The sequence below is a fragment of the Gymnodraco acuticeps genome, unplaced genomic scaffold (genome assembly GCF_902827175.1).
Source record: "Gymnodraco acuticeps unplaced genomic scaffold, fGymAcu1.1, whole genome shotgun sequence".
Taxonomy (NCBI): Eukaryota; Metazoa; Chordata; class Actinopteri; order Perciformes; family Bathydraconidae; genus Gymnodraco; species Gymnodraco acuticeps.
The window spans coordinates 368,523-512,701 of NW_022992177.1; the positions used below are offsets into that span (position 1 = coordinate 368,523).

The 144,179-nt window shown below is 42.0% G+C and overlaps 4 protein-coding genes across 15 annotated transcripts in view; 1 reads left to right on the forward strand and 3 right to left on the reverse strand.

Annotated features, from left to right (window-relative positions):
* Positions 1 to 7,176, reverse strand: part of LOC117538955 (zinc finger protein AEBP2-like) — a 23,354-nt gene extending 16,178 nt beyond the window's left edge. Inside the window, exons 1-5 of one of the 3 annotated variants that reach the window (XM_034204965.1) lie at positions 6,529 to 7,176; positions 5,041 to 5,242; positions 4,588 to 4,695; positions 3,626 to 3,801; positions 1,641 to 1,791 (exon numbers count right to left, since the gene is read on the reverse strand). In XM_034204965.1, coding sequence (XP_034060856.1) covers positions 1,641 to 1,791; positions 3,626 to 3,801; positions 4,588 to 4,695; positions 5,041 to 5,242; positions 6,529 to 7,106 — 1,215 coding nt within the window. In that variant the 5' untranslated portion in view covers positions 7,107 to 7,176. Of the gene's footprint in view, positions 1 to 1,640; positions 1,792 to 3,614; positions 3,802 to 4,587; positions 4,696 to 5,040; positions 5,252 to 6,528 lie in introns of all 3 variants that reach the window. The other 2 variants (XM_034204964.1, XM_034204966.1) reach the window with 2 other exon arrangements.
* A 1,074-nt stretch (positions 7,177 to 8,250) lies between these two features.
* plekha5 (pleckstrin homology domain containing, family A member 5) lies at positions 8,251 to 93,959 on the reverse strand. Of its 9 annotated transcripts, none has more exons than XM_034204823.1 (29): positions 93,837 to 93,959; positions 93,662 to 93,738; positions 92,384 to 92,441; positions 45,432 to 45,515; positions 37,740 to 37,860; positions 37,545 to 37,649; positions 35,881 to 35,953; positions 33,810 to 33,910; positions 32,497 to 32,612; positions 30,364 to 30,927; positions 28,675 to 29,158; positions 28,078 to 28,161; positions 27,275 to 27,394; positions 26,206 to 26,259; positions 25,242 to 25,322; positions 22,275 to 22,337; positions 22,106 to 22,186; positions 20,860 to 21,009; positions 20,653 to 20,754; positions 19,939 to 20,094; positions 19,200 to 19,346; positions 18,520 to 18,637; positions 17,114 to 17,229; positions 15,672 to 15,881; positions 15,408 to 15,569; positions 14,688 to 14,821; positions 10,990 to 11,132; positions 10,631 to 10,709; positions 8,251 to 9,301 (listed from the first exon to the last, which is right to left on the reverse strand). In XM_034204823.1, exons 1-29 carry the CDS (start codon positions 93,926 to 93,928, stop codon positions 9,244 to 9,246), a joined length of 3,933 nt encoding a protein of 1,310 aa, XP_034060714.1. In that variant the 5' UTR covers positions 93,929 to 93,959; the 3' UTR covers positions 8,251 to 9,243. The 9 variants fall into 9 exon arrangements, with proteins under 9 accessions (XP_034060714.1, XP_034060715.1, XP_034060717.1 ...); XM_034204824.1 differs by having other exon boundaries at positions 10,613 to 10,709; XM_034204826.1 differs by lacking the exon at positions 19,200 to 19,346.
* Positions 93,960 to 126,454: 32,495 nt separating this feature from the next.
* LOC117538959 (1-phosphatidylinositol 4,5-bisphosphate phosphodiesterase zeta-1-like) lies at positions 126,455 to 140,714 on the forward strand. Its single transcript, XM_034204970.1, is given in 11 exon segments — positions 126,455 to 126,644; positions 128,229 to 128,430; positions 130,049 to 130,193; positions 130,485 to 130,637; positions 132,122 to 132,304; positions 132,451 to 132,610; positions 133,874 to 133,990; positions 135,837 to 135,994; positions 137,666 to 137,792; positions 140,256 to 140,405; positions 140,632 to 140,714. Coding segments are annotated over 11 exon segments (1,668 nt in total).
* A 106-nt stretch (positions 140,715 to 140,820) lies between these two features.
* Positions 140,821 to 144,179, reverse strand: part of pik3c2g (phosphatidylinositol-4-phosphate 3-kinase catalytic subunit type 2 gamma) — a 16,067-nt gene continuing 12,708 nt past the window's right edge. The window contains exons 28-33 of one of the 2 annotated variants that reach the window (XM_034204969.1): positions 143,614 to 143,732; positions 143,413 to 143,509; positions 143,261 to 143,324; positions 143,070 to 143,152; positions 142,844 to 142,930; positions 140,821 to 142,341 (exon numbers count right to left, since the gene is read on the reverse strand). In XM_034204969.1, coding sequence (XP_034060860.1) covers positions 142,189 to 142,341; positions 142,844 to 142,930; positions 143,070 to 143,152; positions 143,261 to 143,324; positions 143,413 to 143,509; positions 143,614 to 143,732 — 603 coding nt within the window. In that variant the 3' untranslated portion in view covers positions 140,821 to 142,188. Of the gene's footprint in view, positions 142,342 to 142,804; positions 142,931 to 143,069; positions 143,153 to 143,260; positions 143,325 to 143,412; positions 143,510 to 143,613; positions 143,733 to 144,179 lie in introns of both variants that reach the window. The other variant, XM_034204968.1, reaches the window with a different exon arrangement.

Below are 144,179 nucleotides of genomic sequence, written 5' to 3' on the forward strand. Positions count from 1 at the left end.
ACACACACATCACACACACACACACACACACACACACACACACACACACACACACACACACACACACACACACACACACACACACACACACACACACACACACACACACACACACACCACACACACACACACACACACACACAACACACACACACACACACACACACACACACACACACACACACACACACACACACACACACACACACACACACACACACACACACACACACACACACACACACACACACACACACACACACACACACACACACACACACACACACACACACACACACACACACTGTATCTGTTTGAGTGAATATCATCATTATTACTATACTGCACTTCTTGGATCCTTGTTCTACACGTTTGATTTGTTAAACTATACTATGTGTTATTGAATAGATCAGTCATATTGTGATATTTTAATATATATATGTAATAATATGATAAATATATATAATACCTGTAAAAGACCTTGCTATATTGGCAAAGCACATCATTTATGAGTTCAGACATCTGGAAACAAAAATACTAAATTCCTAATTTCCTCTGCAGAAAGCAAGAAACAGATAATAAAGACCACATTATGTACTAGGATAGCCAGTGTACATACAATCACTGCAAATGACTAAAGAGTACGTTTCTATGAGAGTATACATACAGAAAATAATACAAATGTGCTGAGAAACCGAGGATGATGACCCTTTCATTGTTTAGCCTCGTGCTATGTGGGGTCTTGTACAGGACACACAGCGCTCTCTAGTGGAAGGGCACAAGAAAAGCAGTCTTTCAAAAAAAAAGGATTTTCCATACTGCTGTTACTTTAACCTTACTTTACATACATGTTATTACTCAAACAATTATTATCATTATCTACTTCTCAGTGATTGAATGCTTCACTTGAAATGATATTTAGATACAAACACATTTTTGTAGCTAATTAATAATGTGTCGCGCACTGGGCTCAGAATGGAGAGAGAACCTACACGAAAACAAAGCAATTGTGTTTCCTGTGAAGCGTGATTCACAGAAAAACAACATTAAGCCTTTGGGCGATTCACAAGGTTCATTTCAAGTGCACGGAAGAGATTTTCAGATTGTGAGTCTCTCCCGCCCCCTGCGGTCTAAAAAGAAAATGACATTAAATAAAATACTTTTTGAAAAAACACAAAGGGTGTACTTATGTGAAAACAACCATGCAAAGTAAATAACCAGGTAGAAAATGTAAAGTGTATGTACAATTACAAATCAACTGTTAAGATCTTTTCACTATATCTGTGAAGCGTCTTTGAGCACCTGTAAAAGCGCTAACAAAATTAATCTATTATTATTATTAAGACCTTGGTGATTTGAGGCATACAAATCTCAGTGGTTTAAATGCGTGTTATATTAAAGCTAAACAAGACTATCAGCATTCAATTTAATTTTCATTTCTTAGGACTGATTGAACTTCTGTTGTACAGTTGACCTTTTACCTACAAAGGAATGCATCTGATCTTTTCTCCAAAGGATAAGACAATGCCTCCTTTAACCCTTGTCTCTGAATATCCTACTCATTGCGTTTGAACATTAAAAATGCAGACAGAGACAAGCTCTACCAGAAAACACAAAGTGATGAAGCTGCACAGACTCACCGTGCTGTGGAAGACCACACTGTGGCCGTTACCCACACTCTCGATGTGGGTGGCGAGGTTCAGACAGATGGCCCTGTGGCGGATAGCGTCCATGGTTTGGGCATCGAAGAAGTCATGCGGCCTCGCTGGAGAAGGAGAGGTCAGATGAGAGCTGAGTCAGGCAACAAAAACACAAAGGGCGCCAACTGTGGTTCAATATATAAGAATTCCAAGGCTTTTCCAAGTCTTTCTATAACAACCCGTAACTACGTCAAAGTCATCTAATTGCTTTAAAATGCTATTCCATTGTGGTTTTTCATTGTTGCTTTGCACCAACTAAAGTCAAAATGAGGTCTATGCAAAGCACTTTGTAGAAATGTATTCCAAAAGTACAACATTAAAAACAGAAAACTCTTGCCAGTCTCATACATTGGCTTTATTTGGGTAAAACAACTAAACTAGCAGAAATAGGATCATCATTTAGTAAGGCCTTTTGCTACTATTTTTTTCTGAACAGTATATCCTTTTGTGATTCTGTAAAGTGACCCATCAAGAGGAGAGCCGAGCAAAAAGTTAAAAAATGACCCCATCACGATGGAAAACGTCATGAAGTCAGGGAAAGATGTGAAGGAGAATGTGTGAGGACGTAAAAAAGACAACTGTCGTGCAAAGAATATTTGATTGCACTTACAGAAGGCTTATGTAAAGCAACTCTATTTCTCAATGCTGTATGATTAAAGTAATGATTCCCATCTGTAAACAATTAAAGAGCAGATGTCATTTATTGCCGCACTGCTACATTAATGAATTGCAGGATGGCTTTTTCATATTTTCTTTGGTAAAGGATGGTCCAGCGAATCCTCTGCTAAAAGAGATATTATTCAGATAATTCAACCGGCTATTGTTAAGGCTGCCACTTAAACACTTCTGGGTCATTTCCCTCAGTTTGTACCTTCCTAAGCCAAACAAACTGATGACAGCCGGCCGGGTCTCTGCACAGGATCTCACTGACACTCGATTAGAACATGTACGACTAGTGTTTAGGCAAACCCTTGATATAAGGACTGCCTTTAGATGGATACATTTGTATTCCAAACATCAGACTCATTCCTGTTTACCAGCATGTTTCCAGCCAATTCACTGCAGTGTGAACCAACTTCACCAGGTGTATGTGAATGAAATGCTGTTTGGCGTTTCAACCATCAACTCTGAGATGTGAAGAGTGTCCTTGAATGCTACACTAAGGAGTCTAAAAGGGTCCCTGTTCCAGCTGGATTGAAAGACAAGGACATTTACTTGGATGGATGATAACCTCAAGCAGGTTTTGAGTCTCTGATTATGTTCTTAAATGTTCAAGGAGGGTTTCAATCTAAAAGTTATGCCCAGGGAAACAGTTTGCACCAACTATAAAGAAATGTGCTAATATTCTAAAATATGCGGTCTCTTAATTGTCAACATAAGGTTTAGGATTTATGGTAATAGATGTTTTTTGCTTTTCATGAACACAGCAAAATGCTATTCGTCTTAAATTCAAATGTGGATGATTTCATGTCACACGTATTTTAAAATAATCAAGCACTAAGATTACTAGTACAGTAAGTGTAGAAGTATAAACAATGCCTTGGTTTGCATACTGCAGAGAGAGGCCATCTGATGCAAAACATGTTACCAGGGAGTAAGTATAACTCTCTACCTGAGCACAGCGCTTACAAAGAGTGAAACGGTGCAATTATATTTAAAAGTTGTTCTGTGAAATGCGGAGAGTTGCCCTTGGGGGAATCTGTCCAGCTATAAGTGTATGTTCAAGTTTGCTTGCTTGGTGTTCAGCTCTTCTCCAACAAAGAGATGTGGGAGGTTAGAAGCCAATTATGTACAACAAACATGGCAGCGCCTCAAACATGCACTCAGCTTGAAATCCTTTCCCATAAAGAAAAGAGGGAAGTAAGAAACTTTTAAAAAACAGTAAGTGTGTGTGCGTGTTAGGTAGGTACGTACGTAGGGAGCACCTGCGTTTGTTCTTGAGTTTCTTCCTCTTGTTGAGCCCAGCCTTGGACGGGGACTCCTCCTTGAGTTTGGCCTGGCTGGACATCTTGGAGGAGCTCTGCTGGCTGAAGTGGCTCGGGACGTGACGAGCTAGCCCCCCCTGGGAGGCAAAGCTGGCGTTGCAGCCACCGACTACACACTGCAGCAGAGCACAGAGGCAGAGGATGTACATCGGTCACTACACAGGGCAACATGACAACTTTATAAACAAAGGAATAACACCATTTATTTGAGTCAATTGCGTTGCAGAACAAGTACTGGTACTACTGTAGGTACTTTGATGTATTATTGAAAGATGCCATCAATCTGGCACTCAAATTGCTTTTGTGGCGACGTCCTGACGTGAACTACAACCCCAAAGTAGTCCTCAAATGTTCAAATTGTGTGTTTTTCGTTACAGGGAATTTTTAAGGTCGATATTTCAAACCACATTTGAAAGCAGCTTAAATAGACAGCACCTAAATCGGGTATGAGTAAGGGACTGTGCATTGTGCTGGAGCTGTTACTCTCTCATGGCCCCACATGGACTGACAGGTCTGATCGCTGGTTAAATGATTGGCCACCACAATGTATTTGTGATACATCTAACTAAGATAAGAAGTACTTTATTGATCCCAATTTGGGAAATGTTTGTGTTGCAGCAGCTTAAAAATACATGGCATTGTACAATAACAAATAAACAAGAAAGTAAAAAATATACATGTTGAATTTAACAAGGTATATATATATATATATATATATATATACATATACACACACATAAATATATGACAGATAGAATATTAAATATTGAACAGATTATATAAATGTAAAATGTACAATGTAGTTTTATTCCAAGAGATAATAGCTTAGATAGATGTTGATATTAGACAATTTACTCATATAACAACATATTATCATAGCAAGGTTTACTGTTTTTCTTTACCTTGAAAGGCTTATCCCCACTGTGAGTCAACATGTGTCTATGGAGCCAACTCTGACTGGTGGATGGTGTGTTGTACACCTTACAACCCTTCCATAGACACACAAACACCTGGGGGACAACAAATACAAATCAACAGATACAGAGGTAAGATGACAAGACAGCATAAGGAGGTATCTTGCACAGAAAGAGATTGAAATATTTCTTTAATTATGTACATATGAACACTGGGAACAGTTCTTAAAAAAGGGATAATTATTCTACAGAAAGTAGTTCCCATGCCTACAGACATATGAACTCAATGGTTGCATGTAGTGCAATTTTATCAAATCATCAAAGCATTTCAACAGTTAATGTTAGGCTGAAAAAAAGGGACCTAATCTTAGTTTGGCTACTTGTCAGACACAATAAAGGACATCAACACGAAGCTTGTCCAAAAGTTGAAAGTATACTGACCCCTCCTTGCTGCCCGTCAACATGAATGCCCCCGATGTGTTCTGCCAGGTCAGGACTTGAGTTGAAGCACTGAGAACAGAGGTCCCAGCAGCAGGGGTACCCCACTGTCTTCACCCCCGAGGAGCTGGCACTGCTCTGTCCGTTCATCATGGCAGGTGTGGAGCGCCCACTGGACACCGTGCTCTCCATCTCCATCAGAGTGCTGCTGATACTGAAGGAGAGGAGAGAGTGGAGAGAGGAAGGAGAAGGAAGAATAGAGTCCAACTTGTGTTAAAGGTCACTATTATGCAAAATCCACTTTTTCATGTCTAAATGTGTGTCCCCTCTGTGTAAAGAGATTCTGAAAGTTTCAGGAAAAAAGATTTGCTCTCTTTTTGTCCTGATCCATTTATATAAAAACCTGTCTGAAGTGAGCTGATCATATGTTGGCCACTTTATGATGTCATAACGATTTTTTGGCTTGTGTAACCATTAGCCAATAACCAACCAAGGTGACGTGACCACCCCCCCCCCCCCACCTTATCACCTGAATCTCCTCCTAGAGCACCATTGTGTTCTTTGCAACCAAATATCTCTCAGAGGGGCGTGGGGAGTGGCTCCTTATTTTCATCTAAAGTAACAGACAGAGAATCAGCACTTTTTAAGCAGGGCTGAAACAGAGGGGATTATGGGATGCTACAATGATCTGTTTGGTATTTCGAGCCAAACACTTCGGAGACATGTTTTGTGTATATCTGAGACCTGTAATATATTGATGAAAAACAGTATAATTGGGGACATTCAAACATGGTGCTAAGGACATCAAGAACATCTTCATAGCTTAGATCAGGCTTTGCACAGCAGTGGAGAACAGGTGCAAGCCAAAATTAAATAGCCACAATGCGTGAAAGCCATCAGGCTGAATCAGATTTTCCATGCATGCCACCGCTTCATCACTTATGCCAAATCAATTACATCGCTGGATTTCATGCGTTTACCACGAAATTACTCATTTACTGGAGTTGCAACACCACAAAAGGGCTCATAATTTACTCATCACAAATCCAACCAGTAGGCCTTACTGATCCCAGTTTTACTAATGGAATCAGTGGAGTTACTTTTCAATACATCAGTCACTTTTCCTTGGGTGTTTCACCTTAACTATTTTTAAACCAATCCAATATGCAGTTCACACAAGTGCACCAGCATAAACTGAAAATGTAATATTTGAAACGAAAAAGATTATCTTATATGCATATATATATATATATATAGTTGATACCATGCTCAAATAATTATGAAAATGATTGATGGGTGTGATTAAATTGCCGTTTTCGCTCGTATCATTGAGTAGCCAACATTGTGTTCATAGTTTGACCTAACTACAAATTATGTAATTAGACATTTATTTCCTCATTTAAAAACATGGATAAAGGAAAACTATCCATGCTACTCTAACCCAATTACACCAAACACTGGTCAAGAAAACCCGAAGTGTCTCACACCAACCTGTCCTCCGAGTCTATGCGGCTCAGCGGTTCTCCATCCGAGGATGAGATCTCCACACTCGGCCGCCTCTTGTCGTCCAGCTCCCCGCCCCCGCCGCCGGGCTTCTCCCCGTCTTCACACGCTGCTTTGCTCTTTTCGCAGTTTACCTGTCCCGGTTGCTCCTTTGCGTCTTTTATTGCGTTATCGTTGGCAGCAGGTATGTTGTTACCATCCTCCGGGCTTTGCTTTTCCTCTGGCTTTTCCTCTGGTTTTTCCTCTGGCTTTAGCTCCGGTTCTTCTACGGCTGTCTCCCCCTGGTTCACCTCAACACTATAGGCTGTCACCGCCTCGGCCTCGGCCTCCTGTCTCTCTGCAGCGAGCTTCTCTTCGCCTGCCTCCAGTATCTCTGCAGCGGGCTTCTCTTCGCCGGCCTCCGCCTCCACCCCTTCCATTTTCGGTTCTACGCTACTGCGCGGTTCCTCTTTATCCGGCTCGGTAAGGCCATTTTCTGTCTCCTCGCCGTTGCCTTGTGTCTCCCCGGGCGGTGCATCGTTCTCAACACTCAGCTCGGGTGTTTCTTCTGGGGCCGTAGCAGACATTTCGGCGGCGTACGTGCCGTGTGACACTTTCGGTATTAAAATTCACCCGTGGCGCCCAGAAACGCTCCTCTGCAGAAGAAGGGCGGGGTCAAACACGCTGTCTGCTCTCTGATTGGTCAGAGGCGGCACGAGGAGGTGAAGCTGGCGATGGTATTTAAACTTTCCATGTGTTTCCAAAACCACACAGCGGGGTTTTAAATATGGAAGTCCATGTTTAATACAGCAAACGTTTACCAATTAAGGCCAGGAGAGCATTATTTAGAAATAATGCACGTTTTATTTTGTTTTGTATCAAAATCACACACCAAACATCACCTTAGACAAACACATGTTATATGAATAATACCGTTTGTCTCTGCAAACCAAATATTAAACTTTGCCTTTCATTGTTATGCTGCAATTACTGCTTATACGACTGATTTTTATGTCAACCACCCCAAGAGTACATCTACTGACAATAAAGACTAATTTATTTTCTCTAAGGACTCGGAGCATCTGCTGTGCTTATAGTAAAGCCTTCTCGGATGACTTGATTTGCTGGTAATAATTAAAGGCTACTAATGCTCTTCATTTCAGGAACAAAGGTTATGTTTACGTTTGTTTTTTCAAACAAACTTCACTCATCCAACTTGGGCACTGGGAAAGATAAGGTCTCCAAGAGTTACTGTAAAATACAGTATAGCCATAGACTATAGTACATCTAACTTTGACCATATCTAATTTCGACCACAAGAGGGAGCCACAGTTCTATATTTAAGATGGCTGTCATTCATACCGAGGACCTCAAGGTAGACTGAATCATGTTGCTTTCTCCTCTTAATGTACCCCACAAATGACCAACTAATTATTTGTGAGTAAACTGATTATTTCAGTTCTTAATATATTAGAGCATAACATTCTGGTAATAACAGAGACCTTGTAACTTGAATCTAGGATACATTTGTTATAATGTCTACATTAACGTAGTCCTGTTGTGAGCAAATCAAGAGTTATGTTAAAAGACAAAGCTGAAAAAGACTAACTTTACATGACTCTGTTCTCAGCATTTAAAAGAAATAATTGATTTATATGAGTCATTCTCATAGTAGCTTTATTCTCAGCTTGTCCACTACAGGTGTGGTAAATAACAAAATGCAACCGCTTGTTAAGAACAGCAACATTTATTTAACATGATATAAAACAGATGGAATATGAACATTTTCAAATCAAATCTAGTCCGTAACCATGTTGGATACATCTTTCCATCCTGCTATACCATGTACATTATATACATAGTGAACCTCTGATAATTACACTTTGTACACACACACAAAAAGAAATCCTCGATCCACAAACGTTTTCTCTTTATTGCTTTTCAGATGTGCTAATCTTTTTTTTTTGTTCCAAGACTTCAAACCAACATGTCATAAAATAGAACCAAACTCGTATTTCCTTCTCTCAGTTTAAATATATCTCTCAGCAATAAAAAAAGACAGTATAGAGTGACTTAAACATTCACATACTCGTCGGCAACAACGCGACAGGGACTGCAGAAGATCCCTTTTTAAATAATTACAACCCAGAAACAGGAAAACTACAATTAATCTTTGTCTGTAGCAATAAAGTGGCTCCTCCTTTCATTATAATGGAGGGATCTACATCTCTTATAAAGTCATCTTTAGTATCAACAAATGTTCTTTACAATAAACGGATAAATATGAATGGTTGGGTAATGACCGATGTTTGTAAAACACACTGCGTGACTTATAAAAGATGGAAATGAGCTAAAATGATGTGTTTTGAAACCTTGTAGGACAGGTGGTGAAACATGAATGAAAAATGTGGCCTAAACACTTTTTTCACAGGCCTTCAGTCAGCTAGCCTAATATATACACAGACGGCCCTTTCCAAACAAGAACCTAATAAAACCATATAAATAATAAAAACAACCGTAAAAGCATTGTAAAAACTGAAAATGGAACTGCAACAAGAACAGAATCACAGCTGTCATGTGTGGCGCCCAAAAAAGGCTAAATAACAGAGAAAATGTCACAGAGAAAATGTTGTTGGTGGCTTTGAGACGTCACAGTGAGCATACAGAAGTCCAGAGTGGGCAGTTTCTCTCTCTTGTGCTGATGGGGAAGTCTTCAGGGATCTGTTACACCTCCACTGCTGTTTCCTTCATGTGTATGTTCTCACTGAGGCCAGGGCCTGTGCTGCAGATAGAGAAGGGGACATTTTAAACAAGGGAAAAGGTCATATTATGCCCAAAATGTAACACTAGATACTACTTCTCATATACACTCAGTGCCCACTTTATTTGCAACCTGTGCAATTATCAACTATGCAGGACTTTGACACGTTGGATAAATATTGTATTACACTCTACATTAGGGCTGCTTGATTATGGTAATAATCACGATTATTTTTGGTCAATAATCGATATCACCATTATTAAAAACGATTATCCATTTACTTTGAAAACATCCATTTATTGAAAAAAAAGATTTAAACTATATGTTTTTAACAGTTGATTATCCTGAACTTTAAGTATAATTCAACTGAAAACACAAATAAATAATAATCGTTTTATTTCGATTACGTTGTTTTCGTAATCGTTGCAAGCCAAAATTGTAATCAAGATTAAAATACGAGTAATTGCACAGCCCTACTCTACATTTCAAGCAATAACCTGGTTTTCTTCACTAATATCTTTACTAATACTACACCACTGTATATATTGTGAAATACACCATTTACACATTTATTATAGTTATATATGAAAGTACAATGTGCACATTTCTACTTAACTTCTTACATTGATATAAATATTTGTATTCTAATCTTTTTTTGACACATTTTGACTTTAACTTCTTATTTTTGTTTAAATATTTTATTTTCAAAAAAGGAGCAAACCTTATTTTCCCATGGGATATAGAAAGTATTCTGACTCTGATTCTAATCTATTATGCCTATAAAGTTGAGTTTTTGTTGGCATTGTCGTAAGGTGTTAATTGAGTTATATATTTACGCACTGCGGTTATAATTAGTACCAGAATGCGTTAAAGAGATGTTTTTCTAATATCCTTGCCAACACTACACATAATTGAATCCAGACATTCCAATCTTCAACAGAAATTGCTCATTATAAAGTTAAAAGGTAGAATTTATAGCTGAGCTGTGCTTTAAAAATTGGATTGAGTTGTAAAGTGGCCACTGATTGTATACGATTGTCAGTTGAGTCTCATTACTGTATATAACAAGAAATGGTGTTAAATGTAAAAAACAAGGCCCCTACGGATACATTGAGTTGAGTGATGTACACAGGAACAATTAAGGACAAATGGATTTTTCTTCAACAACACAGAACACATATAAAACACATCACAATGGTTCCCCCTCTTTAGATGTTCCTACAATTCATCATCAATCCCATTATTCTCACATACTCCCCAAAGACAACAATGAAACACTGAGAACACTTTAGATTTGTGAGTAAGGACAAAACAGGTTGATGAAGGCCTTACTGGAGCCACTACACACACATGAAGTGAGAGCCATCAGTGAGTTGGGGTGTGTTAGGAGACTGTGGTAGGGATGGGGATGAGGGCGACAGGCTTTTCACTGCAAGGAAACAGAGCAACATGTGGAACAGGCAGGCACACACACAATGACAACATAACATCAGTAGCTCAATGGCCAAACACAACAAACAATGAAGAGCTATTTATAATACAGTGATAAATGACTGAACCCATGCACAATGGAAGCAGCTGCAGTTTAATAATCCCCAATGAAAAGTAGTGTACTCTGCGAGCAGGCTGACACTTGCTTTTGTTTCATCACATGCAATACTCTCATCAAACCCCCCCCCCCCCCCCCCACATTCTCTCTAGTGATGTACCTGCTACCAGCTTGCTGCGTTTGGAGGCCTCTGCTGCCAGCTCGTAGGAGATATTAATCATCTTCTCTTTCTCCTGCGCTGTCACCTCCACTTCAGTCGCCTCCTCGGGGCTCAGAGCCAAGCTAGGCAGCACATTCTGCATACTGGGAACACACACACACACACACACACAGATTGGTCTCTAAAATATAGAATTATAATTGGGAGGGATGAAACGCTCTAATGGTCACACATGCAGAGCACACAGTGAAATGTGTTCTCTGCATTTAACCCATCCTAGTACCAGGAGTCTAGTACTAGGAGCAGTGGGCAGCTATTATACAGCGCCCTGGGAGCAATGGGAGTGAGGGGGGAATGGGGATGTCCGGTGCCTTGCTCAAGGGCACCACGGCAGGGCAGGAGGTGAACTGGGACCCCTCCAAGTAGCAGTCCACACTCCATATTTGAGGTCTGGTCTGGGACTTGAACCGGCGACCCTACAGTCCAAGCCCCTACTGACCAGTGGCGTTTTCTCCCGGAGGCCAAGGGAAGCCAGGCTTCCCCTGTTTTTTCGGATTGTAGTTATAATTTAAATAAATAAATAAAAACACTTTGTTTCGTTTCGATCATTCTCCTTTGCTGTGTGTTGCTGCCGGCCCGTCTCTCCCACATTCTCATTGAGTATTTTACAAAGAGTGAAACAAACAGCGCCCCTCTAGATGTTATGGTGAAACAGTAGATTGCACTCTCTGTTTCGAGAGGAGGCCAGCCGAATCTGGCTTCCCTTGGTGAAAAAAAAATGGAGGGATTGACCAATCAGATGAGGCTCACGTGATGCCCCTGCCAACCTGTGATTGGTCAGGGCCATGCCAAGGGAAGCCAGAGGCGGCTGGCTTCCCTTGCCTCACAATCCAATCAAATCGCATCAACTTAGTGGTGCAGTGACGTGTTCTAAAATCCAAAGTAAGCTGCGCTCGGTTTCCCTCGACAAAAAAGCAACGGGATTTCTCCATAGGATTTAGGAAAATAGCTCGAAATAAGGTCAGTGGAAAACGAACCTGTTAGATAAATGCAAGTTGTGTTCAGTCGGATAATATCCACATGTCTACCCTACTTTTATCATTTTCGAATCATAAATCTAATCGATAGAAGATAGATAGCGTCACTGCATCACTCTCACCGCCGTTAGAAAGTAGCAAGCAACTGAAGCAAGTGCAATTATTGAGGGTGGAGATTTGGAGTATTTCATGAAAAATAATTGTACTAAACTTCCGCTACAGCAGCAACAACAAATACAATCTGATGACAGGCCGATGCCCAAACTGGAGCTGTGTACAGCGAGGAACAAAGGAGCGAATCGGACGTAAAACGTTAAAGGTCTCCTGATTTAGTTTGTGAATGAATGCTTATTAGAGTTTCGGCTGGAGAGTGCGTGCGGACATGTCTGTTAGATAACAGGCGTGTGTAAGTCCTGCATCTGTATGATACAAATGTGTGTAGAATGATACCGGGTGCTGTAATCACTCATCTGGTTACGTTATTACATTGACCACCACACCCCCCCCGACCCAAAAGAAAGGACGTATTATTGGCTTCCCCTAATTTTTTCCCCACGCCACGCTACTGCTACTGACTGAGCCACTGCCGGACACTGTATAAAGTTTACAGCTTTGACTAACATAGTTTCGGGAAATAACACCCTTACCCCAGGACCGAAGGGCACTCTCTTTTAAATCAATTCAAGAGGGCTGACATTTAGATGAAAATGTCACTGTGGCTCAGAGCTTTTTCCCAACATCTAAGCCACTGATCTGCATGGGAAGAGCATCATGGCCTCTTTTGAGCCCTCTATGGGGAGTTCTCGCTATGACCGCAAACTTACCCCTCACTTCTAAAAAGGGATTTCATGCCTGACCTCAGCTGGGAAATATCAGTGCCCATCTGCAAAGCTAGTCCTTTGTCCGAATATCCTTAACATGTTATATTATGGGGGTTATTCCCTATCTTTATTCAAGAGCGTGGTATTTAAATTTGAGAGCATACTTTATATATTTATTTCCCTCAAACCCTGTCCTCACACTCAAATAGTGCCTGCTTGCACTTAGATGTGCTCTGCTTGTGCTCAAACTGTACGCTTGCACTCAGATATATTGCTGCTTACAGATTTTTTCTGCTCTCAGATTTATTCTGTGCGCGCTCGAAACTTTTGTGCAACAATCCTGTCAAAATCCCTCAACCAATAGGAGGCCTGGTGTCCTTGCGGGTGCGTTCGCTTTACTTATTACAGCGTTCCGTAAGGGCGGTTACTCTTTGGTTTATAAAGGTTACTCTTTGGTTTATAAACTCCCGCCCTCCACGGCTTTATAACATAACATGTACTTCACTTCGCTGTACAACTTTTTTTTTGGGGGGGGTTAGGGTTAGGGGGGTTAGGGTTAGGGGGGTTAGGGTTAGCACAGTTAGTATATGTCTATAAAACGGACAAGTCAAATCAAGCAATCTGATGTGTCTTAGCTGTGATATAATGAGCGTATATCCCGGGTATAATTGTAGTTACTTTTCACAAGTCAGTATCCCTCCGCGTCTGAGAACCGTTACAACTTTTACATTACGTCCGTCACGAAACTAACTAACTAACAAAGCTTAAAATGGAAACATTTAAGGTTAACTTCGACCTCCGGGTGGCCTTACTATGGAGGAGTGGATTGAGAAGTGCCTATCTCCAGAAAAAAAAGCACCTAAACGACGACAATGCTGTCTGTCTAATATGTTCTCTAGCTGTTATTGTTGTTGCATAGCAACCACCTCGCACTATGTTTTGTGCAGAAGGCAACGGAGGGACTATTTTATTTTGAACATCATTATTTAATAATGAAAACTATTTAAATTGGAGTGTGTATTTTTCTTTCACATTGCCAGCCACACGTGGTAACCGTTTTATAAATGCAATAGCTCACTTCAGGCCGTGATATACGAATATCTATACAATATGGGGTTGTCGACACTCCGCTTCGCGTCGGGCCCATAGACTGTATACAATGTATAAATATATAAAATCGGGGTCGGGCCGAACCAAGCCGTAGCAACAGTGCTGGAGCAGAACAACAGTCTGGAGGAAGACGTGGGCCGGTCGGAAAATTCACTAGCAATCCCCCCTCCCCCCGTTGACAATTTACTGGCGATAACGAGGGCCGGTCGAGATTCCCGGGCTGATTTTTAGTCCCAGTCCGCCACTGAACGTAGCTATTATGTAAGGTGCTGGTATATATATACTAACTGTGCTTCCCCCCCCCCCCCCCAAAAAAGTTGTAAATCAAACAAGTGAAGTACATGCTATGTTATAAAGCCGTGGAGGGCGGGAGTTTATAAACCAAAGAGTAACCGCCCTTACGCACCCGCAAGGACACCTGGCCTCCTATTGGTTGAGGGATTTTAACAGGATTGTTGCACAAAAGTTTCGAGCGCGCACAGAATAAAAAGAGCAGAAAAAATCTGTAAGCAACAATATATCTGAGTGCAAGCGTACACTATATTTGAGTGCGAGGACAGGGTTTGAGGGAAATAAATATATAAAGTATGCTCTCAAATTTAAATACCACGCTCTTGAATAAAGATAGGGAATAACCCCCATATTATATTGTTAACATCAAAGCTCTGAGAGGCCCGGTCCTTGCTTGTAAAAAGTGATCAGCTCAGACAGATCATGATGATGGCTTTACCTGTTTTTGGCAATGAGGGCTTTGATGCGATCAACTTTCCTCTGCTTATCAGCCTCCTGCTCCGGGCTCAGAGGCTCCTCTGGGTCTGACTCCACATAGCGCTCAGGAATCAGCACTTTGTCCGGCACTGAAAGCTGGAGGAACACAACACAGAGAACAATTCATACAACACACCTCAGACAAATGAATGCCGATCAGAAAATGACATGACTATACAAATATCAGATGCTCGTCAGTATCAGGACAGAGGAGGCGGCTCCACATTTTGGATGTCGAATGACAAAATGGAGCATCACTGAAGGCTTTGTCCTAGAGCAAGTAATGCTTAATGCAAGACATTCTGCTGCATGCAGACATCAGATGGGAACAAGCTGTAAGGAGTTTATTTATGTAATCAGGAGAAAGGGCATGCACCAAAGGGCATGCACCAAAGGGCATGCACCAAAGGGCATGCACCAAAGGGCATGCACCAAAGGGCATGCACCAAAGGGCATGCACCAAAGGGAATGCACCAAAGGGCATGCACCAAAGGGCATGCACCAAAGGGCATGCACCAAAGGGAATGGAAAACATCGAGAAACACCTGAAAACCAAGTGTATTACATAGGCAGCATATGAAAGATATTAGAATAACCCTGAATATATATATATATAGTGTTATGCATATCCCTTTTGAGAGATATCCTGCCTCGAGTAAGACAGCCAACTGCTGTGCCTCACCTCCCGGTCCATATTTAAGTGGTCCGCCTGCGAGGCTTCTTTGAGACGGGCGATCTCCTCGGCCGGGGTCTCCTGCTCCAGCACCAGCTCCTGCTGCCTCATGGAGGCCTCCAGCGCCTCGATGTCAAAGCTCATCACATCCTCTCTACGCCTCTGTTGTGACTGGAAGAGACAGGACAGAAATGCAGAGGGATTGAGTCACCTGACAGGGTTTCAGCAGTTGATATACTCTGAACTTGTGCAGGTGCAGAAGTCTCCCTATACCTGCGTGCTGCGAGAATGGTTCTCTTTAGTGAAAGAGTGACTGCGAGTGGGCTCCTGGCTGCCCCCCCTGATGTGGTGGCCTTTCTTTTTCCCCCGGAGGGTGCCCTGCTGGTGGCGGCGGATCCTCTCCAGCTGCTCTTCCACGCTCATCCTGGGCCGGCCGCTCTCCCCAGCAGACAGCTGCTGCTCCAACGCGCTGTGAGGACGCTCCTGTTAGCCAGAGGGGACAACCATACACACATGCACACCACAGAGGGACACAACCAACACAATAAATAGAAGTTAATAACACTGGAGCACGCTTAGAGACAAATAGGGGATTTTTTACGCAAAGCCACAGTTTGGGTGTGTAGCTAAGTAGCGTCATACTGCGGTCGGGTCAGATCTCATAATGCTCCTGCAGTGCATACAAAGTATTGTTGAAAACACTTTGAATATGAGTAATTGCAATTTCTCAGTCAATAGAAGAGAACAAACATGTTGCTTCTTTAAACAAGAAGTCAGTATTGACCTAATGGCTCTTTAATGTTCACTCTGTTAGAACCTGGCTGGCTGCTGTGAACACACACACACACACACACACTCCTGCTGGCACACACGGGTGCACTGAGCGAGGCTGGGGGCTGTTAATGCCTAAGTAGAAGAGGCTGATGATGGTTAGTGAAGTGAAGAGAAGCTGTTCACTCTCAGGTTTGTGCCATGCTGGAGGCTCTGGCTGATCTGGATTCAGTCCAGAGCCCGGGGACGCAGCCTCCACTGCCCAGATTGTTCAAGAGGCTGCTATCCAAGTGAACTGTGAAGGCCTGTGACACACTCCCTTTCAACTGCAAGCTATATGGCCTGCAGTTATGACTTCAGTATTGTATGTGTGCGCAGCTGACATTCTACACAGTTCTTATAGGTTCATTTATACTATACGTCCATCCACAATACAACACATACAGACGCTCTAAAAAGAGGACACACCCTGCAGTGTGGTGCAGTAATGACATGGTAGGTATATTTAGGTTGATAGTGTTTGAGGCTGGAAACTGTATAAACCAAGCTTGGCATCCATTTCATGAGCGGCTGGTTTTAGGGGCATGAGTCACACCATGGTCACGTGATGAGCGGCCTATTCTGCCACATGCTAACTTTCAACCAAGAGTTTAATAACCAAAGCAACCAATTAGGAGGGGAGTAATTGCATTTTAAGTGGAGGCCAGTTTACAGCTTACAATGATAACATAACAAGACAAGAAAACAAGGGCAAACATCAATAATTACTGCTTCTCTTCTACTAGTTAAAGTCAAAGATGGTTTTTCATTGGGGAAATAAGTGCTAGACAGTTTAGCCCTTTTTAGATTTGAAAGTTAAGTTAAAACAACAGACTTCAATATGTGTCAGCGTACAAAGTTTAAAAACGTTCTTAAAAACAATGTACACTTTCTATCAGACTCACCGTCCTGGGGTCAGGCCTCTTGCTCTTCCTTAAGGTGACATATGAATGTATTGAAGAAGATTCAGTCACCGGAGATCTGGTCCTGGGTGGGACGATTCCCACTGGGTAGGACATCCCTAGCAGGTAAAGTCAGTGATCAGAATGGTTCAACGAGAGAGCATTTGCTCATCAAAACACAGTACTTTTTTGATGAGTATGGTATAGTTTAGGTAAAACAATGTTAATGTAAAAACTGAGTTTGAATAACGTGAAAAAAGCAGAATCAGGGTTCTCACATTTTCATAAACATCAAAATCAAGACTTCTCAAGGACCCAAAAATGCAAGGACCTTCCACGCTGAACCCTGTGAAGTCAAATCTGGTCTTCAGTACGGTCTCCTCACAATTACAGAATTTCCCGCGGCATTTGCAGCATCGGCAGGTTGCTAATATTGATTGTGTGTCGGTGTGGAACAAGAGAAGAGCTACAGTGTAATCATTCAACTTCAGAACTGCTGCGTCAGCTGTTTTAACCCCCTTTCACAGAAAATATAAAGTACTCTAAGGTTTTAACAGTCGACTTATATTGTAATAAGTCAATGATCCCAGCACTGATATTCAAACCTGAGCAGTATTTTGGATTTACACTGTGTACATCAGGGGTCCCCAAACTTTTTCCTGTGAGGGCCACATAACCTTTCCCTTCTCTGATGGGGGCCGGGTCAGTTTGTAACAGAAAAAGTGTGACGATCGCATGGGTGTCTAAACGTAAACATTTATTGTTTTCTAGAAAGCCACACATAACCTAATATTAATAACCCTTTCCGGGATCTTCACAGAAAAAAAGTCAGGAAATAAATAATAACACTATTAATGAAATAAATAACACTATTTATGAAATAAATAATAACCCTCTCTGGGTTCTTCACAGAAAAAAAGTCCATTGAAAATTACTGTAACTTTCTGTTGTGCTGTGCACAATCTTAACCGGTAAAAGTTTAGCTTAGTTGTCAGAGCAGAATCTCTCAAAATAAACGTGGATTTACGTAAAAAAATATATTTTTTCGGGGTTCGGGTGTTTTGTTTGATTTTAAACAAACAAAGTCTTGGCTTTCAGAATATGAAACTTTTATTTCCAATTTATTTATTTCTCACTCGTAATCTGCTTCTTCTAACCCCTGCACGCCAAGTTAGGGTTGCCATGAGATTTACTTTGTGATGTCCTGGCCAAGCTTAATGCTTTGGAGAAGGCTGACATTGTATTTATACTCTGTGTCAGAGATGCCTGAGTGAATACCATGGTAACCATCAGTGCTGAAAAACAAGTTTATGAGGTCACACAGTAATCATTTAATCGGCTAATTGAGATTTTGTTAGTGTAAATACAATTTATCAGTATTTTGCGTCATAGTACTTGGCAGAATGTACCTTTGTTTCCAGAATGTTCTCTATCAGCGTGCTCAGATCGGTCCTCTCCATTGCTCTCATCCACCTCCGCCACTGTGGTGAGTTCAGGTTCACTTTTATACAGCCTGTAGTCCGGGCCCTGCCATTGGAAAGAAAGACCAAGTTCAACACGCAGTGACTTCAAATTTGATTCCAAAGTGATCTATAAAACATTTTCTATTGCAGAATGATTTCAAGGGCTGCGGAAAAAACACATCCTTTTGAACAAAAGGATGTGTTTTTACAGACTGGGCCATCTAGACGAATAAAATGTTGACAGCTTGAACTTGAAGAAAACACACATCATTTTACAGCCAAAAGAAAAAGGGAGGCAGCAGTCAGACATGGCCCAGTTTGCAACAAAGGACAGAACACAGAAACAAATCACTACTTTTCCACTCAGACACACAGAAAAGGAAGACAAGAAGGCAACTCAATTGAAATAAATAAATAAAAGACACATGAGTAAGGCTTCATCCTGTTAACTGAAAAAAGGAAATGATGGAGGTATGGCGTCAAGAAAAAAAAGGTGGTATGATACAACCAAAAGAAACTCAAAAACCATGAGATGTCTGTCAAAATGAAAGAGGAACCATCACAGCGAGCAGCGACGTGTGATGACATGGAAGAGGGCGGGGTCAACCAAAGGTCACCAAGCTTACGCCGTGCGTGCCATTCCTGTGATTGGCCTTCCTGTCCTCCGGTCGGTGCAGGGTTGAAGGACGCACACCAGTATGAGAGGGCATGTTGGGGGGTTTGGGCTCATAGGACTGGGGTAGGGGTGGCCGTGGGGGCACCGAGTCCTCCTCCTGGGGGATTATACATGGCATGACAGGACAGGGAGATGTGACACATGGCGCCACCACGTACGGCTCAGGGCAACCAGCATCTGGTGCTGAGCGGTTCTGGCCCAGGGGGCGGGCAAAACAGATGATACGCCGGAGAGATGCTGCTGCCGCGTGACTGACACATCCAATCAGATACCAGCACTCAGACTGCCATGAGCCGGGCTGGCAGTTTGAGGACTCATCTTAAGTTGGTCATCAGCAACACAACTACAGCAGATCAGGCTAAAGCGAGCTGAAGGGCAGTAACTTCAGATTAGTTTTAGGATTGATTCTATTTTCCTCATTTAATAGATTTGGTGTCTGGTCAATAACATGTTGGAAAATAGCAAGAATTCCCTTATGTTGGCGTCTTGTGAGACAAACAGTTCAAAACCCCAAGTTATTCAGATTACAATCATACAAAACAGAGACAATGGTCACATTTGAGGGCCTGGAACCAGAGAATATTTGCCTTTTGAATGACATACATGATTATCAACATTATGAAATCCCTTATTGCTTCAGTGCTCAATGACTGTATGAACATGAATATCGTCTGTTAATGTTGGCTCACCTCATTTTTGTGCTTGCTGAAGTTGTTATTGGACCCGTACAAGTTCATACCCTCAGCATTTCTCTGAGCTCTATGTTTGCCGAGGGCCTCCATCACATCTTGTATCCTCCACAGCTCTTTCTGGATGCTCACATGCTGCTGGCTGGGAGGCTCCGTCTGGGTGCGCACAGGAAACACACACATGTTCACAAATCGCCTGATTAAACCAGATGATTACATTTGATTTTCTGGACAGTCACAGGGAAAGAGATGTGTGATTATGTTCTGCTTGCTGATGACAGGTTTGTCTGAGAGTGAAGGGCACTGAGGATGAGGATGTCTCTCTGACTTCTATACACTGAATGATTGTAGCATCGGCTTTGACTCAGGCTCAACCAGGAATAACTCTTGTTCTCTGTCTCTACACTTCTCCCATGATGAAGGACAAGATAACAGACAGAATTAGTTATCGCTCTATCATCGCTACAGTCATCAATCACTCACTGTGGAGCTTTGATCTCTCCGATACCTCCCACCAGACAGCAGCTAAGGACTTTTCCCCAAAGTCAAAGAAAGTGTCGACAAAAAGGATGACTGCGTGTTCAAGGGAATCTGCCACATTTTCAGATTTCTTTGAAGCTTTCGCTGAATATGTACTCCAACCAAAATGTGACTATGAAATCATGACAGTGTGAGACAGCACAAGCAGAGCTTCAGTCTCAAGAATGAACCTACCTGAGGGCTTCCCAGTGCTTCAAGCTGCTCCAGGAGGTTGTTGTTAGCCAGAGTGACATCTGCTTCCATCTTATCATTATCCCTCCACGACCGCTCCAACTCCTGGAGAGATACACTTTGTGAATGACAATATCCACAAAAAAAACCTCCAGTCTTTCAAGCACTCTTAAAGAAAGAGGCTGAGTGTGTGTGAACGTCATGACTCACTGCTGTGATTCTGGAGAGCTCTCTGCAGGTGCTGAGCAGGCCGCTCTGCAGTAGGTCTCTCTGCTGGATGACGCTCTGCAGGCCGGACGGGTTCTCAGTGCCCATCTCTATCTCCTGGCTGGCTGAGAGCAGTGCAGTCTCCAGGGTGTGCTACACACACACACACACACACACACACACACACACACACACACACACACACACACACACACACACACACACACACACACACACACACACACACACACACACACACACACACACACACACACACACACACACACACACACACACACACACACACACACACACACACACACACACACACACACACACACACACACACACACACACACACACACCACACACACACACACACACACACACACACACACACACACACACACACACACACACACACACACACACACACACACACACACACACACACACACACCACACACACACACACACACACACACACACACACACACACACACACACACACACACACACACACACACACACACACACACACACACACACACACCTTTAAGATCAGCTTTAGTCATAATGGATGATTTAAGACTCGTGTTTTTAGCTCTTATACATCTTGCAAAGGTAATACATAAAAAATAATGGCCACAAGTAATTTATTTTCTTTATTGTTAAAACTGTGGATTGTTCTTTTGAGATGTTTCCCTTTCTATTACCACTTTTTTTAACCTGACATTTGCAATCTTAATTAAATAATGAAAGTTACGTTTCGTGATCTGCACGGTTGGGATGCTGTCGTGGTAACAAAAGAGGTTCTTGCATACTGTAACTCCAAATAGACTATGTTTCATGCTAGATTTCACACTTTATTCATTAATTTTATCAGCAGTATGATCATTATCTTTGTATGCAGTTCAAAAAGTCTGCTGACAATATAACGTCCAATTTCCTCAATATAAAAAGTCCCTGAAATCCTTTGCAGGTCAAACGACTCTTTGAAGTGGATGCCAGTAGCTAGGCTGTAGTTATGCATTATAACAGATGCACAATCCTTTTGTTGTGTCTCTCTCTCTCTCTCTCTCTCTCAGTGTTGTGCATAACAATGTACCATAAGCTAGTCCTATCATTTAACAGAGCATAAACTGTGTATTCCTTTCAGTTTATTTGTTCTACTTGGCACCAGACTAAGTAAGCCTTTCAAACTGTTTTGTGAGAATGAAATGAAGACAGATGTGCAGTGTTGGGTCACCTTCTCTCTGTACAGCTGCTGAAGTTTGTCCTCCTGTGTCTGCACCAATTTATCCTGCTCACACAACCTGCTGAGTTTGGTCTATAGAGAGAAACAAACTGACACGTGAGCCATCTTGTGTGGTTGAGTGGAACATTACGTCATGAGAGAGCAGAAAAACAGAACTTACATCAATGTCCACCTCTTCTGGCATATGTGTATATGCACGCTCCCTGTAGTCTTCTGGACTTAACTGTGAAGACAGACAAGATATTAGACAGAGACACCAAATATGCACATACACATTAGAATCTGGAGATCTAATGCAGTGTCGTGATAGGCTCTCCCACTGAGCCGCGGTGGGGTTTGTCCTCGAGTAGAAACTCAGATTTCACAGAATCAGACCGTCTAAGTTAGAAAGCATCAGTGGGAGAGCGGCCAGTCTAAACACAGGCTCCTCTCTGATGAGTCTGGGGCCTCGAGTTTCATCACCCACAATTGTTTGTCTCCATCAGCACAAAGCAGTGGTTTCTTTATTGGAAATGCAAGGGGGAAAGCATGTAAAACAATCTCACTAACTAAACTCTAGAGCCAGCACATAAGCTGCATCCATCCACTGTGCTTTCTCCAGCACAAGCTCTGTCTGCAGCTAATTGGTCTAAGGAATCCGCCTGACTCAACTGAGTTGTGTTGTGTTCAGTATTCCTTTAAGATAAGCCCAAAACAACTGAAGTAATCACAGCTAATCTTAAGAGTTTTTTTAGTATAGTAGTAATGCTACTGACCATTTGTTATAGCCATTAAGGTACTTTAATTCAGGCTAAAATCCAGACAAGCAGTTCAATGTCTGCATTGAGATGCTACTACACTATACTTTACAACACCTATATTAAATATACTATAAAAGAATTATGTCAACATATATCAAGCTATAAAAACAAGTAATGAAAGTAAACCTCATCCTCTGCTACCCTGACTAAGAAAAGTCAGTGCTCAAACGGGAAATAAATTAAACTGCATTGGATCCCACGTTTCAGAAAATCACATAATTGTCCATTCACTCAAACACATATATATGAAGTCCATACATATTAGGACAGTGACATATTTTAGTGCTGTTTTGATATTGTACGAACTTTTGATATGAAAACGACATGACTATATGGTCAAAATACAACTTTCCTTTACATCAGCATTGACTCTCCCAATATGTATATAATGTTGATTTGAATCCTCTGTAGTCAATGACTGGCTGAGTTGCACACTTTATATCTTCCTCAGACCCTCTGCTAGGCCTAGACTCAAACCATCTTCTCTTATTGCTAATTTGTTGTCGTTATCTTTGCTTTAAGTTTTAAGCAAGTTCTTTACCCTGGACTAAACCCCATACAAGCTAAGAGTCTGCACTTTAACTTCATTGACAATATTTAATTTAAAATCCAATATGCTGGTCTGCACAAAACAGCCAAATATTACTCACTGTCCAAATATGTTTAGCCTCAACTGTATACAATGTTTCAGACTCACACCTGCACTCTCACACACACTTCTCTCAACACCTTGTTCCTTGGCTGAAGCACACAGTACAGTTAAAGCAGGGGGGGACCTGAGCACCACATGGCATTCCACACAGAGCATGCAGACTCTGCCACAGTGCGGGGGCTTCACTGTGGGGTTGTGTGGTGTGGATTACGAGTGGCATGTGGGGGAGGAGGAGACAGACAGACTTCTGACAGCTGAACAGGTGGGAATGCAGCTGTTGTCGGGCCGATATGCTCATGAATGGGGAGGGGGTGGGTGGGAACAGTCTTCAGCGACACTTTTACACCTCAGGAGGCGGTCACAAAAGTGGCAAAGTGATGTCATAGTCATCGTCACACACAAGCTGGTTCTCTTTATCCTCTCCACCAGCAGAGCAACACGGGGGGGAGGGAATGCAGACAGGTAGGAAGAAAGAGAGGTTACCTAGGACACATTAACACTCACTGACCGTTTGAGGTACTGTATGAAGTGTAATACATAACTCTTGCTGTGTATTCAGTTAGACCACTACATCCTCACATCAAATCTGCTTATGCTATATAACCTGTGCATTATTAACTACAGTGCTCATGTCACTTAGGATAGTTACTGTTTCAAACAATAATCTGATTTTAATCATACATATAGTTATAAACACCACAACACCACTGTATGAACTGTAAAATACACATTTATGCATACAAAGTTATTTGTAGTACAATGTGCGATTTTGTGTTAAAATTATTTGGTTTATTTAAATATTTGTATCCATACATTATTTTTATTTGTGATTGTTTTTCAACTTTGATTAAAATTGTATTTTATCTTTAAATGTTTTTCTAAAAGAAGCAATCGTCACAAAACTCAATATCCCCACCAGGATAACTGAAGTAGTCTGATTGTGAACTGTTTAAAGTATCACTGGTTGACTCAAAAAGAATTCTAAAGCGTTAAATCGTTTTACTGTGAACTATTATTGTGGGGAACATGCAATTACTTTATTGCACTTAATTATGACCTAAACCAAACCCTCCAATTTTCACAGCACGATGTAGCATTTGGTCATCCACTGGACTCAGTATAGACATGTCTGACAACACTGCATTAAGTCACCCTAATTAGAGTCACCCTGTTACATCTAGGTGTCCCTTCTAATGAGAGGGAGAGCATTCTGCAAAGGGTTATGAGAAATCACACACTAACCTTCACTGGTTAGAGCACGAGACAAGGCAACAAGAGTAAAGTCTAAAGGGTGCAACCACAGCTTTAGATTTAGGACAGTCCCAAAGCTAGCTGGTGTTTTCTTGTAGCAACTTTTAGAGTGAACTTTATCCGGCCCTTACACACACACTTCACAAAGAGAGTGAGGAAGGGATTTAACTGAACAGTGAAGCACGAACCATACAACTCTTTTACAAGTCATGTCACAATTGGCATGACTTCTCATAACAGGAGGAGAACATTTAAAAGCAATGGATGAAGAGGTGTTTGCGATACAAACGATACAGGGAGACCAGTCTCAAGATGCCATGATGAGGACTTGGACACCGGAGGAGGAGAATTGCAAACACCAAAATAACAACAGAGACCGGTGAGGAGGAGGAGGAGGCGGAGCAACGCCTTCGGCTGGCCTTACTTGCTGGTAAAGTTGAGGCCTTGGGGCAGAGTTCTCAATCAAAGTGTGAGTCATGGCGATTAAAGGGTCATTTTCCTTCATCTAGTCCAGTGTGGAGAGGAGCGATACAGCAAGTGTCAGTTTATAGCAGTGCTTCACTTCAAAGAAAACACTGACAAGCGACAATATGAAATAAAAACCTCGATAGCTCTCATGATCATGAATAAGACTCAAACAGGGATGAATAGAGTAACGAGAAGCAGTCAGAGACACTTTCAGGAAGACACTTCAGTGCAAAGACGCCATGGGAGGCTCCTGTTGAGCTTTGATGTACTATGATGATACAACAATAGAGAGGCACTGGTGTTGCAATGCATGTGGCTGTAGATGGTAAACGTTTTGTATTCTGGTTTCTTTTCATACATAATTCTGTGTGTTTGTTGCAGAAATGTGGTTAGCTCATGTTCTGTAGATATGAGATGCATATCTTGGCTGTTGTGTACTACTATATGTTGCATTTGTAATTACTCAAACGTTTGAAGAACTTCAGAGCTATAAAAACGATAGAAGATTACATTTATTTGCATATACTTAAAATGTCAATGATATGATACACATCTGCAAACAATACAGAATAGAGTAATATCACGGTATTCAGTAAATATATCTGACAGTGAGTTGAGGATACATATGAGACTTAATGATGAATGATTTTGCTTTGTAGTGATTGGCATTGCAAACAAGCTTAAGCTCTAACTGATGTGGTGTGTGACATTGGTCCATGCATTGTAGTGAAAAATGAACACTGATCCATTGGGATAAAAATACCAAATATACGTATCAAATCAAACTAATATACATCTGTTAGACATCAGAAAAGGACTTTTCAGCAGACAGTACTGATTTATATAATAAGAGCAGTTGAATGACAATGGGCAGTTCATGACAGAGGGAGACAGGGCCATGCGGTCATGCATTACCCCACCTGATTGTCCAAATACATGAGGTTCCTTTGGAGGTGATGCGAGAGAATGTCGTTCTAACGTCAGCAGCAAAAAAGAGGAAATACAAGGCAACAGGAAAGTGAGAGAGAAACACACACACACACACACACACACACACACACACACACACACACACACACACACACACACACACACACACACACACACACACACACACACACACACACACACACACACACACACACACACACACACACACACACACACACACACACACACACACACACACACACACACACACACACACACACACACACACACACACACACACACACACACACACACACACAGGACCAGTCAAGGTGGAGAAATAAGGTCAGGGAGCAGCTGTGCTATATAAAGTAACAGAGGGTACTATAGGAAATGAAAGACTAGAGCTTCATAAGAACCACATAGCAATGTGCACACTTGACCAAATGCAAAGAAAGCTATGAGCTGAAGTTAGAATGTGCATAATTGACCTAGTCATTATGCCACTAAACGACATAAGTTAAGGCAACACTAGGCTATACTGGTATCAGGAGACAGAAGTATGTTAACCTCAGGCCTGGTTGACCTACATCAGGAACAGAATCTGTACTCTGACGTCGAAGAAGAGACTTCAAATGAACATCTACTTCAGTGGACCTAAACTCCTTAGCCCTTCCCTCTTGACGTTTCATCATCTGTTAAACATCTGTCTGCACTATTTGGGGAAGTTAAATGATTCAATCAACTGCTCTTCCAATTTGAAATAGATCAAATATAATGATCGGGTAACGGTATAGAGCCAGATGCTATTTGTAACAAAACAAGTTGGATGCAAACAGCTGATCCCTCATTATGATGAAGAGAGAACTTCAATCCAGAGTTTGGTTCTTATGGAGAAAATGCTTACTGCAGCAACTTTTCTCATTAGGTCAGCCATGTGTGAAGACCAGACCAACAACAAATCCTCTTGACTGAGATGGATAATGGAGGTGGTTAAAGATGGCATTCACACCACACGCTGACACACAAAGCCTGCAGGAGCGTCTCTGGGGGCCTGACCTTTGGGTTGTCGCCATCCATATTTAGTTGCATAAGCTGTGCTACAGTGTGCTCCCGGATACTGTTTAGCTCTGCCTGCTGCCGCCGCAGCTTTATCAGCAGCAGAGTCAGTTCCTCAGGCTGCAAGGGAGGGAGGGAGGGAGGGAGGGAAATACAGCCACAATGAAACAGGAACACACCCCAAGGGGAGAGGGAAGGAGAGACCACACCAGGACAGGAGATTTAGAGGTGTCAGGCTCCCAATAGGTGAACAGTCCATAAATCTAAGTATTGAGTTTGTCATGCAGTTTAGTACCATGAGATTATCCAAGGTGCAATCGCAGTCAGCAGCATGCACATTCAACACGTCCACTCCAGACAGAAGAGCAGTTTAGCATGTATTACAGAATGCAGTTCACACTTTAGCAGCTCCATGAGGACATAGCACTGTGTAGCGCGTTGACATCAATTCCTGATCTGGCTTAGAGAGTTGTGAGTGACGGCGTTTTTAAATCTCCACTGATGTGAAGCAGAGGATACCCGAAATCCCACCACTTGGAACATACATGTGCCTAAATCTGTCTCTAAAGATTCTGTCACAATGTCTTCTTGGTAGGGAATGAAGGACAGAAAGAGAGAGAGGGAGAAAGGAAGGGCAGGGGAAGTTATACAAATAGCTGTGTCTCTGTTAGAAGTGCAATTAAACCGGAATGACTAAGTGCGTGTGGTCTACACACCTTTTCAAGCGTGAAATTACTAGGTGGTGTAATACAGAAATTCAGTTAGAAAAAAGGGATGGACACAGAACATGGGTGAGGACTTACTGTTTTGCCTTGGAGAGACTGGGCAGTGATAGGCTGGACTGGGATCCCTGCAGGCATAGACCTCCTATCAGGGGGGTAGGCATACTGCAAGACATAGTACAAAACAAAGTGTCGTTTTACACTATGAAATGCTTTTAATAGTCATTCACATCCACCACTGTACCATAAGCGGTATGTTAGGCCATTTAGATATTTGTCTTAGATTGATGTCATGATGAATCTAAATAGAGAAGAATGGAAGAGTACTGTATGTAAAAAAAATTAAAAAAAATCATGCTCAATCACTCGAAAAGTTGTGCGATACAAAGTACATGCTGTCAAGTATTTTTAAGAAAAGATTATACTTATAATGGAAACTACAGTAAGCTGGTTGTACAGCTGATTGTTGCAGGAGAAGTTGCTTTTGCTTTCTGTCCTACAATATTTATTTTTGATACGATCTCCTCAAACTAAATATGTGATTTTATCTCAGGGATAAGTCATATCAAGAGACGATCAAATCAAATCTATAAGCAGCAGCCTAGAAGTAAAAGTGATTGATCATATCTTCGTTATGTAGGTGAACCGCCTTTAGCATGTATGTGTGCTGTAATTGACCTTGTTGGGCTGTGGTCTCTGGCGTCGGTCGATGCTCATGTCTCCTCTGTAAACGGGAGAGGAAACCTCAGAGCGAGCACTGTTCATGTTGTAGGATCTCATGGGAGAGTAGCCGCCGTGCATGGACAGGGAGCCGTGGGAGGGCGAGGGGGGGATGGAGTGGCTCGGTGCGGCGTGCTCCGACAGGTTGATCATGGTTTTGGGACTGGCCATGTTGCTGTAGAGCGCCGCCGGCGGTCTGGTGTAGGCCTGCCTCTGCTGCCACTCGAACAACTGCCACATGGTGTCGTCCCGCATGGAGCCGCGCCTGTCCCCCGGCGAGGGACCCAGGGCCTGCTCGTACAGAGATGGAGACATGCTGCAGATGCTGTCCCGCTGCGCCATGCTATTCCTGGGCATACTGCAGTAGCCATCCCCATAATGAGGCATATAAGGAACCCGATGGCTTGGCATGTTTCTAGGCAGCGTCTGGTATGACGTAATGCTGGGGAGAAAAAAACAAAACAGAAGTTGTTATGAGTTGAAATATAGTACCTTTTGCTGACTATTTATTATTATTATGATGTAGTGAGATAACTGCTTAGATATCTATTTATTTGTATTATAACTTATCAACGCTCAAAGGAGATACAACAACTTAATCATAATTCAACTATTTTAGAATTAGATTTTGAGGTTGATAGTAGAGATAAAGTTGTTTATTGTAACTCAGATTTGTTTTCTTCACATTACATTCTACACAACTTTGTATCTGATCTAGTCTTCAATAGGGCCGCTTCACTCTAAAAGAAACCCCCCCCCCCAGGACCAATAAGACCTTTCCAGTGACAACAGAGCTCCTCTTCCACAGAGTCAGTGCAGCTGGCATCAAGAGACTACTGTAGCTCTGGGCTGTAAAACCCAGAAGCATTCAAACAGGCTTGTGACTTTATGGAAACTAAGGATCACTCGGGAGGACATGCATGTCATGTGACGACAAACGGAGACTGTTGAAACGGCGACAGGATGGAGTGAGAGTCAACATGCTTTTCAGAGGAACACTAACGGAGATCAGGACCAAGGACCTCGTTGTTGATTCATCCATGACAACTTTTAACATTCATGAATGGCTCAGAACAGGGATGTTTGTTTATTTCTAAAAGGAGTGAGTGGAGGCAAAGAGGATATATTAACACAAGCCAGGCGATGATAAACAGATGGAGAGACAGATATGCTGACAGACGGGCAGACACAGTGAGAGAGCAGGTTTAATCTCAACCTATTAAAAAGGGGGCTCTCACAGCAGGGTCACTGGCGGGCAGTAACTCCAGCTCACAGCTCTGTTCAGCTTTTGTTTATCCCCAGTTCCTCTGACTTTTACATTTAGCAGTGTGATATTAAATTGTATAAATCATTGTGAGGAGCGTATGAGTCTCTGACCCATTCGTTTTTAAAGCCGAGTTGTTTAAAGTCAAAGAAGCTTTGGTAAATTGGACTCTGCACATTTATAGTAATTTATAGAATGCACCAAGTTTAGCCAAGTTACAATCCTAGTTGTCAAAGTAGGACAAGATTGGACTCTTGTGCAGTAACCTAAATCATCTTGTGCTGGCATACGTTCTCCTCTTACAGCACACATATCTGGAGAGGAAATAATGAGTGTATGAATGTTTTATTTGACACTGCAAAAGGCCACATAATCAAACCAACCTCCTGGTGTCGTCATCCTGGCTGCGTCCTCTCTGTGTGCGGACCCACTGCTCGAGTTGCTGCATGGAGCTGGTTCTGTTCAGGGAGGAGCGGTCTGGCTCCTGGGGGGTATACTGCTGAGGGGGGGTATACTGCTGAGCGGGGGGATACTGCTGAGGGGGGGTGTACTGCTGAGGGGGGGTTCCAGTCTTATCAGCTGGAGAGTGCTCAGCAGATCCGTTGACCTGGGGGCTGCGCTGCAACCCGTCTACTTCTGTGGGAGTCTGCGGCGCGGCTAGGTTAGCTTTGACGGCCGCTGCCTGGGCCGGCTGCAGCTTGATGCTGTTGATCTTTGTGAGGGGACGCTCCCGCTCCGCCCCGTCCTTCTGGAAACCGTAGCGCTCTGCGTCGCGCAACTTCCTGTCTTCCTCTGCTGCGGCGGATTGGACCGTTGCAGCGTGCTCACGGTCAGCCTCGCGGTTCAGCTCATTGTTCTGGATCTCAGGCTGTGTGAGTGGCGGCTTGTGGTTGGCTACATTGTTGATTTCTTGGGGTCCACACTGCTCCACATTTAGCTTGTCCAACCTGATAAGAACCAAGAGGAGGCGTTAGAATTATAACGAGAAACATCTCAGTCCCTGCGTTAGCTAATCAAGTCATAAGATCACCAGCTTAGAGATGGCAAGATGGTGACTATATTATTGCTATATTATTTTATTGGATTAAATAAGAAGATGGGATAGCCATCTGTGTCATTGATCACCAGCAAAATGAGTTTAAGGAGTATTGTTAAAATATACAGTAACTGTATTTGTGAATGTGTGAACTCTGCGAATTGGGGCAGCTCTGAATCTGAAGTGAAATGAAAATAGCCGGAGGGGAACAATGCTTCTTCCAGGTGCCAGAGGAGGTCAGGCATGTAAAAGGGAAATCAGATATCTCCAATAAAACGCTGCCTCTCCTGCTGCACGGTACAAAGGTGCTGCTCAGACCGGTAATCCATTTGCTGCTCCCTTTTGCCTCCTCACTAGAAGACCTATATACGGCTCCTTAGGGAGGACTCCAGAAGTAATCGACACTCCTTGGCCTTAGACAGACTCAAGGTCACAGCTTCAAAGTTTGGCAAATTCCCCTTTAGCAGCACGCCTCACTGGGTTAGCAGTAAGAGGGTAGTAGGAAAGGCATTCCTTGAGAGTTTCCACTTGTATTCTTTGAAATAGCTGCACCAGTCACGTAATGTCTTCTCCAGCCATCTGTGGCTCCAGCAGCTCAGCAGAGCTCACATTCAGCTCTGTGAAGGGTCTGTGTGCATCTACTCCTCATGCTCCTGGAGAGACTGTCGAAGCATTAAAAGGGAAAGCTCCTTAACAAATAAGAAATTGGGATATCAGGTTCTTTTTTACAGCTCCCACCAGCTTAAAATATAAAGAGATGTAATAAAGTGTAATACTGTACATAGAATACAATACACACTAGATACTGACTGAACTAGGGTATCCTTCAGTCTATATAGATTTTACAATTCGGTTCAAATAGATAGCTTTATAACGACTTCACATTTGACAGTGATTTTTCGTGGGTTTTAGGCACTACTGCTCTGTGTAATTACAAAGCACTTTACCATAACGCCTCTGCTCACCCATGTTTAAGGAGCACATTAGAAATGGGGATTGCCAAATGACATTTAACAAAGGGTAAAAAAAGGGAAGAAGAAAAACCCTATCCTGATGAGTCAGTGATCTTCATCAGCCAGCACAGCTTTGCACAACATCCTCTGAACAACAACAGCATAGATTCAAGGAATGTGTGTGCGAATGCAAATGGCATTCATGTGTATGCTACTCTGTAATTAACCTCAACAGAATGTTTTGTTTAAATAGTCATTCAACAAACCCTGACTCTGGAAATGTCAAAAATGGTGAACTTTGCGTAAGAACTTAACAGGCTTGGAAAATGGAATTGAAAGCCCTCTCTTACAGTGAAAATGGTTTAACAACAGGAAAATCACCAAGAATATAACCAAGTAAATCATACATGTTTAAAGAGCTGTCATCGGATGCCTTTTTTAAATGTTTATTTGTCCTTTGAAAAGCGAAGCAGCACAGTGTAATCGACCCACATCAAATAAAAGACAGACGATATCCTTTTACAAACCTTTTGACCGGCTCTGAATGCACAAGTACAGCATCTGTCATGACTTTCATCCAAGACTCCATCTCTTTGGCTGTGTCGGAGCAGAAATAGTATGTCCGCATGTTGGGATGCGTCGCCTGTTTCGACAACGGAAAGTGACACACAAAGTTACCTGAAAGAGAGAAGAAGAAAACATAGTTAACAAGGATTTTAGACAGACCAATGAATTAAGATTGTTTTTATATGTTTCTAACTCAATTTAAAGCAATTGATACACGTGATGGAATTCTTTTTTTATTTTATTATGCATATCATTTTGGCAAATAGTGATACAAATTTGATGTGAAATACTACACCTGTGGGCATCCACACATAAATCCAAAATTGAGTCACCTGGGTTTCGTGCATACCATGAGATTAGAGCAGAAAATGTGCCGTCAAACTGAAGGACTCACCATGCAGTTCAGTGTGTGGCAGACATTGTTCCGTCGTTGCTTTGTTCCCTTGCAGCGAACAAACCAATGTATTGTTTCGGCCAGCCACAGAAAGGGAAAAACAGAATGTTTAGTGGACAACCTCAATATCCTGTTGACCAATGTCTGAAAAACAACCACCGTCATAGCCCCAATTACTTCTGAATATCCCTGAGAACTAAGGATGGTTTAATAACATTGCTATTTGGGCCACAAGAGACAGGAAAAGATTAAAAGATAAATATGCAGTCAAAAAGTCATCCATTCTCCTGAGCAAAGCAGTCTTAAACTGAGGAGGTCGTGCCCTGCTCTCGTGTTCCTCTCTCTCTCTCTTAGTCTCAGTTGGAAAGCAGTGTGCTGTGTGGTTGCAGAAACCTTGAGCAGACTCCTGGGCGTCTGTGTTTGTCTGCGCTTGGCAGGATAATTTTGTTAGGGTTTATGAAGGACGCACAGTCATATACTGTACACACCGCGGCTGCCCTGTAACTTGGGGTTTCCAGGTCAACTAAGTGCTCTAGTACTACGTTACTGGCAGTAGCAGACATGTCACTGTTGGCAGGAAGTGTGTGCTTTCTAAGCATGAGCAATGTGTAGCTCAAGTTTAAATTACTTCACTGTGAGTCAATTGCTAATGCTTCTAAAGCAAAGAGAAAAACTCTTCGAATCAGTACGCTTAAGAAAACACTTAGGAGAGCGCTAATAAACATCAACCAGATCAAAAGGACCTTTTGGGAGGTTTGTACATTTAGCTCTAATCATCTCATTTAAGTGGAGCTTTGAATAATACTAATGCTTTAATTATACCCAACCTAAGACTGTGCAACGTAACAACGTTTAACAGGAATGAAAACGTGCACTGACCTTGAAGGCATATTTTCTGTTTATGTGATCATCCACCGACAGCATGGAAACACGAAAGCTCGGTAGGAGGATGCTGCCTAATATCCCTTCCTCTTTTTCATCTGAAGAGAGAAAAACAAATCAACACAAGGCATGAAGTGCTATTTTTGTCAGTTAGCTTCATATTCTCAATAATATTCCACTGCACTCTTTTGTGGAACACTCATTTGCAAACATAAAACAGGGGAAAAGACAAACCAAGTGCATAGCAAGATAAAAACTAAAAGAGTCGTGTGTTGGACAGATGAGCAGAGTCCAATCAGTGGAAAAGATGAACATTGATTCAATGTCCTCTACAGCAAGGCCGCTCTAATCCTCATTAAGTTAGCAGACACGGCTCCACATTGACAACGCAGCTCTCTCCACGGGGGGGATTAGATTGGGTCCCGAGTTTAAGCAGGAAATTGCTTAAACTCCTAATTTGTTATAAGCAATATAGCTAAACGAAAACAATGCAGGAAAACAAAATAGATCAGGAAAGTGACTTCTGCTGTCCCAGAAGCATTAGCTTTGTCTGCATGGTATGTGCACCAAAGTGTTGACTAGGGCTGCTATGTAAAAGCCAGTCTCCTGAAACAAACACATGTCGGACAGGGCTCGTGGTGAATGGTGGGGAACATTTGGGAAATAAAAGCTACCTGAGCTCTGTTCGGCCTCTGGTAGTAAAGAGTAAGAGCTGTTTGCCCTGGAGCTATGCTAGAGGATTGATCTTTTCTTTAGCTGTACATGCAGCCCACTGGCCCCACATGTATTTATTCATCAGGTCTCTGCAGAACATAAGCTCACATTGTGGGGGATCCTGAGCGTACAATAGTCTGACATCTACAGCAGTTAGCAGTTGAGGGGCAGCACAGTTCATGACCTTCGCTGCCCACTCTCTGCTGATGGGTGGATTTCTCAACATGTCCGTCCGGATAAAGCCTTTGGGTCCGCTGCTGTCTGTGGCTTTTATCAGCTAGTGGGCGGAAAGAAGCGACAGGACTGGCAGACAACAGAAATAACACAGACGAGATGTCATCCCGATCAGCAGAAACGATGACTGTATCCGTATACAGTGAGCAGGGGGCCAGGCAAGACTTGCATTCTCTTTTTATCCGCATCCAGGCCTAGATTACATTTAACTTACTGATTTACAGAATTCATTTTATTTAATAGTAATGATGGATGAACTCTGGACACAGCTGTGTCAATATTTGATATCCACATTAGTACTGCATGATAGAAATCCCCAGTCAACAGCAGCTCAGTCAACAACGTCTAATAAAAAAGAACACAGGACACAAATGTTTTCCTACAGCAGCGAAGAGAAAGGGCAGCCAGATCTTAATAACTTGTTTTAATGGACTGGTGTTCCCACAACAGGCTTATGATGAAAAACACGACTAATATTATGACTACAATTAAGTTGCCTAGGGCTATTTAAATAACATAACAGATCATTCAGGTTTGCTCCAGTCTGAAAAGACATTTTCTTCACTTGGTTGTGAAAGTTCGGGCAGTCTTTACTAAATGACAGGACCAAGTAAGAACCACTGATATTCAAAAGGAGGATCAGAGTCATTATATAATAGTAGTCACTATAATGTGAAATTAAAAGGGAATCTTAAAAAGACACATTTTGTTCAAAGCATCTTAATCCAAGCAAGTATGTAACCCCTTTATAACAACAGCATCATCTCTGGAAACTTGTTTTGTGACTTTATATTAGAGCGAAATCCAATGTCCTGCTTTTGCTTTCACTCGACATTACGGCTGTATCAAAGCCTATTTAAAGCCCTGGCTTTGCTTGGGGAGAAATTATCTCTCAAATGGCAAATCAGATGACAGGAGAGCCATTTCAATTAATATGACTCCTTAGTTGGTCCTGACAGGCTGCTTACCACAGGGACTTGGATCCAGATATATAAACAACCGCCAAGAGCCCAGCTCTGAAGGTCAAAACAGCCCTTTGGACTGCTAATGGAAAAGCACCATTGTTGTAACCCGTGCAATACTAATGAAGCATGTTAGTGGCTGCGAGACCAGGACTCACCTCTGTAGTAGAACAGGCAGAGGTCAGACAGCACAAACCACCTCTTTTTCCACAGCTTCATCCCTGTGCTGTCCTGGAAGACACCAAATGAAATAGGAAACAGTTAGTCCAAAACTAGTGGGAAAGGTCTGACTGGGAAATGATCGAGAACAGTACTTGTTGTAGTCCACTCCTCTCCTCAAATGTAATGTTATCCAGTGATTGTTTGCTAGTTGTAGCTCAATATACTTGGTTATTATCCATTTCCAATGTAATACTTTTTCATTTGTATTTTGAAATTGTTATTCACTTCCTGTTTAGTTTTTCTGGACCAGTATTTCTGCACACTTGGTCTGAAAGGCCTCCTCCACTGAGTCCTGACAGTGTGCAACTCGTCCACTTTATGCTGCAATTTGTCTGCCACTCAAAAGTAACATATTATTGGCCTGAGATGAAGTATGGGGTACTTTATTTGGTTGAGGGAAAACATTTGATTTCTGGAATAGAAATAACATAATAAAGAGAGTGTTCCATTGCGTATAACATTTCAGACAAATAAACAGTTTTCACTTCTAAAAAGAAAGTATGTTATTCACTGGGCAACAAAATCAAACCTCCGTTGCTTTAGTTATTCTCTGGTATCACAATGCTGTGATCAAAGGGGTTTCAGGCTGCGTCTTGAAGGGATAAAGGGTGAGGAAAAGGGTATTAAACCCCCTCCCCCCCCTTTTTGCTTTATTGGAAAACTTGAGCAGAGCCCTTAATCGTGGATTTCACCCGGAGACAAAAGCAGGGGGAGGGACTTCAACAACTCAGTCATTATGGTCAAACGGCATGTGGGCTGCAGTTTACTTTAAATGGAAATTCACTTCCATGAACCAGCATGTTTAAGGCATTAGTATCAAACAGTCTCAATAGCAGATGCTGCTCAGGGGGTCGATAATGGAAGCACAGAATCAGAAATGTAACAGAAAGAGTCCAACCTCTTGCATCTATTAATTTATCACCTTCCCTCTGTTCAATTAAAGTCTTAACAACTCAGTTCATGAAAAAAACTTGTGAATACGGTTTCTTTCACCACCCCTTCATCCACTGTGGCATTTTCTTTCCCCAAAGGATCACCTGAAGGGCTCCAGCTTTCCCTCAGCCAAAGACTTCAATAGCTCCCAGGTTTCAATGAGGCAGGGAAATAAAAGTGCAAATCCAGCGTTTATTCAGGGAGGCAGATTTGTGAGACGTTTGCTTGATCTATGTCACCCTGATTGAGGTCCCCAAAGAAATAGCAGCTGGCAGCTGTACCAAAGGAAGCCATCGTGTGTTCACAAGCTGCGCCGGGAGGCTGCAATCAAAACTAAATTAGTCTCCCACTTAGGAAGCAAGAGAGCGTCCTGCCTGGCAAAGAGCTGCCTCAAGCACCCCCCCTTAAAGTAACCAAGGAGCTGTGATGAGGGATTGGTACTTAAACACTGAGCAGACACTGGACAAAGAAGTGCTCAGATACTGTAAGACATCAAAACACTTGATTTGTTTCCCAAGGCGAGAGACATTGCTCCATGCATTAAAAAGAGGGAAGTTGTAGAAACATAACTTTTGAGTTTACCCGATGCTCTTCATGCACTTTTCCCCAAACATTCAATCGTGTAACTTTATTCCAGGTTACTATTTGATTGGCTGATATTGCTCACCTGTTTATAAAGCCAGTTTCTCTTGATTACTGGGGCGCCGGGATTCCTCCTGATGGAGTTGGATCTCTTCCCAAAGTTGTGGATTTTTTTGGAAGGTCTTGAGGGCTAGAAATACAGTGGAATTGTGAGATCAATCCACACAAGGGAAAGCTAGACCAACATGCATGACTATCCTGTCCTGTGTGTGTTGCTCACTCTTCCTGCTGGACTGTTGGGGTTCGCAGCGTAGTCCGAGCCGCTGGTGTAGTTGGACGCCTCAGTCATGGTGCTCAGTGGCCGATCCATCTTCTCATTCGATGGCACTTTGGGAGCGGATCTAAAGAAAGAAGACACATAGAATGCCAAGAGCATATTAGCAAATCATCAGTCAGAAATATAGCAGGGTATATGCAGGAATCCTGAAGTCAGATGTAAGACCTTTTAAGACCCTTTCCATACATTTTAAGACCTCATCGCCACTTCGAGTTTTAACCGGTTACATTAGCGACACACACACACACCTCACATTATACAGTATTGATTGTCCTTCCTCCTTATCTTCCAACCATTTGGACGCAAACTTGCATTTCCCCATAACGATGTTGTTTAACAACCGGCGTAAACGGACCTGCGCGCGCTATCAAGCAGTGAGCGTGCGATGTCCTGTTCAGATGACGTCAAACCCAACGGGATGCCATAAATAAACTACACAGAATCACACTACACACCTACGCCATGATTACATTCAGGCAAACTGTAGAATACAACCTCTTTGGACAATTTATATACTTATTGAAAACAAGCTACAAAATGTAATACCTTGGAAAATGCCGTTTAATAGCCTTAATTTTCGCTAAATTGATTTGTCAACTTGTAATACTTTTTAAGACCCCGCGGACCCCCTGTATAGACTTCTGCTTTATATTTACTGACCTTGAATATAAAGCGGAGAATAGGAGGAGGCAGACTTTATTGTCCACCCCTCGGAAGTTCAAACTCTTTGTTATAATGAGATCTCAACATGGGCCTATGTATCTAGCCAATTACTCCCACCATGTCACAGCAGATACACTCCCAGTTGTCTAACAGCTTTTAATGGTCTGCAAAATTGGCCTGACATAGTGAAGAGCAGCAGTGAATCAGGTCAGGATGCCTTTAAAAGACAAAGGAAAAGTTAAGGAAAAGTTGACATCATCCTGAGTTCAGTGCATTTGCCATAGGATAGAACGCTGTGTGAAATAAGTTGTCTCAGGCCCGTGGAGATGTCCTACATTCTGTAGGAGGGGAACAACGCTGTGGTCTAGAGGGAACGAGACTGAAGAAACAGAGGAGCAGAAATACTGCAGCAAAGGAAAAAACTCTCAGATATACGGCTTTGGTTTCAGGTCACCGAGTAAGAGAATAAGGAGAAGCCGCCAACCCTGCACTGTAAACTCCCCCATCTACCCTGCCAATTTGATGAATGACCTAACAGTTGTAGACTTCAGATGATATGGTACCGTTCGGTATAAATGAGGCACTCATTACGAAGTCTATAATCGATCGATTTCCGCATCATCTACTTTTCATGCATCTCTACCAATCTATCCAACGACCAGAGAAGAAACTCAGAATCAATTTAGAAATGTTTTAACAATTCAGACTCCATGCTGTTATTCTCAAGGTGCACACACACACAGGGATCACAAAGGATAACATCAGATGGGCTCACAGCAGCAGGCAACACACAGGATGTTCGTTTCCGTGCAGCACAGTGACAGGTCTGCAGCTACCAAACACAGAACAAGGACACTCACTGACCCAGTGTTACCTGTATTAGGAAGAACAGTCACATGGTTTGTTATAAGGTAAGGCTTAACTCCAAGAAGAAGCCAGGTCTAACTATTATGTACTTGAGATCTTGTGATTGCTAGTTCAATAAAAGAGTTTCATACATGAAAGAGACTTTTTCTTATTAGTATAATTATAGTTCACTGGCTATCTTAAGTGACGGAAGAAATGAGGGGGTTCTGTACAGCGGTGGCAAATCTAAGAAGTAAATGGATGGACAAGTGGGTGACTAATGCTCTCTCTAGTTGAAGAGCACACAATGTTCTCACATCTTAAAAACAGCAGCTTCTCCATGTAATGGCCTATTTTGAGAAAAATGAACTGGGAGGATTTGCAGCACTTCGAGTGCCAGGCGATATCCTAAGTGAACCAAAATCAATGGTGTAAATAAAAAAGTAAATTGTGTGATAATCACTCAACTGTATATGCGCTGAAATGAAAAAGCACTGAGTAGCCCTTTAGTGTAAGAGATAGACAGACATACAAAACGAATGATGCTGCATTACAGTCCTGATGCACACATTTGAATACCCTTAAACTACATTATTTAAAAGCATGCTGAAAATTGTTCATGAACTATGTTTTATATTATGATCAAAATAAGGTATAAACATTAAAAGCAAAATCACAAAACTAACAAATATACAAAATAATGGCAATCTTTATCTACGATTAAGTACAAAATGTTAGAAAAATAATGGAAATCCAAATAAAAACAGTTTAATATATACTTAACATTAACAAGTACAAGCAGCATATCCTTTTCATTGAAAAAGCTGCAACAATCAATGTGTGGCATTTGTATAAAACTAGGAAAACAACTAAAAAAATGTATCACTTAAAAAAAGATATGCTTATATATCTGACCTATTGCTTCAGCAGCAGATTTCACATAACAATGTACAGTAGTAACCCACAGTGGACAGGACTATGAACAAATGACTATATACCTGTGAAGCCGGAACGGGGAGTTTAGTTAAAAATGTGGCCTTTTAAGTTCAAATAATATAGCGTAGCTTTACCGAGCATCTATCACCGTGGACAGATTGCATGACCATCACAGAGCTGACGAACCATCCTATATGTCAGGACTAACCCGTATCCATTTAGGGCGTCACACCCCTGCCTGGTCCTGCATGGATTTTGTGTGCCTGTGTGGGGCTGTGTGTGCAAAAAGAGTGAGGAGGGATTACACTGCCACTGAAGCTTGGCGCTCTCCGCACACGGGGCGAACAGTGAACTGAGCGGCTGAGGGTGCATTTTAAAATGACCACACAGCATTTCTAAAGAAATAACAGTGCTTTCAAACACTTTTGTTTGGCAGTGAACCTTTTATCTTTTTTAACCAACAAAAGACTGAAAGACAAGGCAAGCAGATCAAGATAAGTGTGTACATTGGTCCCAGGCTCAAAGATGCAGTGTAGTCAGTACTCAAGTTGTAAAAAAAAAATCAGGGGGGGATGGTGGATTTTATCATATGGGGACATAATTTGTGCTGATAACCCGCCGAGGGTGGGAGACCAACCAGCATAAAGATAATTATTATACTCCTAAAACAACATGCATGTTATGGATGTTCAGATACTCCTTTCATTGCTCTTGACCAAGGCACCTCAGAATTAGAGTCGGTCCCCGGGCTGCCATGGCACCACTAACATGTAGGGTCAAATGCAGAGGACAATTAGTGCAAAATCTTTTTTTCACTTTAATTTAAAGGGGGGGAGGGGATACAAAAATGTGGTATATGGTACAAATGTTGTTGGTTAACAGTCCCTCATTTATTATTCAGATCAACTGATTATACTAATAATAAAGTCAAAATAGTTTTTAGAATATTGAATTATAGTGTAATTTTTCAAAAAAGCAGTTACTGGTATACGATCAAAACTGGTATCTAAAGGGTTACATTTGTATCGTAATTAATTAAATCATTATGTAAATTCTTCATGAAAAATGTGAGGAAAAAAATGAGAAAAATATTGATCCGTCATCATTTTATTGCAGTTCAAATACAAATATGTTATGATAACATTCCCAATGTTACTTTTTTTAACAGGGCATTAAGTGCAAATTGAAATTGTTTACAAAATATGAAAATATATGAAAAGATTATACAGATAATACAAAATAGGACCAACGTTGTCAATGGCTGCCTACTCCACTCTCCCCCATCTCATAGAAGTTTCCAAAGATTTTCATAATCATGCTTTTTGGCTCTTGCTTTCAGATTGTTAGCTAAGCAATGGCTTTGAAGCCAAGTCTTGACATATACCTCTGGTCTGAACTTGTTCAGTGGAGGGCCAACACACTGGATGAAAAGCAAGGCTGACATGCTTTTTACCTCTAGGGAGCTTCTAGTTGTGGTTCAAATGTTCATCTGACTAAACCCACGTTCACACTCAGCTGGAGATGACCAGAGTGTTCACTGCTTGAAGGAGGGGTTTCAGCTCTTCTGGTGCTGGTGGTATCATTTCATCAACAGTTTTGAGTCTTACCAGCTAGCTAACACGAGAGAAAAACGTAGCTAAACTCCAAACTAAGTTGTTATTGCTGCTTATGTCAATAGATTCCACCTTTGGTGACTAAAGTAATGAGTAATGACTAAGATTACTGACTCTTGACTTACCTGAAATGTTATTTTTAGTATTTTTAAATATGAAGTCCCTCAGATCGTGTTGTCCTCCTGGTTGCTTGGCCATTGTGATGACCGTTACCTGCGCTTCTGCATCGATCAAACAGGCGCATCACGGCGCTCTGGCGTCCTCTAGGGCACTCGCATAGTATAGCGTCAGTGACTTGGTAAAAATGTCATTGCGTGTGTGCGTGCTCCCTCGCTCACAGTATTTTACTCAAAATGCGCAAAATTAATGTTGAAATAGCAGTAATACCAGTACCACGTTCATTGATCAAATGACATAAGGGATGGAATGGCAGTTTTAGAAGGGGGATGATTTTGACCGTTTTTATTTCAGAGGGGATGCCATCCCCCCTCATCCCCCTCAACTTGAGTACTGAGTGTAGTCCCTGCAGTTAGTTGTTCATTGAGGTTTAGAAAGACACAACAAAACGGTTCAGACGGTAAAGTGCACATTACAGGACAAAACGGGTCATCAGGCAAAACACTATATAAAACACCCACAGTGTGTCGTTAGTGTGTGACAACAAGTTAACAGACACGTTCAAGGTCTTTACATAAAATACTAATGTGGACGACACACAGTTAGTATAGTATTACCTGCTAAATGCTGGGTGACACCATTTTCCACAATTCACACTACAAAACAGAGGAAAAACAAGTGTGTCGACATTTAGAGACCATGTTCTTACCAATGAGGGGTTTTGAAGAGTGTGGTTGTTATATACCGAGTCTATTTATTTCACAACATCCAATACAAGACAAGTCATATGTGTATGTTCTCTTTTCTCCTATCGCCACCCAGGACTGAGAGCACTTAGGAGTCAGGGATGTGGATGTATCTGTGACTGTAAATATCTAACTATAACTAGGGCTGCTCGATTATGGCAAAAATTATAATCTCGATTATTTGGGTCAATAATTTATATCACGATTATTAAAAACGATTATCCATTTACTTTGAAAACATCCATTTATTGAAAAATAAAAATGAACAGTATATTTTTAACAGTTGATTACCCTGAACCTTAAGAATAATTCAACTGAAAAACCAATACATAAATAAAAAAAAATAAAAAAAATCGTTTTATTTCGATTATGTTGTTTTCATAATCGTTGCAAGCCAAAATCGTAATTGCGATTAATGGAGCAGCCCTATCTATAACTATGTCACTTTTCAGTTTAATCTTGTATTATTGGTACATCATATTAATAGAAAAAGTGACTGACAACGTGTAGATCTAGATACTTGTCAAAATAGTATAAAATACACAACATTCCCATAATGCAATCCATCTTTTCAATTTTCAACATTGCCTTTAATTGACTTCTACATTGAGAGGTATTAAAAGGGAGCCCTAAAACAGCACAAACTGCATGGTAAAGTCTGCAATTAACGTTTTCATGACATCCAACATGAATTGAAATGACACCATGCTCTTGAAATGAGTTTTATGGAGGATTTACGGAGGATGTCAAATCATGTGTTACATGCGAGTTATATAAATCTCTCCTGTCAATTTGCACATGGTGGACCACTAACATGATAAGCCAAGACATCAGTACATTACAGTAATGACAGGAGAATGCAGAGGCACTTGCTCATCTGGGAGACCCTACTTCACAAAGACGGGACTAAGCCATGACTCACACATTACAGCACACCTGAACATCAGTCTGAGTGACAGACGTATATGTACTGTAGGCATCACTGTCTTACCGGTGCTGTTTGAGTCTAAGTTCTTTACATGTTATACTAAGTCTGCACTGAAAACGATCATGCTAAATGTAAAACAAATTCCGTGTTTGGGATTTACTGAGTGCGGAGCAGATTAGGCAGTGATTTTCAGCTTCTTCAACCTCTTTATCCCCGCGGCAGCTTAAATCCGTCTTTGCCTTTTATTACTTGTCCAGGGTGAAGATTTTCCTCTTAGTACTTTTTCTAAAAACAGGGCCAACTGGTTGATGAAAAGCACTGTAAAGACGTGGAAATAAAACTTTGTCGAGTAGTAGGATTATAACTTTGATGTGCATTCCCAAATTTGACCTCTGGCACATCTGACATTCATTTGGCAGATTATTTTTACAATGACAAGTTACACTAATTGCTCAGTTAGATATCATCTTGCAGCAGCGTGTGGAGCCTCTCGGCGTGAAAAGCAGCAGAGATGTGAGAGTAGCACAGTGAGCGGAGGAATGTGTCAAGAGAGTGCAGTGCGACAGTTCTTGCACAACAAGTGTCTTCACAACCATTTTCCAATCATCCCGTCTCTGCTGACAAAATCCAGCTCGTACGAATTTGAAGAGCCAAAAAAGCTCAAGATATCATATCCTAGTAAAACCAGGGCTTTCATTCCTAAGCCACATATTGAAAAAAGATGGAAAACGGTGCCCATGATGGGACATTAGGGAATTCCTACTCCACAAGATATTGGACTCTGGCCATAATATCCCACATGAGAGTGAAATGTCATGTCTTGAAGCAGAGACTATTTCCAGTGACCCCAGTTGAGATGACATCACTTCGGCACAGCAAAATCACTTTATAGAGAATCTGCCATGACGGGGGCTTTCTGAGGGAAGTGAGAAACTGAGTGGATCGGATACATGTTCCACAACGTTAAGCTAAGATGACTAGGGCGGCGGAGTAGAGTTAAAGCTAATGTCACTGCGTGGGCTGTGACAAAAACAGTCAAGATGATGTATATTTAGTACACTTTTGGGTTGGGCATCCATCTTCCTTTTTCAGGGTTTGGACATGCTGCAAATCTCTGGGCAGACTGCCTGACATGGTCCACACCTGACTGTGAGTGACCCATGGGTAAAGTTTAAGAGTGAAAGGTGGATCAAACAAAAAAAGGGACTACTGACTCATAAACTCAAGTGTAGTTTGACAGATGCATAGAGTTGTTGAAGTGAAAGGTTGAAGAGGACTGGCCCTCGACCCAGTCATGTGGTCAGACATGTGACTGGTACTGAAAGTAGTGCACACAAATCACATGGACATCGCATTGTGAGTGGGTACTTCCTTCTACTTTTGACAACTGGAAAAGGCCATGAACTCTTCAAAGGGTCAAAACGAGTGACGACCGTTAAACCCTGCATTCCCAGCAGCTGATGTCTGCATGATACAAAGTCTTCTTATTGTCGGCCCTTTGCATCAATGACAATGACACTTGAAACTTGGCAAAAAACAGCAGCTTAGCTATGCAATACATACAACTTCGTTTATAATATCAAAAAATGGTCACTGCCATTTGAAAGTTAGCTTCTTATTTCTAAGGAATTTGTTACCATAAATAAATAGAGAAGCGCTGAATAGAAAAGGATTTGATCTGAAAGGGCAGAACTGCAAATAGAGGGTGGCCAAGTTGCAACAGCACACTGTAGTGCTCAAAAATGCTGCTCGGTTGCATTCTAAAAGTAAAAAACAAGAGACTTACTGTTCGTTGACGACAAAGATGCAATTGTCTTGTGAGGGCTGGCTTGAGACAGGATGCTTGCAGGTCACCTTCCGCTCATTGTGACTGATGAGAAGAGAGAGAGAGAAAATAGAGATCAATATTTAAAACACTGTAAACACACATCAGCAAAAAACAAGGTAATCAACAACACTTGATGTAGCTTATATAGTGAATTGATATGCTGCATATTGCTCTGAAAACCAAGACATACTTTCCAAAGACTACAGCTGTAAAGGCTGAGCGAGAGTTTCTATTGGCTGTGTGGAAATTGGAATACTGAGAGGCAACAGAGCAGATCAATAATATGGAAACAATATTACTGTACCATGCTGTGCCAAAATACTAGATCATCAATCAAAAACGGGTCCAAACTGTACAATTGTGAAAACTGGTCCATCCAGAGATACTGTACATGTCTAGTAGTGTCCTGTACACCAGAACGTTACCAAAAAATAGCATGCAATGACAAGACAAATGATGACTGCAAACAGAAGCAGAGAAAGGCTACAAAGGTTTCAACAGTCAAAATGCCTCTTTGGTTGGAAATAAGAGCACCAACTTGAGCTTTGGGAACAAGCAAGGGGTGAACAGATTGATTTAAACATATGACCAACATCCAAAGGTTCCAGCAGGCTGGGCTGGTGGGCCATCCTGCATCCAACATCTAATGACAGAGGAACAGTAGATGCTACCCACAGGTCCCTTTGGCCCATTACAGCGGCCCACAGTCACTTCCACCCTTACGTGATTAGAGCAGCAGGATACAGACCACACAGTCATTGGAAAGTAGGAGTCCGAGGAAAGGGGCTTTCACCACAGCAGCAGCTGTCCAGCTAAATCAAGTCTGGTCAGTTTGTGTGATGTGGATGGCCTGGGGGGGAGGCTCAGTACACTTTCCAGTAAGAATGACAAGCTTTGGTGTTTATCACTCTTAATATTTAATGCTGTTTCAACAGCTTCCTTGGCAGTAATGACTACGCTGCCAAATTAATCCAAGATCCAGACCCAGTTCATCTCCATCCTGTCCCATCATTTACAATTTGGAGATGGAAAATCGATGGTCATTTGATTACACTGTCAGTGAGTTACAGTGATGGGAGGTGCAGTAGCAGTAGAGAGTATGTTATCAATACGTTAATCAAACATAATGACAGCAGTTATTATTTAACAAGACGTTGTGTCAACAACAGTTTTCAAAGCTTCTACTACTGCATTTACCGAACAGAGTTCTACTTTTCAACTCAGTCAGGCTGAACTATAAACAGAAGAGAGTCAACCTACAGCCCAAGAATAACAGTTTTTAAACACGGGGTACTCATGGACTGAAAAGAGCAAATACCAAGAATGAAATAGGGGGTTTAGTTTCAGTTTAGCCTGGAGAGCAGCAGTCTCCACAGCTCTGGTCTATAATTACTGGAGGCACTGTTGGCAGCAGAGCACTCGTGCGGTCTTGGGGTAGACCCACGGCACCATTTCTCTTTGGTATCCCTTCACATGTGCATATACTCTTCTGCTTATAGGTTGGCTATGGATTTAGGAAACGAAAGAAGTCTGGATAGGTATTTATATACACAGAAGTGGGATGAAAGAATAATGTTATGTGGAATTATGGATAATACTTAATAATCAGTTCCAAACTATCCAAAACTTGAGAATCATTTAGCTTTGATCCTCTTGATGCATGTACCACAAGTTGGCCTTCATGTGGTACTTTAGCCATGAGTAAAAGGAAAAGAGGTTTAAATATAAGTTCATTCTGCCAACCTATTAATTGGCAATGCATGCCATTTCATTACAGGACTGCAAAGCGTTTTATTCCTTCTGGGATATTTAAAAGAATAATGATCTAATTGTATGAAATATCTCTACAGTTCACAGTATGCACTTTTATCGCCATCACCTCTATTTGAGTGACTGCCAAGTGTCGAGTAACCTTTTTGCTTACATGGCTAGCAACCTTATAACTATGGAACAGAATGACTATTTACACATAACATTATGCATATTTTGCATAAACATATTGTTATATTTGTATAATATTTGTTATATCGTGTGACTGCTAGTGTTGCCAAAAGAGACCAAGACAGAACAAAACTAAGGCAACTTGACAGTTCATTGACATTCAAAAGAGTGATGGAGTCTTTATACTGGAAGAGGATCCAATATGATGCCCATGTTGCTCTGCTTCTGTTTCTGCTTCTCGCCATAGGAACTTGACACCATAACTTAGCATTGCTCCAAAGCACCCAATTAAAAGACTGCCCCCATTAGTAACACCTGTTCATCAAGACTTTTTGACGGGACACTGAGTCAGGGAAAACGTTCCAGGCTAATGTACGCTACTTATTTGCGATCACAACAAGTGCAAATATATTTTCTGGAGCATTGTTTAGCATGGCTATTTGAACATTTGTAATGATTCTGCCACATTGATCATAAAACCAGACCAACTCTAAAGGTCACTCTGCCCACTGACCTAAATGTGGAGGTGACAGACATTCTGCAACAGTGTTTCCGCCAGACCAGGGCTGAGAGGGTGGGGGTGGTGTGACGTCACGTCGTGTCACGTGACTTGCGTTTTGAATTGAGCCGTCCCTCTTTACGTATTTGTGATGGGAATTCCGGCTCTTTTTAGTGAGCCGGATCATTTGGCTCGGCTCACTAAGAAGAGCCGGCTCTTCGTTTTACCACAGTGTTACGGCTGCTTTTTCTGCCTGCTCGGTAACCTGTCTGGGATTGTCTGCAGCTGTGTGTGTGTGATTATGTAAATTAGCTGTGTGGTTGCCCCAACGTCATTGGCTGTCATCTCCTGGTCCATTTCCGAGGACACTGATTGGAGCACGCCGGCCGACGTTCTCCAATCCCTGTGCAAGCCCAGAGCACACCCGCTGGTAGGGCTGAACGATTAATCGATTTTAAATCGAAATCACGATTTTAAATGATGCGATTATCAAATCGCAAAGCCTGCATTTTTTTTTTTTTTACAATTGTTTTTGTTACATTTTTATTTATTTTTTTCTTGTGTGTCAGTCATCCACACCAATCAGAAGTGCTGTGCTCCACATGAACCAGCCATTGTTAATCAATCAGAAGCGGCCCATGATAGAAGGTGATGGACAGATTGATCTAATCACCTGCCAAGTATTTTTGAAAGTGCCTGCCCTTTCCAAATGGCTTCCAAGAGGCGCATTCACACCGCAGTACTTTTCCCACAAAGGTTCATGAGAACTTAGTTCATGAGAACTCTTTAGTTCTCATGAACTCTTTAGTTCTCATGAACTAAGTACAGATCGCGTTCACAACGGAATAAGTCCCTGGGGGAGGATTAGGCAAATGAAGCCGCTGACGTCACTTCTTCTTCTTCTGCTTTGGGTTTACTGGCAGGCTGCAAACCACTTCACGGCGTATACTGCGTATATTTCCGCCCAAAGTCCCCGGCCGGAAGTCCCCGGAGTTGGGGACTGGCTTCAGTAGAAGCTGCTGGGAGTCCCAGCAGCTTCTACTGAAGCCTTCAGAGTAAATCGCCAGAACGCCGACACCTCCTCATCTCCCACCGCTCCCATGTTTTATTTTGTGTTGCCATAAGTTAGTCTCTCTGCGCTGGGCTAATGCTAATAATGCTAATGCAAGGATAATAAAATGGCGGCTTCACAAAACTTTTTGGGAGTTTTACGGGGCGTGGTTTGCAATCCGCCCAGCCAATCAGACATAGGAAACTTTTTCTCCCACGAAAGTCCCTGCTCTCTAGCAGGAACGGAAAAGGGGGTGAAAAGGTTCTCATGAACTAATTTTAGTTCCGGCTCTTTTTGGTGTGAACGCAACATTTCGGAACTATATCGGAACTAAAGTGGGAAAAGTACTGCGCGCCTAATGGAGCTTTCCTAGATGGTTTGGTGAAACAAACCATCTGAGTCAGGTTAGTAATGCTCCATCACCTGTTTTACATCTATTGCAGGGTGAATCTTAAACTGAAGCTTGACTTTAAAGCAACCCAACGGAAGTTTCATGTAAGTTTAGTTCTTTCACTCGTAGCTCGGGCTGCGGGGGTGCTAGAGACGGGAGTACGTTGATACGACCTTCCTAGCCGGAGTTATGGCCGCATTTTACAATAAACTTCCGTTGGGTCGCTTAAAAACAAATATCGCAATTCGAATCGCAATCGCAATATTTGTCAGAAAAATCGCAATTAGTTTTTTTCCCAAAATCGTGCAGCCCTACCTGCTGGAGAGGACTACAAAGCTGGGGACAATCATCACTCAGGAGGCTCTGCTGCGATCAGATGCCTCATACCTTTTGCTCTTGTGTCGTGGACACTACAGACAGTGGCGGCACCAGAGATTTTCTCTAGGGGGTGCTGTGGGGTAGCTTGACGTTTCATAGAGGGTGCTCAAACATTAAGGGTTTCCCATTAATGCACCAGCGCTACAGTTGAATTTTCTACTGCAACACTCCCCACACGCACACACAGTGTACCCGCGACTGTTACAATGAAGGCTCGGTAATCAGTTCACGGCATATAGGTGTAAGCAGGAGTAAAGTGCTATTTTTTACAAGTGGTGTGTGACCTCACCTCCTCTAGGAGGGTTCTCACCTTCTCTAATGGGGTCTAAGATTTTTTTTTAAATATTGAAGTTAAAAGCATCAATCTGGTACACTTTGAGAACAAAATGAAGAGATCTATGGATATACTGTATCTCTCAACATACATATGAAACATAACTGTAAACAGATGTTCTATTTCTTTATAGATATTTTACAAATCCCCTTTTAAAAACAAACCGTTTGAGACCCACTGAGATAACTAGACTAAAGTTAACTATCTAAACACTGAGAGTCCTTTACTTCACCTGAGCTGAGGTTATCTGAGACTCTCCGTCTGACAGGAGATAGTTCTCCCTCCACCTTGTTGTTGAAAAAGCTCCTTATATCCGTTAGCTTGGCTAGCTAGCACCAGATGCTAACCACAACGATCTCCGGTAGATACCCACCGGTGCGCGAGCTCTCTCTCTCTCTCTCGCTTGCGCACGCACACGAAATGGCTCGTGCCACACACACACACACAGAGCAGAGCTTGAATGAAACACAGAGACCCAGAAGTAAGCTACTTGTACTCACGAGGCCTATTATGTGCAGAATCCCTCTCGCTTTCAGTTGGTTTTGATTGAGTGTCCACATGTGGACGTTTAAGGACTAAAAAACGATCCATTTGTCACTTTGCTGTTAGCAAATAATGTGGGGCTCCAGCTAACAGGAAGTCACTCAAGTGTCACAAAGTAATTTAGCCTATGGGTAGGTCAAAAATCTAATGGGTGCTGGCCATTGGCCTAATCATATCACCTGTGTTGGCTTTATGTTTTGGTCAAACATTTGTTTGTTTCACATTTGCATTGATGTAATCAATAATTTTTCTGATTTAATTTAATAAAAATAAAAATAATAATTTTCGAAAAAAAAAAAAAAAACACATTTATTGGGGGTGCTTAGGGGGTGCTTTGGCAATCCTGGGGGGTGCTTCAGCACCCCCTAGCTCCCCCCCTGACTACAGACTGTGCTTAGTGTTGAGTGTGGATATATGTGTTTAGCGTAGGGTGCTTAGTTTCCCTCCTTCAGCTGTGTTTTCTTACAGCTCCCTTTCTTTAGACTGTATCACTTTAACGGTGAGGGTTATTTTGGTTATTAGCTATTAGCTATATTTCTTTGTATTTAAGTAGGCTCCTTTTTTAGAGTCCTCCATTTGTTAGGTTATTTGTCAACCTGTGCCCTTTTGCCTTTTTGTTGTTTCAGGCTGCCTGCCTGCCATTTTGTTTCACCTTGCTTTATAATAAAACCATTTATAATTATTACCTCAGTGATAAACATGGAGGCCATGCAGCAACATGATGGCTCTGGTGGTGTGTAGGCCAAAATAGGCAGGGGGTGTAACAGCAGTACACAGTTTCCGGTTTAAATCTATTTTAGACAACCTAGAATAGAAATCAACAAAAATCAGTTGTTTCCTTTTGCACTGGTCTCTACGCTATTTCTTTTTTCTATCCACATTTACGGCAGTGACATCTAGCATAGCAGTGTGATGGGGTTGACAATCCTGAGAATAAGGATAAATGCATCCCACATTGCAGAAACAGAATCAGTTGTATTGCCTCCACATGGCTTCAATCGCTGATTGCACATTTGACAGGATTATATTGCAATACATTATTGAATGTGTAGCTTGGTTGCTTTGACTGAAGATACATGAAGCTTTCTGAAAGCATCACAGGATGATAATGTAGTCAGCAGCCAGCCGACACAATCAACTGATGCTGCACAGCTATAGCTCCAAACCTCTTTTGGACTAAATGTGTTTTTCAAAATACCTCTGCCATTTGTGACGGTCACAGATGCTCTGTGGAGTGTGGTCAGCATAAGATCAGGAGGCTGCACAGTAAGGGGAGCATATGGTAACATGTGTGCTTCAATAGAGGGCAAAACATGATCCTCTTTAGTCTTTAGTCCGGTTTAAGGTTTCTTCTTGTTTTCCAGAGGGAGGTGTTGTTTCTGAGGGTGGGTAGGGGTGAAGGGCACCAGGAGGGGTCTTGTCTCTACGCCTCAGATGTTTAGTTGTTGTGAGGGTCTAGGAGTGTCAGTGAGAGCTGACCACCCTGTAGTGAGGAGGGTTGGGCAGATTTCTGAGTTCAGTACTGTCCACAATAATTAGCAGTGAGCTGCAGTAATGAAGGGCTTAAGGTCTGGGGGTCAACACTCTACAGGCTCAGCTTTTATTGTTCAGGAGGGTCTTTGATCCTTCACTCCCCTTCTACTACAGTTTAACAACAAACAACTGAGAGGCTCCGAAAAAGGACCTTTACATTCGAGGAGGGAAAAGGTCTTCATGAGTTTTGACAACAAATCGCTGGGTTTTAACAGTTCGGGGGGCCCCACTGCAAGCTCCCTCATGTTATTATTATTTGACTTGAAAGCCAAACCAACCCCGGAGTTCAGACCTTTTCTTAGTGCGCTTTAAAAGGTGAGTTGGGGCGTTCTTTAGTGGAGCGTTCAACCTTATTTATGTCGTCTGTGAAGCCAAAAGCAGCACTTTAATGCTATTTGGAGAGATAGTATGTTTGATGTTGATACAACATGCTCAACTTCATTTAAAAACAAAAAAGTTGTTGGTAATAAAAACATTGTCAAAAAAGGGAGAAACTAAAATCATCTCTCCCTCAACCTGCATCTATTTAATTTAAAGTACAATGCAGTAGATCAAACAAATAAGCAAATAGAGAGGTGTCATTTGTCGACCCCTATAGTCATTATGGGTTTTGAGCAACATCATAGCAGCGTCACTATGTCGAGGCTAAACAGAAAAGGAAAGGAAAAAAGAACATAACTTGATTGTTTTGACGCTTTTTTAAAGTGTGGAGTGCCTGGAAAAACTGGGGGTTTTCCTCATTTGTGTTTGAAAAACCCCCCAAAAAACCGGTCAGTCATAATGAAGAGTCTGAACTGCTGGTGCTAATTTGATTATAGGGAAAATGTATGGAAAAACGTTTTTTTAAACCAACCTACCCGATTGTATCAACAAGCAGATGGAAGATGTGTTTATGTGTGACACTTTGTTACACTAAAATAAATGTGTTTATATCTATTTCACCACTCTGTATTTTGCGTCATTTAACTCGTGCTCCAGAAATGGGCCAGGAATCAGTTTATATTGAAACATATCGTGTGCAGCAACGAGGAAACTGACTGATAACTCGAACATGATTTGTTGCTGTGTAGAAGAAAAAATGATTCAAAGTCAAATACTGCAGCATCCTTTTATCTGCATCCATGCTGCTACAAGATTCAAGTACTACTGTTACTTTAAGCAAGCACAGTAAGCCATGACTCTCGATATCTGTCAACTCTGAGGAGTAAATACTACCTAACCACAGCAAATGTATCCTTATTATCTTTCATTGAATGCCCTTCAAGCCGCTACAAGGCCTGAGCATCCTGATGTGTGGAAGTGCAGGTCAGAGCAATCCAGGATATGATCAAATGACAGTGCTGTACATGCTTTAATCATTATAGCATTCATGAGAATATTTTAGCACATATCGCCTCGTAGGATTTACCCTTATCCTGCTACCAGGGCAGAAAAAGATAAATATACCATCTTGAACCAGGCATATTGCAGCTATGGTTCCCTTCACATTTGACTCTTTATTGACCCATGGGACTAACTGGTGACACTTAAAAACTATATCTATCATTGCTAAGATCCTACAAACAATTATGAATGTCCTTTAAAAAGGCAGTATACAACAAGAAAGTCTACTATAATTCAGCAGGAAAACTCATTTCAAATCTAACCACAAATCACCAGAGCCTTTCAGCGATAATGAATCATCTTGTTAATGGTCACAAATCTAATCCTATTACACAGGAAGGAACTTGGACAAGACGCCAGGCAAGACTAGTGATTACTGAATAAAGCTTTCACAGTATCAGGAGAGTATTCTTAACTAGCATCAAAAAAGAGTTGGTTGCGGTGGAACTCCTCAATACCTCATTGACTAGAGTATGAATAGCCCGCCTCACAATAGCTGAGCTGAATAAGCAGAATAGGCAGTTTGTGAGAGGGGGCAGCGAGAGAATAGACAAAACAGGGGCTTTGCAGTCCCCCAGAGGGCACATGAAATGCAGTGCGACGACATGAAGCAATGTGCTGTCACAGAACGGCAATACCTGGATTACTGTCATGTCTGTAATTAATCTGGGTACATCACTTTAAGGCAGTGTTGCAGACAATGTGCATCAAACCACACTCACAGAAAACACAGCCAGTAGCTTCAGCTTGACTTTCACTTAAGACCTTTTAGTCAACCACAGAAAACAGCTGCTCATTCGTGCTACAAATCAGATTTTCTTCACAAACAATTCAATTAGCAGCCCCCTCAAAGCAGCTGCGACGGCGTGCTAAGTGTGTCAAGGTGACACAGCTGCAAAGCCGACTCAAGAACATTTGAAAAAGCCATGGAAACAAGCAAAAAAAAAACGACTGAAAGAGGTTAAATGTTGTATTTATGGAAAGGATTGTGAAAGTTCAACTGCAGCGCATTGAAGTCATGTAAATCAAGCTTCATTGTGACCAGCCAACATGATGCCAATGTTCCTCATTACACACAATAATTGGTTCCTTAAAAAGGTCTATCTATGAAACAGAAAATCCAAACATTACAGTTACAACGTAGCTAAAGTTTCCATCTTCACTTCCGGTGTTTGTCAAACTCCCCTTTATAATCATCCAATGTTTAATTTCCTGCTATATTAAAAACAACAACATTTAATCTTCTTTGCAGGCAAATAGATCAAATGAAGGAAACCCAAAGACAGTATGTCCAAGTACACTGTGATAATATGTGTTTTCATTTCCTGAAAGTTAGACAGGCCTCATATCCACAATGTATAGCTAGTTAAGTCCATAGCAGGACAAAGAGCAGAAGCTCCCAAAATAAACTCTACTTATCAAGGTCATCTCCTTAAAGAAATAGATGGATGAAAGGCTGGGAAGATGCAGGCTTAGGGACTATTGACTGGTATGTTTTAAAGATGCGTTAAAACTATTATTACTTTCAGCTTTATTTCAATCATTAAGACCAGAATAGTAGTACAAAGGGAGAACTAACAACTGCTTTCAGGTTTCTATTCCTCTTTCTTACCACAAAGAACAACTGCTTTCAGGTTTGTATTCCTATTGTTTACCACAGACCAGAGTGAAGAAGCATTAGAATTTGAGCAAAACTCAAAATGTTTCCAAAAGATATTCAATAGTACGCACACATAGCGCTAGCGTCATTCCCTTACAAAACATTACTGCTGCCAGCATGCAAATTAAACACCTAGCATTCAATTGAAGAACTAAGCACTGTATTGGAGGGCAACATCGTACATACATGTTCTCCATATTTCAATCAAAATACGCACATTTGACCAATGTTGGTAGGTCTGCATATGGACATTAGTGCATTGGCTGAATACAGGACTGAACCATGTCTGCAGTCGTTACCATTTTTCTGATGTATCTCCCATTACTCAAAGCCAGAAATGAAATGCGGCTCCACCCTCCACCCCTCCCTCCATCCTCCACCCTTGATGTCTTAAGCCAATAACAGGGCATCTGTATATCTACTTTACTGCTGACCTGCTCTTTGAAAATATCACTTTCTTCCATACAATTTATTTGGATGGTCTTATGAATACATTTGCTCCATCTAAGACTTTTTCTTATAGAATATTTTAACATTTACCTATCCAACTGAAAGTATACCCTTAAGGTTAAATCATATAGTTAAACGTACTTTCTTTAGAGTTTATGATTGAAAAGTTTTGCAGTGAACTGTACTGTTTGATGAAGGCGTGCCTCGCCCCTGAGCTGAACTCCACAAATACATGATGTCAGTAGGAAACATTGCTTAAACATCAGTGACTCCAAGTCTGTAGGAAACACTGCACGTGGAGGACAATAGTCACTGAATCAGCTCCTGGGGGAAGAGAAGAAGTAATAAGGACAACATAGCTGTTCCTTCTCTCCCTGTGGGTTTGACATGTGTCATCCAATATCCGTTGGCTTTTTACAGTGAGAGCAACACTACACACATGCTGCTCACCACGATATACTTTGTAAGAAAGTATGTGTAAGTATAACGTTCAATACATACAAGGGAATCTGTTTTAGATATTACAAATAACTGTGCTGTGTGCCAACATCCACTGATTAGTCAATCAATGAGACCATACAGGGTCAAAAGAAATACACACACACATAAGGTGCCATCATTTCACATGCACACATACATGGTGGATAGCTTGGTAGGCTATATATTAAGACTTCAACTAAATGCGTTTGTTTACATTATGCAAAAAAACATATCCTACTGGATCACCATAAGGACATTTCCAGGAATTCTGGTATAATCCAAAAAATCTAAAAAAGAAATAAGACAAAATGCACAATGCTTAGCAGATGTAGTGAATGTGTTCTGCTCTACCTTGGTGATTAAAGAGAGGAGATAGTCTAGGTTGCTGTGGGAGAGACAGTGGGCAAGGCCATAATTATGGCTTAAGACTGTGAATGACAGATAAAAGCTTTTAAAGATCATCCAGAACCACTGAGCAGTTCAGTACTGTCAGGAACAGACATTACCATCTGATGCCAAGTCACAGAATAAATCATGGGGTGAAACAGGGGCTCTTCAGTAATGCTCAGGGATGGCAAACACTTCAGAGAAATGGAAATGAAAATCTTGTTTCTAATAACAGTGTATTACAATTGGCAGGGCAAGCTTTCTTTTCTCATTGAGAATACAATTGCATCAAAACCATACTACACTGAAATCCAAGAGAAAGAAAACAGACACAAACTCAAAGCAAAAGTCAAATGTATTTTCCCTGAAGGGTTTTGCTTTCACAGTTGTGTACAGCCGCTGGAAACCTGGGGCTCAACTTGAACTGACCAACAGAAAACTATGAAAGAAAAACATGTCATATTTGATTTGCAATTTCCTTTTGGCATTGCAGGTTCAACGTAGAGTTGGGAAAAGCAAGCCTAGAGCAAACATGCAGAATGTCTACTAGAATGGAAAAGAACATTTATTTAAAAAATACCTGAAACAAACTACAGAAGAAATCACACACAAAAAAGGTCCACTTATATAGCATTTTATCCTACATTAACTCCAAGTAGCCTATAGGAAATCCTCTGGGTGACCACACAGAGGTGCATTGACAAAAGGCTGACAAAATAGTATACTAATCAGTGTATGGTGGTGTCCAGTTCAAAGGCGCTGTTTGCACATACAGCCATGTGAGAAACAAACGCTGACTGGAAGCCTGGCAGCTGGTTAAACCATAGACTGAATAGCTATTACAACTGCAAGACAAAGCCAATCACAGCCGCTGCGTTCATCTAAATGGCTTTTTGATAGTATAAACCCCCACCATCAGCACAAAAACAACCCGATCATTATCGCGTTAAGAGCTAACCCCGCTCAATGTATACTGTATGCAGTGTAGTGTATGTCGCAGACGTCGACAGCACTGCAGGTTTTTTTACTTACAATGAAAAGCTTCCATAAATCTTCAGTTAAACAGTCGCGGTGAAGTCAAGCGTGCCGGGAAAAAACAAGGAAAACGTTTTATCCAAGTGGGAACGCCACATGCACCGACGTGATAGTTTCTTGTTACTTTGAAGAAGAGTGTGTTATTGAAGTCCGCTGCTGCTGCTGTGCTCACCAGGCAGGAGCCCTCGCGCTGACTGCTGCGCCGCGTGCGTCCGTAGTAGACACACACACACTGAAATCCGAGGCGATGACGTCACGGCCCGGATGTAAAGAGAGAGCAAGGTGGCCACTGGCTCTTTATCATGCACACACACACACACACACACACACACACACACACACACACACACACACACACACACACAGAGACAGAGACAGGGAGACTGTGCTTCTACAGTGTGGTTGTGGGTTTCGGGTGACATGAATTTAAAAAAGACAACCGTAGTTTCCGTTACAGTAACCGCACAGGATTTATTTTATGAAGGCAATTTACAAATTTCCAAACTCCTCCACACGTTGAAAAAATGCCTGGAAAAACATGGGACACACCAGCTCCACCCGGGACATTTTTACAAAACCGCATGGAAGAACTAAAGTGACACCAAATACCAGTTTTAAAAGTATTCCATTGTTTATTTCTGTCTGTATCCAGGAAGTCAATAATATATGTTTTCCTCAGTGAGGCATGTTATCTTTGAATGTGGGGAGCTGCCCCTCCCTCAGCTCATTCTTTAACAAGTCCTGACAGGGTGGGCATGTTGTAAAATGAGCATACACTGCCTTTGGCTCCAAAAAGCTCATCATCATAAAAGTATTTTGAAACATCTTGATAAAGTTCTGTTGAATCTGTTGCAAACACATTACAAGTTACAGTTACAGGCATTTTGAAACGGCAACTCAAGCCTGGTATCCATTCGTGTCCATTCAAGTTACTGGATCTAAGCTTGTTAGTTTCAATAGGATGAAGTGAGTGAAAGAACTGAATATCAAGTAGGTCCAGCAGGGAGCCTGCAGCTATTGAAGACATGAAAGCCTGGACAATGACCTCGCCACCAACCTAGCAGCCAAACAGCTCCTCCACTCATCAACCTGCTGGGTGCAGTCAATGGTGCAGGAAGACACCCAGAGACAGTCAATACGCTCTTTTCTCTCCCTGTTCCCTGCCATTACTGATACTTGAACATTTCTTAGGAGAGGACTGTAGCTTTCAACGTCAATGTCTTAACAGAAAAGGAAAACAAATAGCCTACTTTAGTGGGTTGAAAAGTAACGAGTAACGAGGCATTACAGATATTAACAGCATAAGCACCATTTGAACTACCTTGACCAACTCTACTACATTAATAATGCAACATGCTTCCATTAAAAGGGGGAGGGGGAGTACACTAAAACATTCAATCAGCCATCCTTGTTCCTCCAGGGAGGGCCTCCCATGCTGGGGCTTGGAGCCAGAGGATATGACCACCACCTGGGGCACAGAATCGACACCATACCCCAGGGAAAGCACAGAGGGAAGGGATTGAGTATCTGGAGGATATGTGATATGATATAGAGACCCAATCCATGAAAGATGAATCCATAGTGAATAGGAACTTGTGCTTGAACGCCCACAAAAAGGTGTCAGAGGGGAAAATCAAACAAGCTGTTAAGCCATCTGTGTATGTGCTGTGTTGCTACAGTATGTTTATTTTTTATTGTAGAAGTCTGCTGTCTGCATTCATACTCAAAGTTGACTAATGTTAAGAAAATAGCTTCCACTCTTGAGCCCTTCACATCGTGCTAAAAATAAAACAAGATGGATCCAGAAAAAACATTTATTTGATCCTCACAACACCGTGAGCTTCATCAATGTATATTCCTCACAGCTCATTCATTGTAAGTTAGTCTGAGGGTATTTGCTGGATGATTCAAGAGTACATGTCACCATCACAGCCACGAAGCCTCCTTTAATTACTCAAAGCATACATCAGGAAGATACGTCCCCAGCTGACTCAGAAAGCGACTCAGGTTCTGGTCCAGGCTCTCGTCATCTCACGCCTAGACTACTGCAACTCCCTCCTGGCTGGTCTACCTGCATGTGCCATCCGACCTCTGCAGCTCATCCAGAATGCAGCGGCTCGTCTGGTCTTCAACCTTCCTAAATTCTCCCACACCACTCCGCTCCTCCGCTCCCTTCACTGGCTTCCGGTAACTGCTAGAATCCACTTCAAGACACTGGTACTTGCTTACCATGCTGCGAATGGATCTGGCCCTTCGTACATCCAGGACATGGTTAAACCGTACACCCCAGCGCGTGCACTACGCTCTGCATCAGCCAAACGACTCGCTGCGCCCTCGCTGCGAGGGGGACCCAAGTTCCCATCGGCGAAAACACGTGGGTTTGCTGTCCTGGCTCCAAGATGGTGGAATGAGCTCCCCATTGACATCAGGACGGCAGATAGCTTGCACATCTTCCGGCGCAAACTGAAAACTCATCTCTTTCGACTCCACTTCGAGCGTTAGAACTATTAACGAAGCACTTTTATACTAATAAAGGACTGGATTACCTAAAGCCAGTTGAGTAGCACTTGAAATGTTTTGGCTCTATGAAACCTGATGTACTTATATGATTCTGTTTTCTTCAAGGTTGTGTCTTCCTGGTCGAATGCACTTATTGTAAGTCGCTTTGGATAAAAGCGTCAGCTAAATGTAATGTAATGTAATGTAATCTGCAGTCTGGGATCAAATCTGAGCTACCGTGACTTAAATTGCACAAGGTGTTTTACATGTTGTTGCTTCATGTTTGAAAATGTGTTTTGAGGAAAACCAAAAGCCACAATCAACCCAGCAGCTGAGCATGTGTTCTGATTTCAACTATAGGCAATTTTTAGTAATTTTCTTTTTATAAACTAGGAAACATGTCCAGATCAGGCTGAATAGTGAAACATGTTCCTTACACCAGCTCATTATGCGTTTAGTGGGAGTGGGAGACTTCTGTTCCAGGAATTTGTTTAAGGAGGAGTGTATCTTAACCCAAAACTGAACTCCATTGTATGGATACACACCATTAGGCTTTATGAGAGAGTCAGGATAACATGGGCAGGCTCAGATGTGTTGATGTTATCAGAGCGCTGTGGTTGGGCTCCTCCACTCCTACTGTCTGGCCTTCAAAGCTCAAGGCCTTGTTTAGTAATGATGCACTGTGTGTGTGTGTGTGTGTGTGTGGTGTGTGTGTGTGTGTGTGTGTGTGTGTGTGTGTGTGTGTGTGTGTGTGTGTGTGTGTGTGTGTGGTGTGTGTGTGTGTGTGTGTGTGTGTGTGTGTTGTGTGTGTGTGTGTGTGTGTGTGTGTGTGTGTGTGTGTGAAGGAAAGTACACAGACTACAGGCAACAGCAACACCTGCACAACTCAATGTTATCCATTACAATGGCTCTGCAACAATACAGTTGAGTATCGTTGAAAAGTATACAATGTTTAATCTGTGTTTATAAAGGTGAGGAGTCGTCTGTTATTTCACAAGGACACAGTTTGTTTTGATTTTATAATTGTATTGATGTTTTGTTTTAATTAAAAATGGTTGTTGTTTTTTTTATTTGTCATTGTGATGTCAAAATGCACGATGAACACATCTCAAAAGACAATAAAAGCAATATTTCCCTCTGTATGTTTTTCAGTTAGAGGAGGGTCAGCAATAAATTGCACTTTAAAATGTAACTATCATTCATTTGTACTGGTGCTTTTTCCTGTCAAATGTATTTTAAAAGTATACGGAAAACAGTAGAAAGACAGAAATAAGGACATTCTAAGGGCATGTAATCTCAATGTCAAAATACAACATTTAGCAAATATGGCATATTTTCCTTATGAAGATTGAAGAAGAACTTATTGTCATTACGTAGTACAGGTACTATGTAACAAAACGGTTTCTCTGCGTTTGACCCATCCTAGTGTTAGGAGCCATTATGTACGGCGCCCGGGGAGCAGTGTAGGGAACGGTGCCTTGCTCAGGGACACCTCGGTAGCACCTTGTCTTTCCGGGACTTGAACTGGTGACCTTCCAGTTGCCAAGCCAAGTCCCTATGGACTTCGCCACCACCCACAGATTGTGCAATCCAATTGAATCATTTTGCTTTGTTTCTAAAAGCAGTCTTACATTGAATTGCATAATATTTCTTTGCGGTACAGTGCAGTGCAACTGAGCCCATAGGGTATTCTATAGATGAAGCTGACAAACCTTCTCCTCTATTGTACATTGTACCAATTATCAATGAGCAACAGAGCATTTCTTTTCAGCTACAGTTTGCACTAGGGGCTTCATCCGGTTCTCAGCTGACAGATGCCGAGGAGAAGCTTTCAGACTCGTTAACTGCCCACACAGAGTCGCAGAGAGACGGGGAGGGGAATGGCTAAATGTTCACATGTTTATCTACTCTCAGATGAGCCTCTCCTACCTGCCCACTCGCTCTCGTCTCTGACTCTTTCCTCTTCCACCTACACTCCCACGCTCTCCTTTGTCAGTGTCCGCCGCTCAGAGCAGGCTATTTACCTGCCGGTGTTCAGAGCAGCTGCAGGTGCAGTGGCTGCAGGCTACAGCACCCAAAGGTAGATGGTGAAGAAAACCGTCGAAATCAGAGCGTTTGCCATTACTGTGCAGCAACCTCTGTTCCGACTGGGTGATAGCGAAGGATTACTGCATGCACCAACATGCATGACCAGCTTGTCTTCAGGGAGCCAGTGAGAGGATGGGCTGAAGTGGCCACCCTCTTGGTGCATGGAGTGGGTGTGTGGGGAAAGGGGATGACTTCTGCTCCAGTAATTAGCTGTGTGAGACAAACGGAGCTGAAAAACAGCAACAGACTCCTGGGAGCCTGAGCGGCCATTATCCACACACAAAAGACCAAAACATGGTCCCTCCGGTAACATCAGTGAATCGGAAATGGCTATGTTCTTCGTAGAGGTCAAATGTACAACTAATCTTAATATCTGCTTATCGAGCCATGGGATCACATGCTTGTAAATGCTATTTGTATTTGTTAAGTCAAATCTGGAACACTGGATAACTTGAAATACATTTAAAAGCCTTCAGCTAATGTATGACATGGCAGACGATATGAGAGGGAAGATACCAGCCACGATCGATGCTCCCGAACAGGACAAACAAGAAACAGAGCAGCAGAAAGAAACCTTTTGAGCCGTTTCCATCTCTGCAATGGAGACAAGGTTGCTGGGAAATTAGAAATCCCAGCAGGAGAGAGGTTTAAGTGTCTGCCTTGACTACAGAGACGAAAGCATTTGCATCTGATACTGAACTAAAAGCATTTCTCTCAGTACACTTCAGATGACTGTGACCATTGTATATTAAATAAAGAAGTCAGACAGGATCATTTATTTCTTGAATGTCCTTCACGGTGCACAGAATGTAAAGATACTAAAAACAGATAATCAACTTCCCCCAACAGTGTAGTTCATGACAGTTTTCCAAATGCTTTTATGTGAAGATGTAATGAGAGGTAAAGGTTTTACACTAGCACACTGGGAAAAAAGGAACTAATGAACAACATCAAAAAGGAACGTGGCAATTTTTGCAGAGGCTAATAAAACGGACCAATCAATGCGGAAGTCAAACTCACCGCCCCCCAGGCTGCCAGGAAGTTGAGAGGAGCTGAATCCTCTCGTGAATAACAACACCCCACTGACCGTAATGATGTGAGCAGGCCAAAAATCACTGTGCTAATGACACATTGAGAATCGATAGGCGTTCTCTAGGATCTGGCTCATGCAAATGCAAGAGATATGCTAGTGGGAAGCACAGGCAATGTCCTGGGATTACACCGAGAAGTGAGACTCACAGCCGCGGAGAAGCAAACGTGTGGGAGGAAAATGAGTCCTGCAGATCAGTGAACCCACATCGCTCTTCAAGCACAATGACCCTTGGGGGGGTGACATGAGAAGGTCAGCAGGGAACACAGGGGTCGCACACACGCTTCACTGCTCAGGCGGCTTTGTGAGCATTGGCAGCACTGACAGTCTCACATTCCAAAGTTTGCAAGTCAAAACACCAACAGAGATACGCTGTAGCACGCGTGCTCTCCCAGTACAGCCCCCTTCAACACAACTCAGCCAACTCCTGACTGCCTGTGTGCTGAGAGGCTTGCTTTCCCCTTTTCAATTCAGTATCAGAAAAGGGTATTTAAGCTCTCGTCTCCAGTTGTCCAAGAGGTTTTCAGACATGCTTTACAACTCTTGTAATGAAACGGACAGCATCGACCAGTTGGCAACCAAACACAGAGTCAACAGTTTGGTTATGAATAATTTAGAGTTGAAAGATACACACAAACACTTCTGGGTAAGCACGGCATCAATAAATGAGGCCAACTACTTATATATAGGTTAATGACATCTGATCAAGTCACATACTGTAAATGGTGAGCTCCGAGGCCAGCAGAGAGAGATAAACAGAAGGAGGGACCATGCATATGAAAACAAAGACAGTGTTTTAATGCAGCACTAACACTGCAGTTGACCTACTGTTTTCCCCTTGAACTGGTATTTATATACTGTGTCCACAAAATCCCTACCATTATTTTCTTATTATATGAGTTCATTCTAAGTTTGCATTAATTTGAATGCAACATGTGACCCTTACACGGGTTTAATGCTGTTGGAGGCTACTCTGTAACACTTTGGTTGACAGTAATTTCCCTCAGAGGGGAATTTATTGTTTACATTGAACCAAGAACCAACAGTGCACGCAGAGAGAGAACGGAAACAGAGACGTTGTTTCGTAGTGAATACGTAATTCTGTTGGATACAGTAATGTACCCAGAACTACAATTGCAGACTTAAGACTGTGAAGAGTAATGACAAGGGATTATCCAGTGTAACTGGGTCAAACGTGTGTGATGACAATTCATTCAGAAGACTAGTTCAGCAGATATGCCTGTCTCTCATTTCAAACGGTTGTATGGGGACATTGTGTTGGCTTACTTTCGAGCCACATTAGACATACATTGTTTAATAATGCATTTCCAGTCATTTCCTGAGAGGATGGATGGTAAACCTCAGCTAAAAACAGTACTTTAGATCATATATAGTCTACTTGAACAATACAAGCCTATACTAACAGAAAGCAGGATTAACCATGGCATGTTATTCACACTGCTCAAACACAATATCTGAAACTGCAAAGACTCTCAAGTCCACTCACACTTCCTCCAGATTCACGCTATCTGCAGTGTTATAAGTCAGGCCTCGATCAATACCAGCTTCCACAGAGGACACATACAAAGATGCACACAGTTCATTGTAAGACTAATGAATGTATTAACTCTTGTCTTTGGGTGTAATGAGTCTGTTGGGAGAGGATAATGTAGGCCATGCTGCTGATTTGATAGAGCCAAAACACCAACCTCATCCACATACACAGAGGGTCCATAACCCACTGCTGACTGATGATTATACAGCAATGGGGAAGCACAGCGTGTATCATCGCCTCTTCCATCAGCTCATTTCCCTCCTGAGATTACGTTGTAGTTGCAAATTGATTATGGAGAACAGCCTTCAGATGCAGAATCAGCGTCTGTCGCACACATGTCCACAATGTACAGTACAGCAATAGAGCTGAGACAAACATAATGCTATGAATGTTATCGACTCGGAAATGTATCTCTGAATGTAATAAAAGCGTAGTTATGTATCCATTCTGAAATTGAAATTGATCTCTAAACAATCGTAACATTATCTTATAAGTGTGTTACTCCAGATCTGCAGCAGATTTCCATTTATCACAACCAGGAGGACTATTTACTCCAAATGCCCCTTTCCTCTTCCTCATAAATAGCTAAAGAGAGAGCGGAAACTGTCTATCCAACTCAACTGCTCTGGGACTACAGAAACATCACCCCGCTATAAAAAGCCTGAAGTTTTATGACAGTCACTTATTTAAAGACCAGGCCAATTGCCTAAAACGCATATGAATGGGGACAAAGACCTGAAATGGTGAAGAATTTCTTTTGAATTAGTTAGAGACAGAATTACTGCAACAGGTGCAACTACATGCAAGAAGAGAGTCTTATTGGTTTAGAACGTGAGAGTCCGAATAGTGTGAGTTACGACAGCTATGGCTACTGTAGAGGCCAGAGGGAGGTATTTTATATTTCTATCTGTGCTTTCGTAGCTGTTGGCTTCTAATACCCACTTCAAGTGCATAATAATGCATGCTACAGGAGAAACGAGTGTACTTCACAGTCTGTGTCTGTGTCTCACTGTGTCCCAGTTCCATGGTCTACTCATTTGAGCAGGTTTCGAGTATGCAGAGTGTATACTTGGAAATACCTGGAAATGATGCTTCATTTAAAAAAAATGTAATGCAGAGAGGTAATGGAGGAGCTACTAACGGTAGCACAAATCTGTAATATTGGGAATCAAATGTGACGGTGTGTGAAATTGTGATGAGCATTTTTTCACCTTTTAAATACCAAAAGATTAATTGATGCAACTGCAAAACAATCATCAGTAGATCTATAAAGAATGGACAGCAATAGTGAAAGATAGCTGCATTCGGTGGGGTTTCCCTATAGGTTATTGAGCCTGTTAGTGGTGCTGGTAGTAGAGCGAGCTTTTGATCCACTACCTAGCCTTCAGCGGTTCTGAGCATGCTCAGTACGCCTGCCAGAGGGCCAGCCCTTGCTTTGGCCTACTTCTGATAAAACCAATAATGTCATAGGAAGTTTCTTTGCAATGAGTGAGCGTATGTGCGTGTGTGTGCACTCCGACAGTGGATGGTGTGCCCTCAATATAGGAGTAAAAATCCAATCTCATCACAGCCGCAAACAAATAATACCACCATTGGTGATAGGCATTATTGATCCGTCAATCATCGTGGGCTTTAACAGGCAAAGATATATAGTCATGATGTAGTTGGAGGAAAAGCCACAACCACAATTGCGGCTGATGGATAAAAGGACTTTAATTCCAGATCGACAGAGAGATTGAAAGAATGGCAGCTCTTAACTGACACTGTAAGGAAATGCAATAAAGGATCTGTTAAGCTCTAGTTCCTCTGGTCCCCGGGCTGAGATAGCTGCTAGCGTGAGCAGAGAGAAGGGGCAGCTCCGCCTCACTAAGACATCGCTCCAACTGATTATAGAAAAGATGACCAACAGAAGTGGGTCAGCCACGAGATTGACAGGCCAAGATACTTTGAGAGACAAGAAGAGAAAGCGAGAGTAAATGTGAGAGTATAACTTCAGAAAGTTAACCGTGTTGGAAATTGGAAGAAGGGCGATTTAAGATACTGTTTCATTTTTTACTTTGGAAACTGTTGGTAGGAACATAAAAGACACAGCGCAGCGCCTCTAATCACGCAGGGCGATATGTACATGTGAAAATGTATATTGTAAGACTACAATTATAATTTCCTCTGTCTTTTTCTAACCAGATGAGCTTTCTGGCAGTAAGCTAAAGAAACAGTCATCTTGTGCTGTGGATGTTAAATATTAACATGGTCAAGCTGCAGGAAAGCAAACAGCAGGTGACTAAACAAACACTGCTGGGAGCACATATTCCAGTTTGTGTCTAAACAGTTTCAGTCATGTGGAGGAGAAGTGCCTTAGGAAACCACATATTAAGTGACTAAAGCCTGCCTTTAACAGACCTAGATGTGACTGTCTTTTTTTCTCTCAAAGATGCATTATCGCTATTAGTTTATCCAAGTCAAATGGTCATGCAAAAGGAACGGAAATCGAAGCGCCTAGTCAGCAGAGTGGTTATATCGCATGCCATATAACTGCAGTGGTCGATTCTGGCCTGTGGTGCTCGTCTCTTTCTCTTCCCTATCTCTACACTCTAAATGCAGGGGAAAATCATCTTAAAAAAAATCTGCAGTTGATGAAACTTTTCCAGGGAGTTCTGTACTAACAGGGAACAAAACAAAAAGCCAACTGCAGTGCAGTCGAACAACAACAAACCAGACGTCACGCTTAATGCTGGATCCTTGAAGAGATGGATTGGCTTCAAACCTCAAACCTGACTGCTGCCTCATCAGAAAACCTAATCCACGCTTACAGATGTGCACACAGAAGGAGTGGTGGACTTCGAGAACACTGACATGGGAAATTCTTGTGCCTCCCTCACAGGGAGTCATAGGTATTTAGTTTCATAATGACATGAGATATTCATCGGACTCACAATAGTGCAGGGAGAAGACTAACATACTCAGGGGTGGTTCTAGGGGGGTCAGTGGGGGCCAGTGCCCCCGTAACACTGACTTTGGACCCCCCTGTGGCCCCCCTGAAAATGAAAAGTTTATGATTAAACGATTTATTGGCTGACAGAATAGGCGGAACTAACGTTATTTGTCATTCTAGTCGGACCCATTAGAGCGTAAAAACAGTAACTATAAGTATCTGAAATAAATATGTGTACCAATAACTGTATTGCATTGTTTTCTTATGCGCAATTACTTCATACTGTCTTTGTCTTTTTTTTCGTCTTGTATTTATTATGCCTCTCTCAGAAAATAACTGGCCCCAGCCAGGCCCCCCCAGTCAAATTGGTCTAGAACCGCCACTGTTACTGTACGTACAACTCTTGAGAATTTGACAAATGTTGAACCGATCAGCTATTTTCAGTGCAAGGTGCAGTTAAACTTGTGAGTACCGCTCATAAATAAAATAAGGGTACAGGGTCTAAGTGCATCCCAGACTAAGTCCCAACTGAACTTCCCCATATTCACATTTGACACTCTGCTACACCCTGTTAATCCACATCTGAAATGGGGGCAATCAATGCCAGCTCAGACAAGGGCTTGGCGTGTGCAGGGGAGGGCACAGCTGACAAATTGAGGACAGCTTTCAGTGCTGGGCAGTCAACTGATTCACTGACTCAATCCAATGTGAGTTTGGCATGTTCATGCATCTCTGCTCTTGGCATCTACCCTCATATTCCTCATTCAGACCAACAAAGTCTAATTCTGACTTTATAGAATGAATTCAATGTGTGCATCCTCTTTGAAACAGGCTGAAGTATTTCCAAAAGTAGTATTTGCTCCTTAAAACAGACTCATCAGAGGGAGAGGTCACATTTTAGGAGTGTGTTTACTAGGGAGTGTCTCCACTTAGGGTCACCCACTGCTGGTTGTGTAGGTGCAGCCACATTACTGAAATCCTCTGAGAAAAAGAACAACAAACTACTTCTGTTGGGGTTCAAACCTCGTTACAGCTCATCACACCCACAGCCAGGCAGTCTGTTCCAGGTTAGTCACGGTAACTGCTTTGGGATGATATTGTTTCATAAAAACAAGCTCTGTGAAAATCTGTTGTAAATGTCTCCGCAGCAGCTCCCTCCTTGTTACAGCCCTCTGACCAACAGCTGCATGTGTCACTGTTGAGTTATAAGGGGTCACAAAGGCAATACACCTACTTCCTGACAAGCTCATAGATAATAAGAGGGGAGGGGATTGCTTGGAAACACAGGCGAGAAGGACAAAGAGTCAATTGAGTGAAAGCTTTAACCTGGCTAAACTGCAAAAACTAAATAAATACAAAAAGGACAAATGTTTTCCACTTCTAGTTAAGAAAGGAGAAACTATACACAGACCTGGAGAAAGAATTCAACAATAGGGGTTTCTGTGCATGGGTCACATCATGCACCGGGCTATTTCCATCAAGATGGAGTTAGCAGCTGGGTGAGAAGCAGAGCAAGACAGTGGGAAGACATTTTCCCTGCTGGACACCACAGTGTAAACACCTCAAGGTGAAAGGCACCCAGTCATCCTCCTACACTTGGCAAGGCTTTTTATTTTTCTGAATGAAACATGTAAGTGCCACTTACCTGGATTGATGATGCAAAAAGCAAACAGAGGGGGGGCGAGGAGGAGAGAAAAAGGAGAAGAAACTGTTAGTCAGAGTGCACCACAAACACAAACTATTTCTTAAATTACAATACATTATGTACACAAATATATATCTTTTATGCGGTGAACTTTCTGTGATTATGTTTAAAGAGATGCTGGATGCTATGGAAACAAATCCAACACTGCCCTCCAATGGCTACAATCATTAGTTACACAAAATAACTACAGAGCAGTGAAACCTATGACAAACATTAAATATAGCATTATGATCAAATGACTCCGATAAAGATAATCCAAGTTTATTTATATAGCACATTTAAAAACAACAGAGTTGACCAAAGTGCTGTACATCAATACATATATAAAAAGCAACATAAATACATTTAAACAAAACCGATAGGACAAAAAACTAATGTGTATAAAACACAAGAAAGTAAAATAAGTAGATAAGTAAAAGTACTGGAGCAGACTACTTTAGTAAAACTTTGGAAAGAATGGTGTGAGTTTTCTAAGGGTCTATAACCACAAAGAAAGACAATCAGCTGATATGAAAACTGTTAACTGATACCAGCTTCTAAAACATATATAATCCTTATGCAATCAATACGATAAGATATCATGCAACTTCTTGTTCCTATTGTCCTGTAAAACTTGTTTTGAACTGGGATTATACCAGTGACGATGTTATGCTACATTGAGGCCCTCTGCTGGGCAAAGTCAGTAACTACACTTGGTTAGCAGCGTCATAACAGCACACAGGCTGACATCTGGTCCTAATCTCGCTGCTTATTTCTCACTTTCAGCAGCACAGTCAGCTTCCCCTGCAGCTGGAGCAGGATACAAAGAGAAAGCCCGATCTGGAGATGAGCATGGGAATGCATGCAGGCATAAACAATTAACCCCACGTAACAGGAGGCCTCGGATGATCTCAGTAAATCTATGCATATTCATCAAATAAATCACAAAGAAGGAGATTTGTGAGCACAGCTGCTTGACTGTTAAGGCTCATCTATGTTTAGACGAGAGGGCTTACAGACAGAAAGACACAAATCCAAAGCAGAAATTTGATATTTTCTTTCTGTTCACTTTTCTCTCGAATGCAAATATCCAATCAGGCACGCTGCTTATTTTCAGTCATTAAAGTTAAACACATTAATCCGGCATTAAATGCAAATATCCCATTTTCACAGGTTCCATTGTCCTCTACTGTCAGATATACAAAATACAATACAACGGATGGGATATGAATTGCATTGCCCAAGAAAACCTTTAGTTCTGTTATCTTACTATAATTACTCTTTGAGCACATGGGACTACTGTTTTTATTTTGTCATTATATTTAAGGAAATAACAGTAGTCATTTGGCCCAAAGACTAAATACAGTATCAGAAAATAGCTGTGTCTCAGAAACAACAAGAGCACGATAAAGTATTTGTTATAAGAACTCGTAAAAACAGACTGGCTATTGATTAAAGTGTGATTCCTTATGAGATCAAAACTATACTGTTCGATACTATCCAGAGTCTGTCTGAAACAGATTTCAATACACAGTCTAAGAATAAGAAATATTGTGGAGTTGTCTAATTGTTTCATACTAAATATAGTCTCTGGCACATATGGGTTTAGTAAACGAGTATTATATACACATGAAACATATGACTTTATCTTGGGACACGTATTTGGGGTGTTAGTGTTCCTCAGACACAGGCAACGCAGAGCACACTACGGGCACACTAGGGTCTTCTGATACAAACCTGTGAAAAGGTTTTATTTCACTAATATTACTTTCTTGTATATTTACCTTCAAAGAGGCTCAGAGATGATTTAGATCAAAGTCACGACACATGTTTAAAACTCAATCAGACATTGTCAGAAACTAAACGTTGATCAAAGAATAGCCTACATTCACTTTTGAAAATATCTTCATAAGGAAACCTCAAAATAAGTCAGATCAAAGTTCCTTTCATCTCCATGATACACGCATAGATGTGCAACTCATTCTGCTAATGGCTGTGCAGGAGGGAAATGAAGCAGCATATGCCACACATACAGTACACAGCACAATTGTCAAGAAATAGCTTTCACACAAGCTCTGAAAAAACATGATTAATTCTTCAATTTGCAGCTTGTTCACCAGACTCCTCCAGCTGCTTCTGGGGGATCCCCCTGCTGCTCCGGGACCAATTTCAACATGTGGGCCCCTAAGTCACGGGCCTCCTGTCTATTTAGTCCTTTGTTCCAGTGAAAAATGGATACTTCACATGCCTGGATCACCTCGAACTGTTCATATACAGAGAATCAGCCGCTCAACTCCAAAAATGCTAAGAAAAGGCACCTGTGCTATGTATCTCTTTATTACCCAATAACACCGTCTGACAGAAGAAGCACATCATCCCATTCTCTAAACAGAATCTGCATCATACAGCGATCTCTATAACCGTCAATCCTAGATCCGGACAAGGGAAAACTTGCCAAATGTTTGTGAAATGTAAGAAACCTCAGGAAGAGCAACATTCGAGGCATCCCTCTCCCAGGACAGACGATATGTGTCGTTGTGAGCACAGAGGAGGATGTCACAATCCCTCTTGCTATCACATAAAGCCCCTATAGACATCTTCTTGCTTTATAAAAAAACTGGGACACAACACCTTGTTCAGAGAGAGAACATGATCCTGGATTTCAAAATGTTAGATCTTATTCTTACCGCATCCCACTCAACAACATTTCTGTGGGAGGTAACAGTTAAATAAAGCCCCGAGAGCATATCTGTAAACAACGAGGAGACACCCTGAAACACTGATGTTGCTTGTGTTTTGATATATTATACATCAATATCACATTACAGAGAGAGAGGACATGCTGCCAAGTTGACGGTGTGCAAAGACCACACTGCAGCCTCCAGGGTTTCCCTGCTTCTCTCTCTGACACAGTCTACCTAGTCTAACTCTTTCTCTCTACTTAACAGGATGCCTTGCTGTAAATAGCAACTTAACTGTTTTTCCTTTAACAGACGTTGTCTTTTCTTGACTTTATAATAATAACATTGCAGTGAAACAATAGTGTGTGTACTGAATTTGCTTGGACACGTGCAGTAGCTTAATCAATGTTAATAAGGGTTTTAATTATGTGAAAAGTTGCTAAAGATCTATTATTGGACATTTCCTATTCTATTCATGCGATTCATTTCACACAAAGAACTGGTTAGAATAAGAGACCCTGCAGTTCAAAGTGTTCAAAAGCTCAGTCGAGGTGTGCACTGCTCTTTCCTGGTACCGAGGATTAGCACAGAGTAGAATGGGTCACACAAACATCCAGCTTCCTCTCATAGTCAAACATGTCTTGCAGGGAAAATAAAAGAATAAACTACAACACTACATGTTTTCTCATTTTGCAGTAAAGCGTAACTTCTCTGTTCATTACAGCATAGTTTCACAATACTGCAGTAGACCTCACACCACCACACAGACGCTGCTGCCAGATACCTTAGGGAACGGTGACATCGGCCTTTATTGTATACAAAACACATGTAAACAGGATCGGCACATTTCCATGACTCACAGATAATCACATTCACCATCAGCGTAGTTTCATATCGGGTAAACGCAGCTTATAGAAAGATAGCATAGCATTTGTACGAGCAGCATCCATTAAACATAGCATTACACTGTCCTTAAAGAAAGTTAAACGAAAGGTTCTGCAGACTGAAACTGAACTTGTTCCCAACAGACTTGCATTGATTTCCTCTTCTGTACGAACTAATCGTAGCACAAGGTGGTAATTGAGATACACTTAAGACGGCAGAGCCATTCTGTTTGCAGAAAAGCTCAAAAGAAATCCATTTTAAGCAAGTGGCAAACCTACAAGGCAGCTTGAAATACTTGTTTTCTTTATCAAACAAAACAGATGCTTTCTTTAAAGTAAAAAAAAGGCATCCATGCTAACTCAGTAAAAGTATAAAGAAATGTCATACCTTGTTTGGTCCCATTAGAAGAAACAGAAGAAAATCTCTCGAGGTCAAAAGAAATGAATTGTGCAACGCCTACATAGGACAAAGGCTTTAAATGATTGACTCTGCTGGGGCTTGACAATATGCTGCACCTAAGTGCAAACTATGAAATGAACAAATGAGCCGCAGGGAAAGCGAGGTGAACAATGATCCCTCTGTAAACAAAGCACTGTGATACCAGTGGCATCATCATGACGATGTTTGAATTGGTACATTCACCGTAAGCGATACTGTATGATTCAATATCTTCATGCTTATTGCACCATTGATGAGGGCGGTGACTGTTGCATGGAAATCATAGAAATACAAATGAAGCAACAGAGCTGGCCTACGTTTCTGATTGGAGGGAAATAAATCATAAAGCTTGAAGGATGCCATAGATTTGAAACTCCTGGAGTCTGAAGTAAGTTCTAACGGTGTGCAGAATTCATTTTGCGAGAGAAAGTCTTCTTTTTGATTTATTATGCCGGCTGTTCCACTGTTGCCCCACATGCTTTGTCCCTAGCAGAGACCAAGCTACGGCCGTACTGACTTAGTCACCAACACACTGCTTCCTCAGTAAACACTCTCATCTCCCTATGAGTTCATTATTGGTGAGGTCACATCAGGTCAATCTAGGTCAGTGTATTCACGCAGGAGGGAAATGAGGCGGTTCAATTTGACCGTTAATGTTGAATCCTGAAGCAAGTGTGTGGGATTGAGGGTTATAATATACAGCTTTTGGCAAAAACAACAGAGGCTTGTAGCAACACGTGCTAATAACTGAAACCATACTGCATTGAGTTGAGGTTTAGTTTCTCCGTTTGTTTGGCTTCAAGGTTTAACCTTAAGACCTGTTTATGCTTCAGAAGGAGTGTATTTGTGTATTTTTGAGATGTGTCCACCTGAAATGAGAAACATGAAAAGGCCGCACCAAAGGGCCTTTATCCAGGTTTCACTGATCAAGAGGACAACAAGAAACATGAACACCAAGGTGCATGGATATGCGTCTCACAGATCTCGTCTAACCCTAGCTCCAGAATTCATAATTGAAATAAAAAAATGATTTCTGGCAAGCATTTCAAATAGGTCTGGTGTTATTTTGTTGAATCGTTCAACACTTATATTGATGACATTCCCATGTTCAATCAGCAGTAGCTGAACTCACAAAAGTCAACCCATATTCCAAAACATATTGAAATGGCTGTCAACTGCTGCTGACACATGCAACAGAATGTCAGCTTGTATGTATCATATCAAAATGCTGCTCTGGAGTCACAGTTGAAAACTATCTTCAGGATTTTATGTAAACAGACTTTGACTTTCAAACTTAGAACCAGATCATTCCTCAACAGCTTCCTGTTATTCCTGTTATTCTATATACAAATATTGCTGAGGAGGACGTATAGATTTGCAACCAAACTGCCAAAAATGACAACCATTCCTGTCAGGCAGTGTCCTGGCTGTGTTTCTAAAACATGTTTTTCAGAACATTTGGACTGTAGGTAGATTAAAGCTGGTTTTAAGATTGGCAGAGAGCCAGCTTCAGCTGTGCTTTAGTTCTTGGCAAAGAACACATTTCTCGTGTACACATTTACACTGCCACACTGAATGACTAATGAGCCTCCCTCCTCCATGAATAAACAATGAAAACAAATAGGCAGAGGAAAATCTAACGCCTCTGAATATCTTACGTCCACTTAATGCTGTTCCAAAAGACTACACAGAAACTTCTTATAGATTTGAAGAAAGTTTCGTACTTTCGGCTCATCAAACTACAACATGTCACATTAAATCATGCACATCAAGTCTGACTAGGACTAAAAATACTGAATAAGACCTGAGAGTTATTTATGAAGTACTTACACAAACTCTTAGTTAAGAGTTGAACTTTTCTTTTTAAGAGAGCATGACATCACTATTACGCAGAACTGAGCCAAAATGTAGTGTATTAAAGATAAGGTATTTCATTCTCAACAGTCACGCTGAAAGTTATTGAAATGACTGTTATTCAAAGCACCACTTGTCGATGTATTACGACATGCAGAGCAAGCAAGAAAAGCGATCAAAAGGGTACCATACTAAACGTGTAAGAAAGTGTTCAAAGTGTTCCAATCGAGACACATAGATGTAGAAACAAATCCACAGTATCCTAGGGCGACCTTAATGTCTATTATCACGTCAAACCAAAACCTAAATACATTGTAATTATTATGATGTAAGACCAGAAAAGCAGCACATTATTGAGAACCATCGCCTTTAAGCATTATATCTTGAAGGGATGAAACAATTACATTTTGTCAAAAATAGTTGCCAATTATTATTAAAAGAAATCTTCCTTTTTTTTGTTGTCCTGTGTCTTCAATACAAAGTTGCCAAAACAAGTTTTTGTGAATCAATGAAGGGAAAGCTATAATCACAACATAGATGTTTTCACCAACATTACAAGACAATGGGACGCATATGCAGTTTACTATCCTAGATACAACATTACATCATATCATCTGCACCAACAGCAATTTACTGTGATGTTGGTGCAGACAGTATAGTCATATTAATAACATGGCTCATCTGTCTTCCACTGTGACATATACCGGTCATACACACACCCACAAACTCAATAGGGACCGTTATCAGTCTGGTGGCAGGTAGTAATAAAGCTGTCACAATGGGGAGATGTCTTGAAACACTAAATCGTGCTCCTCTCTGAGACTAGACTGTTAAACACCTGAACTAAGAACATCCACATTGTATCACTTGTAGACTCTTATGGCACTACTTCTATTCTATTTGATTGTATTTACTTGCGCTATTCTATCTGTTGTATTGTGTTGCACTGATGGAGGAGCCTGGGACCTAAGATGTTCATCGACATAACTACACTGTAGCTATGTACGTATGACCAATAAAAGCCTTGAATGTGAATCTTGAAATCTCCATGAAGCAGAGTCAGAGCAATCAGAACATCACACTCATATTATAGGGTGTGTTTATATGCACCACCAGCAGAGGTCTTACAGTGAAGAACAGTGGGCTCCCCCTCACACAGAGAGGAGGAGGAATGTCAGCACACATTGGTTTGTGAATAGCAGCACAGAGGTGGGAAGGCTGCATTTATCCTTAAGCAACTAGTGCTGATATGTAAACCAGACTGAGGACTTGCAGAGACATCCATCCTTACTGCTGCAGAAACATATTGCAGGGAGCTGATCAGACTGGCGGATCACTATAGCCATCTCTACGGTTATGAAGCCCCTGTCAGCTCACTCCACTGTGGCATCATCTCTCACACACTCACACACACCATCTAGCAGAAACTGAAAGCAGGCTGCAGGGAGCCCAGCTGTGTAAAGTGTAAAGAGAACACATTGATTTCCTTGCACCTAGTACTTAAAGGTACCCTGTGGAGGCTTTAATCACTATTGGCAAGATAGAGCTTTGTTTTAATGAGCATGTCCCTGTAACGTTTGTATTCTGAGGCAACTATGTGCACAAGTACACACATGCATGCACACAACAAAAGTGAGGGGTAAAGTTTGACTCATTTCTATGACTGTAGAGCGTAGGGTTAAATTGTTGTACATACATTTTGAAACAGCAAAGATAAAAAAGATTTTTACTATGAAGGATTCAAAATATTTAAAGCAAATGCGGTCCGATAGTGTTAAGGCAAAATGAAGGTAGGAAATAATATAATTATAAATGTTTCTTACAGTGCAAACCTGATTTAAAGTGGACCTATCATGCTATATTTGAAACATATATTGTAGGGCCATACCTATATAAAACATGTCTGTGAAGTTTTTTTTTCAAAATATCAAACAGATCATGCATTTTAGCCATGCCTCATTTTGCTATATTTGCTCTTTTCCAGCCCTGTTTTTGTAAGAGCTGATTCTGCTTTTGTGGCAGACTACAGCGCCATTTTACAGGCCTGACATATGTACTACAGCGTCTCCAGCGCTTTGGAGCGGTCTCTCATTCCCCTGATAGGTGGAGAGTTGCCCATATCGGCGGAGCACCCCTTTTCTGACGTCATAACAATTCAAATAATAATCAGCTCCGTTGCAGCCCCGTTTTTAGAGATTTGGGTATGGAGGAAAAGAGAGAGGGTTGTGTTTTTTGACACTTGGTGAGTTCCCTGACACACCGGGGACACATATTCATGTATAAAAGACGTACAAAACTGCATTTCGCATGATAGGTCCCCAAATCTATCTAGGCAAGTGGATACGAAGGGAAAGGACGGACGAATTGTTTTATAAATATGATAAAGAAGATTATTCTATTCTATCATTTATTTTACTTTTTAATGCTATTTTATTTATATTTCAGAAATATTGTTGGACTTCTTGTGTCTTAATCTCTCTTATGTACATTTCCATGTATTTTATGCTACCTACCTACCTACCTACCTACCTACCTACCTACCTACCTACCTACCTACCTACCTACCTACCTACCTACCTACCTACCGAAAACAAGCACTGTATTTCTGACGAATGTCTGAAGTGAGACATTGTAGCATCCTAGCTGTGCTTTTCTTCTGAGCTCTCTGTAAATCACCTGACCTCAAACAGACGGCTACAACTCCGGGAAGCAGGAAACATGCAGCGCCTCACAGGCACTCATTTAGATCAAGGGATGCACATTTTAGCAGTTTGTTTTCTCCAGGGTTTCTGTTTGCTGGACAAACAGCTTGCGTTCTTTGTAACAATTGAAGTACTTTTTCCTGTGACTTTTCAACAGTATAGCACATTCTTCCTATGGTCACTCCAGTGATGACATTAAGCGTGTGAGAAACACGAGGGGTGCAATATCAATCACAGCAGGTATACATTATTCAAAGAGACACTTGGCGTGGAGTATAATATTTGTTTAAGAGAGGACAGCCACATCTGAGGACAGAGCGTGGGAGAGGACAGTTGAGCAATAAGTGCAGTGTATTATCCAATCACTGCCACTGTCTGCATCCCTCCCTGTCTCCAGAAAGAGAGCCATATTCCCAGCTAGTAATACGCTGTAAGCATACACAGATATTGTCAGGATGGAAATCATTTTTTAGGTTATTTCTGTCTAATCTGCTTGTACAAATACAACTCTAAGAACTTGGTATTTTTTCCGAAGTTTTCAGCCTATGTGCAGTGCCCCATTTAGCAGCACACTTTACAGTGCACTCAAGTCATGATGGGCTTCACACTACCTGAAACCCCACAGACATATGAGAGGCAGCAATAAGTGGTTCTAAAAAGCTGTTTTACTTTGGGTTATGATTAGGGCTGTCAGTCGATTAAAATAGTTAATTGCGATTAATCGCAAATTAATCGCACATTTTTGATCTGTTCTAAATGTACCTTAGAGGAATATTTTTCAAGTTTTTAATACTCTTATCAACATATGAGTGGACACATATGCTTTATACTAATGTTTATTATCATTTGAACAATGACAAATATTCTCATGAATATTAAACACAACAACCTCTGAACATTACAAATATTCGCCTCAATTCAACCTGGAACCTCTCTCATACAATAATACAATACAAATGGTGTGTGTGTGTGTGTGTGTGTGTGTGTGTGTGTGTGTGTGTGTGTGTGTGTGTGTGTGTGTGTGTGTGTGTGTGTGTGTGTGTGTGTGTGTGTGTGTGTGTGTGTGTGTGTGTGTGTGTGTGTGTGTGTGTGTGTGTGTGTGTGTGTGTGTGTGTGTGTGTGTGTGTGTGTGTAAAGTCAAGTGCTCGGCGCAGTTGTGGCGAAATGTCGCTCCTCTGTTTTCATTTAAACAGCTCCTTATATCCGTTAGCGCAGCTAGCTAGCACCAGATGCTAACAACAACAATGCACGTAAGGTCTCTCTCTCGCTCGCTCGGGCCACACATACACACACCCTCCCGGTCCTCCCAACAGCCAGTCGGTGCCTGCCAGTGAGCGTGGAAGTGTGGTCTGCCACAAGCGGGCGGCAGGAGCGGGGCTGTCAGCATCAGCTTGTAGACGGTATTTTAAACTCGATGCGCTCTGAAACTACGGGGCGGCGGAGGAAACAAAATACACATGCGTTAATCGCGTTAAAATAATTAGTGGCGTTAATTTATTTTTGCGTTAACGCGTTATTAACGCGTTAACTTGACAGCCCTAGTTATGATATTACATAAGGACTTTGAAGATGAATGGCTTCTTGAAGATGGACAAGGAAAAACGCTTACCAGTGCATCTATTCTCTTCTGAATTGATTAGACCAGGGCTATTCAATTACACATTCAGTTGGGCCAGATTTTATAACTACAAAATTCAGCTGGGCCAGACATTCAGCGGCCTGTAAAAAGCGGGTAATGACACATTTTAAACCAACACATATTACTGCGATGAAAAACATGCCATTTTTATTGATTGTTCATCTAACAAAGGTACGTCAAAAAGTGCATAAAAACACAACAAATTAGCATTAATTAGAATTTGCTTTAGAAGTCAAATATTCAGTTGTTTTTTTTTGGAACCAGGCACATCACAAAGTGCATTTAACTGAATACAATAATAGAAGTCTTAATAAATGTCCTCACATACAAAATAAAATTGGATACATATGACACATGCACATCAAAAAGTGCATTAACAAACAGTTAAAGAGCTCCAATGTAACACAAAGAGGTAGTACTATAGCAATACTATTTTTTCACTTTTCAAGTATTAACAAAAATCATACGTTTTGGTCACATTTGACCCAGACACATTACAACGTTCATTTAAATGAATACAAAAAGAACTGTCAAACCCTTCAGTGCACAAACCCATAACAAGGGATAAGGGTAACTATGAATGAATACTACACTACACGTCTACTATAGTAAACTAGGTGCTTACTATCACCCCATTTGTGATTTGTCATCGCTGACTTTCTCAATGGGAGAAGTGACATTTTTAGTTTTGAACAAGAGCAGTGATTTTTGGCTCATAGGATGTCAATGCAATCCTAAAACATTGGTGAAGAGTGCCGTCAGTCAGGGAGCAGCGAGTGCTACTTTTCTTTTAGTTAATGTGTGAAAAGCTTGATTCACATTTGTATGTTGATCCAAACATACTGAGCACACAGATCGCTACTTTCTGAACGTTAGGAAACTGCTGTTTTTTTACATCACTCCAAAACTTCGCTGGCCCGTTAGTGCGCTGCTCTTGTGCCATGGTTACGGATGACTGCATGTCAATAAGTTCCAGTGTAAATGTCCCCTCGTCGATGCAGGGGACCACTTATTTTGCTCTGGTTGATACGTCCCCCTCTATTGCAACAGTGAAGGGGTCTCTGGCAAAGCCCATCACCTCTGTGGGCAGAGCAAGTCCATCCAATCGACCGGCAAAGTTCTCTTTCAACCTCGCAATGAAATATGTCATCACATCCGTGATTTGTCCCGGGGATGTGATGTGTTTGTGGAGCGTCGGAAAATGCAGCATCCGACCCGTACTCAAGTCGGTCGCGAAAAGGTCCAGCTTGACTTGGAATGCGCGCATCTGCTCCACAAGATCAATGACCGTTTTGTCTCTGTTTACGCTTCAGAGTTGAGAGAGACATGTTTTAGAGTTGCCATCATCACCGTTACTAGCAGCACCACTAGATGCACTTTCAAAAAACGTGCTGCGTTGTGGTTTAGTGGTTTCTATGCAACGCGGAGTGTTGCGTTCATGGTCTGTACTAGTGTAGGAATTTGGCTACGGGTGGCTGGGCCACTCGGGAGTTGGTTCTGGGCCGCATCTGGCCCGCGGGCCGCCATTTGAATAGGCCTGGATTAGACCATTAGATATAAAGTAAGGGTTATCAAATCAACACGTATGGCAGCCAGCCACTTATTCTCAATGATATTGACACTCACTATGAAATGGCTATCGTGAGCGGGAAAAATCATCAAAGGCTCCCACCTAAGGAGCCAAAAGCATTTTAAGATGTCGCTGAGCTCAAGAGATTGGAATTGTGAGAGGATTAAAAACTTAGGAGAGGAGCCTCAGAATGAAACAATGTCCTGCTGATAGCATACATTATGTCTAGCCTGAAAGACATGTGCTGGGGAGAGACAAGTGTGGGACATGTAAGATCTGCACGGGGTGCGGTGCAGAGCACGCTGTTGCCAGGAGAGAGAGGGGGGGAATAAGCCAAAGCAACAGGACCAGGAGGGTACGATATTAATCCTTCCATCACTGCTAAATTGAAAACTTGGCAGCAACCACTACATCGGTCTAGCATTAACCCTTTATTCAATCTTATGGTAGTAGGTGAGAAGAAGTAGTGTAGCAGCAATACATTAGGGGATGTGGTTAAGAAGGTGTGATCCATGTGAAAGCAGAGGTCTGGAGGGAAAGAGAAGGCCTGCTTGGAAGTGAGTTAAGACAAATTGAGTTGCTGAATTTGTAACAATTGGTTTCAGGAAATAGTAGGCTGTTCCAAAGCCCTCTGTGGACATTTTAACATGATGCTCCAAAAGCTCACAGCTGTAGAACATTTGAGCAGAGCGGCGGCTTCCAAAAGCTTCCTAATCATCACGGACCATCTGGAAAACAACTGGGCCGTGTACTGTCCACTGGACTGAGGGAGACGGACAGGAGGAATAGAGGGAGGAAGAGAATGATAGTGAGGTGAATGCTTCGCCATGGCATGATAGTGTTGGGGAGCTGTGTTAGAGCTTAAGAGATATCCATCGCCTAGCTCACAGAGCTTATCATCCAAAGTAAAGGCATTTTAGGAGAAAATACAAGATGCTTTCCTCTTGCACATCTCACCTTGTGTATTGTAATGATTGCCAGTTTTGCTTTACGCAATATTGAGTTCCTAAAGTAATCAGGCTCTTTAGAAGCAGTCAGAAAGGCTGGATGGGTTTTTATGAACATTGAACACCAGAGGAGAGCAGGGAACTGCCAGGATACTGCAGTTTCACCAATGGCTTGAAAACATTTGTGCAAAAACCTTCTCACTTTTCCAGCTTTACATCCTTCTCCTTTCCATCTATAGGAATAGACTACACGGGTAAGTGGACAAGATGATAGAGAATGCAGAAAAGGACAAAGAAAAGCAGTTCCTTGAGATGTATACATCGTGAGAAGTCTATCCTAAGAGTTATTCTTGAATAAGTGTAACCAGGTTGGTATAGTAAGGTCTCAGATGTAGACCCAATGGTGTGTGGAATAGCAGAGCAACAGCATGCCCCCCCATGAAGGCAGCTGATTTAACCTGGCACACCATACGCAAAGGAGGGCTCATTACAGATGACCACAGGGATTACTAAAGTAGCTTTATTAGCATCAAATCAAAGACACCACACTTCTAAGAGCCTTTGAGACCAACGAAATAAAGAAGAATGCACCCAACCTATAAACCCAACATACCTTCATTCAATCATCATACACTCTATGCAACAGGGCTTTTAACCTATTCTGAAGCACTGGGCGTTAATCATGCACAGAGTTTGAGGTTCGAGAATAGGTGAATTTGGCAAAGGCTTGTGTCCTCGATGACAGCCTGAAATTGGAACAAAAAATAGATGTATCTCTAAGATGAAACATAGAGAGCCATCACCTGATAGCAACTGGGACTAGTACAGACAAAGACTCTCTTGATCAAGTTAAAAGCAGACGTGCCTTAAGTTCTCCATCCTGGAAAAGAATCCTTCCCATAGGAGAACAAGAGGAACAAGCTAATATTAGAGTGTGCAAACAACAAATGCATCGCAAAACCCTCAGATATGGCCGAGACTACTAAGAACAACAGCCGAGGATACTTGGCCTGATGTGCATTTTCACAGAGAAACTGTCTTAATCAGCACCTGGGGCAGCCACTGACATCAGAGGATCTCTCACACACATGTTCACACACCAAACACCAAAACACATACACACTTTTCTACCAGTGCTAGCCAGATGGCGGAGACCCCACAGAGACTGGAACCCGTGAGAGCGGTCTGAGCAGCTCAAAGCCCGCCTCCATGACTCTCCGTGTCCCAGTCAGCACCCACACTCCCAACAGAGAGCTATGGAGCTGGAGATTGGGATGATGTACAGCAGATCCAGGTCTTCTGGTTCTCTCTTAAATCACATTACACACACAGTGAGCGGAGTGAGTAGCGAGCGCTGACAGAGTGAGTGAGTCAGCAGCTACAGCCATCCGAGAGTAAACACTCTCAGAGCTCTGCCGTTTGAATAAGACGTTGTCCCTGGTGTGCCATTTGTTAATGTTAACCATGTGTTTGGGAGCTAATACATCTTTTCAAACATAATATTGCATACAGGCTTCAAGAAGATGATCATCACTATTATTTGGCAACTGTTAACATTAAATCAGTGCATGAAAAAATAAAATAGGTAGAGGCAAACACATGGCAGACGTTTAATACTCTGATAGACTTTTATACTCAAATAACACAATGCTTTTATTATTCAATGAAGTTGTCATTGTGTTTGGATTTTTTCTGGGAGCTTAAGTTTCCTCCAACTCGCCCGTGGGAGTGAAAGAGGCTGTGTGTCTTTGAGTGGTGAGCTGTCCAGTGAGCGCCCTACCTCTCACCTTTTGTGTGCTGGGATTTGCTGCAGCAGAACAAATGAAAAGAACTGGCTCTACTTGTTGTTTTTATAATACATCTCTAGTGGAAATGCTTCAAGGTGCTACCAGCAAGGAAAGCCTGACACATCAATGTGAACGTGGACTGTGATTTAATTGAAAGAAAATGCAAAAAGAAGAACATCTGTGTGCGTTGCCCCAGCAACCCTGCACAGGAGAGGGTTAATTAGTTCTGAATGGGTACGTTTCAGCAGTGGGAGTTAACTGGTATCATAGTATGACACCTAAATGTTCTTGCTGCCTTAGGGTTACTACAAAGTAACCTCTTAATTTCTACACTTCCTTCCTGTTGGCCCTACACTGTAATGAAGCCATGTGACGCCTACACTGGTAGAACACTTTCAGTTCATTAAGGCTTTAGTTTTATGCACACGACGTATATTATATGAATTGTTTACATTAAATACCACACACACACAACACACGATAGAGATTGACCCACGTGGCAGAGTTTGGAGAGAGAAAGTACCGTGCAGTGCACACTGATTATCAACGGTGGTTTAACACATGAACGGTTGATTAAATCTATTCTCAATGCTCTTAACTGCTGCAATCATGCTTTGGGATCACAGAACACTTAATAAAGCCCAGTGGTTGGTCACATCTTTCTTTACACTAGGGAGCATTTGATTGGAGCAGGAGCTTTAACCGTAAAGTCAATATTTCACCTGATTGAGTTGAATTAGTCGGAATGTGGGGGACCACACATTTGATCACCTATTAAAGGATAACATACAGTATATAGCTTTATCTTGCATTTAATTTCAAACAATTCCAACCACATGGTGACCTCTTTAACTCTCACTTCTGTGGCTGGATTGACAGAGTTTCCTAATGGTCTGATAAGGCTCTGCTCACAGACACAAGCTTGGATGATTCCTCAGAGAGAACGGAGACGCTTTAAAGTCTGGTTGACAGGCACTCACATCATGGTCTTCATCAAAGATCAAAACCTCCATTAAAGATGAAGCTAGTGCAAACCCTCATAAACAGAAAGATGAACAATAAGAGCTCTTTCCTCAAATTGTCCCTGAGCCTTTGGGATGTTTTACTACTTCACTTTAGCTGATGTCACTCGTGAAAATGAAAACAAATCCCCTATGCCGGATGTCTAATCCATTCTTCAGATGTCTGATAAGACACCTCATTTCACTGATGCCCTGAAGTCTCTGAAGTCTCTGCTGCAGAAATAAAACTTGGAAAGAGCCGAGAAGCAAGGCAAGAGCAGAGACGCTGATGTGGACACGTTGATGAAAAGTGACACTTTTTGAAATTGAACTATTCGCTTGAAAAAAAAGCTAAAGCTATTAATTTGGTTTCGTAAAGTGTCATGTTTTATAATTGGAAGGGTAACTTGATTGATGCTAGGTTTGGAGGTATTGTACACTTCTGCTCAACTGCAAACTAGGCCTGTCACGAGAATTCATTTTGTTGGACGATACATTTTACCGGAAATGATTGCGATAAACGATAATATTGTCGGCACCGTTGTAAGACCATTTTAGACCACTGACATAAAGATAATATATTATAATAATTAAAGTAAATCCTTTCAAACAGAACTTTTTATTGAACATTCAACATTGCAAATTAAATGTGAAATAATGTTCAAATATATAAATTATATATAATAAATAAATCACACACAACCAAAACAATAAATTGAATAGACTCAGGCTGGAAAATCCAAAATATTCCCAGACCGAAGATGTTATGCAACCAATTCCATTTAACTCCAAATTCCCCTCGAGTAAGTCACACGTTGTCTCCTGCTTGTCTCTATATTATTCATTTGGCTGCTACACCGTTGCACGCGGAGTGTCCTGACCTGGCTGTGTGTGAGCCCCACCCCTCACAGCACACCTGGACAGCAGCCACAGCGCGCCTGGCTACAATGCTGGTCACATCCTTATGTAGACAAACACTCATGTAAACGGCAATTCATCGAGGTCAGAAAAGTTATCGAGTTCATTTGTATTTATCGTACGATAAGTCAATTAATTGCTTATTGCGACAGGCCTACTGCAAACATCAGCGAGATAGCAGATAGGTGGTTAGAGTGGAGCATTTAGCAGCAGAAGAGCCAGATATTTCCCTCAAGGAGCGGTGAAGAAGCTAAAAGGGATTGCATATTGGATTTCACATTGACTGGTGCTGTCCAAAAGCACATCATCCAATGAATGCTTATGTTGCTCTGTATCCGTCGGATGTTTAAATGAGCTCACAAGTTTGCTGATTTTAGGGGAACGTTTCTGACAGAAGCATCACAAAATCTCCCACTTTTTATGGCTTTAAAAATCTCTTAAGTAAATTAGTATGCCTTAATAATAGTTGCATAAAAAATAGAAATAGTTTCCGAGTCGTTTTTACCACATTAGTCACTAGGATGAACCGAGGCTCTAATTGTTTGTTTTTTTATAAAAACAGTCATCAAAAAGGTGATTTGTTTATTGATCTTTTAGTGACAATTACCACAACTGAATATTGATCCACATGAGAGCCACCGGATGCACTACTTTTAAATGTGCAGTCAGCAAGTGTGTGAACCTTCAAAGCACAAAATGAGCCAACAGCTACACAGAGATCCAACTAATGAGATGTTTTATCATTATTGGGCAAATTGCAGTTCTGAGTGATGAATTAAGCATCTATAGAAGTGAATATCTGAATGAAAGTGGAGGTTGAGAGCAGATTAGTACAATATTGATGTTTCTAGTTGCACTTTATAATGATGATAAGCACTTGGAAGCGGTTCATTGCCCTCAACATTCATTAACATAATGCTAGCAAATGGATCATTAATAACTGGGCAGCAATAAAGCCAGACTCTTGGTCTATAGTACTTTGAGGGCTAGCCATTGAGTATGCTACTGTAAATATTACACACTCATTATTCTCTTAAAAGGCTTCAGCTATGTCATTGTGTAACCTACATCAGTTAGCCCTGACTTCAGCAGTTCACCTCCTTTTACAGACAGACTAGATGAGACAAGAATAGCAAACAAGGAGAGGAAGGCCTTATGAGATCTGTCTATTCATAAATAATTGCTGTAAACAGTTCATGCATCCATGAGGCAACGATTGTAATCGATGTTGTAATCATGGTCATCACTCCCCTACCAAAATATTATGAAGCCTTGTGGGAAACTGACGTCCCCCCAATTTATCCTGATAAACACTTCTGAGAGGTCGTCACAGGTCAGCAGCACTCATTAGCACACAGTGACAGACAAACATTTTAACCAAACGCTCCTTCAATTGCCCAAATCATGTCCCCTGTCTTGCTCAAAATGAAGCTTAAGTTAAAATGTGGGATTATGTGTTACAGAGATAAAATGGAAAACACAAATCTGCCAGATGGCACACTCATCAAAACCCTGCTTTCGTCACATCAAAAACAAACTGACCCAAAACTGCACTCTGGGTGGCTGCAGAGTGTTGTTGACCCGGGAACAGGGCCGCCTTAATGCACGGGCTGACCTGGGCTGAAGCCCAGGGGCCTACGGAGATTGGGGGCCTATCCTGAGCCAATAAAAAAAAGCTTGTAACGGCATAATTACAAGCGAAGAACGGAGTGACTTGACGTCACAGCAGGCAAAACAACAGCCGGTGAGTGTTTTCCCCGAGAAACAAACACAATACACAAAAACGCAAAAATACACAAACACACACGTATACACACACACACACTCGCTTCCCCCAGACCTGTAATCCAAACGAAAATATCTTCCCTCCATACTATTTTGATCATTTGCTCTGCTAATCAATCAGATCGATGGATTCCAGAGATTTTTCTCAAAAATGTTGACTCCGTAACAGTCAGTGGTGCCGGCCTCGGAGCCAAGTAGGCCATCTGGTTCTGATAGCGATGGAGTAGCGGGAGAGGAAAAACAGACAGGAAGGACATTATCTGTTGGAGGAGATGGAGAGGACGACGAGGACTTGCTACGTGAAGGGGAGCCAACGGCAACCGGACAAATACATGAGGGAGGCCCGATACGTCACTCATCTGGAGGAGAGGACCAGGCGCGCGAGGAGCAGAGTGGAGAAGTGCGATCACAGAGCCTGCCGAGGCTATAAATGACTTTGATTTGTTGTTTAAATAGGGGGCCTACAAAACCCCGCCCGCCTTAACCTGCCATCAGCCCCAGGACCTGATGGCAGGTTAAGGCGGGCTTGCCCGGGAAGGGCATACAGAGGAAATGTCATGAAAATGAAACGACTCTCTGTATAGTAGGGCTGCTCAATTAATCGTATTTTAATCGCAATTACGATTTTGGCTTGCAACGATTATGAAAACCACATAATCGAAATAAAACGATTATTATTATTATTTATTTTTTGTATTATTTATTTTTTTGTATTGGTTTTTCAGTTGAATTATAGTTAAAGTTCAGGGTAATCAACTGTTAAAAACATACTGTTCACATTTGTTTTCAATAAATGGATGTTTTCCAAGTAAATCGTTTTTTAATAATCGTGATGTCAATTATTGACCCAAATAATCGAGATTAAGATTTTTGCCCTAATCGAGCAGCCCTACTGTATAGCATGCTTCATAGAGCGTATGCAGCATACAGTATGTCCATATCTATGATGTCTTCAGCATCAGAGAGCGCAGCTGTGGGTTGTTGCACCGAAGTGTAGTTCGATAAGAGATAAGCCTCCCAGCTCTGGACAAAAGGTACCGAATAACAGGCGGGTTCATCTGAAGGGGAAAGAGTTACTCGGATGTGTCGGATTATTCTCAGCAGCGGCAGAATGGCTTGATGGAAATAAGTGTTCTCTGATTTCTGAACGCAGTTGTGAGAGCAAGACCAAAAGCTCCTGGCTGGAAAAGTTGAATTGAATATGACTAATGGGTGGCTGCTATTGACCTCTCCTCAATGAGCCAAAGTAGATGTATTTTATTGGTATGTGTTCTTCAGACAAAACAAACAAGCCCCATTGAAAAGAAAATAATAATAGTTGAGCAGACACAGCAGACACAGCAACTCAAGTTTTGAAAAGCATGCCCTTTTTTCATTAGTCACAGCTTCAACACAATGGCTTTAATTCTATGTCTGTCTGTGAATTAAATAAAGAGGCTAATGGTTTGCACCTCCTCATTACCTCACTCTGTTGGTTGTAAAGCAAGTACTGTCCAATTGACACAGAGCCTAGTTCCCCAAACTAAAGAGTCGTGTTGGCATTGGTCCACGTGAAAAAAAACACAGCAACTCAAAAGAGAGTGCTCAGTCTGAGGAGAGCAATAAGCCACGACTGATTTAATTACCATCTGCGCTGACCTTCACTCATTCAAAACTCACAGTGCCATCAAATAATCAAATCTTCTGATGCCTCTGGTAAACACTATGACACCAACAAGAAGCACCTTCCATCCGTCCAAACACATCCCGTCAGAGGACAGGCTACGTCAGCACAATCTGTTTCTCGATGCTCACGCTGTGTAACCCGATGGTAGCAGTCAAGCCACACAGCCAATGGGAATGGGCCAGCCCCCTTGGCAGGCTCCAAACAGACCTGAGTCATAGAAGTGTATCGATGATCAAGCTTTCAACGTATAGGTCTGACAACAAGAGGAGAGGGTTTTTTGTTTAAACTAGGCCTTTTTTTATGAACATTCAAAATGCAAAAACCGAACTAATCATTAACAATACCAAATTGAGGACAACATAATGATATCCTACTGTATAACATACAGCATATATGTATCCAGCTTCCATCAGGCTAATGGCTTTGGAACGTTTTCAGAGTCTTTTATTGGCAACCTCACATAAAGCCTCAAAATATCCCAAGTACTGTCCAAGACTGTTATCACATAAACTTGTCAACAAATCTCTATGTCAAAGGAATGAGTCACAAGCAAATGACCAGGCATGGTTTTTCATAGGCCACTTACTCAAGTTATCTTCATCACTAAATACTGACAAATTGAGCTGTTGCCTTGATTTGACAAAACGTGTTTATCAGCCAGCTCAATGACACAATACACATGCACACAGCAGTGACCATGCAACTGGAATTCTGAAAGCTTTTGTTAAGTAAACAACAAAGAGGAAGCTCATGAGCTAGTCCCAGTACACAGCCTGGGAACATGGGTGTCGCTAAAGCAGTCCAAACAAACCTCTGTCACATGTGGGCCAATTATCTGTATGGCACCCACAAAATCTGCATCAGCTTAGATTTCCCCTTAGCAGGCAGTGGAGTATGTCGTATGCCTTCTAGTATTTTCTGCGGGCACACAACATTTTTTTATATACGGGCAATGTAAGATGTATGAATGTAAGATAAGTTTACACTTCATTTGTCGGGCTCACAATTTAGCTTTCAGTTAATCCCTTTTGTGTAGTGTTCAAAAATAAATGACAGCTATTATAGGTATGTGACATGCACCGCTAATGAATGACAGAGGGGAATACAAGAAGGGCTAATGCATTTTTTACTGTTTCATTAAAGGTCATAACAGGGATATATCCTGAGGCTGTTTCTCTGTGCTTTGGTATCTTACTAGCCAACTGCCATTGTGACTACTGGTCGGAAAAACATGTTACTAAAGGATTCCATTCTGTTCACCTGCTTCAAATCAATTGAAGAAAAAACGAATAAAACCACTGAGCACAGGTGCATCAGCGAACACATGGTTGCTGTAAATCGTCCAATCTAGTTTGTTAAAGAATCACTAAGCTTTCTATTGCTATCAAGATGACTGAAGCCGATTTAAAATTGTTGTAATCGCAGTATGATATTAGATTCACTGTCACCAGCCGAGCTAATACATAACAAATAGGCTGTATTAGATTATATGCATATTTAAGTGGTCAAATATAACGTTTTGAACCAATAAAAATGATCTTATCTGTCCGTGTATCTCCTTAAGCCCCACAGTCTATCCTCTCTGAATCCTCTGTTAAACCTGTGTACATAAAGTGTATCTTGTATTTTGCACACAGCACGGTGACCTCTGTTGACAGCTAAGGAACATGTAGAAGAGCAAAGGAAGTCATAGAAAGAAAGCAGCAATTTCTTCTGCAGCTTTTAAGGACAAAACAGCTGAATTCAAATGAAAACTGTCTGAAATGTAGCTAATGCATGCAGTTTAACAGTTTTTCCATAACGATTAGTCTGCACTTCTTTGTCATCGTCACTGTTCCAGGATCCCATTGATAAACTAATGAATGTTGTCCCTGAGTCTGTTTTGCACGGAGGCGCTGTGATAAAATACTGGGATATAAAAGTACTGCTTTTCAGTCGACTGCCTGGCAACCTGCCACATGAAGCTACTCAAATACACAAGGAAGTCGAAGACTGAGAGAGAATTCACTGAGGATAATAAGACATAATATCCTACATTTGTAGCCTGTATATTGCAATGTCTTCAATCATACGCATCCTTGTGTTCTGACAGAGGAATCCATTTGCAACATACGGTATCTCTAACTGCTGAATATGAGGGGTATTTCGATGGCACGTACATAATAACACAGCATTTAAAGCTACATCCTTGGACATAAAACATTCAGATGATGAATCAGTGACGACTGAATGACAGTGCTTGAGATCTCTTTTGATCAGACGCATGCTTCCGGCAACCATGGAGGGGGAAATATGAAATGTACTCTAGTTAGGGACTTTGTAACATAGCCAACTATGAATGTAAATCTTGTGGATCCTGGTTTTCAAAAGGAACATAAACTGAACAAATCAAAGTGCTTTCATGGACATGGAAGATATATGAAATGTCCTCCTGCCCACATAGCACCAACAAATGAGCGTGTATAGGAGGTTCAAAACAAAACCAATACAGGGAGAATTGAAATAGGAAGTCTTTTTAAGGTCCTATAATACTGTAGGTTGGCATGTACCTACAGAATATTTTCCAACATCTACTTAAAACAAGTTGTCATTTTAAACTGTGAGCAAACTCTATAAACCCAAACAATGAGGATAACCCATGTTTTCTAGCGGATTAATAACTGTCAGAAAACGAGAACACGTTGTACTTTGGCTCAACTCTCCAAGTAGGCTTAGCTCTGAGCAAGGTAAGTCTGAATAAATAAAAACAGCTCACAAGAAGACAGCCACCACACTTTGCCCACTTTATCTAGTATTTGCACAACGTCCCTATTTAATCATTAACTTTAGTAATAGGCTTTCTACAGTACAGAAATTGTGAGTAAAGGTTCCAAATGTACAGCCTTGAAAAGTTTACTAATAATACAATGGATGTTTTCAGGAGAAGTCACGCATTAGGAGGGGGTTTTCATTTATCTGAGGTGATAAACAAATGTTATCACCAATGTTTATAATTAGGGCATGCTGCAATTATGGTGACATGAAAAGGGGAAGTGCCTTGAGTTGATATGGCCTGGTCAGATATTTGTTTGCATGTTCTGGTGTCATGGTGGGTGTGTCATGTGGAGGGAGGGTTTTAACTCACTTGATAAAGCACCGCGCACCCTCGAAAGTATATCCTTCTTCCCATCCAGTCGGTAGGTCTGTAAAAGAGAGAGATGTGGACAAAAACATTTTAACATAAACTGGTGAAACAAACAGATTTTGTGTGTATTAAAGCAACTAGGGCTATGCACTAGCAGCTGTTTATTCACACGCTTAGATGTAGAGCTGCGACGATTCCTTTATTAAAATACATTTTTAAAAACAATTTGAAAATCAAAAAGAAACTCAGAACATAAAAATTGCTAAAAAAGGTAGAAGAAACGACCCATTAGCACTCCCCACATCTGAATGTTGCGTAATTGTTTTGCTTGTTTTGTATGACCAGCATATCCAATCCAAAAATACTGTTCCATCACAAAGGCAAATAAAAGCAATACATCGTCACAACTGGATTTGTTAAATATCTGTATTTTCTACTGAAATTGTACTCTAACCATTAAGAAATTATCATAATATTTGCAAATGTTGTGGCCATCGATTAATCAATAAGTCAAGCAATTGATTCAGCTCTAAATACTTTGGACTGTGGGAAATTCTGATGGTCCTTTTTCACTATTCTGACATTTGTATAGACTTGGGTGATTAATCGAAGAACAAATCGTTAGTTGCAGACCTAATTGGATGCAGCAGCCACTTAATAACATTAGTGGGAAAGCTCTGCAGAGACTGATGGTTATAAGGAGGCTGCATGGTGATTCAACCAGTGAGACACATTGCAAGGAGCTAGTTATGTCCTTATAGCACACTGCGTATAATATTGGTCAAGAGCTTTCTGGAGTGGTGGAAGCTTAGTGTAAATGTACAACTAAAATGACAATTCAAACTCCTGTTGCTGTCATTCCTGTCAAACTATGTGTCTTTGAAGCGTACATATGTTTAGGGCAGACGTTATATGGTAAACAGGAAACGTCGAAATAAAATGCTTTCCGAAATTAATTTACATGCTGGTTGTTGTTCGTAAAAGTCGTGGTTTTAAGACTTCGCGCTTAACGTCCACCACTCGTCAACTTCACAAGAAAAATAGACTAAAGGCTCACCACTAAGTAGGGCACGAGTAGGGCAGAGGTGGGCACGAGAGGGCTCACTTTTCACAGCACAAAAAAACAAAACACTCGTGAATTCAAACACGCAGCAAGCATGTCACCGTATCTCCCAGTGTGCTGGGAAGTGTCGGTGTGGGGTTACGCTCCACAACAACCTGACGGCGGACATGTTACACACAATACAGACACTTGACAGGCGTTCAGTGACACCTCACCTGGAGTTTTCCTGTGCCCGGTTATTACCGCCTCGCCACTCACTGGATGCAGCCAGGTTGTACTCTTGGCTTCTTCGCTGTTGAGAGAGAGGGGCAAAGCAAGGCGTTTATTAATACACGGAGACTTTTTTCGAAAACGGGTGGACATTAGTTGAGTCTATGAAGGGATAGTTACTTAATGAAGAAGACACGTCCATCACGAGTAACCCCATAACTCCAGGAAGACGGGAGGCACGAAATCCACTCGGGTTGTAGGTCCGCCGCCATGTCTGGCAATACTGTATGACAACCGCGCGGCTCCGCTCTCAGCAGCGCGTACACGGAAACCTTGGCAACGGCGGTTAGATGAGAGGAGGGCAGACAGGTATAGTTTGTCTCGGAGATTATTTCATTGCAGTGGTGTAAAGTAACTACGTACATTTACTCAACTACTGTAGCCTACTTGAGTAACATTTTGAGGGATTTGTACTTTACTTGAGTAGACTATTTGAATGTGTTGCTACCCCACTACAATGTACAGGTTTATAATATAGCCTACTATTATTTTCAGATTTTGAATGTGAAATATAGGCTAGGCAACACTAAAATACTTTAATTACACCTGGAGTAAATCCACCAGCTACCCTGTAGAATACAAAGGGATTAAAATAATGCACCTTTACCAGCTTTTATAGACACATTAATGCATCAATAATTATAATCAAAATCTATGATCAGAGGTGGGAAGTAACGAGGCTACATTTACTAAAGTACTGTAGTATAATTTTGAGGGATTTGTACTTAACTTGAGTATTTCAATTTGTTATACTTTGTTCTTCTACCCACAATTCAGAGTTTAATATTGTTATTTTACTCCACTACATTTATTTAATATCTTTAGTTGTTTTGCAGATTTTGATTCATTAAATAAGCATCAGTATTTATAGTCAAAACATATAATATATTATTCTGAAATGGTCCAATTTGCATAATGAGTACTTTTACTGTTGGTACTTTAAGTATATTTTGATGGCAATACTTGTGTACTCTTACTTGAGTAACATTGTGAATGCAGGACTTTTACTAACTGAATGATGTTCACACACTCTGGTACTTCTATTTTTACTTAAGTACAAGACCTGAGTATTTCTCCTACCTCTATTTTTGAATATGTGCATTGATGGACATCAAAATTATTTGTATATGATATGCTTTAAATGTTGTTTTTTTCTGTTGTTTAAAAGTTGACTAATTTGTTTCTTTTGTGTGGATGCTGATGCACATTGTTATTCACTGGCTGTGTTATTGTTGCCTTCTGCTCGGCTGTGGATTCACATTGTTCTAAACAAAGACACCCCTCAGCAGTGTGAACAACCATGGGTGCAGGGCCAGATAAACCTGCCTTCGCGCCCCAGGGCAAAATTGATCTGTTGGGCCCCTATTTATTTTATGCTGCCCCACCCATTTGATCACATCAGTGATAGTTAATTTGATATTGATAAACATGTTTACCATACAACATTGCTTAATAACAGCCAGGTTACATAGCAAATATACATTACGTACATACTCTCCTTACTGCCTACTGCTTAATAAAGTTTAATGAAGCACAAAACTCAAAAAGTGAAAGTCTGAAACCTTCTGGCATAGTGGCCCTCCTAAAGATGGTGCCTCTAGGTCTGGTAATAGCAGGAGCCACCTTGAGACATCATGTCAGATGGTACCGCTTTAACGTTGCATAATCCAAACCAAATGATCATATGCAAAACCAGCTGACTAACAGTTAGCCTGCAGTTTATGTGGCGCCTAGTGTTCTGCTGCTTGGGACAGTTGCTGGTTTCGCCTGGTTGGTAATCCAGCATTGCATGGTGGTGGTACAGACTGACGAACACACACAGAAGCACACCCACTTATAACTCTGCCTTTAGATTCTTGGTAGCATGCTTTCTGATCCTCATTGTGCTATGAAACTGCAGCATCAGCCTTTCACACCATACAAAGACAAGTCATACAACACCACTGCATCTCAATCAATCAATCAACAACTTTATTAATCCCACAAGGGGCAATTGGTTATGAGCAGTTTATGTCATGTATACAGGCAGGAACATACAGGAAGAAAACACACAGATACACCCGGGAGCACAGATGTGGATCATTCCAATTTACACAATAAATAGTTCATAGCATCACAATAACAAATAAATTGTTTTCTACTTACCTGGGGCAGATCTATGCAGCTTTCTAGTTTTATGAAGTACAGAAGAACTGCTTGTTTTCCCCCCAGGTAATGCAAAGACAGCGGTTCGTGAGACGAAAGGAACATAATATTCTACAAAGCTCAGCTTCATGTGATCTTTTATTAAACCTGCATCAATTTGAGTTGGATAGCAGAGGCTGTAAAGCATAACCCACAGCTAAATGGTGAACAGTTGGAGTATTTCTTTTTTGAGAAAAAGATACAATACCTTACCTGCCTTAGCCCCAGCAGTTCCATTACTTTCAATTCCTTCTTAGAATATTAGTGAATAATGTCCAGGGTGGAAATAATTGGATTCGAGCTCAGACTGATACCTGTATGTGCTGGGATACCCATGGGACCAACAATCCAAGGTCCCCTGCAGTTTACCAGTGGGCAGCTCAAGATCGTCCCACTGCATTTCTTGCCATTTATAGCGTTCAGGGAAGAAAAGTGAAACATACAAGAACCATTTCTTTCTGACTTTTAAAGTCATAACTCACAGGCACAATCTTTGGATTTAAAGTAATATAAGTCAAAAGATTATCCATAAAAGTATTTATACCGAAAATAACTCAGTTGCATTTTATTCGACATTTTACAGGAACCGGGTCACAGTGATGATTGAGAACTCAACAGCTGACCGAGTCAATGTGCAAGTTTGCATTGACTTCTATTTCCAGGTTGGCCAGTATTGACATAACAGAAAGTCCAGCACTGTGGGTCAGTAGGCCTACATGTTAATCTTCTTTTGGCAGAAGCAGATATTTCTCAATTGCAGCCCAGTTGCCTCTGTAGTTCACTACAGCTGCAGCTTCATCAGCACTCAAGCAACCCAATGCCATGCAGTTAAAGTGGGAGCCTAAATGAGAGTGACGAAGTATGTTTGTCTTTCTGCAAAAGATAGCACTACACACACGTGTAGACCTTTCTCAACAGCATGTCGTTGAGTAATAGAGAATGGAAACACGCCAAACATCTTGACCTCTGAATATTTGTTTATACATTTGTCTCATGGGATCCACTAAATGTCACACTATACTTAGGCTATCTGAGGCTCTGCTCCTAACGTGACACAAATACTGAATTGACTCAGCAGAGACTTTAAAAGATCAGAACATCTCCTCTCTTGATTGCAAATAGAAGGCTACTTTACGTCCTTGTTTTCGATATCATAAATAATAGAAACCAGATAAGCACAATTACACAATACAATGGCTTATCAAAGACTCAATTCAACTCACAAAATATTAATTCATGTCTTAAGGAGAGCCAGGGCCGGATTATGGAAAAGTGCGAAAGAGTAGGCCTATCATTATTTAGTACGTTCAGTGTTGTGTCTGGTTAACAATGTGCAACGCATTCTTACATAATTGCTCCATGCTCTGCAAAGCGAGGGTTCTCTGCTCAGCGACACAGGGCAGACTTGAGGCATCAGAATGTAATTAATGGTTGCACATTATCAAGCAGCTGTTAGAGGGCTTTGTTCTGGTGCCAGTTAAGCAGTAGCCTCGTGCCTGTCTGTGCTAGGTAAGAGGGAAGCCACTCTGCATCAAAAGCCTGTACAGATAGAGATATCTTTCAGCCTTTGAAATAAGCGGATTTTAAATGAGGGGGAAATGTATTACATCACCACTTTACTACTATTGAGGGGAAGTTAGTTATTCTTTTATTGAGTAAAAATAACAATGCCTAACATAGCCTCAGGAGGTAATATAGTCAAATGTAAAATAAATGTTGTACTGTACTGTTTATCCCATCCCTTACTCATTGCTCAATGATGTGAACATGATGTAATCTGTGCTTCTCTGATTTCAACCTACAGTTTCATTTGACTGGCATGCGTAACCCACAAACCAGTGTAACTACTCGGGCCGACAAATCAGCAGGAAGGGGTAACAGACAACATTGGACGAATGGTAAAACACTTAACACGTAGATGCTGATGTAGGCAGTAGCACTGTAGCAGTGTGCATGGTAGGAATATGTCATATGCTTTGAAAGTTTGTGGGAAAAAAAACCTGAATGTTGACAGTTTCACAACTCACCTCTGAATCCTTACGCACCCTTTCCTGAATCACAGTTAGTCACAGTCTGACAAAAACCCAGCCCACAAATGGCTCTATGTTCACCACAGTGATGACCTCATTGGATCTAGCCATTTTGGAATCAGTCCAAATGTTTTTCTTTCCATGTTTTATGAGATTTCCACTGGTGATATGTCATAAAACCGAATGAAGGGGTACTCTATTTTGTAATTAGAGGATGCTGTTAGTGGTCAGTTAAACTGAAGTGATTGTGAGAGAAAATGCTTTGCCCCAAAAAAATACGTGCAAAATTAATCTACACAGGCATATTGAGTTAGATATTTCTATGCAAAGTGATAACAGAGCGTAAACTGTGTTCAATGTGAGTTTATTCATGCTAAAGTAATGAAAAGGTCAATTATGTTGCCTTCTGCTTAACCGACTCTTGGCAATATGACCAACAGCACAACCAGGCAGGAATAAAGTCTCATACATCTGTATTAAACGGCCAGAGCTCAATCATGCACAGTTAAGCGGTCTATTAAATATCACAACTAACACAATTATCATAAACTTACCTACATGATGTCATTATGGATTGTTGGTTTGGACAAAAAAAACTCTTTGTAAACATTAAATGAACCTGCTCCCTCTTATCTCTCTCCGCATCATAAACTGCTTTATGAATTGCTATCAGTACTTAGTAGGCACAAGGCTATACTGTCAATGCACTGGCCTTTAAATCATCCGCACGTATCACAAGTGTCTTCCCTATTGATTGCGGCTGGCGTCATTACTGCTGTGTCATTTAAGTAATGAAGTATATTTTTAATTAAAATAAAGGACTACTTAACATTGATCAGGGTCGCAAGCCCCACTTTGGTATAATGCATAAATAACCTAACATGGGTGTGATTATATGGTGCTCATTTAAGCCCATCACATGTGCTGACACCACAACTGCTGACACACAGCACCTCCTGGTTTCATCTTCATGAGTGCAGTGTATATGCTTAAGTAGCAGTAATAGATCAGTTCATAGAGAAGGATTTCAGACGTAGTGCTGGTTTAATGTAGAAGCCACGATTATCTGTGGGAGTAGGCAAGGCCACATTCCACTGCGGACTTCTTTAATGTTTGAGATGATGAACAATATTAATGGATGTGAAACCAACCAAGAAACTTTCCTTTTCTTTTTTACAGAAGCTGATGAGATGTACTGTATAACAATGCAACCACAACATCTGTTTGGCGTTGCAATATCTAGAATGTCTCAGCACGCAGCCCTCCCCTGTTTACACACACTTCCTGTGTCTGATGGGAAAGAAGAGCAGTGTGACAAACAGGTCATGAGCATCTTCCCGGGGCAGCGAGGGTCATGTGAGCCACATAAGAAAAGGCTCCAGTCCACAAATAAATATTAGAGGCAGAGGGTAAGAAATCCTCAAGGACAACACTGATGTTCCCAAAGGATCCTGGAGTTTCGGACAGTAAACTAAACGTTTTGGTTAACTCATTATCCAACACAATCTGCTCAGCAATCTTTATTAAATTCAAATAGGGATGTCTCATACATTCATCATATTTCCTAATGAATGAAAGGAAAATATTTCCAGTGTTGCGCACACTGCGATACAGATCCAACTCAAAAGAGAATAAGCATTGTTCACTTGTGAAGGAAAACAAATATATAAGAAAGGAGCGTTGCATGCTGAAACAGCTAAATGAACAAAAAGATGAATGCTTAACAGAACCCTTCTGAACTGGTGGCCAAAATACAGGATACTGTATATCCCACTATCCAGTTGAGATAGAGTAACCTACAAAGTCATTCATTATGTTGAAAATAAATGAGCTATTCTAGAAAAGGAAGGAAACAAATGACCTAGTCTCTGACATCACAGTACACATATTTATGTATGAACATCTGCTCTGCTTAGGGCTATTTTAAGCCTGGAGGTTTTTTTTTAATATTCAAAGTCATGCAAAAGTGCATGATCAGAGGAACATTACTGCTTTAGTTATTTCCTTATTGTTATCACATGAAGAGCTCTTTAGTTTTGCCCCTTTGCCTTTCAGGGGCTTTCTTCATTGGCATTGTTTTTAAGTGCTTCAGCTCAGACACTGTGGGATGTTGTGAAATCCTGGATTTCCACAGAAAATAAGTCGCTCTGTGGGTTTGCATTGTGATTCTTGAGTGTTTATTGCTGTGTTTGTGTGCCTCATCATGGTCTTCAGTGGAGTGTGTACAGTCAATTCCAAAAGAATATGACAGTCATGCAAAAACATATCTGTCACAAAGGTTTCTGTTTTCAAGTCAAAGACCCACATCATTCGGGACTGAGTAAATGAGCTTTCTACTGAAACAGAGTGAGAAGATACTCCGTATTTGCTTGTTTGTATAATGACACTTTGTAGTAACTTCCTAAAAGGACCGATCTGCCTGTGATTGATGAAGTATGTATTTAGACACCACACAGCTTTATACAAACCACCATGTTGCATTGACATGTTGCACAAGCACTGAATGTCCAAGTGATTTGTCCTCAGAGACCTCATAAGGCAGGCAGTACAGCATGTTCATAAATTAGCCAAAGCAAAACTGGACCTTTCAGTCATTCTGCACCAGAAGTAAGGGAAACTCCCACACACTGTGTTTACCCACTGAAATACAAAAATATCACAGAAAACAAGTTCAAATTGGGAAATAATAATTTGATATATGTCAATCATGAGAGAATGTTGTCCTGTCACCCGTACTATTCAAAGAGTTCAATGTTTACGATAAATTGGTTTTAATAAAAGACAAGAAAATCTTTTTGCAGGGTTTTTCTGCTTGAGTCACTGGAATGTTCCTCTTTCTCAGTGAAATGTGAGACATCACTATCAGCTATATTAACACACAATCATTTAAATACAATTTGTTAGTAATTCTATCGCTCCAAGTGGAGTCGAAAGAGATGAGTTTTCAGTCTGCGCCGGAAGATGTGCAACAGTCAAAGGGCCGGGGCAGTAAATAGGATCTGAATCGACGAGGGGGAGTGATGGGTTGTGGGGAGTCCGAGCTCGTTTCCTCCCTTGTCAAGGTCCAGTAAGCGTAACTGCAGTCCATCAACATTCAGCAATTTACTGAATATCTCACAGATATGTAAAGACAGCCACTCCCTGTGATAACAACGTGTTTTTCAAAAGAGTCACAAAGTCACATTTCACAATATTCAAAAAAATCACATGATTCCCTGTAAGCGATAGATAGCAGCAGTATGCGTGTGTCTGCATAATAATCTAAATCGTCAGCCCGTTAGAGAGGCAGTGGGACACAGCTGAGTCCTGTGGTGAGGTTGTGTGTGGGCCACTAAACACGTCCCGTGTGCTGAGCACCATTCGGTACGCAGGACCATCTGCTTTCTTCTCTGGCCGCTGAGACAAAGCAGGCGGGGTCGGGCAAGAGTTTCTTGTGGCAGCTCTCCAAATCAATAAGTATTGATTCCTCACTTATCTCAAATACAGGCTGGCTGATGAGATGCCACACATGTGACCTCCTGCAGGGAGAGGAGAGCGGAGGAGGCTGCGGTTTAACAAAGACACAGCATTACACAAGCACACAGCTTACATACCAGTGGTTTGGAGGAGGCAGACACTAAGCACACAGTGACTGACAGAAAGGCATATATACACAAGGCAGGTATGCACAGATTTGGATTCATCCACTCTAATGTATACACACACGACAAGTCAAACAATGATTCATCGTTTTTCACGTTGGACTTGTCAAAGCCTGCAGGGACAGTTATCCCCCCTCTATCCTCTTTACTGTCCATCCTCTAACCCCCCTCCTCTGCTGCTCTCTCCTCTTGTTGCTGGCAGACAATTAATCAGTGCTTTGTTGGCTGGATGTCTCACATTCACTGCAGTTGCTGTGCTCAGCACAAAGGCTAAATAAATAAAGAGCAAGCAAACCCTCTAAACTGAGTGTCATGTGGAAGGGTGGATTGATGGATGGACTTCTGCATGCCGATAGTGGAACAAAGCTGAAGGAAAGGGTTAATGTCACACAGGTGATTAGTAACAAAAATGGAGGCGTTATAATCTCTTTGACAAGGGACAATTAAGTACACTACAGTAGGTGCATGAGCAGCAGAAGCATTCAAATGTGTGCACTTTGAAACCAACAGATCAAAGAGCGCACTTACAGCAACTCTACAGGGCAAAGGAAGGTTTCTGAATGTGCTTTTGTGCTGTACATTTGAAATATTTACCAGTATTTCCTATTTTGCATTTACATATGCATCAAATCACAATTCCTTGGACTGAGAACATCTTTTGATTCTCGGTCTAATCCTTACTATATGGAGGATTGGATAGTGTCTGCACACAAAGGCATGAAGCTGTAGATTTAAGAGGAAAGACTTTGCTAGAGAAGACAACCATAGTCTACTATACAGTATACAGTAGTATTGTAGAAAACGTAAGCTTCTTGAATTTTTATCAAACCATGAAGAAGGCATTTTTTCAGACTAAGCCTTGCACCTAGTAAACAATCGACTCACTACAATGGTCAGCCTGCATAATCCTGATGAAGAAGCTTAATGACTCACCTGTAGAATGACGATTCATGAACAATGAATAGCATTTCTCAAGCTTAGAAACACACACCTTTGAAATGTGTGTAAATCCTCAACATCTCTGTGCATGCCAGTGCAGTTGCATCACCCTCTCACAAACATGACTTTTCACCCACTCCCTGATTTCCAGTACCCTGTTGATCAGGAGAAACAACCTCTACTGTGTGGATATAATGTTGGCACAACTATTGAAACCGTTTTTGACTGATTGGCAACACTCACAGTAGACCGGCTTCACACTATGACTTAAAAATGTGTCTTGAAATCCAGAGTATAACATCTACAGCAGGCAGCCACGGGTGGTGAGGAGGAATAGAAACAGAACTGTTTTCAACAGCTGCTTAATGAGTACTGCTCCAATAAAATATTCATTTTCAATGACACACTGTTATTCTCCACTTTCTCAGGTGTCCTTGTGAGCTTGAAACATTGCCTTATTGAATAAAATGCACTTTCATACAGTACATGATGGAACATTTGAAACATGACAGAAAAGAGAAAAAACTGGCAAAGAATCAAAGCAGGAAGGGATGAAATAATTGCATGTGTGACGCAATTAAAGTACCAGGCGCAAAAGGAGCTCCTTGATTCCTAATTTGCAGATCATGACTGCTGTGAAATGCAATTAATGAATTCCTGATTTATTTAGTGAGCTGTGATGAATGAGGTCCTCTGAGCGCACGAGGCAGACTGCAGCGTGCAAACACTTCATCCCAGCAAAGCATAAGACCCTCCTTTAGAAAGTGAAGAAATTATGTCTGTAGGAAAAAGAAGACAAAAAAAGAAAGGCACATTAAAGAAATGTAAATGTACACGCAATTAAAATGAATTCACTGTGAAGTATTACCAAGCTTAATTTAATAACAGGAAACAAAGCTGGGATCACCTGACAGATTCAGTCGCCTGTCGCTTTGAGGTCTCTCAAAGGTGAAATCAAAGCAGCTGGTGAACAGCCTGTTGTTTAGAATGAGTGCCATGCAGAGGGCACAGACTATCTTTCTCTTTTGTTATCACACAGATGCCAGAGGGAGCATTCTGCAAAATGTCAGACAACGCATTTCTCTGGAAGACTGCCAAGTCCCTGCAGGTACAAACAAGCTACAAGATGATTTTGGGTGGAAAACAGGACACGACTTGGCAATAATTGGAAGTGCCCTTTGGAAATCTCTGCTTTGTTTTGAATATTCACTAATAATTAATAAGAATGTGAGGAAAACGCCACAAAGCCTCTTATTTATCTTAGCTGTAGCATAAATGTTTTGCATTCTTTTCATTTAACAAACACGGGTGTGCAATGTTGGATCCGATGAAGTGATGCTGATTCAAATGTAAAAAAATAAGACTGGAGTTGAAATATAAGGCTATTGTGTTTATTCACAATGCATACCCAATCAGCTGTTCAAATCTGGAGCAAGGCAGGCCTAAATATGTAAATGTCCAGTGTGAAAGAGCCTGATGTGCTGCATAATAACTCAACCTCCTCCACCCATTCCTGTCTCAACATAACAGGTGTTTAGACTGTGTGCCATACATCATGCCCCTGCCACATGTTGCCAAGCAACTGATTAATTAGTACAGCCTCCTGAGTGAGCAACAGTGGCGCCAGCATGGAGAGTTCAAATCAGTCCCATGGTCCGAGAAGTCCACTGGCCCACACGTGTAGTGTTTTTATAGGGAAACTGTATACACTATTGGACTATCACTGCACCTTAAAGATCAAATGCAAAGCTTTTTGTATAATTGCCAGTACAATCGAAATCATATAGCTACAACACTATCTAAGATATTGCAGTATTAAAATCGGAGATAATATGAGTCTGGCAATGCGCAATATTAATTTTGTTCAACCCCCAACACCAAGTCCGACGATTTATTTTCTCCGCCGCTCCTCCGCAAGATGGCGGCGCGTAACGTAAGATGTGCCAAACATATTTCCACCTGGCTTATCAATCACAGCGGCTTCCGCCGATAGTACAACTAGTTTCGTCTATCATGTCTGATTCTGAGTAGACTATAGACTAAAAGCTTTAGGAATCCAAACTATAACATATAATAAGTACCCTGTATCAAGATTGATGCAAAACAAGTGAAATTTGATCTTTTTAGAGAGGTTTAGAAAATTAAAGTCCAGGCGCTCTGAGTGAGCCTCTGAATTAGCCCCGAGCGAAAAATGCTCTCAGCGGCTCACAGCGGCTTCCGCCGATAGTGCAACTTAGTTTCGTCTATCATGTCTGATTCTGAGTCGGAGGCCACCCAATATCTGGAGTATGTTGTCGACATCCAACCATATCTATACGAGCCTCTGATGTCGAAGAGGAAATACAAGGAAACGTCACCTGATATCACCGATGAAAGTGCTGATGGCGATGATTGAAGTTCGCCATCTGAGGAAGAGGCCGAGGGTGCTGAGAATTGGTGTAGATGTGGAAACTGCCTGACCATGCCTACAAGCCGAGAAAACAAGTGCTGCCACAACTATGGGAAAGTGAAGGAAGAGATGGGAGAAGAAGTCTGCATCACCGACTGTAGGACGTTCGACATGTTCCGTTATGAGTGGAGGAGCGATGAATGAGCTGCAGATAAACTACAATGCTAACAGTGAATTAGCCCCGAGCGAAAAATGCTAACCTATCACTCCTAGCGCCCTTATTACTTATCCTAGCTCCACATCCAACACATTGTTTATGATCGTAAAGACACAGAATCTAACGGTGCCCACCTCTATAAGCAATAAAACTGCAATTCCGTTATCTGCTGTGCTCCGTGCGCTTTGAAATCTAATCAAAAGTTGTTTACCTCAATTCTTTGGCGTTTCTGCATCGCCCGGCTCTTTCGTTCTTTCAGTGGTTTCTTGTGCTGAAATGTGGAGGGGACGGCTCCGGGTTTCAGCCTCCGACGTGCTATTAATGCTTCTCCACCAACAGACTTCATGATAGCAGGATCAACGTCGTATGCATCACACGCGAAGTGGTCAGAACACAACTTGCTCCATTTTGTCGGTTGCCATCCAACACGATTCACTAAAAAAAATCAATTTTTTGCGGATGATTTGGTCTTTGGGAAATGCATGTAAAACTCTCCCAGATCTCGCACCGTTCGTACAACAAAAAGCTCAACAATAACCCATGTTAATTCAGTTTTCTTTTCGAAAAACATGTGACCGAGACTGCCGAGTCGGGATATTTGGTTCAGAGACTGTTTGCCCACTATTACGTCACGCGCTGCTGGGAATTACATGTCAGAAATTCAGACGGCTTTGGGTCGAGTTTTGGATCAATAAAAAGCTTTTTTTTGGGTGTATTATCTCGATTTAAATAAAATAAAATACAGGCAGTCTTAAAAACAACATTTCTATAAAAATGTAGCATATTTGGAAGCTTTGCATTTGATCTTTAAAGAGACATTAGTAATGGTTGAATACAAATGTTAACAGCAAAAGCTACCAAGGGTGTGGGGTTATCCAGATAACAGGTTTAAAATCTATTCATTTTTTTCATCTGTAAAAACTTACATTCTAACCTCCTAAATGTCCTACTTTCCCCAGCATTAACAACAACCTGCTACCACAAGTTAAATTGAGGCAGAAGATGCAGTTTTATGCTTTTTCGGTGATGAATTACTCTATCTGTGGGTGGTCAGAAATATTCAACAGGGACACAGTCTTGGGAAATGTTTAAACCACTAATGAGGATTTGAGGGCTGAAATGGACAGTAGTTACCTTCAAGTTATCAGGTTCAGTGTGAGTAGTACATAACTTGAAAGAAGAAAGCTATGTAAAAGACAGTAGTGTACTTGACAGGATTCCAAACACTATTCACACAGTTCTTCTCAGTGTATTCAGATATGTAGCAGATGTACTTAGACAGAGGATTTTAATGCACAAGGTCACCTTTACCTCTCCTATCACTGTGCTGTGTAATACATACAGATGATCTTCCCTTTGTGCTGATGGTGTCTTGCCCTGTTCCACTCAAGCATTCCTCAGGGGTACTCTAATATGAATACTTCCTAAATCAGTATGAATTTCGCCCGACTGATATCTAACAGTACGCTGGCACAGAGGCAAATCTTGTTTGCTCCCGTTGTGGACTTTCTGACAGGCTGTCAGAAAGCATAAATACAAAGTGTCTGCGTGTGACACCTTTTCACTCTGGTGTCAACACTTTTTTTTTCAGAGAAGTCTGAGTTGGCAAGCCAAGTTTAACAATCCCAAGGGCACATTTTCTGTAAACAGAGACAAGAAACAACTCATTTTGATAAATAATACAAATGGTATGAAATTGCCCTTATAAATATACATGTGATAGTCAGAGAAAAGAGGTGGATTTCATTATTAAATTACTTAAAATATGATTGGATTATATTACTGAGATAATTTCTGCCAAAATTGTCACAGTATGACATTTGTTTGTAGATTGATGGGGGCAAAAACTTGGTTTTAAATATGTTCTGTTTCTGGATGCTAAATCAGCTTGCGTTAGAGACCTTTTAGCATTTCACAGACTTTCAGCAACAGCACTAACTCAGCAACCTTTCAAATTGAATTATATGTTCTTAAAGGCTACTATTTGTATAGGCCATGCAAGCTTAAACAGCAAAAATAGCACAAAACACAAGCAGTGCTGCACTGTGTAGACATGCTCAAAACAGGTGGGTTGTGGATGGTACACATTGTGGGAATGAGCACAGAAAACTATAGGTTACTTGCGTAACCCCAGTTCTCAGAGTAACATGAAGTGAGATGTCTCACTATGGGATGCGCCTCATCGCGGAGCAAACAGAAGCATCAATCTCATTACGCCAATCCTGATTGGCTGGAGATCTTGACGTCAGCGTCAGGGAAATCACCCCCTTTAAGTAGCTTGCGCCACAACGCATGCGCCATTCAAAAGAAGCACCTCTTCTCGCTTCACCATAGCAAGGAGGGCCGTCTGGTGAGACATCTCACTTCATGTTACTCTGAGAACTGGGGTTACGCAAGTAACCTATAGTTCTCATTCATAACACTCCGTTCGATGTCTCACTATGGGAAATTGTAGCTCCCGTATTGCCAGACGAGCTTATCTCAAAAATCACCAAACCAACCAGAACTTAACAGGTAGAGCTCTGACTCAACCAGGTGCCCAGCACTGCTTGAGTCACACAGGGAGCAGAACGTCCAGCCTGTTAGGAGGCAGACAAAAGTGAGCGGCGAGGACCAGCTCGCCGCTGCACCAATGTCTTTGATGGGAGACATCCTGGACAGAGTCCAGAATGCAGCCAGACTCTGAGTCGAAAGAGCTCGCGGACCCGAGGGTGCCTGCGAACTCTGACTCGTATGAGCCCCAAAGCAATTGCTTCCACAGACCAGTGGGAGAGCCGTTGCTTAGTAACAGGCTTGCCCTTATAAGGGTTAGCCCAGGACACAAGGGGTTGGTCATTATGACAAAGCACCCTTGATCTGTCCCTGTACGTGCGTGAAGCACGGGCTGGACACGGCAAATCCGGCCGCTGTTCCCCGGAGGAATACAGTGGCGGGGAGGATGCCTTAATGTCAAATGTGGTACCCGAACCGACCGCCTTAAGATAAAGGCAGGGTCAGGCTTCAACCACACTCTGTTTGCCCTGGGGCGAACTGAGTGCATGAAGACTGTACAGATAGCGCATGAGTGCCACTGGCTCGCTTGGCAGCTGCCAGGGTCAGCGTCATGTCACACTGTATTTAGATTGTACCACTCACGGGCCAGGCCCATAGAGCCAAGCGCTCTGGGTGTGGGTGAAAGATCGCCCCCCCCGCTTGGGACAGTATGTCCCTGCGTAGTGGGAGCTGCCATGGCTGCCCGCACAGCAGCTGATATATCTCCGCTAGCCAGTACATAGCTGGCCAGTGCGGAGCTATCAGGATAAGTGTGTGGCGTTGCTCTCTCACTCTGGCCAGAGTTGGGGGTATCAGAGCCAGGGGTGGGAACGCGTACAGAAGGCCCGGGGGCCAATTGTGCGCGAGTGCATCCACGCCTAACGGTGCATTTAGATCGCGCATCGAAAAGAACAGCTGACACTGAGCGTTGTCTTTCGATGCGAACAGATCCACCGCGGCTCTGCCGTAACGCACCCACAGCTGGCTCACAATCCTTGGATGTAGAGTCCAGTCTGCATAAAGTGGTATACCTCTGGACAGTAGATCTGCCCCGAGGTTCCTCACTCCCGGTACGTGCGTCGCTCTCAGAGAGAGGAGACGCCTACCGCTCCATAGGATAAGTTTGCGCGCCAGTGTGTGTAACTGGTGAGAACGCAAACCCCCTTGGCGGTTAATATACGATATTGTGGTCGTATTGTCTGTCCTCACGAGGACGTGATGTCCCCTGAGGAAAGGCAGAAAGCGTTTTAGGGTGAGAAACACCGCTAAAAGCTCCAGGTAATTTATGTGTGCCCGCTGGAGGTCTCTGCTCCAGAGACCCCTCACCGGGCGACCTTCATAAATACCTCCCCAACCTGTCAGACATGCGTCCGTGGTGACCACTTTCTGTGAAAGGACAGCACCCATAGGCACACCTCATACTAGAAAAGTCGGGTGCAGCCAGTGGCGCAGTGCCATTACGCATTTCACAGTAACCATCACTCTTTTAGTGGGTTTAGTTTTAGGGCGGCCACCCAGCGCTGAAACTCCCTCATGTGTAAGCGTCCCAGTCGTACGACCAGGATGGCTGACGCCATGAGCCCCAGCAATCGCAGGCATGATCTGAAGAGAACATGTTTGCGCAGCTGGAAAAGAGCGAGACAAGCTCTGAAAGCTTTCACTCTATCCGCTGACAAGCGAGCTGAAAAGGGCACCGAGTTCAGGTGTAAACCCAGGAAGAGTATAGTCTGCGCGGGGCACAACATGCTCTTCTCTGTGTTTATTATGAAACCCAGGTTGAGCAGGTGCTTTACGAGGACATTCGTCTGCGTAACAGCCTCCTGCTCCGACTGTGCGAGAAGCAGCCAGTCGTCCAGGTAGGTCGCCAGGCAAATACCCTGTTGTCTTAACGGGGCTATCGCGGCTTCCGTACATCGTACACACACCCTTGGACTGAGAGACAGACCGAAGGGGAGTACTCTGTATTCATAACAGATTCCCTGAAATGCGAATCTCAGATATTTCCTGTGTGGGTAATATACTGGGATGTGAAAATACGCATCTTTCAGGTCGACTGATGTGAACCAGTCGTCTTGTCGCACGAGCCGCAGCAGAGATGTGTGAGTGAGCATTCTGAACTTATATCTTCTTAGATATTTGTTCAGAGCCCTCAAATCAAGTATTGGCCGAATTCCGTTCCCTTCCCGTTTGGGAACGAGGAAGTACTTGGAATAGAAGCCGCCCTGACTCTGCTCGGCGGGTACAATAGATATAGCCCTCTTTTCTAGGAGAGAGAGAATCTCTTTCTCCAGAATATGGGCTGACTCTCCTCGGGCCTGCGAATGCAGAATGCCCGAGAAGCGAGGGGGGGTGACAGCGAATTGGAGTCTGTAGCCCCCTGTTACTGTCTTGAAAACCCAAGCAGATGATGTGAGCATCTTCCACTGCATGCTCCTTAGAGCCAGTGGAGACGTCACATCTCTTCCCCTCTGAGTCTCTATTTGTTGTGTTATGGGGCCCTCTAGTGTCTGAACACAGTGGTGCCCCCTTTCGACAATCCCCACCGACACTGCGCATGCGCATGACGGTGGTGCCTTCACAACCCCAGCCGGCACTGCGCATGCGCATGGCGGTGGTGCTTTTAAAAACCCCAGCCGGCACTGCGCATGCGCGTGACGGTGGTGCCTTCACAGACCCGCCTGTAATCCGCCTTTTGAGAGATGCCGTAGCTGCTCTCAGAAGGGGAACAGTTGACGGGCTGTTTATTGTTTTTCTTTTCATTTTTTCGAGCTGCGCCCTTGGCTCGAAGCCTGGATGCGTCAGCGGAAAATGATTTGTGACAGAAAAATCAATAAGTGTGTGACATGTGTTTATGCGGACTTGAGGATGGTGTTGAGGCATCTCTCGAGGCGGCGGGAACACATTTAGAGCTGGGGAACCGTAGACTTCCAGCTCTGTCACAGAGGGGAGAAGGAGGGGCTGTCGCGCCGCTCGCTTCTTCTTCCTCGACTGCTGGCCGAAATTCTGGGTTGGCTGCGCCTGGGCTGCAGCGGGAACCGGAGATTTTCTAGGCCAGCTCGCCCTCGTCCCCTGCCTGGGCTGGGGACTCGGGCGGACTGCGACCTCTGCGCTTTCGGTATTTTTAACCGAGCAGGGTTCGCAGCTTGGACGAAGGGCTGCTGCTGCGAAGGCAGCGGCTGGGCCCTTCGAGGGAGGCAGAGGTGGAGGGCCTCGTCCTCCTTCTTTTTCGACTCGCATCTGCTTTGCATGGAGGCAAGAGCGGAGCCGAAAATCCCCTCGGGAACGATGGGCATGTCAAGCACATCCTCTTTTTCCCGGTCTGGGAGATTGGTGAGGTTGAGCCATCTAGCTCTTTCCTGCACCACCATGATCCCCATTGTTTTGCCCGTGGCCTGGACGGCGCAGCGTTGGACACGGAGACAAATGTCTGTGACCGCGGCCAACTCGTCCAGAACGGCCGGTCCAGGATTACTCGACATATCCTCACAGAGCTCCGCTTGGTATGCGGTTAGCAGTGAGGAAACGTTCAGAGCCCTGGCGGACAACGCTGCTGCTCTGTAGGACCGTTCCGTCATGGTTGACTGGAAACGATCCACCTTCGCTGGCAGCGTTGGGTTCCTGCCTGGTGACGGGCCCATCCTCGGTAGGAGGTGGGTTGCCACCAGCAGTTCCATCGGCGGTATGCGGAGCAGGCCGAGCCTCTCCGTCTAGGGAGGAGGCACCCTGGATTGGGGCCTTGTTGGTAAAGGGTCGGTCCCTCCACGAGACCGACACCTCATCCAACATCTCCGGGAATACCGGGAGGAGTTGCCTCCTTGTCCTTGTTGCTTGGGGAGAATGTTTCCCCTCGTAACGGGACCTGGCGGTCTCCTTGGCCCCTTCGGGCCACGGGATGTCTAGCCTGGACGCAGCGCGCTCACACGCGGCCTGCAGGTCCCTGCTCAGACAGGGCGAAGCTGGTGTGCTATCGCCCGGGAGAGCAGCCATCGCTCCCGTCTTTGCCGTTTGAGCCGATGACATGAAGATATATTCTTCTTGCTCATCCGAATCAGACAGGAGGGACTCAGAGGCGTCCTCTTTGTCCCCCATGTAGTCTAATTCCAGGACATTCCCCGCGGGTGAGACCATGGTGAGGTCTCGCCGGGAGCTCCCGCCTGGTGAGGCGTGGGGCTCCGTTCCCGCGTCTCTTGCCGCCACCGGGTCCCGGCCTGACACGGCGTGGGATCCCGGTTCCGCAGCTGCCGCTGTTAGTGAGCCCCAGACCGACATAGTGAGGGGCTCAGTCTCTGCAGCAGACGCCCCCGTGTCTTGATTGCCAAACGGCGAATCAGTGGACATGAGGGAGTCCTGTTCCAACAAGCTAGCTTGGTGTGCTAGCCGTCGGTGGAGGCTCTTTCGGGTGAAGAGGGCGCAATGCCCGCACGAGCCGGGGTTGTCGATAGCCTCCTGGGCGTGTTTCAGCCCGAGGCAGGACGGGCAGACCTGGTCTGTGCCTGCTATCTTCAACCCGCAGCCGCATGACCGAGCCTTCGAGTCCCTGACCGAGCCTTCGAGTCCCTGACTCCTCTGGTGTGAGGGGGAGAGGCGTCCAGCTTGTTCGCCTCGTGGCGTGGAGAGGACCCGCACGTAACAGGTACGTCGTTGAGAGAAAAAGTGTTACCAACCCGTCCTTAATCCGGAGAAGCGTTCTCGCTACCGTGGTGTCGGTAGTAAGGGGAAGCTAGCTAGCAACGGGTGCGTAGCTAGCTTGAGAAAAATCAAAACCTTACCTTACTTTCCGGGGAAAGAACGGCGAGGTCGATTTTAATACTAACTGGCGTTAGTATTACCGTCTTCTTGCGAAGCAGAAGGAGTAGCCGGCGAGCGCCCGTCGACCGAAATGGTTATATTTGGGTTCAGTCTGTGGACCGTTAAGCTTGTCCGGCTACTATAGAGATGTGCTCTGAAGAGAAGAGGTGTTTGAATGGCGCATGCGTTGTGGCGCAAGCTACTTATAGGGGGTGATTTCCCTGACGCTGACGTCAAGATCTCCAGCCAATCAGGATTGGCGTAATGAGATTGATGCTTCTGTTTGCCCCGCAATGAGGCGCATCCCATAGTGAGACATCGAACGGAGTGTTATGAATGAGAACTGCAGTGTGCTACAGGCCCGCCAGATGCAGCTCCTCCTGTGAATAACACATGAAGGACAGTAATCACTCATGAAACTATTACTTCATAAAGTCATGCCTGGTCTAAAAAAGGACCCATGGGCCTTAAACTCCTATTAATGGCGTCTTAAGGCTGTGCAGAACTCATCCATGCTAAAGCTGCATCTTTATAGGGTCATACTCTAACTAATGGGGCTTACGAGCTGAATCAGGCTTACTTTTTCCACACATCAGAATCTGGTATGTAGAGCTCTCAATCTTTCTATAATATGATGATGGCTGGCTGATCCATCTATGCACAGTGTATGGGATCCTTCTGTGTGTTTTAGAAAGGGCATGCTAAGTTTACTAACGCACACACAAACACACGGCGGACAGATGCCTAATTGACCTACCCCAAACATGATTTATTCTGTCTTGTACTGATTCCTAGTTGGGAGGCACGTTTTGATGCCTAACTCTGTTTAGGTTAATTTGAGAGCATGAGGTATTTGGGAGAATGGAGGAGCTATGTGAACCATGATAGAAAACTAAATGGTCCAATTGTCCCTGTCAGGTGGACGCACTTCCTTCACATCATCCTTGGCAGTCAGCGAGGCTAAAAGACACCAATTAATTTCCCCTGGCTTTTACAGGGCAGGATGGCACAGGAAATGGATGGGCAAAGCACACTGAGCAGAAAGAGGATATGCAATTTGCTGTGGATCACTGCGCATTGGCTGGAACCAGCTATAATTAAAACAGCTGTCAGCAAAACTTTGACAATTATAGTATAATTTGTAATAGCAGTCATTTAATTAGCTCTCTCCATAGTGGTGCTTTCTTATTCTAGCTAAAGCCGTACAAAGAGGTGGCCAATTTATTATATTCAGCTTAAATGAAGTGGCTTAAGAGTCTTTTGACAAATTGCGTAACATAATGTAGGGTAAAAAAACATGACTGCTCATCATGAAGTTAACTATGCTTTGTTAGCTTTCAAACATTGTTTAAAATGATAAACCAATGAAAGAGAAGTATAGAGATCTGCAGTGAAAATGCCCTGCAATCCGTTTATATCGTATCCACAGAACTTTTTTTTATGTCAACCTCTGTAAGTGGAAAGTGAGTGTGATGTGGAGGACATGAAGGCTCTTGAATACATAATGCATGTATCATCAATCTTACACATTTCTTATGGATGTATACAGATCTGTATCATTGTCTCTATCCTGAGCTGAATAACAATCTCTGCCTGCTTCTTTGACTTGCTGATTTCCCCTGGCTGGGATGTCTCCTAATAACCAACTGCCTGCCTCTCCTAACACAGCCGCACAGTCAGAGAATGATGACTCTGATGCCTCAACAACATGCATGCTGCTGGATGGTGACTTTCACCAACAGATGGCCATTTGCTCAGGGCTATAGGAATACCAATGAAACGAAATAGCAAGAATACTAAGCAGCCATGAATTTTGATTCATGTTCTGCAGACAGCAGATTCCACACTATTCCAATTTATTGCCCAGATTTTTTATATGTATTATTTATTATTTCACAGTTAGAAATGTTTCCCCTTTTTTGCTGGCTGTGCTTTTAGCAGTTTCTTTAAACTAAATCGAGTTTTGAGTTTCCTGATGACAAAGTTGTGCTAGAACCCTAAGAAAGTGGGAAGTGGAGAGGTTCAAATAAATACATTTTTCATAATAATGAGCCTGTCACTATTATGTTCTACACCCAGCTGGCAATAGACTCTGCCAGCGTGTTGCTTGTGTGTGTCTGTATGTGGGTTTATCTGTGGTGATGATTGAGTAGGTGTGTGTGTACGGATTATATGACAATCCATTATACTTCAAAGCTGTTACATTACTTTAAATGTGTCAATAATACAGGTAAACACACTGGTCACAACCCTGTCTTCAAACATTCAAGTTCATGTGATACAAAATCCTGAACATAATCTGCATAACACTGATTTGGAGATGGTGCATGTTGACTATTAAACCTTTCCCTTACCTAAAGAAAGTGTTTACGTGGGTTCAATAACACATCTGAAACAGGATATCAACTGTCTGGACCAGAACAAATATTCAAAGCCTAGTTATTAGTAAATAACATTTAAATATAGAAACTTCAGGTGCTTCTGGTTTTAAGACTCTACACACCACCCACACAACATAATAAATTGCTTGCAAAAGCAGAGAAGTATTGTAGAAACTGTGTTTTTGTTTCAATGCAGGACACGCAAACCATCCCTTTAAAAACCACACAAAGCACCAACTACGCACTGGCAATAAAAATGGAAAACATTTGTTTGTTGCTTTTGATTTTTCTGTGTGCAGGGCATAACAGATTGCAATATAGTTTGGCAACATTAATGTGAACACACATCAAGAATCACTGTAAGTGTTTAAGCATTCAACAAACAAAAGTAGCTAGATGATGTACAAGTGTATAAATCATACATGCAGGTATACTGTATGTCAGAGCTCACAGCTCCTCACCTCTCTACTTATCGCCTGAAATCGAGCATTTCCACAGGCATTCTGCTGTCTGACTCGAAGCTCCAACGGGCCAATGAATACCAAATGAGCCGGTGGAAATCCAGCTGGGAATAAATTGTGAAAAGGAAACATGGTCTGCCCCCACACCTCCCCCCACCTTTATTCAACTACAAGTCACATTTCAAAAAGGTGCACAGATCTCAGCTTCTCTCATCTTAAGCATCTGAACAGGTGTGGTTTAGACTCTGCCCTGGCACAGATTTAAACCTGAGCCCCGGGTCAAAGATAAAACCTTGATCTCTGCATATTGCAATGTGAAATGAAGCAAAGTCATCAGATTTTCCCGCAATGAGCACTGCAGCACGGACGGTGACGCAGTATGGTGAGTGATGCATCTGAGTTCCACTTGTGTAGTTTTGCATTCTTACACAAACACACACAAATACTTATGGACTGCTGCTCTTTTATCCACTATCGACCTTCCAATATGCACAGATGCAGACAAGCACAGGAGCAAAGACTGAATGCTACACACACAAGCACGCTCTGCTTCTGCTCCCAGATGAGTCCGGCTAACGGACCGTGGAGAGGGAGGTGCAGTGATGCAGAGACGGGGGCCAGATACAGGGCTTCATGTTCGCTGACGGGAATTATCACATCAAACTTATATGCCCAATGGTTCTGACAGGACCAAGGGCGAGCCATTAAAGCCTGGTGTGGACAGGAATGACTCTGCTCGACTATGACTAGGCAATGGCTATTGTTGTGCACCAGTGATCCACACACCACCAATAACATTCAGATTTACACAGACAACCAGGGAGGAAGTTCCTGTCAAACATACTAAAACAACCAGGAGAGAACTGCTGGAAATGTTCTCTAAGCTTTCCTGACTGTTGAACAGATGAGTTTTCATGTTCATGATGTGTTCACACTTTATCCACTGTGGCTGTGACATTTTTGAGAATGTGGACTTTATTCCATGAAATTATTACCGTTGAAATCAATCTCTGGTGCTCCGTAAACTATGAGCATTTATATACATGATGTATTCAGACTGATGTATTCTGCTCAGTGTTGACATTGGTGGTCAGAATCACAGATCACAGGCAAGGTAGTCATTTTGACCAGATCATTTGGCGATGATCCTACATCTAAAAGGATCCACCAATTGATTGTTATATTTCACACTAAAATCAAGGTTCAACTGAAGTCCATCCTGATGTTTCATCAATCCAGTGGTGTAAAGACATTCTCCTTTTACCAACGTGGTTGATCAAACACATGTCTTACATCACTTAGCATGGCTGACAAGCAATTAAATAAAGGCAGATGCTATTTGCACCCAGGTGGCCGTAGCTAACAATGCTATTTGCACCCGGGTGTCCGTAGCTAACAATGCTATTACACCCGGGTGTCCGTAGCCAACAATGCTATTTACACCCCGTTGTCTGTGGGACATTATATTATATGTTTTTTTGTCCTGATGTTCAGGTAACCTTACCAAGCCATCGTAGAAATCAATCAATCTATCAATGTTTATTTATATAGCCCAATATCACAAATGTTACATTTGTCTCAGTGGTCTTCACAGTGTGTACAGAATATCAGTATGACAATACGACACCCTCTGTCCTTAGACCCTCACATCGTACAAGGAAAAACTTCCGGAGAAAACCCACAGTTTAAAGGAAAAATTGGGAGAAACCTCAGGGAGAGCAACAGAGGAGGAATCCCTCTCCCAGGACGGACAGACGTGCAATAGATGCCGTGTGTAAATTGAAAAGATAATACATTTGCAACATAGGTAGTCCAAATGTTTGGAAATGCATGTGTGTATAATAGGAAGATGAATCCACGAGGATATCCATCCAGGACCTATGATCCAGGACCACAGCCACGACTCAAGATCCAGGGCTCGCGATCCAGGACACAGGACCGCAGGATCATCCATGTCTCCGGATCCCGGCGTATATAGACACCAAAAAGAAAGACATTTGGGGAAGCTGGGTTAATCGGAACATGAGAGTACACAGGTATAGACAGAGAGAAGGAAGAAGTAAGATGTCCCCCGACAAACTAAGCCTATATCAGCAAAACTAGGGGCTGAATCTAATCAGCCCTAACTATAAGCTTTATCAAAAAGGAAGGTCTTAAGCGCACTCTTAAAAACAGATAGGGTGTCTGCCGCCCGAACACAAACTGGAAGCTTATTCCACAAATGTGGAGCTTGATAAGAAAAGGCTCTGGCTCCCATTGTACTTTTAGAGACTCTAGGAACAACCAATAACCCTACATTCTTGGAACGCAATGCCCTAATAGGACAGTAGGGTATAATGAGTTCTTTAAGGTAAGATGGCGCCTGCCCATTAAGGGCTTTGTAGGCGAGAAGAAGAATTTTAAATTCTATCCTGTGTTCTATAGGGAGCCAGTGTAAGGCAACCAGAACAGGAGTAATGTGGTCCCTTTTCCTAACTCTGGTTAGTACATGAGCTGCAGCATTTTGAATCAGCTGAAGCGACTTGACTGACTTCTTGGTACACCCTGATAATAAGGAGTTACAATAATCCAGCCTTGAAGTAACAAATGCATGGACTAGTTTCTCTGCATCGTTTTGAGGCAAGATATGCCTGATTTTTGCAATGTTACGTAGATGGAAGTAGGCGGTCCTTGAAATTGATTTTATGTGGGCGTTAAAGGATAAATCCTGATCAAATATAACACCAAGATTCCTTACAGTCTCACTGGAGGCCAAATTAATGCCATCCATAGTTAGTATATCTTTAGATAATTTGTTTCGTAGATTCTTCGGGCCAAGTACAATAACTTTGGTCCACGTTTTTAAGTCCTTAAGGCAGTCTTGAATTTTATTTAGATGATTAATTTCATCAGGCTTGATTGATAAATATAGTTGAGTATCATCCGCATAACAATGAAAGTTTACAGAATGATTCCTTATAATATTGCCTAACGGAAGCATATATAATGTGAACAAAATAGGTCCGAGCACTGAACCCTGTGGCCAGTGCTTGAATTGGAATGAAAAAGGTGCCAGTACTCTAAAATCAGCAACTTTTTCAAGTCAATTTTATATATACAGCCCACAAACAAGAATTTGGCTACTATAATGCTGGTGGGTTTGTCTCTTTACTACTGTATATTTTAGAAAGGTTCACTGTACTTAACATTTGTTATGATAGGCAGCGGATATGGCTAAAGCTCAGTAAGGTCAATATCAACTGAAAATATAGCAATCAAAGTCTAGATCTTCTGCTGAAGACACATGAAGCAGAGACCTTTCAGGTGAGAGCCCCTCTGGTGGTGTTCAACATTAATGACAAGGAAACAAAGCTCTGGTCAAAAGCATTTTTTATAAAAAGCTTTAACAAAATTAAGTATTTCTGTACATTTTGAATGCAATCTAACTTTCCAACTCAGAAAACGAAAAAGTGCCAAAAGTCTTCTCACATGGCTGAGCTGCTTTGCAATATACTTCACCACTGAAGAATACAAATAGTTTATAAAGTAAACTATGATGCAATCTAACTTTCCAACTCAGAAAAATGATAAAGAGCATGAACAAAGAACATGTAAAAACAAATGCAACATTTGCACAATCTAAAATGAGAAACTGTAACTGCAAGTAACAAAGTCTGAGCCATGGTAAAGAGTTACATTGAACACCAAGCTGATCAGATAACTCCCTGGTTGGTCTGAAGTCCTTCTATCTCCAGGATCTGTACAAATCGGCACATTATGCCAAAAGTCTTCTCACTGGGTGAACTGCTTTGCAATATACTTCACATTGTTAGAAAAGGCTCCAGAAGGCCTTGGGGACATCAGTATCAGGGGCTGGAGCTGGACAGGCTCTTTCATCAGCACTTCTCCTTCCCTTTGCCAGCCAGGACCTCACATACTGTTCCGGATTGAACTGTCCTAGTGATGGTCCATTACATTTAATGAAAACCAGGCTGGACAGTCGGCTGACAGAGAGAGCATTCCTTTTTGCAGTAAGGATATCGTTCATGCAGCTGAATGCTCGCTCACACTCACTAGTGGAGACAGCGATGGTTCGGACTGCTTTCAGTAGAGGCTCCATGGCAGCAGGTGTACGGGATGCCCTGGTTTCCTTGTATTCGCGAAAGCCCTGAACAGTCTCTCTTCTGTCCACTTTCAGCACTTCGCACAAACGTAGCACCTCTACGTCCCCATACTGTACGTCTAACTCCTCTTCAGGCCAACTTCCAGGATGGATAACTTTCATGTCCTGGATTAGCTGATTGTCCCGGGCCTCCCGGCCATGTAATGGGATTTCTCTTGTGCTGACATGAGAGGAGGTTGTGGAAGTCATTCTGTGTCTCAGATTATCTACCATACTGCGGAAAAACTGACCTGCATGAATCTGTACAAGCCTGCCATTCTCACGCAGGGCAACACCCTTGAAGGACTTCTCAGCTAGAGCTGTATGAACTGTAGTCATGTGTGGGCCAGGCATGGTGACCATGGATTCAAAAACTCGTATTTCTCGAGTTAAGAGCCTATCTGCTGTAGGCAGTGTCATCTCTCTTTTTTGGAGTTGCCGAGAGAGGTCGCTGAGCTCTGTGAGCGCATCGTACATCAGTCCCAGATTGCTGACAAACGTTGCAGATGTGAGCACATCATCCAGGCCCTTGTACTTTGCTCTGTCTCTGGAATCCCTGCTCGTGTCGTTTGCAGCATTTGTGAAGTGATCATGAAGCACTCGGTAGTTTTCCCAGACTGCTCTGACGCTCCTTTCACTTGAAGCCACCCAGCGGATGGACAAAACACGCCCTATCACCAGGAGACGCTGTCCGACTGCTTGCGCACACTGCGCTAACTGCCTCTGATTTTTGGGGGAGGCATGGAACAAGGAATAGAGTTTGTCAAAAAAGATCTGGAAATGATTGAGCCCTGAGACCTCCTTGACCACATCCCCAACTGCCAGCTCTAGACGATGATTGGAGCAGTGCCACACAAACAGGCTTGGGAATTTACTACACAACTGGGTAGCAACGCCTGTTCTCTTCCCTAGCATGACTGAAGCCCCATCACATGCAAAAGAAACGAAACACTGACCTAAAAAGTCCTCGTTAAAATCTCTTCCAAGACACTCCATTAACGCCTTTGTGATGTCATCAGCCGTTGTTCCATCCAACTCGATCAGCTCCCAAAAAAACGTTTCGGGCTCAGCATCAGCTAATGCTGAGCGTAGACACACAACAAGCACCGTTTTACCACTAATAGTGGTAGATTCATCGACCAAAACACAGAGTTTTCTTTGGTTTTCTGTAATGTCTTTTGCCATTTTTTTCTTCAGCTCATGAGCTATGTGGTCGATGATTTCGCCACAGGTTTTATTGGAGTGCAAAACCCTGCCCACGTTCAGCCCATTCAGTTTCTGTACATTCAAATCAATTGGCATGTCTGTGAATGGCCGGCTATGTTTGCCAATTTTATATGCCGTTCGAAAAACTCTGATAGTGGTGTCTAATTCAGATTTATGCATAGACTGCACTTGATGTTGAATAGTTTCACGTGAAGCAGATGTAAGGATGTCAGCAGCTTTTACATGGGCTTGTGATTCTTTATGTTCTTTGATTTTTGTTCTCAGGCTAGCTTGTTGTTTGCCCTTGTCAACACCGAAATGAGACACTGCACACTCACCCCATTCAGTTGACAGTTTCAGTCCTTGTCCAGTGTGTATTCCCAAAGATTTGACATCTCTGCATATCCGACATCCTAGCTTCTTATCTTTAAGAACGAGCCATGCATTGGTCTTGCAAAAATATTGCACCTGGTCCGTTGTCCAGCAGTCAGGTGCATCGCTTTGCCCGGTGTTGGTGGTGGCAGTTGCGCCAGCAGCAGCTAACGTTAGAGGCTCTGGAGGAGGCGGCGGAGCTAGTACTAATGCTAATGCACTAGAACTTGGAGCAGGAGGATCAACCAAAGAAAGCTCCCCATCAGACACAATTTCCAACACAGGCACAGCATTCTCTGTATTTGAAGTTTCTTCCGGCGACAACCGCTGTCTTTTTGCACTTTTATTAATCAACGCTAACATTTTAGAAATGCTAATTTGTGACGTGACTTGCTTTCCTTCTCTCGGGGGCGTGCCTGCTCTGTTCTATCACGCTACATAGCCACCCACTGGGTGGGAGTTGCACTGCATAAACACAACACACGTGCATCTAGGTATGTAAATTGTAAAGCATTAAAACATGGTTTTACTAACAGTTTTCAGTATGTTGTTACTTCGGCATTATTATTATTATTATTATTATTATTTTGAAACGTGTATTACTATTAAATCACGGTCAAATAGGTTAATTTTGACATAGTCGTTTCCACCACAGTATTTACATGGAGAAGATAAGCCCCGCCCCCTCTCCAGCACGTTCTGTTTGAATGACAGGAGTAAACAGCTGACAGCCGCTGTGAAACTCCAGCGGTTAGAGCGATGAGAATGTCCGTTCGGCACCTCATGACGCATCTACTGAGTACCGGGCGGCTGTATATATATATATATATATATATATGGATGTATAATAAGAACGGCGGGAGAGTGTTGAGTACTGGCACGGTGCATGAGTACCGGAGTACCGCCAGCATGCCGGTACTGAGCAAGAAGTGCTGGTACTCCATGGGTCAGAACCAGAAGTGCCGGTACTGCGTACCGGTGAGTACCGGCCCAATTCCAGCACTGCCTGTGGCACTCCATGGCTAACTTTGGTTTGCGTGAAAGATTCATCGTTAACACGTACAAACTGAGAGCGTTCAGATAGATAGGACCTAAACCAGCCTAAAGCAGTTCCCTGTATGCCAACTAAGTGCTCTAGTCTTTGCAATAGGATATCATGGTCGATAATATCAAATGCAGCACTGAGATCGAGCAAAACAAGAATAGAGACAAGTCCCTTGTCTGAGGCTATTATAATGTCTTTTGTGACTTTAACCAGAGCTGTCTCTGTGCTATGATGTGTTCTAAAGCCAGACTGAAAATCTTCAAATAAATCATTGTTTTTTAAGTAATCACACAGCTGTTTTGCAACCGCTTTCTCAAGAATCTTTGAGAGGAACGGAAGATTAGAAATAGGTCTATAGTTGGCTAAAACCTCTGGATTGAGGTTGTGCTTTTTAAGAAGCGGTTTTATCACTGCTACTTTGAATGATTGTGGAACATAGACTGATAATAAAGACATATTCATAATATTTAATAAAGAAGTGCTAATTAATGGAAAAACTTCCTTCAACAGCTTAGTTGGAATTGGGTCTAACATGCACGTTGAAGGTTTCGAAGAGAGAATCATTGAATTTAATTGTTCAAGGTTAATGGCTGAAAAGCATTCTAGTTTACGATCTAATGTAATATTAGAACTTACGTTTCCGGGAGCTGTTGATAACACTATACTGGTCAAAGGCAAGAGGTCATTAATTTTGTTTCAAAGAGTAACAATTTTAGCGTTAAAAAAGCACATAAAATCATTACTACTGAGTGCTATGGGAATAGAAGGCTCAATCGAGCTGTGACTCTCTGTCAGCCTGGCTACAGTGCTGAAAAGAAATCTTGCATTATTCTTATTCTCATCTATTAATGAAGAGTAGTAGGCTGCTCTCGCTTTACGCAGTGCTTTCTTATATTCATTGAGAGTAATATGCCAAATTAAACGAGATTCTTCAAGTTTAGTGGAACGCCATATCCTTTCAAGTTGTCTCGACTTTTGCTTTATTTTGCGGGTTTCGGCATGGAGCTAATCTATGTTGTTTTATTTTCTTCTTTTTCAAAGGAGCAACAGAGTCTAATTTTATTCGCAGCGCATCTGTAGCACTATCAACAACATGATCAATTTGGGGTGGTGTACATTTTGTATAAGTTTCCTCCCTTACATGCAGACATGCTATCGAGTTAAGTATTGGTGGAATCTCTTCCTTAAATTTGGCTATAGCACTAACAGATAGGTTTCTGCTGCAGGAGCTTTTGACTAATGCTTTGTAGTCTCGTAACAGTACTTCAAAAGTTACTAAGAAATGGTCGGATAAAGCAGGATTATGCGGTTCGACTAATAGTTGCTCAATTTCAATACCATAAGTCATAACAAGGTCGAGAGTGTGATTATAGCAGTGGGTTGGTTTATTTACACTCTGACAAAAACCAACAGAATCTAATATAGAGTTAAATGCAACAGTAAGGCTATTTTTATCGTCGTCAACATGAATATTAAAGTCACCTACGATAATTACTTTATCTGTTTTAAGTACCAAAGTTGATAAAAACTCAGAGAATTCAGATAAGAATTCTGAATAAGGACCTGCTGCACGGTACACTGTAACAAATAAGATTGGCTGCAAAGTTTTCCAGGTCGGATGCGTAAGACTAAAAACGAGACTTTCAAAGGAGGTATAATTTAATTTTGGTTTAGTATTGATAAGTAAACTTGAGTCAAAGATTGCTGCAACTCCACCTCCTCGGCCCGTGCCTCGGGCAATATGAGTATTGATATGGCTGGGTGGAGTGGCCTCATTTATGCTGACATATTCTTCATGTCTCAACCAAGTTTCAGTGAGACAGCATATATCAATATTATAATCTGATATTAAATCATTTACCAATATTGCTTTAGATGCTAGAGATCTTGTTTAAGAGACCACATTTAATCTTCCTGTTTTGTTGCACTGTAGTAGTTGTTACATTTTACTTTTATTAGGTTATTATGTATGACACCTCTATTAGGTTTTACCTTAAATTGTCCTTGGGCAGACACACACACCGTTAATATTGGGTATTTTATTGGGTTCGGGATTCCTATGGATGACTGCCTAGGAGAGAGCGCAGAGAAGCGTGTAAGACTGCGACTCCGCCTCCTGGTCTCAACTCCAGTTTGTCATGGATTAAGTCCACAAAGCCCTGAAATGTTTGCCGAAATGAGATCTGCACCATCCAAAGTAGGATGAATGCCGTCTCTCTTAATCAGACCAGGTTTTCCCCAGAAGGCTGTCCAATTATTTACGAAGCCCACATTGTTTGCTGGGCACCACCAAGACAACCAGTGCTGAAATGATGACATGCGGCTATACATGTCATCATTGATCAGATTGGGGAGGGGACCAGAGAAGATTACGGTGTCCGACATTGTTTTAGCATAACTACACACCGACTCCACATTAAGTTTGTTGCATTCAGATTGGCGAGATTGGCAAGAAGAGATGCATACAGTAACAACCGGGTGTAAATAGCTACAGTGCTTAAGATAAGAAGTGCCTTTATACATCCACCATTAGGGAATTACAATTTGACGCAGCAGCACAAGGGAATGAAGTTATCAAAGAAACATTTCCATAAATACCTATACATCCAAAACAGTATCTAATGTGTAGCCCAGGTGCAAATAACATTGTTAGCTACGGACACCCGGGTGTAAATAGCATTGTTTGCTACGGTCACCCGGGTGCAAATAGCCTTAAAGGTCCCATGTCATGGCCATTTCTACTGATCATAATTCCATTGTTGAGGTATACTAAAATAGATTTATATTGTGCAATTTTCCAAAATCACATTGGTTTCTCATACAGCATCTCTGTAAAGTATGTGTATTCACTCTGTCCTAAACGGCTTGTTGGAGCTCCTCCCCCCCCTATGAGCCCAGTGGCCGTCTGCGAGACAGCGAGACACAGCGAAACCCAGCCCGAACACACACATACACCCGCAGCCTGGCTGGGAGTTTGTGTGTGTGCTCACCGACTCACAGCCTCGCCGCGTCCCGACGTCTGTAGTTTTACACTTCTAATCACACTGAGATATAAAGTCTTTAGAGTGAGTCACTGTAGAAGAAAAATGCTCTTCCCTCACTGCAGACAGAGTTATCAGCAGGCAGGCACATGAAGGCAAAGGTTCTTTCTCCACATTATCCTTTCTTCATATTCTGACTGTGTTTCACCTCCAAGTCCACTGCTCTGATCAGAAATAACTAAAGGGGACAGACGGATCTGTTGGATCTTCACTGTTGTTTTAACTCATGTTCATAGAATCGGAATGTTTTGTCACTATGGCAACACCTTTGTTTACTTCCCCCAGAAATTGTTTTAAATGTTTTTATACCTAGTTGATATCCTGTTACCAAATAACTATTCTACAGGGACCTAGAGATCACCAGAATCTAAGGTAGGCTGTTTACACAATATCTTATTGAGTTTTCAGGAGACTCTCAGTCACTCTGATAATTCCCTCCCTTTACTGGCAAATACTAGCTAGTGTAGCAAGTGTGAGAATGGTTTAACCACAACTTAGTGTGTGATCAGTGGCTTTTGTTGGGTTAATATTTAGTTAATATTAGACATAATACACCACTTAAAGGGATGTTTTGGTTGAAGTAACTGTATAAAAGGTTAATGGAGATGATAGCAGTTGTTTTGTGCTGCTCACACTGAGGCGACAGGTGCATCATGGGGCCGGCATGCTGCAGGGTACCTGGTGACAACACCGGCTTAGGCATATGTCTGAACTGTCAAGGGCTACAGAAAAGAGAGATGAAAGGTATGGAGGGAGGGAGAGATACACACAAAGCCAGGGAAAGTCACAGACACTTTGGTCTCACTGACTGAGAGGAATGACAAGGAGAGGAGAGGGACTCAATGAGAAAGTCACACAGATGTTGCCTTAGCATTTGATGGGGAGATACAGAGAGGAGAGGGAGGGTGCAGTGAAGGATGGGAGAACTTTGTGCTGAGTAAAGACCCTGGCTTCTCTTTTATTCTCTCTCATGCTGAGTTTGAAATTTTTTTTTTCAACATTGAGCTCAGGTAAAAGCAGGGATACATCTCGGAGTTGGCCTTTTTTTCACAATTTCCTGTATATTTTTAGAGAGCAGGTGGTGTGCTATTTCTTTGAAATACGTACAAGATGACAACGTTAAGAATAATCTAAAGTATAGTGCTGTAAAAAAAGACCTAAATTCAATGCTTTCTTCTTTCAAAGACTATCATGGCAAATATTCAGCCTGGCTGCAGACATACGCTTTAATACATTATTAGTAGCCTTCTTCTCTTTTCTGAATTTGTTCATTTAAAACTAATTTGACTTTTCAAGAATATACTTTAGAATACCAACCAGGAATTGACCACAATGGGATTAAGAGGTTATGGTAATTGTGTGCAGGAAGAGATGCAGAGAGGCAAGGCCCCCCCTTCAAGGAGAGCTGAAATTCAGCATCTGTATCAAACCTACTCCTCAGGACAGACTATCTTACCTGCCTGTGCCCTCCTCCGTTTCCTCCACAAAGAGCAGAACGAGCTCACAGCCAATGAAGAGAAGGCAGACAGTTTGATTGATAGATATGAGATCGAAGAGACAGGTAAGCATAGGGAGAGATGTGTACCATGTCAGGCTGCTTCTTCATAACATTTGTAAAAAAACATCCACTCTTAAAGGCTTTGTCATGTAATGGTGCTAAATTAGTTAAAACAGAAGTCAAGGCTTAAGCTTCAATGATGCCAGGCGGACAAAGTGATTTGCTGTAAGTCGTGAGGCAGGGGGTGGGAATGACAGAAGGAACATTGAAGATTCTGGCACGTCTGTGGACTAGTAGACCAGATGTTTCTAGGGCCCAGTGTACTGCTGGCTAATTCACAGCATCACAAACAACAGAAGGAAGAAAAACAACAAGACGAGTTTCACGTCTGGGCTGCAACTAAACCATATTTTTTCACTTAGGACAGAGTTTCGAGAAGCAGTTTTGAGCTTTTAAAATGCCTTGTGGGGAATTCATCTAAAATGTAATTCAGCTGAATGTAAACTGACATCTAAACTTCAGAATGTACGCCAGTTCACATATTATCTCTTAGTTCAGCCAACTTTAAGCAACCTATATTTTTAACAGCAGACATTTTGACTTTGACAGAAAAGTTACAGTTAAAACAAATTATCTTAACAAGGTTTTAGTCCAGTATCAAGCATCAAAATATTCCACAACAGTGAGCCAGCTGCACAATACCAGGCACCAAAAACTAGTTTACAGTCGTTTTTAATGTTAACTATTACACCTGAGACTATCATGTTAAAACTAATTCAGCTATGTAAAAAAAAATTCAGAACAGTGATTTAATATTTCTTACACTACCGATCCGTGGGAGTTGATTTGATTGATGATTCATTTTAATTGTAATGTTAATCTTGCCAAGTCAAGTCAATGGCGGTGGTGGCGAAGTCGATAGGGACTTGGCTTGGCAACTGGAAGGTCACCAGTTCAAGTCCCAGCAAGACCAAGTGCTACCGAGGTGTCCCTGAGCAAGGCACCGTTCCCTACACTGCTCCCCAGGCACCATTCAAAATGGCAGCACACTGCTCCTAACACTAGGATGGGTCAAATGCAGAGAAACAATTTCCCCACGGGGATTAATAAAGTATATCAATATCATTGTTTACTGAAGTTGTTGCTCCATTTTGAAGAAGCTATATGCTACACTAGTGGCTATAATAATATGTAAACTGAACCGTTGGATGGATTGCACTGACATTTTGTACAGACATTAATGGTGCCAGAGCATGCATCCCACTTTGGTGGTTTATGACTAAATACCAGGAAAACTAATGACGTTCCCGTCAGCCTCAGCTGTGCAATGTATTTGGTTAAAAATAATCAGACTTTAGCATTCTAACATGCTAGACAAAAATAGTGAACATGGTAAGCGTTAATCCTGCTAAACATTGCCATGGCTGCCAAACACAGAACGTTAGCATAGCATTGTGTCATCTGCCTCACAAAGTTACTGGCATGTCTAGACTCTTAGCTTAGATATTCATTTGATTTGTTTTAATATTTTAAGACAAGGATAGAGCTTTTGTTTTAGATGGCTGGTGTAGTCTTTAATTAACCAATGCTGATTTTAAATTGTCGCTAAAAGTGGTACTCTGGCTCTGCTCAATCCTTCTCTTCCAGCCAGAGAAAGCAGATCCATGACATTTGAAGGATTCCTGAGATACATGGAGTCTAAAGACTGCTGTGTGTTCGACCAGGCCCACACTTCTGTGTATACATCCATGGACCAGCCTCTCACCCATTACTTCATCTCCTCATCACACAACACCTATCTGACTGGAGATCAGATAGTAGGAAAGAGCCATCTGGATGCCTATGTGAGGTAGGACTACAGGATTAATCTGTATATGAAGCCAACATGTACTAATCTAATGGAATCTTTAAAAAGCATTTCATTTATCTGCTATTTAATTTAAGTCAACACTACTGATAAGGCCAATTTAATCACCATTTAGCTCTGATATTTATCTAAAACAGCTCTCCATGACTATTCCTTTCTTTCGAAGGTCTCCCCAGACCTACATGTGTGTTATCAGGATTCTCTCATTTCATTGACCCACTCATGCTGAGGCACAGTGAAATTGCTGTGGTCCCTTTATGGGACAATGGAGGTGATTACAAAAGGGGCTGATGGAAGCAGAAGTACCGTATTTATGGTCCCTGTGAAAGTGCTGAGCGCTGAGGCCGGCTGGTGGAGTGAAACCCTCCAATACAGCGGCCTGGCAGCCGGGGTTTACTTCGATAATGAAATGATCATAGAGAGGAGAACGAAGTGGCAGGAGTAAAAAAGAGTCCATCCCATCTATCTCACAGGTGGGAGGGGGAACACAATTACCACAGTTATTTGTTGGATAAAGAAATAAAGAATTCACAAGAGCCTATATGCTGACAATGAAACTTAAGCATGCAGATTTGTTTATGTTAATAATCAAATCACGGTAATTTTTTGTTGTAGATTATCAAAATAGGATTGAATAAGAAATAGTCTGACATTATTGTCTAACTTGGAGGATGAAGATAGCTGTTTTTTTTCTCAACATGCTTTCCACATTAAGCTGTACAATTCAAGAAAACGATAAAAAAAGGATTTAATCGAGAAGACAAATGACAAAACAGCCAAAATGTAATGAGATTAAATAAACTAGATCAAAAGTAATTTACCAGATGATTTACCCAAATGCAGACAGCAATCATATTGTGACAATATGATGCTAATTTGTTCACAATTGCAATGTTTTTTTCAAATGCAACTCTGCCATGCATGAACTAAGAGCAATACGATCATAATGACATTTCTGTGACCAAAGAGAAAGAACAGCCTGGACTCTCAACTGTTGAAGAAACTCACAGCAGATACACATACTGTACAAGTGTGTCATCATAAAATGGCAACAAGCTTGGGAAAAGATTGGATTTACCAACAAGCAGAAATATCCAGGGTGATATAACTTTGCATCAGGGTTGCAAGAAAATGTATCATTGCCCGCACGCCTGCTGTGAAAGTGGTAGCACTTCTGTCCAATTCCAAGAGAAAGCTACATGAATAATTAATATCAGCACCAAGACAAATTCTGTACTGCATAAACTCGACCATATTTTTTGTATGCACAGAAAACACAGAAATGGAAAGCACAGAAATGGAAATGTAACAGCACCATTTAAGGAGCAGAAGCGGAAAAAGCTGTTTTGATAAATAATGACAGTGCAATGTTTGCGATACATTATTTATTTCCATGTATTATGTACATTATACTTTGCAGCAATTTGTCATATGCATAAGAGTGGTTATGACGTCTTGAATCTGCGTGTTGAAAGGAATCAGCTAATTTCAAATTCCTCACGCTGTATAAGTGCTTATCTTAGTTTCTACAGCTCAGTGTGTGTGCAAGTGTCTTTATATGCATCAGGCATTTATGTGTGTGTGTGTTTGTGTGTCGCAGTGCTCTGAGGAAAGGCTGCCGCTGCCTGGAGATTGACTGCTGGGATGGGCCGGATATGGAGCCTGTAGTCTACCATGGCTACACCCTGACCACTAAGATACTCTTTAAGGACGTCATTACCACTGTGGAGCAACATGCCTTCGAGGTAATATGTTGTAGTATGTTACATGATATATATTTCCGGCAGTGGTGCCTCGGGCGTCTCATTCAGTGGAAGCTCCTGTTTCTGTAGCCTCTGGGAGCCTACATAAAAACATTTGCTCTAATTAATAGCCTCTCTGATCAAAATGCTTTGCCTGCAAGTAGTCTTTGATTCAGTTCATTTATCTGTGATGTGTCGGGAGAATTAAGAGCCTGCAGAGAAAGCAGACAATCCAGGTTGATGCTAATTCTTGGAAATTGTGATTCCTTTTTTGATGTGATTATTTCTTGACAGGTGTCTGCCTACCCAGTGATCCTGTCGTTAGAAAACCATTGCTCTAAGGAGCAGCAAGAAGTCATGGCCAAGTACCTTGTCTCTATCCTGGGGGAGAAGCTGCTGAGAGCTCCCTTGGATCACCTGACCACTGGAGACCTCCCAAGCCCAAACGTAAGAGCTGAGAGTGGTAAATCTGAAGCAAAATCTGTGTTTTATTTCAGAGCTATAGTGTTTGTATGTCTAAATCATCATCGCCTGTCATGGCAACGCAAAACAAGGAGAAAATAAGACCTTTCGGTGGTCACCAAGGGCCTCATTAGTCTCTGACTGAGCCTTCCTGTGCCTCTCCTCCTCTGGGATGCAGGGGCAAATGGACGTCTGGATTTTGCAGGGCTCTTTAATCTCAGGGATTCAAAACATCGAATGTGAGGTAGTTGAACATGGAGAGTGTCCATTATTTTGAACATGAAGAGGTCCTTGAGCTGATTGTTCATTTACTGATTACCCTTTTTGGGTTCTGACTCTGAAAGCATCTGGCCCGACACTTCACTGAGCGACTGGCCTGAAACATGCAGGGAAGTCACTGCTATTGAATATGAAGAGGAGGATGAAGGGTTTTTTCTCTGCTAGGGGATGAACGTGTGCCGTCTCTATGGAGTTTCTCTGCTGCTTCTGGCTTCTACTGCTTGGGATTTTGCTGCAACTAATGAGTTGTGTTTTATCCTGAGAGTGCATATAAGATTTTCTTCCCCATATCGTTCTGACTCAGGAAGTTGGGGCTCAGATAGGAGCCCCAGCACTAATGGTCTCATCTTCACTGTTAACCCCACAGCAACTTAAACCAAATCAGAGTTCATGTGCAACATTCATGCAGCTTCACACCCAAGTTACCATCCAATTATGAAAGTGCTACTGATATAAAACTCTGAGAACTCTTCATTACCACATACTCCAATCTGACCACTTAGATCAACGGTTTGGAAATCAGTTATTACTCTACTTTATTCAATTTTTACAGTAAACATGGGCAAAATCATCTCCTAAATTACATCAACACAAGCAAAGCCTCTGTTCCAGCCCTCCTATCATTTAGAGTAACTGCAATGAAAAATGAAAGAGTGCAGAGCCAAAGGAAGCTCTGAATCGTATAATTTCCATGCTATATGGACTCCTAAGGGTTGTTAATGTTAGCAGAAGTGTACATATTTTGCATATTTTGCCTGTGCACACAGAGAAGTTGACAGTGTTACTTCCTGCCGTGTGGCTCACCATGGGGCTGCTTCCAGGTCCAGACCAGAATGTTGTTGTATTTTTTTACTTCTAGCATATTGCAGCTCATCTGCATAAGGAGCCCTCTATGGTAAAAGCAGATTTTAAGACTGGTGGTGAAATACAGCAGCATATGTGTGATCCACCTGCTGCGCATATGCACTAATGTGGATTTGGCAACAGAGTGACTCTTTAAAGAATACATATCAGAGAGTAGGCATTTTTTTACGTTTGTTTCCTAAGTTTGCGGATGCAGGAACAGGGACAGTTTGAAGTTTGTTTGACTGATGAAACAGTGTGATGAATGAAGGTGCCTATGATTAAGGTACCATTGCTTTATTCACGATTGAACTCATGCTCTATGTGTATTTGTGCGGGAATAACAGGACCTGAAGTATAAGATCCTCATCAAGAACAAAAAGCTTAAGCCTCACATTAACACAGAGGGCCCATCATGCACAGAGACAGAGGAGAGTGTAGATGAGGGCGAGGAGGAAGATGAGGATGAGGAGGACGAGGATCTTCAAACCAAAGCAAAGTTCTGGTCTTCCAAAAAGTTAAAGATAAAAGTAAGTCAGATAGATTTAGGAAAAGCTTTCTGGTATACTGCAATCATAAGATGATAAAGGTACAGTTTAACTCTTGTATTTTATACACTTTGCTCCAATTTGGTGAACACACCTTCTGTCTTCCTCTCTACCCTAAATGTGATGAGTAGAAGGAGAAGGTGGCAGTAGCAGAGGCTTTATCTGACCTGGTCGTGTACACCAAGTCTGTGAAGTTCACCAGCTTCAGTCATTCAAAGGACAATCAGAACTACTGCGAGAACACATCAATGGCAGAGAAGAAAGCGCGCAAGCTAGCCAAGGCCTCAGGTAGAATCTTTTTTATGGAGTTTAAATGATGGGAAGGAAAAAGAGGAAGCCCGGCTGTACAGTAATAAAGACAGTGAATAATGGATTAAGTATTACAAAATCTAATTCTGATGAGCACAGCAGATTCACATGATTTAAAATGACATTCAGCTCAAAGGAGAAGTCTCTGTAGATCCTCTTTGGACGACAAATGCAATTACATCTCGTGCCATAAACTTATTTAATTGCGAAGGCATATTGAATATGACATATGCGAGATAGGGGAATACTTTACAGGGAATAAAGCAAAACAGCACAAGCCCAGAAATGTGCATTATGCGCTCACTGTTGGGGAAGTGGAGCAGCCCACAGAGGCTCGAATCAACTGATAATCAGTTAAACTGCCATCATGCTGCGGTGCGGCAGTATGTTAGAGAAACTGCGATGTGGAGAAAGGAAATCTGCTGCTGCAGAGGAGGAGTGACATTTTACAGACATACAACTGTATTACGAGCTTGTAGGAAGGGAGCATGAACAGCCTCGGCAATCTAAAAATCGTGTAGTCTCTTGTCATCCTAAAGCCCTGCTGGGAAACACACAGCCCTGCTGCGATCACACAAACGCTGAAGCCGTGTGCATCTTTTTCTCTAGTCTATCCAAATGGATACAATTATACAGGCTTTAGAAACCTGATCAGGACAAACTTGCTCTTTTTCTGGTATTTTCTTCACATTTCCATTTGACATTAGGCTTAAGTAAAACGATGAATAATACTCATACGATCCTTTTTCACTAATCAGTAAAGTTAACAAAAAAGAGTCAAGAATCATTCACGTAATGTCAACATTTTCAGAAAACTGAAATGTGTATTATTGGAATTATTAAATGGGCCCTATTGTGCTTTTTGGGTTTTTCCTTTCCTGTAGTGTGTTATATAGGTTTTTCGAACATGTAAATGGTTTCACTCCCACACACTCCCCACTGCCTGAAACGCTTCCATTGTAGTCCTTTGTTTACTTCCGTAACACTTGCGATCTATTGGCTAGAAATCCAACACATTGTATGTGATCGGCTAAGGGGTGGGACATCTCTAAGCGGTTGACCAATCACAGCAGAGCCGGCCAGTTTACCAGTCAGAGCAGACTGGGCTCTGGTTTTAGACAGAGGGTGTCTGGTGTGGATGGTATCATGGGAATTATATCTGTATAGGCTTAAGCTGTGCACTGTGTCATTATTGTGTCAGAGGAGACATTTGACCTGTGATTGTTGTGCGTCCTCTCTCAGCTGCAGCCTTTGCTCAGCACAACCAGAGGTTCCTCAGCAGGATCTACCCCGCAGGCTCCAGGACGTCGTCCTCCAACTACAACCCTCAGGAGTTTTGGAGTGTCGGCTCACAGCTCGGTGAGTCGGAGAGGGCGAGTTTATGCCTGCCTGTATGCAAACAGAAGGCATGACGTAAAGGTTCATAATATGCTCACATGCATATACACGCATACATTTATTATAAGTAGCAAACAATGCTGTAAATTGTAACACATTTCCAAACTTAGAAGATTAATGCTGAGCGATAGGCATTATTTATATATTTTTGTCAAAGATTACATTTTTCACATTTATCACATGAATCTCCCGCCCCTGACACACAAGCAGCGGTTTGATTGGCTAGAGCTTGTACTGGCATATGATTTGATTGGCTGACGCTTCCACCGAAAGCTTCAGAAGCTTCAAAAGTTGAACATTGCTCAACTTTTGCAGCCTGAAATGCCAGGAAAGCTCCGCTCTGCTTCCCACAATGCAGTTCGGCGAAAAGTGACGTCACCCCATTCAAAGTGAATGGGCAGACGTGTTGGAAACAGTTTTTGAAGCTGTCGAAGCTGTAGTGTGGACGGGCCGTTAAACTAATTGTAAGTAACTTCATATATTAATTTAACTATTATGATTCATTTTTTTTTGTTAAGAATTCAACCCTAAATTCAATTCAAAAAGGTAATGAAAGATAATGAATTGAATTCCCTTTGTGTGAGCAGTTTCAACAACAATCACAAAAGTTCTCCACACACTGAGCAACCAGCACAATTAATTATAAGCTTTAGAAATGAACGGAAGTGCAGCCAGAAACTCAGAATTGCCAAATTTTAAAAAGGACAACCTGTCCAAGTGTCCTTTCGATAAGCAGTGAAAAGAACATTTCATTCCAGTTCACAACCTGAGCACCTCATCTGTGTTTGCCCCGAAGCAAGTCCTCTCCTGACCCTATCACACATTTTCTAAATTGATTTGCACTCCCTGTGTATTTTTTCTCACTCACTTTAAACTCCATCCTTGTCTGGGTCACGGCATTTTTTTTCTTTTCGTTTTCATTTCTTTAGAGTCAAGCCTGATAATTGGGCTTGACTCAACATGACTGTGCTCCTGACAGTAACTAAATTCATTCATGAACTTGACATCCTCAAGCCTTCTGGCAGTGCATGATTCCCCTTGAACTTAAAGTCACCACCTCCTCTCTGTCTGGCACTTCCCTGGCTGGTGTGCCTGTCACCTCGTCTGTCTTTACATGCGCCTCATCCGTCTCCATCGCTCAGTCAGCCAGACACTGATTCTGACACGCAGCGCTGCTGATCGCTGAGCACACCGTCTACGTGCTCCGGTGGCAGCTGTGCAGATGGTGAGACCTTTTCACAGTTGCAGGAGACTGCGGTACAAAGCATCAGAGCATCAGAATACATGAACACAACATTCACTGGGACCCTTTCACATGCACCTATATAACAATATTTAGAAGGTAGCATTGCAGGGTTTTGTTAGGACAAAACTAAAAGTGTTTTCCATCATTTATCCATGTCGACTCACAAGTGCAAAATCCAATCCAGCAGATATATCTTTATCTGTCAGCAGGATTAGGCTACATGTGCTGCTTTGTTATCCGACAATCTAGTCAGTGAAGACATGATACGCACACATGCCAAAACAGAGCTTTGCACTCCAGAAGACTCACTACAGGCGCACTTATTGCACAGTTGGTGATTTAGAATGCGTCCCTGATGCAATGTACGCTATTGTTGAGGAAACATTTCAAGTTATTGTATAATTTAGCTCCCTCCTGCAGAACAAGAGCCTTAAAAGAGAGAAGGTACGCAGGAGATCATCTCACGCTGTTCGTTGCATTTTAACAAGCTTTAAGGTATTCTTAACTGTTTCTACAAAAAGAATACATCCCTTTTTTTCAATGTCCCATGGTGTTTTTCAGTGGCTCTCAATTTCCAGTCTCTGGGCATGCCTATGGACCTTAATGACGGCCGTTTCCAGGACAACGGGGGCTGTGGATACGTCCTGAAGCCGCCGGTGCTAATGTCCAGTCAGGAGAGCTTTGATCCCAGCCTCAAACCCACACACCTGCTGCTCAAGGTACAGCCATGAAGCCCTGAACGCTCAGTAATCCACTCAGGGCGGATTTATGGATTAAGGTGTAATGTTAATGGACTGTGTGTGTGTGTGTGTGTGTGTGTGCATGTGTGTGTTTGTCTATGCCTCACAATATACACAGCTTGTCCTACTCTCAGCCTGAAGATAAATGCTTTCCTGCCGGATGCTGTGAACCAGCAATAATGTAAATCTCCCTGAGAGTGTCTGCATTTAATTAGATTATGTCCCTCAGAAAGTTAAGGCAATAAAGAAATAAGGGTGATATAATGCAATTAGACCTGGGGCACAATTAATAAGTCATTATTTTTTGCATATTAGGGGACAGTAATAGCAGCACTTTTACTGAATCTAAGCCACATAACAATGGATGGATGAAGCTGTAAAGAACACAGTCACATCTCTTTAGTGTGCCATCAGGAAGACTGTCACACACTAACTCTTCTAAGCCCAATTATGGAGATACAACAGTTCCCTCTTATGTAAAACATTATTGTGGGACTTAGAGACATCCGAGGCTTTGTACTGCAAAGACAATATGTGGAATTGCCTGGGATCACATGGGACTCATACAGACGTACAGCAGAGGAGGTCGACGAGGGAATCATAGTTACTCTGCCCGAATCAGAGTGGTATGAACAGCTATGAATCATAAAGAAAATCCCTCCTTCAGAATTACAATAACTGACCTTTAAAATGACTGCAAATGTGTTTGTTTTTCAATTGGATCTGCAGCTATTTCCTCAATTGATTTAGCTCAGTCAGTATTGCAGTTGTTAACCTTTTACAGATATTAAATATGATGCTAAAGCCTATCAGACAGTATTTCAACTTGGTTTTGCTGTTTTCTGATGAAGGATATCAGACAGCAGTTCATGAGGATGCATACACTTACATTCTGAAAGGAGTATGCACACACACACACTTTTCACCTTCAGAGCAAAGTGCATGAAATATACATGTGATGCACTCCCTTTTTTTGGTACCCTGGGATAAACCCTACCTATATTTATTCACCTCATCATTCTGCATTATTTGATCACTTCAGGGGAAATTCTGCAATCTTGACTCAGCTCTGAACTCAGAGTCACGAGGAGCAGTCAGTGGTATAACATAGAGGGTTGAGTTTTCAATCTTGAAACGGTAAATTATTCATCTTCTCAGGAAAACAATATGTTTCCCTTGAGCTCTCATGAGCCTGTTTAGCATAACACTGTCAACTACAAACAATGGACAGCTTTTCAATACAAATTGCAATTCATGTATGAAGTATAACTGCAAACCGTTCTTTACTGTTGTAACCGTTGATGAGCAAAATGCATGCTCTTTGTAGAGAGGAATGGGACTGTAATTTTGGTCCGGACACTGTAAAGCTCCATCAGTGGCAAGCCGGGCATGTCGTGATAAGTACATGCAGGTTGTCTTTGATCAGAGCCGGGGAAGGGAAGGCTCAGTGTGAGAGGACTGCAGATAAGCCAGCCTCTCTCCAGACTTGTGTAATTACAGCCCTCTCCCCTCTCGTCTTGTTTCCACTCTAACTGGCACTCCTGTTTTCTTATTTGTTGTATCATGTACTGTTTTTATTCCTGATAACAATTACATTCTCAAACACGCCCTGTGTGACCACCAGCACTGCATGTATGTGTTTATCCACAGGTGTTCAGCGGGTCCAACTTACCCATCTCCAGGAGTGGAAAAGCTCTGGACTCCTTCGTCACAGTGGAGGTTTATGGGACCTCATCTGACTCGAACAGAAAACACACACACACTGTCAAAAACAACTGTAAGTACTGAAACACCAACTGTATGTGACCTTGTTGGGAGATCAAGATATATCTTGATTGTTCCACCTTCATTTTGTAACTCTTTTATATTTTTCCCTTCATTTTTGTATCATTAATTATGTTTTCAGAAGCTAAAATTAGTTTTTTGTGTTTGTGAGCCATAATTCGAATTATTCTGAATTTTGAAATTGCATTAATAATGGAAGATTGGGAATAGAAACACCAGACAAAACAAAAGACAGTCTAAAGTCATACTAGCAGAAATGGGAGGCTGCAATAGGCACAGCAGTGCTTTAGGCTAATTGAAAAATTGGCATGATTACAAGCCAACAAGGAAAAAGCTAACATGCTGATGTTGAGCAGATATGTTTACCACGTTGGTTTAGCAAATTATAACTAATGCTAATTAGCAATAAATACATACTGCAGCAGAGGCTATTTGAAATGACATTCGTTTTGGAGGTATTTGGTCATAAAACAAAGTGTTTTGTGAGAACATGATGGGTATCAGCATACTGTAGGGCAATGTGTCTAATCCTTCAAGGAAACACATGGAAATCACCATATCTGGATTTTGTCATTTTTTCGATGACAGCATTTTCACTTCCTTTTAAATCTATTTTCCAGTGAGCTGCAGAAGCTTCTGAGAAGTGTGCTGATGAGTTTTTCAAAAATATAGAAGTGGATTTCCTTTGAAGAGAAGTCTGTCATTCACTATGGATATGACTGGAAACATGGAGCTGACAGTCACTGCACACAGGAGGAAGAGCTACAGTGATTTTATAACCATAACACCAACTTCAAAATGACTATTCACTCTTTTTTTTTAATGGTGACAAATGTGAAATTGACTGTTTGGCTCCACAATTTAGTGCACAAAACTGTCACCAGACTTATCCATTCTGGAGGTTTATCCTACAGGTGTCCTAGTTTTTGACAGACGACTACAATTTCAAATGATACTCACTATAGAAAATAGAGTTTGTTGCATTTTGCTCTGAGCTTGTGTTTTTGAAACGGGCACCATGAAAATGAATATAATATCAAGAGGAAATTGATGAGATACAACGGTGTATTGTTGAGGGAGGGAGGGAGGTGGAGAGAGGGGGAGGGTGAGATAGTAAAGGTCCTAGAGGGCGCAGAGCATTTATTCATGGGGATAAATCATAAAATCATTTAAAACTATGTAACAGATAAGGTCACTGTTGGAAATAAATGAATGTGGGTTTGGATACAAATTTGAATGTAAGAGGAACTCGGGAAAATTGTTTTGAATAAGAAAAAGATTGAGAACTGCAGCAGAGATGACTCATCAGTTGTCTACGTGTGCTCTACTCATCTGTCATTGTAAAATTGCAACAAAAAATTATATTATTATAATAGGTTTTCTGTTGTGGGTCTGATAATCATTTATTCACTCTCCGGATACCAAAGTAATTTGTCGGTCAGCTCCATACTTTAGTCCGGACTGATTTGCAGACGTTCAGTCCCCTGCAGGATGAATTTTAATAACTTAATAGATTTACTTTTTTCTCCCTTACCAAGCATGTCTGACTATACATTTAAATACCAGATAAAACTAATATCATAACCACCAGTATGTACTTTGTGTTTGGTACTAATTAGCAAAAGTTAGCATGCTTAAATGCTAGACTAATATGGTGAACATGTTAAATATAATACCTGGTAAACATATAAGTATAAGGTCAATAAGCACCAAGTGCAGACTCACATAATTGCTAGCATAACTGTTGGTATAGTTTAACAATAAGCTAAGACAATGTTTCACACCAGAACCCCTCTGACTCGGATTCTTACTCTTACTTTGTGGAATATATAACACTTTCTGTACTTGAAACTAAAGAATGTATTATTTTAATATCACCTTCTCGAAACGATTTTTTTTTTAATTTAACTTCTTTATACTAGTGTATTTTCTTACCTACAGTTAAAAGCTACAAACACAACACTGACATGCTACTACCATAATCACCCTATAAGGTGGTAAACATGGGTTAGCGTTCATTTGGATTTGTGTTTCTGGCCACCAGGTGGATATGAGATGAATATTTACTCTAAATTTGACCACCAGCTCCTGAGAAAAATATCTTGTCGTTCAGCTGCTACTTACTACACTATGTTCATCAGCTACATGAATTGCTTACTTGTCTCTAGGATGTCTAATTATGGCCTTTTAATGTACAGTTGATTTTTGAAATAGTTTCACTAAAAATAACTTCCTGGCCCAGTGAACCATGGCAGTAAAACTTGGGGCCGTAAATCCAAAACAATCAGTTAAAAAATGCATAAGGGTTGTGTAATGATTCTCTGTTGGTTCATACGAGTGAGACCTTTGACAATACAGATGGTAATTCAACCCATTATTGATTTGAGTGGTTTTAACTAAACCCAATGATGCTTATTGATTCTAACAAACTGGTTCCTTCTCATTACCCTCACAGCGCTGAGTCCTTACTGGGATTCTGCCATGAACTTCAGCATCAGCGTCCCGGAGCTCTGCCTCCTCCGCTTCTGTGTCCGAGAGCAGACCGGCCTCCTCAGCAGTGAGTTTGTAGGACAATACACGCTGCCCTTCACCAGCCTGAAGAAAGGTGAGCCACAGAGACAGGGGTGGGGGGTTGGGAGTCAGACAAAGGGCTAAATTACATCAGGTGACATTGTGTGACCATCATTGTATTTCCTCTCACTCACCGTCAGCATTCCTGAAGGTCAGTTGGGTTTAAATGGAAATGTTTCTGTGTTTTTGTATCATGCTGGTGTATTCAGGTGCTATACATACGTTTGTTTTCTCGCCCCCCCTTCCTCCTCCACCTCCAGGCTACCGATGGGTGCCTCTGCGGTCCCGAGACGGATGCAGCATGGATCCAGCTTCCCTCTTCCTCTTTGTTTGGTATTCCTAAAATAAGTTCTCCATATCAAACACACACACCCTCCAACAGCTAGAGAAGCGTGGCTGATGCAGCAACAACAACAAAAACTATACAAATAAATCGAAAGCAACATTTCTCAGATACAAATACCAGTTTTATTGTCAGAAAATAGACGTGCACTGCCTTCTCTGCTGCAGTGAAAGGAAGCAGAAGGTTTCAGCAGTGCATAAAAGACACTAACGAAGGATATATCTCTGCTGGCACCACTCAAGTATTGAAGAAATCCCTGGAGTGGGATATTAGATTCTTATCATCATATAATTAATAATGGATGCAAGTGCAACTATTGTGGTAGAGTTGATCACACATAAGAAGAACCACGAAGCACAGTTGTTTGGGGGATTAATCATCTATTCCAAAACAATAGATGTTATTCCTCCATTAGGTCTGAAATTGATAAGTGATGCCAGGATACATCAATAGTTTATGAGCACTACTATGAAAGAGTAGCAGGCAGAGTTTTCTTTCAAGCTTACTCCCCCATGAGAGTCTCAGCAGGAAATAATATAAATAGCATTCACAGAGGTATACATTATTGAATCAAATCCAGTGCGGAGGCCTTTTTTCTATCCTTGTTCATCGCTAAATCGTATGAATGAGGCAAAGGAGTGCGGGTCAGTACGTCTGTCAAAAGGAGGATGGCATTACGATAACACGAAGACCTGCCTGGAAAGAGTGTGCGTGTGCGTGTGGGGGTGCTTCTCCAGGAGCATTTGAGTGGGCATGCAAGGTTATTCATTTGCATAATTATGTTTGAATGCCACTCATGGAAAGACAAATAATTGAGTGATGTGGGGAGTGTTAAGCCCCTCAGGCCGGATACGCAGAGTTGTTGTCATCCTGCTCACACTTTCCTCACCCATCTCCCTGCCCCCTCACCCTCCTGCCTCCCATTCCCCTGGTCAAGGACATCCAGTTGACACAGCCCAAAGGGACACACTCAGTCTGAGCAGGTATCACACAGGCAGCCGCTAACAGCACATCTTTCATCTGGCAGGGAAGATTGGTCGTGACAGTCACGACCAAACACACAAGGACGGTTTTACAGTTTGAAGTAAAAGTGCATGCAAGTAGAATAATAAAAATAGTTCCTTCCCTTCATCTGTCACCGAGGCCACATCCGAAAAATTGAGTAGTTAGAACATCTCCTTCATTTGTTTGACATTTAAAAATAAACACACAAGGTAAAGATGCTTCATGCAGTAAACGGTCTCCTTCCCTGAGTCACTCAGTTTTGTAACGTCATTAAAACACCCCATCCACTTCATCAGTGAGGTTACGTTGCATCTGATACATCTGTACGTTCTTATTATACATCCATGATCTGTACACATGAGAGTGCGTAATTCCTCTGTAGTCTAGTCTGAGAAATCTGTGGGTGGATCCTCCCCCTCAGTGTGGTGGCGCCCTCTGCTGGACGCGGACACACTGTGCAGCTCTGAGGTCAGATTGCACTGTTCCCCAGGGTATACCAAGTCTCCTGGTCAAGCAGCTTCTCCTCCAGTCTGATGTTGGATGCACCCACAAAAGTCTTCTTGCTCTTCACTGTCACTTCCAGCACCATCCCATCCAGCAGTTGGACATCATGGTACTCTATCTGTGAATAAGAGGTAGATATTTAGTTAATAGACAACTCTATTCACAAAAAACACTAATTTGAGGATAACATTTATTTTTAATATTTTTGAAAGTGTGTGAAAAGCTCCTGGTCAGAGTCCACAGAGTTGAACACACAACACATTCACTCTAACTTTGTTGAATTGTTTAAAACACTGAGTAAAAGCACTTCATCTCAATATATAATAGGGACAGGATGTTCTTTAGCAAGTTTGTATTTAAGCCCTATGAAAGGTCTAAGGATAGAGGGTGTTGTGCACAGTTTGAAAACTTGCTAAAAGCAAAAGACAAGTATCAGTTTATGTCTGAGAATTATATAGGGTTAAGTATTAGACAATACAGGCTGATTATAAAAACAATAATAATAAAAGGATTACATCTTTTAAATCAAAGGATAGTTGGGATATCATGGATAGAGAGAGAGGATGGAAGCTGTTGTGTACCAGTTCATTGAAGGTGGGATTGTCATTATTGCGGACCACCTTTGTCTTCTTCGTGCTGCTCTGCTGTGGGTCCGGTCTCAGACATGTAACCACGTAGGCGTCAGGGTTGGAGCCGTTTGCCAGCTTCTGTTGAAAAGAGAAAAGGGAGGGCCTTCACTTGAGCACACACCGTAAAGTATTTACAAGAGAAAAAACATTTACCATATATTTTCCCCTCTTGTCAAATGATACAAACAATGCACTACCAACAGTAAAGGAAACTCACAATGTTCTTCAGGTGTTTTACCAAGACCGAGAGCTTGCAGTTCTTAGAGTAAGAGATCTTCAGCTGGATCTGAGGATGGGCTCCTGCAATAGATCAGTCCATCAGTGCCAGTGAGTTACAGCATACCATGTCATTTACTGTATATCCTCAAGATATTCCTCAACATATGGCATAACAATCGACCCTCATACCTGTAACTGCACTTTGTTGGTTTGGGTTGGGGCCATCCAGGAACAAGCTGCACACAAATTCATTCTGCAAGTAACAGAGCGAGGCAGGTTTGCAAGTTAGAGCCAGTTATAACAAGAGATCACATTATCAACCAGTGAGGAGAGGAACTTACCCCCCTGCAGGGTCCCTCAAAAAGCTGCTTCAGGTATTTATTCAGCTGCGACATCCTCCTTGCCGGGGTGAATGACATATTAAACCATCTAGGAAACCTGTAAGGAAGAACACATGCTTCAAAAAACTGAAGGAGAAAAAAAACAGTGCTTTCAAATGAATAGCCATGAGACCTCAATGTGTATTTTCTTTCTTTACTCACTGAGGCAGCATGGATTCAATGAAGTGTTTCTGTAGCTGCTTATGGATGAGCTCAAACTGGCCAAATGTCATGTTACTGTTCAGATAACCATCATGAATGTTTACTCTCAGCGCATAGACCTGCAAATGAAACAAAACAAAAGGGGGATATTAGAGATGCTGTTGCACACGTACACGCTCAAAATCTCTTTGAAAAGGTAGCTTGAGGGAAATGTTCCCATCATCGACCCGTAAGAAGCACTCCATTATTACAGTTTATTTTATTATCAGTTGTTCTATAGCTAAGAATATGAGATACATACAAGTGAACAGCCTGATAACCCAGATATATTTAAAAATGTGTTTTTGGACTTGAAAAAATATACCAATTTTGAAAACTACCCTCAAGTCTCAAGGGGTGCTACTATTAAAAAGGTCACAACAGAGACGGCCAGCTAACCAATCAGAGCAGACCGGGCAGAATATGTCCTCTTGAAAGAAGTAACTATGTTTTGTGTTGCATTTCTGCTGGAGTCGAACTTAAACATATTGTGGGAAATGATTGATGTGTATGCGTATACTCTGGTA

Excerpts from the sequence above, each read along its gene's own strand:
- plekha5 (XM_034204823.1), bottom strand. The coding sequence starts at position 93,928 with ATGGCGGCGGACCTACAACCCGAGTGGATTTCGTGCCTCCCGTCTTCC. Across the intron at positions 37,650-37,739 it reads CCAACAGTCCAGCAGGAAGA|CCCTCAAGACCTTCCAAAAA; the intron begins GTGAGCAACACA and ends CTGTATTTCTAG. Across the intron at positions 29,159-30,363 it reads CAGGATGACGACACCAGGAG|CATTACGTCATACCAGACGC; the intron begins GTTGGTTTGATT and ends TTTTCTCCCCAG.